The following is a 144,179-nucleotide window of genomic DNA, read 5'->3' on the forward strand; positions in this document are numbered from 1 at the left end:
ATGTCCCTACGTGGGCGCCATTTTGTAACAGGGTCGTATCTTGGATTAAGTAAATAACAAACTCTGTTCTATAGGGTTCGGATGGTTTAATACCAGTAATTGAAAATAAACTCTGAAATAACAATATCACAATTATAAATAACAGTTCTATTTTATAAAACACAAGTATCTTAAATTACACATTATCAGATATTGTAATAGTAAAATACCATGCTCTTTATTACTGTGTACTATACTACGAAATTAATAATAAATACATTCAGTAAGTTCTTTCAGATGTCACGTGTACTCTTATTTCTCATTGTGATACACTACACAAGAATATAACCCTGGATCACAAATAGTGTACTATATAATGTTTACTGGTAAACTATGTGTACGGTACAAAACTAAAGTTAAAACTGCACATATAACAATAAACTAATCGGAACATAATATATTATTTGTTCTTTACATACTATTACATTACAACAATCATTAAGTTGCAAATACTATTTTTATAAAGACTAATTAAGCCAATATCTTAAATATGCTTAAAACCGCATATGTAAAGGGATATAATCCATAACGTTACATAATTAAAATAGATTGACTCTTACCACTTGTGGAGTGAGTTTTACTGGTAAGGAGTAGGCGCAGTTCACAAGTAATACTCTGTATATAACTACATCAATGGAGTCCTAAAACCAAAATGTAATCATAAACATTCGGACTCGTAAAATATTAAAATATACAATATGACAAAATAACTCAAGTTCATTCATAGTTATATACTTCTATCATTACATTGTATAATATAAGTGTACTAATAAATATCAACATTAACACTTTTCCTTATTTTGTTTAATATGCCGCCATTTATGAAATATCAACTATCTGTGTCAATAATCAAATAGCTGCGCAAATTATCTTGTTCTATATTCTATCGTGACAAATTAACGGTAGATAATAAAATATATGTAGCACGAAGCTAAATAAAATATTCTAGGGTACATCCATCATACTAATGTAATAACCAAACTTTACGAGGAGAACGAAGTCATACAATAGAAACTTTGCTAACTTTATCATTTACATGTGAAAATGTAACTAATATAATAAAGAAAATAACTTACATTAATCAGATATATGTTGTGTCCACAATGAATGAAAATAATAATATACAGGTAATATAACTCGGGACACACAATATCATGTGGCTGTCATTTCAAGTTCCCGTTCAAATCTACCTGGTCAATACAAAATATAAATTGACCGCGAAATCACAATGACCAATCAGATACGCAATTTTAACTAAGAACCTTTTGAATATTCATGAACTAAATATAAAAAGTAAAGTGTTGATTTGGAATTAAATAATAATATTCCTTCATCAAAATTCAAGAGTTAAACTTTTATAATTAATACAATCAATTTAAAGTACGTTATAAAGATATGTTTACTGTTATTTAATAGGCGTAAAAATGACACTACTACAAGTATACTATGAAGCGCATCAATCCTCAATTTTTAATGCAAACTCATATAGACAAGTAAATTTTGGCTCAAAATGGTCTAAATATATTTCTCTCTCACCAAAAGTTTCATTTCTGCAAATTTGTTTGTAAGTTTAAGCAAACAATGACATCAATACACCATTTTTTGTCAGGGAAGGGTTACTTTTACATATGTTCTAAATTGGAGTGGGTGAATTGGTTGTCGAACACCTAAAACAAAATGGCTTCGAGTTAGCTGCCTTGTTGTTTTTTAGTATGGATAGTTAAATAAGGGACATTTTCAGAATGGACACAAAATTATTCAAAACAAGGTAAGGCAAGCTCATGCAGTGTCAGTAAGTGGTATAAAATAGAAAATAGAATATTCAGTGCAAACAATGAAAAAAAATTCTAAATGCTGTACCCAAGCGCCTGTGTCATTTAGTACGTGATCAGATCAGTTTACTCGGAAATACATTCACACAGTTCTACCATGTATCAAAGAACATTCGGAACAATAATAACATGTTAATAATGTCCGGGATATCCCTTTGTATATAGTCAGTCATTAAGCAGTTGCCATCCAGATCGGACGTCCCCACGAGCGAACAACTGGATGACCTGATGAATTAGTGAAGCATGGAATAAATATATTTAGGGAATATCATACACACACACACACACATAACATCATTACAGTATGTATGTATATTTTTTTCAGGGACAAGTCTATGTCCTCAATTTGTAAAATTGTCAGACTTTAGTCGTCAAATGTAGGGCTTGAAAGTCATTAAAATGATCCTTTTAAACATATGAACCCATCTACATGGGTCGGATATCTTTTGTGAAGATAGTTCTTGTTAACTTTTATGAATAATAAGACAAGGAGGATACACGTAAATGTTTCCTGCATACTTGACATACTTTAGCTCAATTACAAAGATTTATAAATACACTTTACAAGGCGATATTAATAAATAAGATGTTAAAAGGGTTACGTGTAGAAAAATCATATAATCTATTTAAAATCTAAACAGGATAAACATATTATACATAACAATATTGGTAAGATATATTACAGCAATAATAATAGATAAGGAAATGTGTCACCATTTATCAGATAAGTAAGAATGCTTTATCATTTATATATAAAACTGAATGTAAATTAGTATTGTGAAATAACATAGATGGTACCAGCGGTATTCGAACCCTCCACCGGGATCTAAAGGCAGCACTCTAACCAGGTTGAGTTAGGGAAGATCTTCTTTGTCTCAATCAGTTAGAGCGCTGCCTTTTGATCCCGATATGGAGAATTCGAATCCCGCTGGTACCATCTATGCAATTTCACATTATTAGATTTAATTCTTGTTTTTTTTTCAAGTATATAAGTTACTGCCATGTTTAGTACATCAGTTACACTTCAGTATTTGCAGTGCACACCAAACATGAATACTGATTGCAAAGTCACTTTTGTCAAATTTGCTATAAAAAAAGTGACCTTGCGACCTTGTACCCTATTGGAGCCCTACTATTTCAGCTTTGTTTGTAAGAGCGCTGACATCGAGGTCTCGGATTCGATTTCCAGGAGTGACGATGTGATTTCTAAAGCTAAAGAAGTATCATACCAGACGATTTAGTGCCTGTAGTCAAATGGAAATTTAAACTGAATACGAAAAAATGAATGACGAGGCATAGATATATTATAAACAGAACAGCAATTTTGTCATATAAATTTCACTTTTAATACAGGGATCGGGTCTTATGATTTGGTGCAGTTTACTAACTCATATATAAGATTCTAATATGACGTTCTTAAAACGCTTTGAGTACACATCCGTGGAAAAATATGAATATATTGTATGTCAGCTGATCGGCAACGTCATGATTTGTTTGGGCTGTTCTGATCATACTCCCACGTCATATGCTTTTTTTTTTTGCCGAAAGAACTACACGACGTCATTGAACGATGATGTAAGAATATAAGCATTTTACTGGAAAATGCACGGTTGATAAACAAACGATGATAAAATTTGTTAAAAGCCATTTTTTTTACATATAGTTAAGATTATCATTTAAATTCAGCCAAACCTATCTAAGTACGTTATTGTAAATAGTTTAATAGATATAAGAAGATGTGGTATGAGTGCTAATGAGACAACTCTCCATCTAAGTCACAATTAATAAAAGTAAACCATTATAGGTCAAAGTACGGTCTTCAACACGGAGCCTTGGCTCACACCGAACTGCAAGCTATAAAGGGCCCCAAAAATTACTAGTGTAAAACCATTCAAACGGGAGCATGTTACTAGTTCAGTTTTCTCCGTTCTTTTATGTCAATATTGATAGTGTGTTTAATCACAGGAACGGCAAATGTTTGTCTTCACCTACAGCGCTTCGATCCAAGAGAATTGCCATATTTGTTCTACTAGAATAGAAATCATTCATGGGGGCTTGAATGTATACTGATTTTACCACGGGTTTGCCCTTTATGCCGATATTTTACCCCTCGCTATCGCTCGTGGTAAAATATTCAGCACAAAGGGCCAACCCGTAATAAAATCAGTATAAATTCAAGCCCCATGAATTAATTCTTAATGAATTGATATTTTTGTCCTCGCTTAATTATTGCAAATGTTTCCTGCATATTCAGAACGATTGATATTAAAGAAGAATTGGACCTAGATTTCAACTATTTCGCATGTCTTCGATATGTATACATGCATGTTTCGTACCGTATGGTCATGACCATTGGCGAATACTCATATAATTAAAATGGAAATTCATGTATCAACAACACATAGTCTTTTAAAGAAAAATCTATGGATTTGAAATTTGAAATTTTATGATTTTAAGACAAATCTAAGAACGTTTTTCGCCGATTTTATGTGCTTTCTATTCAAATGATCATCTAGTTTGAGAGAATTCAATCAGTCATATTTTATAAATGAATGAGATAAATGCATTATATTTTAGATTTAAGTTATTGTTCAACGAGCCAACGTTGTATGAAATTTTTACCAAAATCTGTGACATAGCCCATTTACTTTTCCTTGACCTTCATTACCTGTATGTAATTACATTACATGTATGTTTCATTACTATGCGTTATTTTGATTGGCTAACAGCAATCTCGCGTCATTCTGAAATTAATCTTCATTTCAAAATGAAATGTAACATTCATGATGACACGAGCTTCCACAAAAAAGAAGCATTCAATTCTTAAATGAGTATATATATATATATATATATATATATATAATATAAACAAGTCTGAATTGAAAACAACGTTCAAACCTATGACTGCGTTGGATAAAAACCGCAATTTTTATACGTGTGCATGTAAAACAAATTTTTTGGTAGAGGGGTCTAAATACAGCACAAACAACACAAATTTCTTGGTAGAGGGGTCTAAATACAGCACAAACATGTTGTTTGTGCTGTATTTAGACCCCTCTACCATGAAATTTGTTTTACATGCATACGTATAAAAATTGCGGTTTTTATGTTGTTTGTGCTGTATTTAGACCCCTCTACCAAGAAATTTGTTTTACATGCACACGTATAAAAATTGCGGTTTTTATCCAACGCAATCATAGGTTTGAACATTGTTTTCAATTTAGACTTGTTTATATTTTTTCGTTTGGGCTTGTATTATATTTTCCTTCGGGTTTATATGATCCGTTCATCCTATTTCGACTCTTTAAAATTCAAGAGTCTATCCTAAATTGAGGTAAATTATATGGCCTTCCAAATACCGTTTCGATCCCTAACATCACTGAAGAGACATTAATTGTCAAAATCCGGATATGGTGTACAAATTGTTGCACCTTATGTTTGCGATATACCATCTTTTCCGCAAGTTTATTGTTTTCTGTTTGGTATTAAATTTTTAATTAAGATCCATGTTACATCTGGTGATCAATTTATTTGGCAATCGCCAATGGCAGTCAGCAGGGTTTAAGAACATCAGTTGTTCGACCTATTAGTCAAATGCGTTTTGTTAAAATCTAATATATATATATATATATATATATATATATATATATATATATATATATATATACGCATATGATGCAAATACTCGTATGCGACATACACTAAAACGATCACCTTCTTGACCTAATTTGGTCAAACGTATAAAATTTATATATCATCCTAAAATATATATAGGAACAACAGTGCTTGATCGTCATTTGTGGTCTAGATCTTTAAAAAACACCTTAGTTCTAGACGTGTTAATATCGCATTCTTATCGAATTTAAGATTTAATTGTGGCCTTCCTTGAAATATCATACAAGGGTACATGCATTGTTAGGTATTTGAGCGAAGCATATTTTTTCCTTTGTGGTAATTTTAAGACTTAAAGTTTATACTTACATAAAAAGAACGACCCATTAATGAAATAAGACTACAGACGACCAGTCAGTGTTTTACATAATTTTCCAGAGTTATTCGAAAAAGGTATTTGAAATACAGTTATATGACTTCTTTGATTCCATTTTTAATCTTTATCGATGTGCTGTCCGTAGAGGACATGGATGTCGGACTACGCTACTCAGATTACTGGAAGACTGACGTAGAGCCCTAGATTTTTTTATACAGCTGCAGTTCTTATGGATTTATCAAAAGCTTTTGACTGTTTACCTCATGATATTTTATTGGATAACTTATTAGCATATGGTGTTTCCCCACGTTCTGTATTTTTGTTAAAATCGTATCTTTCCGACAGCAAACAACAAATTAATTTAAAAGTCAACAGTGTTCTGAGTAGTTGGGCTGCCATTCAAAAGGAGGGTACCCCAAGGCTCTGTATTGGGGCCCCTTTTGTTCATTGTTTTCATAAATGACACATTTTAATTTGTTAAACATAGTTCCTTATATAATTATGCTGATGATAATACTCTGTCTGTCAGCAGTCCCGATTATGACATTATATAAAATCTATATTACGATCCGAGTCCCAAGTGCCGATTGAAAGAAAAGATAATAAGATGCAGGCAAATCCTGATAAATGTCAGGTTATTGCTGTAGGGTGAAAAACCTTTTCGAAAAATCCATCCATCCATATTCATCAAAATATTATAACATGGGAAAAAACTTTTCAAATTCTTGGAATTGATATTAATTTCGAACTAAAATATGATGCACATATACGTAACTTAATTGTGTAGAAAGGCATCACAACAGCTGTATGTTCTCAAGAGTATCTTATCCTATTTAACCAGTTAAAAAAACTTATAATTTTTCATACTTTCATTTTGAGTAGTTTTATTTTTGCCCTTTGGCTTGGCTTTTTTGTAGAGAGACAAATTCTTAAAAAAAAATAGGGAAAAAATCCAAGAAAGAGCATTAAGACTCGTCTATGACGACTATTTATCACTCTGAAACTCTTCTTGAGCTCGCAAAGGTTCCAATCCTACAAGTGAGACGCATCAGGACAATGACATTTGATATTTTCCAAATTTTGAATAATTAGGCTCCTTAATGTTTACAAAATTTGCTTCGCATTTCGAAAACACAATAAATATTCTTTTAGATACAGTTACATCTTGGAAATACCATAGGTAAGAACTAACGCATATATGGTAATATATCTTTTAGTTTTGCTGCTGCTTCTTTACGGAATTGTTTACCGGACCACTTCAGGACTGAAAACAGCTTCACACATTTTAGAAGTCTTATTCAGTCCTGTAGTGGATCGGACTTTTTTGCTCTGTCTGCAGGTAATTTTGATACATTTTTTCATGCATTTTATGCTGCATATTATTATTAAATGGCTTGCACTGCAACTTAAAAATTTCACTTTTTAATATTAACAATAATTATAGTTTCACTTTAAACCATTTATTGAAATTCGTAAGCTTTACGCATTCTTTTATAAATATATATATGTGTCTAGTGTTAGCAAAGTGCATTTGTTACCAGAGTAACGTGGTGCTTTTCATGTTTTTATAACTATTGATTTGCATTATGCATTTCTTGTTTTATTTGTTATTGTATGTGTTTTGTGTTTTTATATTCGGTGAACAGTAAAATAACAAAAATACAAAACTCTAAGTAAATTTCAAAACGGAAAGTCCATTATCAAATGGCAAAATCAAAAGCTCAAACACATCAAACGAATGGAAAACAACTGTGATATTCCTGACTTGATACAGTCATTTCTTTATGTAGAAAATGGTGGATTAAACATGGTTTTATAGCTAGCTAAACCTCTCACTTGTATGATAGTCGCATAGAATTCCATTATATTGACAACAATGTGTGAGCAAAACACATAGACATATTTGGTAAAATATGTCAAAAATTGGATACATCAGTCAACATTGTGTTATAATCTTAATCACTATAAAAACAAATCTCTATTTCAAATTAGAAAAGATCATCAGATCTTACGTTTAAATTGTTTGTCAATATGCCGAATCAAAATAAAGTTTTATTTACTTACTTACTTAATTTGACGAGTATGGGCATATCATACATAACAGATTATTCTTACTAATAACTGTTTTCGTTTGTTTTGATTTTTTGTTGTTTTTTTGGTTTTTTTTTAGGGGGGGGGGGGGGGTGATAAGTAAAAATGAAATAAAGTAAGATGATTGGAATTCATTAGAATCAGGGCCCTGGTTTTCGAAAGTATCTTACTAATAGAATTAAGACTTATTCTATGGTTTTATGACACATCGTTGTCCTATGTGATGTCTTAAGTTAAAGGGGCATTAGTTCGAGTTGACCCAAATTCATATATTTTATTTATAATATACTAAAACGAACACCCAAATTACAAAAAAGTCTAAAAAAAACAATTAGCAGTGCATTAACTCGCTATAATGTATCAGCATTTCGTACGTATTTTAGATCAGACGTCTTCTAATTATTCATCGAGAGGACCTCCGAAAACTACCGACGGTCATATAACCCGATATAAACATACATATAAATATAAATAGATAGCGAGCACGTGCAATCGTATTTTTCTCTGTCTGTTTGATTTCTTTCTATAGATTAAAAATATATGCAAATTATCGTTTTATCTGTATAAGAAAGATTTTTTTGTGAGCCGGATCAGTAAACTAAATGGATATACCTGGTTGTGTCCTCGTTTTACTTTTCAATGTTGACATTCTGTTTAATGAATTAGCCACATGATGCGCACCTATCTCTTCTAAAGGTCAAGATTATACTTAAGTGTAAGACCGGTAAGTTAAAGGTACCTATAGAGCTACCTTAAAAAAAAATTAGCTAAAATCCGTCGAGATTATGCGTTTTTGCAGAACATGGATACATTAGCTACCATTTAATTGATTAATAATTATATCAGTATTATTTCATTTGTTTATTGCTAAATATAAACGACCATTGTAATTTTCTTAAAATCACATATAATCACAAAATCAAGAGATAACAGAGGGTAGGTACAAGCTATATAATTTCATTCTATCCTTATGTCTCAATCTCGCTATTGTGTATTCCGAAAACTACTCACAGTTTTTACACGCATTCATGCTACTATTTTTCTTTTGATTCTTCTGTTCGTGCATGCTTACATATAAATAACATTGAACGTTATATGTAATAGTTATCCCACGAGGACGCGGTGTGTCAGTGTAAGGTCACTCCAGCTCTTCTAGACTATATGAAAAAAAATTACGCTTCATAACATCTAGTTCAGAATGCCATACAATAATTATAATATACTTTATATATTACTATATAGTATATACCCTTTATGAACCCCGGATACAATGTTTAAATATGTTAAATTAACAGTGAGTTTGTATCCAGTCGTCCTAGTGTAGGGGTATGAATCGTGGCTTCCCCGCATAGACATTGGAAATTTAGTGGATTTTTTCTACATAAATTTTGAAAGTTAGTCTTTATTCCGCATAAATATTTCTATTGTGTGTTCGATATCGGTTTAATTTTCAAACATATAGTTTTATTCTAATGATATAGGGCAAATGTCCCTTGAATTTGTTTCAATAACGAGAACAAACTCCATAGAATTCAAAGTCATAATAACATACTAATGATACTGAAACCGTATTCAATTATTATTTTTTTTTTATATTTCCTTAAATATTAAGTGATATATTGCTTTTAATTTTCCTTGGAGTTCGGTATTTTTTGTATTTTCTTTTTGCTGTTAACGAAAATATTGCAAATTTCAAATTTAGCATAGAAGGAATTCATTTACCTAAAAAAATTATGGTGTATCAGAAAGATTATATATTCAATTACTTTCAGTAGGATTTTGGTTTTGGTTAAGAATGTCCTTCTCGACAATTTTTTGATAATGGCTCATTTTTTCTTAAATCAAGAAAGAATGCACGCAGTTTTGATTCATCTTTAGCCATTGATATCTTTCAAGTGAAAAATTCGTATATACGCTGCCGTTGTTGATAATAACTAAAGGTAAACATATGAATCGGAAAATGTTTTTTTTTTTTTTGTGTTTTAGTAAAGATTGAAGGACTTTTGAATAATGCCCCTGTCTTGATAGGAATTCATGGAAAATTGATCATACCTCCCTTTTTATTGTTGTAATATGGAAATGATAAAAAACATCATTTTAGATCGAAATAGATTTTTAAAAACCTTGATCTTGTATTGATAGAGTTGCTTTTCTCTAGAAAAAAGACATGCCCCTTCATCCAGCAACACCCATGAAAGATGAATGGTCGTTGCATTAGAGATGGGACAAATCTGTTTGATAAATATGATGATTTGGAACTTTTTTTTTAATAAGATTTAACTAACATATGCCATGATAATTAATCTGGGTGATTTGCAACAAGATAATGTTGCGTATTCATTAAGCGACTCCTCCTGTGAGTGAAGTTTTGTTTGCTGAAACACAATTAATTGCTAATGGATAATTTCGAAATATTTTGACATTTCATATTTATCACTCCATGCATAAGTTGTCCCACTTCGTTTGGATGTCTTAAGAATCTCTCATCATCTAATTTTCTGTACTTATTAAATTGTTATATATTTGTTGTTTCCTTCCATTTCAAATGGTGACCGGAGAATAGAAATATGGTAATTGTAGTCTTCTTCCAACCAGCAGTAAAACCCTTGTCAAAGTCGGGCGTCGGTTTGGCTGTTCGGGATGTATAAGTACGCAGCCACGTCCGGTCAGAATGGGGACGTTAAACCCGATGCCTCGTATAAAAAAAGTGCCTGTTGCAATACAAAATTCTGTCCCTATCCAATATGCCTTCATTTTCCAGTGGCAGTCCAAATTTTCCCGACCTTCATCCCGGACAATCTCTATTACAGGATCTAACTATTGCATTTATTGTTAATTTGTTCTCGTCCTGAACATGCATACAATATTTGCCACTGGACGTTAAGCAAACTTCAATAAATCAATCAATATCCTTCCAAACCCCTTTTAACTCTTCTGTAGTAACAGTAGGGGGAAGATTTGCATTACAAAAATTTTTGTCTTCCCATGCATGTCCATCAAAACAATCTTTTTCTTATGCGCCAATTTTGGCATTTGTTTGGACATTTTAGTCGGTTACGTATCTTTTGATTGTTTTACACACCAACATCTATTTAACCCCATTTCCCAATAAAAGTATGTATTGTTCATTCAATGTAAATAATCAAAACAAACTTTGCACGAGTAAGTAAATGCGATGAGCTAACGTATATCTACGGTAATTAGAGAAAGGTTCCGATTTAAGTATTTCTTAGTTAAGTGAAGACTTAAGTAATTTTATGCAAACGACTTTAGAATTTTACTTAACTAAGGGAAATCTTAGTGAACTCTTAGTATAAGGAACTCTTACGTTAAGGTGTTTTATGCATACGGGCCCAGGGCTGATATGCATAAAACTACTTAAGTTAAGATTTGTTCCGAACGGACGGATTTTTCTACATGTCGTACGATAGGTTAGTACTAGTACGATTGGATATCTTAACTAAAGTGGTTTTATGCATATCAGCCCAGGCCCCTGGATTGCACTAGATGATTACTAAAAAAGACACAGTAAAAGATATATTTTGTTTTTCTTTAAAACGAATTAAACTAATATGATAAAACCTGTCTGAATCAACCAAACAAGAAGTAGGACAAATTAACTGTGAATTTATTACTTATGTCTTTTCTAAAAGTCATCCAATCTTTGCCAAGTTCAAAGTATTATAAGTTCATATAAAGTACTTTCAGATTTTTACAACACTTTCATGTAAATGTTTTTTAGAACATTTCATCAAATTATAGATACTTATATATGGTTAAGCACTTTAATTTTGACAACTTTTAGAGTAAATATAAGGACATTTTTAACTAAAATCAAAACGTAAGTAGAAGTATTTTCAATATTATATATCAGATAAAAATAAATTCATTTATGTTAATGACTTTTGATACAAAATTTAACAAAAAAATGTTAAATTTTCAATAATTTCTCAAAATTAATATAATTAATAGTATATATATTAATAATCAACCTTGTTGATTTACGCAACACACTGTTTCCTTGTATATATGTATATATGTATATTTATTCCGAAAAAACCTTTGTTGATACAATGGTATACAGAAACACATAGACATACATGTTAATATTATAAGACATATGATGAGGTAACAGCAAATAAAGACTTCTTATAGAGATGAAAAGAATGCATAGGTTTGAAGGCTTACATTTTATCAGAGAATCCATTTTTTATTTATGATTCTAATGAACTTACACAACTTTTTAAGTTTTGGTTGTTTTGAAAAATTCATAACTGCTTTAAACTTTAGAGTGTTAATGTTGGTACAGTATTTTTTATCTATACATTCTTTCCTTTCTTCTGAAAAATATGTACATTCCAAAATATAGTGAAATTCATCTCCAATTTCATTTCTATTACACAAGTTACATGTTTGATTTTCTCTAGGTATGTTCTCCCATCTACCAGATTCAATTGGAAGCTTGTGATTTATGGTCCTAAATCTACAAACAGTGAAAACGTCTTTATCGTCTAGCTTATTGAAATAGTTCTCGAAAGCGAAACTTTCTTTATAAATGCAATAGTTAACCGTTTTGGGACTGTTATCAATATTTGAACTCCAAGTTTGAATAAATTGATCTTGGAGACTTGTTCTAATCGTATGTTTTAGCCAATCATATTTGTAAAAGTTTTGATAAGTTATATGAAAGAAAGACCACATTCATTAAAAATGTTGGAAATATGATTAAGCCATGCAGATCTTAAAGTGGACTCATGTTGTTAAGTCAAAATTGTTTGCTCATCAAAATACTATAAACAAAATATTAGCAAAATTATGTTATTATAAATAAAAGAATTTCATAAAAGTTTATACATTTTATCGTATTTTGTTTGTAATACGGTATTGAATGTGGCAGGATATTATAATTTATTTTGTTTTTCTACTTATCAAGTGCATCAGTTAAAATGATAAATATATTTTTTTTTTTAAATCCAGGAGAATCCAGAATCATACTAACCCTATTGTTTTTAGTAATATCCTGGATCCTACTAACTATTTAGTACAATCCAGGATATCCAAATTTCTACAAGTAGATATTGGAATTCTGATTTGTTCTAGGACACGGGTGTTATTCGGTATATCGAGAAAACTGATCGTGGAAGAGTAAGTAACGGTGGCCAAGTATTGCGGCATGATCGTGAAAGATCGGCATGGGATTGTGAAGGAAATCTTATCGAGAAGTTCTATGCAAAGTCAATACATAATCTAATTAACTGAATTGTAAAGACAAATGAAAAACAAAATGTCTTTCACAACGGTTCAACATTATTATGATTGTTTTTATAGTTAAAAAGAACACAGGGAATAATGATCGTAAATGAATTTTATTTATAGTTAACAAGAACACAGGAAATAATGATCGTAAATGAACCAATTTTAATGAAAAAAACCTGTTTATAAGTATTCACGGAAATCATTTAAGTGATAGAGCATTGTTCATGGAACAATATTGATAATACAGCTGTGTTTAGATATACAATTTATTTCACAAAAGGGCCCAATTTCTTTAATCTATATCACGTCGTGGCCATTTTCAAAAGTCATTCAATCTTTTATTTATATTCATAGTAACAAAGTTCCAGGTATGTACTTAAAGGTTCTAAAAATATTTTGACCTCTTCTAACCAAATCATTTGAGCTTGGAGTCACGGAAATCATTAAAGTGATAGAGCATTGTTCATGGAACAATATTGATAATACAGCTGTGTTTAGATATACAATTTAGTTCACAAAAGGGCCCAATTTCTCTAATCTATATCACGTCGTGGTCATTTTCAAAGGTCATTCAATCTTTTATTTATATTCATAGTAGCAAAGTTCCAGGTATGTACTTAAAGGTTCTAGAAATATTATGACCTCTTCTAACCAAATCATTTGAGCTTGGAGTTTTTGTCTAAAACAAACCTAAGACGGAAATCTTCACCATGCTCAAAATTCTATTGGAAGTAAAGCTTAATACTGTCTTGGAATACAAATCCACTCTTTTGGTTTGAGACGTCCCTTCAATATACAATTTTACAAAAACATGTATAATTTACAATTTTGCATCAACAGTATTTCAATAGCATCATATAGCATCAATACAATTAAGATTTTACAGAAACAAAATAAAATAAATACTTTTTTTTAAAGAATATTGATTAAGATTCTTTGATATTTAATCTCTAGTTGGATTTAACAGTTCTAACCTGTAAATGAAACAAATACCACTTAACTGGCCCTACCTCTTTACATTATCACAGTATTTCAGGCTGTAACAAAAATATCTTATTACTGAACATATAATTATAAAAACTAAAATATTGTTAAGTAAAGCCATTTTGTAAGATATTAGAAAACTTTATGCAAGAAGGACATTCTCATCCAAATTCAAAATGTCAAATGAAAAATTGGAAACCCATCTTACATGTTTAATTTCGCTCAAACCAGTGCTAGGGGACGTCTTAAACTTGCAATTATGTGAGTGTTTGTTTGCTCCTTGTTGAAGGCCTCACTGTGACTGAGATGAAGAACAGCAATAAAAGTGCTGTTCCTTTGCTTTTTGTGTGTTTTTTGCTGTGCATGTACTGATTGTGTGTCATAGATGGATACCCATATCCTTTCTTTTCTATTAAACAAATAACCCACAATGCTTTCCTCCATAAAAATGGTACCATGCGCTACAAATTTATTGTTTTCGGATATAATTCGGCATACTTTGTTGAAAATGAGTCCGAAAATAAAACATGCTATTTCGAAGAACAAGTGATCAGTATGCTGGAGTTTCTCGTTGACAACATATTTGTTGAATTTGGATGTCAAATTTTACCAGCAGGTTGTCGGTACTCCTATCGGAACCAACTGTGCACCTCTCTTTGCCTACCTTTTCTTCTTTTCATATGAGTCGGGAGTTCCTTCAAAAATTTGTAAAAAAAGAAGATCAAAGAAGCCAGATCATTTAATTTCACATACTGGAAAATTGATGATGTTATTTTCATTAAAAGTCAAAACTTTTTTTGATTGGTTTGCATTAATATATCCTCCTCAACAAGAGATTAAAGAGACAACAGCTTCCTCCGCCTCATTTCTAGACATTTACCTCGAACTTGACTACAGCGGTCATCACAGTACCAGAACCTATGACAAACGAGACGATTTCAATTTTTAAAGTATAAATTTTCCTCATTTTAGCAGCAATATACTAACTTCACCTGAGTATGGAGTATGTATATCTCAACTCGTACGATATCCAAGAACTTTCAGCTGCTACTCAGACTTTGAAGAACGTCATCGGTTTCTGAACAAAAGATTGACGAATCAGTGTTTTGTCAAAGAAAGTATCGTCCTTTTTCTAAAAAAAAAGTTCATCGGAAAGTACCCAGACCTAATATATAAATATTCAGTGTCTACTTCAAAAATAATACATATAAGTCTCGAGTTATAGATTTGAAGTGATGAAGTTTTGTTTCTCTTTTTATTTACCTTACAGTTTTCCCTTCATTTGTTTATTATGCTGTTATGTTCCTTTTTAGTCCCATGACTCTTGATGTGACTGGGTATTTATGCATCTAGCTATCGGGGTTTTGGCTTAAGGCGTACCTGGTGCAGATGGGTCCAGATGTGCGATTCGGACGCAAGAGGTTTTTACAGTGTTGTTTTCATTTTGTTTAGCCTTGTCTTTATATTTTATTGTCCTATCTTACACATAAAGTTTCAAATCTATCATGATTAATTGGAATGTAGATCCATTATTTATTCTGTAATGATTCGCATAAGGTAGTGTGTTGCATTTTTCTTAGTGCACATTATTATTAATGAAGTTGACCCATTTTGACAGACATGTTTGTTTTTCTGATTTTTTTTTACCTTTTAATAACAAAACGGACATTTTCACAGATTTTGCAGTTGAATTGTATTAAATTGCATTTGCGGTCCGATACAAGATCTTTCATGATCCGATCGCAAAACCTGACCACCGTTATTTATTTTTTCTCGATATACCGAATGACAGCCATGCAGGAGGATTCTGGATACTTCTAAATTCTAATTTGTACTGTAACATATATATTTACACGAACTACTACATTTTGCCATTTTTTGATGTATAAGTACGCAGTCACGTCAACATATGCATGCTATTGAGTTTTGTTTTGTTTTATGTAAAGTAGGATTTCGGATTAAATTAATTGGTTTTAAATTTACATGTTACAGTATTACTGAGCTACTTTTAAACATAAACACCTACAATGTAGTATTGTATTGCATTTGATAGACACATTGACGAGACACACTGAAAAAGCCATTTGTTGAGCCGAAGTACGATTCTATTACATCTTATAAGTATATTATAGCTATCTTAAGAATTTTTAATGTTTTCCTTACATATGCAGTTTCGTCTATTCTAGATGATTCGATAATGTGCTGGTATGTCTTTTTTGTACACTTCTATATGTGGTCTATATCGGCCATTTTGTGTTTCTTTATATATAGTGAGAAAACAACCCAACAACAAAGATAACCGAAAAGTATTATTATTTGGACTCTGCAAGATTTAAAATCTTCTGTTTTACAACTTTTTTAATTGTAGGTTCAACAAACCATTTGCATTCGGAAAATGCCTGTATCAAATCAGTAATATGACAGTTGTTTTCATTAAATAAAGTTCAGACGCCATTGCGGCAAGTCTGTAAAATTAAAAGGACGTCGTTTAAAGAAGCCAAATATTGGACAACAAACAAGACATGTAGATTAGAGGGAGATAGAATTTGCCGTCGATTTGGAATCTTATTTTATTATGTCGTCAGATTTGGACGTCGATTTGAGGAACGGACGTCGATCAGAACCGGACTTAACACACACATACACACACACACACACATTTATATATAGATAAGATAAGATAAATTTTATTTCCAATAGAGGACCCATTATGGGCATAATCAGTACAGTGATTTTTATATTTATCAATTACAATATAGACAATATATATGCATTGCATTTTTTTTTCTTCATTATTTTAATGTTGCCAATCGCTTTAGATATACACTGATCTTTTCTTGACATGTTGCGGAAAAACTATGTAGTCCCTTGAATAAAATACGAACATAATGTATTACAGATAAACAGAACGCCACCAAATCTTACGATTTGAGCAATGGGTATTACTGAATCTAAGTTAAAAAAATATCGTTCAAGTCAGGAGAAACAGTAAGTACAAGAATTTGTTTTAACAAATGTGTCTCTGTAACTAAAACAGAAGGGAAAAGAATTTACGTGTGAAAGTTCCGGTTAATTTTTTTTTTTTTATTGTCATCCTGCATATTCTAGTTAAAAGTAATCATGTTGAAATTGATGTACCCAAAGAACTTTTCGGGTTTGAATTTCGATTTAAAAATACACTGTAATTTATAAAAATTAAAATAGCTGAATAAATTTGTGTATGTAATTTTTATCTTTTTCATCAAGACAGCCTTTTCTAATTTTATTAGCTAAACTCTGGGTTATTACCGAAGAACGATTGTACCTATTGAAATGAAATATGTACATTTATTTGAAGGTCCTTAACAAGTGTTGTTACTGTGGTGTCAATTGGAAAACCTTTTAAATTTTGCTTTCCCCCCCCAAGAATGGATAGATTGAAATGAAAACAAATTATTATGAAACAAAGTTCCTTAGAATATATACTTACCCAAATAATCCAGTCGTCATTTTCCACCGATCTTCGATTGCTACATTTACCACGTAAATAGGAGAGATCGATTACGGGTAGGGACAGAGTTATTTGGGTAAAGAATATACTTACCAAGTGCTATTACTGTTGTCCTGATGACATGTCAAATATTGCCTCGAGGGTATCATTGGTCCGATTTCCATAGATCTTCTCCTAAATAACCGCCTCTGTGGTCTCATGGTAGCTTGTCGCCTCGAGTGAGGGAGTTCGTGGGTTCGAACCCCGACCGGGCCAAACCAAAGACTTTAAAAATGGTATTTGCTGCTTCTCCGTTAAGCACGCGGCATTAAGGAGTAAGAGCAGACTGGTCGGCTCGGAGTCAGAATAATGTGTCCGGGTAAGGTGACATGTCTTCCTGCAGACTGTTACCTTGTGAACTTGAACGATAAAAATCCGGCTCAGCGTGTCGGTCTTGTACAAAGCAGGGTGAATAAATTCATATTACATTAACATGTTCTCGTCCTGAATATGCATATTAATTTGCCACTGGACGTTAAATATTGTTTTTGGGCAGGATCTCAACAAGTGTTGTTGCATTAATATTGATCGGATATTCAATATAAATATTTTTTTTTGAAAAATCAAATATGGCTCCAAGGGGCTAGCAAGGCTTATATTGAATCGATTTTTAAAGATTTTCATCTAACAAACCATTGAAGCCATTGAAGCCAAACTATGCATATATGTTTTGTGTAGATCTTTAACAAATAATTTTACTTTGATGCCAAGGTCAATGTTGACATTTAAACTATATTTTCAAAACAGATGAAGTGACAAAAACATGCCGGCATAATTTCCATTGAAGATATATTTCCCAAGTGTTCAAATGTAATTTAGATAAGTTCAATATGGATTCAAGGGGACAACGATCTTCTTTTCAATAACCACTGAAGCAATTGAAACCAAACTTCCAAATATGTTCTATATATTATTACTTTGGTCATGATTCGATGTCCCTTCTTTGTTTTATTGATAATATAAATAAATATCAGCGATTCAGGCTCCATTGGGCCTCTGGTTTTTATTTCACATGTTTCTTAGACATAATTAAATACGTTATATTAATATGTGTTAATAATTGAAATATTTTTTAATACGCGAAAAAAAAATATTTAAATTAAAAATACTATTTTTCTTCAACAAATAGTTTTTAAATTGAATCAACTTTTTAATCTTTAATCAACATTTAACGAGAAAAGCATGTTTCTGTGCATACAATGCAATATCACGATTAAAACTATTAATATAATGTCGTATTTACACATATTTGAAAGTACTTTTAATTCTATTTCTATATTCAATAATGTTCATGAATAGCAAAATCATTTCTTAAAAATATATTTTCAGGATAAAACGACTAGAAAAAAGAATGGACCAAATTTTCACAAGAATGAACAACGGTGAATTAAGGTAATAGTTATGTTGTGCGCGCACACGTGTGTAAAAACTGCAGTCATTAGATATTCACTTGCTTTTGTACATGTAGTAGGTAATCCTGATATAATGGTAACAGTTACCAAACTTCTTCACAGATAACATTGCATGTTAATGCAAAGAATGTCAGAAATTGCGAAAATTAACAAATAAAGGACTAGTCTCTCCCCATGTGGTCCTCATTGGCAATATATTTGAACACCAAATTCTGTGGACGCTTGTAGACACCATTGCATAAATGGTAAGAATTTCAATTAGATTATTCTCATGCATAGGGTACCTAACTACAGAGAAATTGTTCAAAATTGTTTTTTCTTCTTTCTATTTCTCTGTTTTATATATGTTGATAATGGCTGTTGAATGTTCGTCTATTTGATATTTAAAAATCATCAGAAATTTGAATAGGACAATTATGCGAGAGTTATATTTTTCACCACGAAAATCCCAAAGTTGCTAACATTTGAAATAAATAAGAAAAAAATCAATTCAAAAACAGTTTTTTAAGATTAATTCATTAGAACCCAATGGATAAATTTAGTAGGCAAAATATTTCATTTTTCACCAAATTCTCGAAATGTGGATACCCCTGGAAATAATGGCATCAGTTACAATATCAACAAGAAATGATTGTAACAGGATGCTGTTACGAAGTCTCCCAAACGAAGCTCCCATAATTCGTAATTCCCAGGGTCGCCTGACATTGGGCAACGTCCAGTGAAAATTGGTTTGGTCCAGTAAAGTTATATGCATTAGTGATGCCTGGGGACTAACCTTGTATATCATTCAAATCATCTTGGCATGACAAACCAGAATATATATGGTTTAGGGGTGGGGATCTAGACCATTTACAAGATACTAGAACATTGGGGGTGGGGAGGAACCCCTGGGGACTGGCCCTTTACGTCATTCAAATGTTCATTACATGACGAACAGGAATATATATGGTTTAGGGGTGGGGATCTCAACCATTTACAAGATATTAGAACATTGGGGGTGGGGGGAACCCCTGGGGACTGACCGTATACGTCATTCAAATGTTCGAGACATGACAAATAGGAATTTATATGGTTTAGGGGTGGGGATCTCAACCGTTTACAAGATATTAGAACTTTCTCAAATGGCAGGGGGTCGGGATGACCCCTGGGGACTAACCCTGTATATCATTCAAACCATCTTCGCATGACAAACCAGAATATATATGGTTGAGGGGTGGGGATCTTGACCACTTAGATGATATTAGAACTTTCTTAAATGGCAGGGGGTGGGGGTGACCCCTGGGGACTAACCCTGTATTTCATTTGATGTGCTTTATCATGACAAACCAGAATATATATGGTTTAGGGGTGGGGATCTCAACCATTTACAAGATATTAGAAACTTTCTCAAATGGCAGGGGGTCGGGATGACCCCTGGGGACTAACCCTGTATATCATTCAAACCATCTTAGCATGACAAACCAGAATATATATGGTTTAGGGGTGGGGATCTTGACCACTTATAAGATATTAGAACTTTTTTAAATGGCAGGGGGTGGGGGTGACCCCTGGGGACTAACCCTGTATAACATTTGATGTGCTTTATCATGACAAACCAGAATATATATGGTTTAGGGGTGGGGATCTCGACCATTTACAAGATATTAGAACTTTCTCAAATGGCAGGGGGTCGGGATGACCCCTGGGGACTAACCCTGTATATCATTCAAACCATCTTAGCATGACAAACCAGAATATATATGGTTTAGGGGTGGGGATCTTGACCACGTACAAGATATTAGAACTTTCTTAAATGGCAGGGGGTGGGGTGACCCCTGGGGACTAACCCTGTATTTCATTTGATGTGCTTTATCATGACAAACCAGAATATATATGGTTTAGGGGTGGGGATCTCGACCATTTACAAGATATTAGAACTTTCTCAAATGGCAGGGGGTCGGGATGACCCCTGGGGACTAACCCTGTATATCATTCAAACCATCTTAGCATGACAAACCAGAATATATATGGTTTAGGGGTGGGGATCTTGACCACTTAGAAGATATTAGAACTTCCTTTTAAATGGCAGGGGGTGGGGTGACCCCTGGGGACTAACACTGTATTACATTTGATGTGCTTTATCATGACAAACCAGAATATATATAGTTTAGGGGTGGGAATCTCGACCATTTACAAGATATTAGAACTTTCTCAAATAGCAGGGGGTCGGGATGACCCCTGGGGACTAACCCTGTATATCATTCAAACCATCTTAGCATGACAAACCAGAATATATATGGTTTAGGGGTGGGGATCTTGACCACTTACAAGGTATTAGAACTTTCTTAAATGGCAGGGGGTCGGGATGACCCCTGGGGACTAACCCTGAATATCATTCAAACCATCTTAGCATGACAAACCAGAATATATATGGTTTAGGGGTGGGGATCTTGACCACTTATAAGATATTAGAACTTTTTTAATTGGCAGGGGGTGGGGGTGACCCCTGGGGACTAACCCTGTATAACATTTGATGTGCTTTATCATGACAAACCAGAATATATATGGTTTAGGGGTGGGGATCTCGACCCTTTACAAGATATTAGAACTTTCTCAAATGGCAGGGGGTCGGGATGACCCCTGGGGACTAACCCTGTATATCATTCAAACCATCTTAGCATGACAAACCAGAATATATATGGTTTAGGGGTGGGGATCTTGACCACGTACAAGATATTAGAACTTTCTTAAATGGCAGGGGGTGGGGTGACCCCTGGGGACTAACCCTGTATTTCATTTGATGTGCTTTATCATGACAAACCAGAATATATATGGTTTAGGGGTGGGGATCTCGACCATTTACAAGATATTAGAACTTTCTCAAATGGCAGGGGGTCGGGATGACCCCTGGGGACTAACCCTGTATATCATTCAAACCATCTTAGCATGACAAACCAGAATATATATGGTTTAGGGGTGGGGATCTCGACCATTTACAAGATATTAGAACTTTCTCAAATGGCAGGGGGTCGGGATGACCCCTGGGGACTAACCCTGTATATCATTCAAACCATCTTAGCATGACAAACCAGAATATATATGGTTTAGGGGTGGGGATCTTGACCACTTAGAAGATATTAGAACTTCCTTTTAAATGGCAGGGGGTGGGGTGACCCCTGGGGACTAACACTGTATTACATCTGATGTGCTTTATCATGACAAACCAGAATATATATGGTTTAGGGGTGGGAATCTCGACCCTTTACAAGATATTAGAACTTTCTCAAATAGCAGGGGGTCGGGATGACCCCTGGGGACTAACCCTGTATATCATTCAAACCATCTTAGCATGACAAACCAGAATATATATGGTTTAGGGGTGGGGATCTTGACCACTTACAAGGTATTAGAACTTTCTTAAATGGCAGGGGTCGGGATGACCCCTGGGGACTAACCCTGAATATCATTCAAACCATCTTAGCATGACAAACCAGAATATATATGGTTTAGGGGTGGGGATCTTGACCACTTATAAGATTTTAGAACTTTTTTAAATGGCAGGGGGTGGGGGTGACCCCTGGGGACTAACCCTGTATAACATTTGATGTGCTTTATCATGACAAACCAGAATATATATGGTTTAGGGGTGGGGATCTCGACCATTTACAAGATATTAGAACTTTCTCAAATGGCAGGGGGTCGGGATGACCCCTGGGGACTAACCCTGTATATCATTCAAACCATCTTAGCATGACAAACCAGAATATATATGGTTTAGGGGTGGGGATCTTGACCACGTACAAGATATTAGAACTTTCTTAAATGGCAGGGGGTGGGGTGACCCCTGGGGACTAACCCTGTATTTCATTTGATGTGCTTTATCATGACAAACCAGAATATATATGGTTTAGGGGTGGGGATCTCGACCATTTACAAGATATTAGAACTTTCTCAAATGGCAGGGGGTCGGGATGACCCCTGGGGACTAACCCTGTATATCATTCAAACCATCTTAGCATGACAAACCAGAATATATATGGTTTAGGGGTGGGGATCTCGACCATTTACAAGATATTAGAACTTTCTCAAATGGCAGGGGGTCGGGATGACCCCTGGGGACTAACCCTGTATATCATTCAAACCATCTTAGCATGACAAACCAGAATATATATGGTTTAGGGGTGGGGATCTTGACCACTTAGAAGATATTAGAACTTCCTTTTAAATGGCAGGGGGTGGGGTGACCCCTGGGGACTAACACTGTATTACATCTGATGTGCTTTATCATGACAAACCAGAATATATATGGTTTAGGGGTGGGAATCTCGACCATTTACAAGATATTAGAACTTTCTCAAATAGCAGGGGGTCGGGATGACCCCTGGGGACTAACCCTGTATATCATTCAAACCATCTTAGCATGACAAACCAGAATATATATGGTTTAGGGGTGGGGATCTTGACCACTTACAAGGTATTAGAACTTTCCTAAATGGCAGGGGGTGGGGATGACCCCTGGGGACTAACCCTGTATTTCATTTAATGGGCTTTATCATTTAGAACATTTTCAATTAAAATGATTGTGTCTATCACAAACGGTTTTCAATTTATAATCATTTGAAAATTTAAAAAAATAAAATCCCATAGGGTTCTATAGTAAAACCCTCTTTTCTTTTTGCCCCTCAAAGTACCCCTTTATAAACCCCATTGCACAAACAAAACCCTGATTGCACCACTAGACATGTTAGTCTAACATATTGTGAAACCCTAAGTTATTCTGACAAGCGGTTTTGGAGAACGGGTGCGGACAAGTTCAAATTTAAAAGCGGCGGAAGAAGAAGAAGAAGAAGAAGAAGAAGAAGAAGAAGAAGAAGAAGAAGAAGAAGAAGAAGAAGAAGAAGAAGAAGAAGAAGAAGAAGACGAATAATAAGAACTGATCAACAACAATAAGTCTTCCCAAACTTCGTTTGGGAGACTTAATTATGGGTGTCTGTGTCCTACACAAGCATGTGCAAATGGGTCATTTGCTGTTAATTCAGTTTTCTAGTTACGCATGCTTTCAATTGCGAATAACGTTGTTTTCACGTTACACTTTGTGCTAGAATTTCCAAAAAATCGCCAGATTTGGACTAAGACCGGGATATGAACGTAGATAACTTATAATGTTCATTTTGCAATACTACTACAGACATAAAATTTATAAAAGAAAAACACGTTTGTCTATTTCGGAGTTTCCTTAAACACATTGAACGATGGTATATTTTTCAGAATAAATAAAGTTGAAGAATCACACAACAAAGTTGTTTCAGCCTTAGATGAAACGAAGAAAAGGTATTATACTATTTTGAAATTATGAGAACTGCATAGTAAACTATAAATAATAGTAGACATTTATTATGAGATAAAACATTTCAAGAACTTTGAAGGTGTGGTGTGAATATTGTCCAAATTATCTGCACAAAATTATCATGTTTTGACAATGATTTATTATATATATCTGAAATTAATGACATTGGAGCATATAATGTACACGTATCCAAAGATTTGTTTTACTTAGCATCGGAGCTTTTGGAATTCAAGTGTGGTTTATTTTGTCTAGTATGATAAAGTTCAAGTTAAGTCCAAATTTTAGCATAGTGAACTTTGTCCTTAACTCCCAACACTTCTGTTTGAATTAAATGCTGCACTGAACTGTGTAAAGACTTGTTTATTATTATATCATACATTTGTTTACCTTTTAGATTAGATCATTTGTTGGTTCTTTTGTTTAGCAGGATGGTTGCCTCGTACCCCACATCTCATCTGTCAACTTTAATATTTTTCGTCACATGATCAATTATAGACAGCTTACGTTAATGAAAATATTCGAAAAAAATGTGGGTGGTAACTTATAGTTTTAAACATGAGCTTTATTTTGTGAACTTAGAGATATGTATCATATGAATATGACAAAAAAAAAAACATTTATCCGATAAGGCCTTAAAAGCTGTGTACGAAGTCCTGAAAATAAGAAGGATGTATCAGCTTTCTGTAAAATGTCAGCTTAATCTTTTTGACAAAATGATCAAGCCCATTCTGTTGTATGGGTGCGAAATATGGGGTTTTAGTAATTATGATGTATAAGAAAATTCTGTAAATTACTTTTAAATCTGAAATCCTCAACGCCAAATCATAATGGTTTACGGGGCACTAGGTCGCCATCCGGTCGACATATATATAAAAGTTCGAGCAGTATTATTTTGGGCAAATTTGATATCTGGCAAACAAGCAAAGTTTTCCTTTATATTATATCAACTTTCTCGCCATAGGAACTCTCACCATAACATGCAGACTAAATGGATTCTATTTGTCAAAAAAATAATTTAAAATTGTGGTTTCTCATATTATGGGAAACACAAAATTTCATTAATAATGATCGGTTAAAAACTGTTATAAAGCAAAGATTGTTAGACCAGAATCCAAAATTCGTCAAAAGCTATTAACTACAAAATTGTTAAGAAAAACTGGGAATTTGAGGAATATTTTAATATTTTGAACTTTAAAGATGCCGTTGTTCTCCTCTGTCGATTTCGAACGACTAATAACAAATTGCCGATTGAAACAGGAAGGTGGTAAAACGTATTAAGAGAAAACCGTTTTTGCCATCAATGTAACAATCGACAAATTGGAGACGAATATCACTATATATTTGAATGTACTTTTTTCGATCAAAAACGTAAAGAGTATTTAACCTCCTATTTTGTACAACGACATACTACAGTTAAATTCTCTGAACTTATGTCGAGTACACGAAAACCAGTCCTGAAGAAACTTTGTTCATTTATAAAAAAAATATTAATACTTGTGTTTGTCCTCCTGGTAACCTCTCCCTTCTTTTGTATATATTGTAAATAGTTATTGTTGTTATCTCTAAAATTGAGAATGGAAATGGGGAATGTGTCAAAGAGACAACAACCCGACCATAGAGCAGACAACAGCCGAAGGCCACCAATGGGTCTTCAATGCAGCGAGAAACTCCCGCACCCGGAGGCGTCCTTCAGCTGGCCCCTAAACAAATATGTATACTAGTTCAGTGATAATGGACGTCATACTATACTCCAAATTTTACACAAGAAACTAAATTTAAAAATGATACAAGACTAACAAAGGCCAGAGGCTCCTGACTTGGGACAGGCGCAAAAATGCGGCGGGGGTAAGCATGTTTTAGGAGATCTCAATCCTCCCCATATACCTCTAGTCAATGTAGAAAAAACAAACGTACAACAGAACGCACAGTAAAACTCAGTTTAAAAGAAGTCCGAGTCCGATGTCAGAATAGGAAACAAAAGAAAATAAACAAAATGACAATAATACATAAATAACAACAGACTACTAGCAGTTACTGACATGCCAGCTCCAGACCTCAATTAAACTGATTGAAAGATTATGTCTTCATCATATGATTATCAGGCACAATCCCTCCCCTAAGGGTTTAGTATTATACCATCATAAAATATATGAGAAGAACATAACCCGTGTCATGCCAACAACTGGTTTTAGAATAAATATGTTTAATTCCGATGCAAAGACCCTGTAAGTGGATCAATATTAAAGCCAAAATATGCAATCTTTAATGACCTGACAACAGTTTCGTAACTATATCCCTTCTTAATAAGTCTGTTTAAATGTTGTGTTAGCTTTTGAGGTGAATACTGACATTTTTGTGCTTTGTAAAAAATATTACCATAAAAGATTGGATGTGAAATACCCGAACGTATAAGATGTCTGCATAAAATGTAGTAAATGTTTTGACTAGTTTATGATATCGAAAACCCTGGTACTGATGTCATGCATTGGCTTTATGAGAATAAAGAAATATATCCGCTTTTTCATTGTATACAAAGTGCGAATCCTGAAATACCATTTTAGTTGTATCTGTCATGTATTTCTGATCTAGAACGACAAATAAAGACGAAAAATTGATGATTTTTTAATAAAATAAGATTGTTTTAAATAAATTCATGATACAAATAATAGATGTAGACGGGTTTATATCGAGCCTACAGTCATCCAGGTGTGAAATTGATATTCAAATGTGTGAATATTTAGAATACTTACGAACAGAGCGTACAGGAGATTTCAAAGCAGCAGTAAAGGTTTTTTTTTTCCAGAAAAATATATCATTAATGTTTTATAACTTATCATAGTTGTTTTTGTATGTCTATATCTTTAACAGGAAGCTTAATACTAGATTTTACGATAAAAGAAAATAAACATTTTAACATCATCATTAATGTTTTATAACTTAAAACAGGTTTCATGATATCTATATTTTTAACGGGAAGCGAAATACTAAAATTTACGATAAAAGAGATGATTTTTCATTTCCTATAGTTAATTATCCATTTTTATTATGGTGACGTTCCCTTGGCACTATCTTATGGTGTTTATATATCTCAACTTGTTCGATTCGCTCGTGTATGTAACAACGAATTTAATTTTAACGAAAGAAATCTGTTTTACTGAAAAATTATTACACCAGCGTTTTCGATATCACAAACTTGTCAAAAAATTTACTAAATTCTATCATCGCTACAAGGACATCATTCGTAAATATAAATCAACGTGCAGACATCTTAAACGTTCAGGTATTTCATGTTCCATCTTAAATTGTAATATTCAATACAAAGCACAAAAATATCGTCATTCACCTCAAGAATTAATATTGATTCACTCATGGGGTCTTTGCATCGGAAATAAACACATAAAATTGAGAATGGAAATGTATTCTAAAACCAGTTGTTGGCATGATACGGGTTATGTTCGTCTCGTATATTTTATGATGGTATGATACTAAACCCCTAACGTGCATAAGGGATTGTGCTGGATATTCATATGATGAAGACATAATTTTTCGTTCAATTTAATTGAGGACTAGAGCTGGCATGTCAGTAACTGCTAGTAGTCCTTTGTTAATTAATGTTGATCATTGTCATTTTGCTTAGTTTCTTCTGTTACCTATTCTAACATCGGACTCGGACTTTATTAAAACTGTGTGTTTGTTTATTCCACATTAGCTCGTTGTATAGGGGAAGGTTGAAATCTCACAAAATTGTTTAACTGCGCCGCATTTTTGCGCCTGTCCCAAGGCAGGAACCTCTGGCCTTTGTTAGTCTTGTATGTTTTGTTTTAATTTTGGTTCATTTATGTGTTTCGGGGTTTATAGTGACTTGCATTTTCGCTGAACTAGTATACATTATTGTTTAGGGGGAAGCTGAAGCTCGCCTCCGGGTGCGGGATTTTCTCGCTGTGTTGAAGACCCATTGGTGGACTTGGGCTGTTTTCTGCTCTTTGGTCGAGTTGTTGTCTCTAGCTATAAAACCAGGTTTAATCCACCATTTTCTAAATAAGGAAATGCCTGTACCAAGTCAGGAATATGACGTTGTTTTCCATTCGTTTGATGTGTTTGAGCTTTTTATTTTGCCATTTGATAGGGACTTTCCGTTTTGAATTTTACTTGGAGTTGGATATAATTGTTTTTTTTATTTTTTGACACACTCGACGTTTCTATTCTCAATTCTATTTGTCCTTCTGTTTGTTGATATTGAGTTAAATTGCACTGTGCAGCTTTTGTTAAATTGCGATTCATGTTTCCTGTCGAAAAATGATACAATACTTTCACTTTCACTGTAGGGGCGTTTCATTTCTATTGTATATGCGGTACATTTTCAAAGTAGGAATCTTATTCATTTTTTTCAAATAGAGTGTTAATTCAGCCGACTCACTTTGTGACTGAAAGTCTAACGAATTACAAAAATGAATTCCGTATAAGTAGCATTTATTGCTAAAAATATTCAATTCTATTTTTTCTAATAATTCGTTCGGATATTTATAAACTTTGCTGGGTAGATGTGTCATTGGAAATCATACCACATCTCCTTATTCTTATAGGGTAAAGTTTATTCATTTCATCATTGAATACATACACCTTGGATAGTTAAGCATATCCACGGCCACCGAAAACTCTCCTTGTTTCGGTCCATATCTAGGGTACTATACTTCCAATAATAATAAAACGTCGTTAATGGATGCATCTTGCATATTAAAAACGTTCAAACAACGACCTACTTTTTACGCTTGAGTGACTGGTTACATTTTCAGTTTGGGTTTAATATATCTAAGATGCTATACGTCACGTATCGGTGCAAATTCATCAGTGCGTATATCTATGACATACAAAATCTCGCTCACACAACTAGACAAATATTTCACGCTTGAATGACTTTCGATAATTTATATGTCACATGTTTTAGATACAGAACAAAGGTAACAAAAAACAAGCTGGGAACAACCGTTGCCATATAGATTTTCTGCACGAGTAGTAAGGTCATTGTCCGAGGCGATAGCCGAGTACCAGCCCGTTTCTTTTGTTACTTTTGTTTTGTATTACGTTTTTTTTTGTATCTGACTTGTACGACGTTTTTAATTAGAAAGTAATACATTTTGCATTTGGAATACGATTGCATAATTAAAAAGATTAAACACAAACAAAATGTCCATATGGTTTATGTACTACGATGTTTGGAGATATTTAGTCTTGAATAAATTAGGGATTTTGTGTGAACACTAGAGCTTCTCAAGCAATTTCCGAGTAAAACTATTGTTGATTATATAATTACTTTAACACATATCAGTGACGTAGGAGTAGATTGAAAAAGGGAAAGACTTCTTAAAGTGTCAAGCAAAAAAGAAAAAAAGACTAGTCTAGTAGTTTAGAAGTAAGTTAATGTTCTCTATGGTAGCCATTTTATATTTCAATGACAAAATATTGCCAAAAAGTGTGTGCGGTGGCCGGGGGAAGGAGGTAAAACATAGTTTTGCCCTTCAATCTTTAAAGTGTGTCGAGCGGGTATTGCCCCCTTTCCCCGACTTCTATGTCCCTATATATAAATATATATATATATACCCCTCCACTCCAACAGAATACGTTTTGCTCCCCCATTTTGAAAGACGGGCAGCTGCCACCTACCCTGGCTCATACGCTCCTCCACTCCCAAATAAACAACATACGTACGTACAAACAAATAAAATGAATAACAACAATATGAATATCAGATTTAAGAAATTTAAAAAATCAATAACGTATGAAATTAAATAAGAAAGAGAAATAAGACAAACGTAAATACAACACGTATAAATATGAAATCAATAAAATGAAGAAAACATACGAATCTAAAAAAAAAACCAGATGTTTTTCTTTTTTTATGAGGAATTACATGTATTGAAAAATATTGGATTTTGTCTCGTTTTTTTATTTTTTGGATTTACATATTTTGGAAATCAAATTTTTCAGTTTATTTTCGTGCTTATTACAGTATTGTGATATTCGAGTAGACCCAAGTATTGATCACGTGACACAATATTTTTTCATTTTCCATCCCAATGTCCAAAATGATGATGTTGATACTCATTTTGCGCTATCACAATTCGACTTAAGGTTCATGTGGACCCTTTGGCTAAAATGGCTGCATTTTCACCTCAAAATTTACTCTTGAGTACAGACAAACCTGTGTATCTGGAAAAGTTTAAGGCATAGCATGCCCTAGATAAATAAAATTGAAATATATATTATGTTTTAGAAAATTAAAAACTGAACAGGATTTTGCATAGCACTTTTTTCATTCCTCCAGAAGGTGCCAAAATAAACTAAGTTGTGATTTGTGTAACGTGTAACCGGGCGAGGGCGTTTTAATATTTTTATCCTCGGGTTCGTACCAGTTTCCTGGGATTTGAAGAGCAAATGCAAAATTTTTAAAGTCAAACAGTTTACGCTATACTACTTAATATAAAAGAAATACTTCATAAAACGAATTTCAACACCTATCAACCTAACCCGAACCTTGTAAATTAAACTGTCTGATACTTGTTTAAAACCAAATGTTTGGAACTATAGGCTGAAACCTAAATGTATGGAACCTATTATAAGTTAAAACGAATGTATGGAAACTTTTTGAACTGGTGTAAACTTTCGTATGAAACTTTATTAAACAAATATGTCTTTAACTGTCGGAACAACAGGGTAGCACTAAGGCATGGTATGTCAGCAAACACTGACTGCAATAGTGAGAGATGTGAGACGCAAAACCTTAGCGCCAGCCCTGTTTGGACAATCTGTACCGAACCAACAGTCTCAGCCTTTCTATATTCTGTCCGCAGGTTCCAAGCACTTCACTTCACTTAAACTAAACATTCTGCCTGCTGTAAACTACTTCCTTTCCAGCCTTTCCGATGTTCACTGTCTGCTGTCTTCGGTACAAATGACAACTTGAACTGAATAGCTACCCAATATTTATACTTCGAACGCGGACCTCGAAGAGAGCACCCTAGCAACACCTGTATAGGTAAAGCGTCTTATAGCAACCAAGGATAAAGGGATGATTTCGATGCTGTTTTCAATGATAAAAAGATCAAATGGGAAATTCATAGAGGTATCGGAAAATATATAACTGTAGATATATTATAACATTCTTAAACTGTAAATTCGTAACCTTAAGTTGTGAACAGTATTGATTGACATGGACAATAGATACCTGACAATAATTGGTCATTTAAACTGTGTACCTGAGTGGACCATATCAAGTGAAACTCAACTGTTTGTTAATTTTATCATCTTCTGCAGGGACGAAAAAAAGTGCACTGCAAAATCCAGCTAAGTTTTAAATTTTCTAAAACATACAATGCATTTGAATTTTATTTATCTAGGGCATGCTATGCCTTAAAACTTTTCCAAATGCACAGTTTTGTCTGTACTTAGAGTAAATTTTGAGGTGAAAACGCAGCCATTTTAGCCAAAGGGTCCACATGAACCTTAAACAAATTCCTTGGAGGGGAAAACTGATCCTCCGTTTAGTTTGAAATAGACGATTCGAAAAATTTCAGCTTAACTACTCAGCAAACCGACGAGAGGTTTGTACATGGAAACATTTTATGGTTACAGTTACTCTTGCAGTCAGTAAATTCGTAGACACTTTATTTAATTTCAGCATTTTGGTACATAGTAAGCTTTTTTCATAAATATGATTTTTATGAACACTTTTCTTGTAAATTATTTTTACAAAAACAGGTTATTGGCTCAAAAGGTGTACGATAAAGTGTCTATGAACTGACTGAATGCATGAGTGACTCTATTCATAAAAAGTGTCCGTGTGTCTTCGTATACGAGCGTTAGCGAGTACTTGTCATGAAGTAAGGGATTATCATTCTCTTACAAACTTAGAATATTGTAAAGTGCTCAAGGCTCAAATAATCTCTTGATTGGTTGTATTCAAGAATTAGTTTCATTGTCAGTGCAATGTTTATAATTCATGCATGACTTCCTTTTCAGCATTTCATTTATGGATTAGTTTTAGTGATGTCAGGACTTTCTTATAATTTGGGAAATATTTAAAAAAATGCGTTATAGACATTAGGTGACACAACAGTACAAAGAAAAGGTAGGAATGGTATATGTTTCCTGATTGTGAGTATGAATGTAAATCATGTAATATTTTAGTGAGGAATTATCCTTTTTTTTAATTTACATTTTCAATCAATAAATACATTTGAGTTAACACAACTGATTTTATTTCAAAGCCAATATATTGGTCCGGATTTTTAAATCAAATACTATTTCATTCAGTCAGGGGAATGTTCAAATAAAATGTCTTTAAAAGTTTTAAATATATTCAAAACTTAAATTAATTTCCTGTTTTTTGTGTGTCTTTTTTTATTGGAAGATTGGGAATAACTATTTTTCCCAACTGCTGGTCCAGTAATCAGAGTTTGGAAAGCTAAAGATTTAGGTTATTTTTGGTTTTAGACTTTTTTTTTCTTTTTTTATGCATTGTTTTGATATTATTTAATTTTTTTTAGGAACTTGAAGTTATTAATATTTTCATAATAACATTAAAGGTACCAATTTTACTGCACCAATAAACTTCAACTTATTTTTTGTTTGTTTTGTTTGTTTCACAATTCAACTTAGTCAGTTTCAATCACTGTGTGATAAATCCTTTCAATCTGATAAATGTGCTTCCGGGCAGTTGTAACTCATTTATAGAAACTCGTTGTTTTGAACTGTAAATAGACCTAAATAATAGGATAATCCCTTACTAAGAACATGATTTACATTTATCCTTCACAATTAAGAGACATCAAATCATACAATTTCATTGGTCGAGAGCACTTTGCTATATTCTAAATAAAAAGTGTCAATGTAACAGCCGTTAATGTACTGTTTTTCTATAGCTCTGCGGGGGTCAAAGTCGTACAAGAATCTGTTTCAGTACATACATCTTACACAGTAAAGAACTTTCAAGCAACAGTTGAGTCACCTTAATGTATGCCATATTGTTGTTACAAATAAGCAAATACCTAATTTTTTAATTGTAATGACATATTATTAACAATTTATTGTTACAAGTTTTAATAGTTCTTTATCATGGGTACATGTATAACCGCCGTACAGTTGATTCCAGACGTTGCTGCATATCGAACTGTAGCTGGTAGAACGAACGTCCAAATATTTTTGTTCAAAGACTAATGGCCGTAAGAATAAGTATTCAATGTTTATAAAAATAAAGTTTACTGCTTCCTGACAGCATTGTATATTATTCATATTACATGATCACCCATTTGAATTTAAACAACAAAAATCACAACAAAAAACGGTCACATTTAGTGTTCGAGTCAACATAACATGTTTTTGTTTATAGTTTTATCAAGATGTGTTACACAGTCTTTGTGCCGCGATGTTTACAAGTAATGCATACACGTGTCTGTCTATTTAAAAGAGTCACAACTAATGAGAAACCCGTAGTTATATTTCATTTATAGATATTTAAAGACTAAACTCCAAATTTCGTCATGGTTCATTGTCTTTATAGTTTGTTTGTTAAGTACCGTACATTGCAAATCTTGTTCTGGTCATTGTGCGTTTTGGCTATTCAAAGCCGATCAAAAAAGTAAAAAATGTGTATGTAACTATTGCGTGACAACTTTTCAAACCTTATTTAGGTAAGTACTTAAACTTATCAAGTAAAAATACTTTGCATTCGTGAATTTTCTGCTCCAGAACATTTTCGAATCCATGACACATTAATAGGAAACTCCCCGAAAATCTTTGAATATGCATGATATGAACGTATATTACTTCAAGACGATGTGTCGCATGTTCTCTTGACCTTCGTGTGACCTTGACCTCAAGATCAAAATACTAGATTTTCAGGTATATTTTCGCGAAACCTCTGAGAGGCTGGATTGCAATCAGATTCTGCCAAATGGGCTCCTCTTGCTGAATTTAGTTATGTTTCACGTTATACAAAGACAAAATTCAGGTGTTTTAATTTTCAATATGAAATGTTAGAAATGTTAAATAGTTAAGGCGTTCTCGGAGGAGTGAACGAGAGGTTTGTACATGGAAACATTTTATGGTTACAGTTACTCTTGCAGTCAGTAAATTCGTAGACACTTTATTTAATTTCAGCATTTTGGTACATAGTAAGCTTTTTTCATAAATATGATTTTTATGAACACTTTTCTTGTAAATTATTTTTACAAAAACAGGTTATTGGCTCAAAAGGTGTACGATAAAGTGTCTATGAACTGACTGAATGCATGAGTGACTCTATTCATAAAAAGTGTCCGTGTGTCTTCGTATACGAGCGTTAGCGAGTACTTGTCATGAAGTAAGGGATTATCATTCTCTTACAAACTTAGAATATTGTAAAGTGCTCAAGGCTCAAATAATCTCTTGATTGGTTGTATTCAAGAATTAGTTTCATTGTCAGTGCAATGTTTATAATTCATGCATGACTTCCTTTTCAGCATTTCATTTATGGATTAGTTTTAGTGATGTCAGGACTTTCTTATAATTTGGGAAATATTTAAAAAAATGCGTTATAGACATTAGGTGACACAACAGTACAAAGAAAAGGTAGGAATGGTATATGTTTCCTGATTGTGAGTATGAATGTAAATCATGTAATATTTTAGTGAGGAATTATCCTTTTTTTTAATTTACATTTTCAATCAATAAATACATTTGAGTTAACACAACTGATTTTATTTCAAAGCCAATATATTGGTCCGGATTTTTAAATCAAATACTATTTCATTCAGTCAGGGGAATGTTCAAATAAAATGTCTTTAAAAGTTTTAAATATATTCAAAACTTAAATTAATTTCCTGTTTTTTGTGTGTCTTTTTTTATTGGAAGATTGGGAATAACTATTTTTCCCAACTGCTGGTCCAGTAATCAGAGTTTGGAAAGCTAAAGATTTAGGTTATTTTTGGTTTTAGACTTTTTTTTTCTTTTTTTATGCATTGTTTTGATATTATTTAATTTTTTTTAGGAACTTGAAGTTATTAATATTTTCATAATAACATTAAAGGTACCAATTTTACTGCACCAATAAACTTCAACTTATTTTTTGTTTGTTTTGTTTGTTTCACAATTCAACTTAGTCAGTTTCAATCACTGTGTGATAAATCCTTTCAATCTGATAAATGTGCTTCCGGGCAGTTGTAACTCATTTATAGAAACTCGTTGTTTTGAACTGTAAATAGACCTAAATAATAGGATAATCCCTTACTAAGAACATGATTTACATTTATCCTTCACAATTAAGAGACATCAAATCCTACAATTTCATTGGTCGAGAGCACTTTGCTATATTCTAAATAAAAAGTGTCAATGTAACAGCCGTTAATGTACTGTTTTTCTATAGCTCTGCGGGGGTCAAAGTCGTACAAGAATCTGTTTCAGTACATACATCTTACACAGTAAAGAACTTTCAAGCAACAGTTGAGTCACCTTAATGTATGCCATATTGTTGTTACAAATAAGCAAATACCTAATTTTTTAATTGTAATGACATATTATTAACAATTTATTGTTACAAGTTTTAATAGTTCTTTATCATGGGTACATGTATAACCGCCGTACAGTTGATTCCAGACGTTGCTGCATATCGAACTGTAGCTGGTAGAACGAACGTCCAAATATTTTTGTTCAAAGACTAATGGCCGTAAGAATAAGTATTCAATGTTTATAAAAATAAAGTTTACTGCTTCCTGACAGCATTGTATATTATTCATATTACATGATCACCCATTTGAATTTAAACAACAAAAATCACAACAATAAACGGTCACATTTAGTGTTCGAGTCAACATAACATGTTTTTGTTTATAGTTTTATCAAGATGTGTTACACAGTCTTTGTGCCGCGATGTTTACAAGTAATGCATACACGTGTCTGTCTATTTAAAAGAGTCACAACTAATGAGAAACCCGTAGTTATATTTCATTTATAGATATTTAAAGACTAAACTCCAAATTTCGTCATGGTTCATTGTCTTTATAGTTTGTTTGTTAAGTACCGTACATTGCAAATCTTGTTCTGGTCATTGTGCGTTTTGGCTATTCAAAGCCGATCAAAAAAGTAAAAAATGTGTATGTAACTATTGCGTGACAACTTTTCAAACCTTATTTAGGTAAGTACTTAAACTTATCAAGTAAAAATACTTTGCATTCGTGAATTTTCTGCTCCAGAACATTTTCGAATCCATGACACATTAATAGGAAACTCCCCGAAAATCTTTGAATATGCATGATATGAACGTATATTACTTCAAGACGATGTGTCGCATGTTCTCTTGACCTTCGTGTGACCTTGACCTCAAGATCAAAATACTAGATTTTCAGGTATATTTTCGCGAAACCTCTGAGAGGCTGGATTGCAATCAGATTCTGCCAAATGGGCTCCTCTTGCTGAATTTAGTTATGTTTCACGTTATACAAAGACAAAATTCAGGTGTTTTAATTTTCAATATGAAATGTTAGAAATGTTAAATAGTTAAGGCGTTCTCGGAGGAGTGAAACGAGGGAGAAAATAAATAATGTTATTTAATGTTTGCAATTTTTAAGCATTTTCAAGGGAGCTTTTGTGAACAAGGTTTGTAAAAATAGGTGCATTTATCATTCGGTAACATTATGTAGAACGTCACATGCGGAGTGTTGGCTATGTTTGACACGGGGTGGCAGTTTAGAAGCGAAGAAACCCATGATTCTATGTCATGTCATAACTTTGTATTATCAGATTAGTAATGACGAACGAATTTTCAGTTCAAAATATATAAGTTTTCTACTCGATATACATATAGTAAGGCATTTTACTTGTAGATAAGGACAGACTTATATATATAGGAGCGTGTAATTCAGTGGTTGTCGTTTGTTGCGGTGTAATATATTAATTTTTCCTTCATTATTTTGTGCATAAATTAGGCCGTTAATTTTCTCGTTTGAATTGTTTTACATTTGTCATGTCAGGGCCTTTTATAGCTGACTATGGGGTATGAGCTTTGCTCATTGTTGAAGGCTGTACGGTGACCTATAGTTGTTAATATCTGTGTCATTTGGTCTCTTGTGGAGAGTTGTCTCATTGGCAATCATACCGCATCTTCTTATTTTTATATGATCCTTGTTTTAATGAATGTCTGACCCCGTGAGATGCAAAATCTGCCACTCTCTTCAAAATTAACTTTAAAACTAAGAAATGTTGACTAGGAAGAAAGCATTAGGTCTCATTCTGTGATTTGAATTCTTTTCTATATAAAAAAAAGTACGGAAATAGGTCGCTGGAAAGTAGTTTTTTATCCAGAGATTTGCATTTGAAATCTCAAAATCAGCGACTCGGAAAATTGAGGATGGGCGTTTGACAAAACATAGCACTTTTAAACGCTGATTCTGCTTGTTGGAAATAGATTATGGGTCGGTTCCTATCGTGTAATACATCGTTGGCTGCTAACAATTCTCAAAAAAATGAAAACTTGATACTTTTATTTACCTTGATTGTTTTTCTTCGCTTCGAAACCCCCACCCCGTGTCAAACATAGCCAACATCCCACGTGTAGCGTTCTACGCGGCGAGTAAGTACTGTAACAGTTCGAGTTAAATTGGAATTCTTTAATTTATATTGATGACTTAACATGCATATAATGTGTACAGTACATTTTTGTATACAAATTGTGTACATAACTCAGCATATTTTTAATATCATATAACGCCTTCTCTTAGCTTGTTTTTCACTTGAAAATGCAGAACGTCTAGAATCAACTGCATTGCGGTTATAACCTGTGTATATCCAAGTAATCATGAACGATAATTTTGGAATTTTTATTTGTAAATATCATTAATATTAAAGTCAACAAATGAATATTGTCAGTCTTTTGAATGTCAAATTACCACATAAACGACAATGAAAATTCATCGCACCTTCAAAAATCCCACATAAGAAATTATCGCACTTACAGTGATAATGCATAGCACGTATAGTTAAAATGAATCACTCTCAAAAATCCATATTCTAGATTATGTTGCTTTAATACCACATTTTTGGACTTTTATCCTGTTAGTGTACATTGTTTTGTAACATTCTAATGAAAATGTGTTAAAGCATACATTCTACAACGGCACTTTATATACACTGTTTCTTTTACCTTATCATTGTCTATATTCCGTGTAAATTATATGCGATTGCGTAATTTACACGTTACACTTTTGTTTTTTTTTTATCTTGAAACTATGGATTAATAATTGATATGAAATATCATTTCTTTCAGATTTGACGATCTTCTCGTGCATATTACAGTTGATAGCGAAAGCAATAAAGAGGGGTGGAAAACAATGAAAGAAGAGAACATAAGAAACCAAAAACATCGAGACCGCATTGAAAGGTTTTATTTATATTATCTTTTGATTGGGTTTTTAGTACACGTGATATCTTCGGAAGTTTTTCGGACGCGGTAATGATTCATATGGCTGTTATAGACTATTTTTGTAGCAGATTCAAAAATAACTATGCACGGGTTTATTTATAGTTGTTAGAATTTGCTATAGAGTATTTTTTGTAGCAGATTCAAAAATAACTATGCACGGGTTTATTTATAGTTGTTAGAATTTGCTATAGAGTATTTTTTGTAGCAGATTCAAAAATAACCATGCACGGGTTTATTTATAGTTGTTAGAATTTGCTATAGAGTATTTTTTGTAGCAGATTCAAAGATGACCAGGGATATACTTCCAGTTGTCGAAATTACAATCTCGCTTTTTTAATTTTCATTTTTATGACCTAAACGAATGCGACTTGTCGCCGGACTTTTATTTGCCTTAAATATGTCGACGGGTATTACTAATTGAACAGGAACTGACTTATCCTTGCGATACACCTGTATTCACCGCCTTGTTTTGGTTGAGTTTGTGCTGCTCGATCTTCAGTTTTTGTATGAAGTTGTTAGTGGGTCGCTTTTAGCTGGTGGTTTTTTTCTGAGTGTTTTTAATTTGCCACTTTGCTTTCTGTATTTCTTTGATTGATATGTTTTTGTTAATGTGTGCTTTTGTTGTGAATACATGATGATAATAACATGGCCACCATTGCTAGAAATAGAATGAATTTCATACCAACATGGCCACCAATGCTAGAAATAGAATAGTCATACCAACATGGCCACCAATGCTAGAAATAGAACATACATACCGACATAGCCACCAATATTAGAAATAGAATATTCATACCAACATGGCCACCAATGCTAGAAATAGAATATCCATACCAACATGGCCACCAATGCCAGAAGTAGAACATACATACCGACATAGCCACCAATATTAGAAAAAGAATATTCATACCAACATGGCCACCAATGCTAGAAATAGAATAGTCATACCAACATGGCCACCAATGCTAGAAATAGAACATACATACCGACATAGCCACCAATATTAGAAATAGAATATTCATACCAACATCTAGAAATAGAATATTCATACCAACATGGCCACCAATGCTAGAAATAGAACATACATACCGACATAGCCACCAATATTAGAAATAGAATATTCATACCAATATGGCCACCAATGCAAGAAATAGAACATACATACCGACATAGCCACCAATATAAGAAATAGAATATTCATACCAACATGGCCACCAATGCTAGAAATAGAACATACATACCGACATAGCCACCAATGCTAGATATAGAATATTCATACCAACATGGTCACCAATGCTACAAATAGAACATACATACCGACATAGCCACCAATATTAGAAATAGAATATACATACCAACATGGCAACCAATGCAAGAAATAGAATAGTCATACCAACATGGCCACCAATGCTAGAAATAGAACATACATACCGACATAGCCACCAATATTAGAAATAGAATAGTCATACCAACATGGCCACCAATGCTAGAAATAGAACATACATTTCGACATAGCCACCAATATTAGAAATAGAATATTCATACCACCATGGCCACCAACACTAGAAATAGAATAGTCATACCAACATGGCCACCAATGCTAGAAATAGAATAGTTATACCAACATGGCCACCAATGCTAGATATAGAACATATATACCGACATAGCCACAAATGCTAGAAATAGAATAGTCATACCAACATGGCCACCAATGCTAGAAATAGAATAGTCATACCAACATGGCCACCAATGCTAGAAATAGAACATACATACCGACATGGCCACCAATGCTAGAAATAGAATAGTCATACCAACATGGCCACCAATGCTAGAAATAGAACATACATACCGACATAGCCACCAATGCTAGAAATAGAATAGTCATACCAACATGGCCACCAATGCTAGAAAAAGAACATACATACCGACATAGCCACCAATATTAGAAATAGAATATTCATACCAACATGGCCACCAATGCTAGAAATAGAATAGTCATACCAACATGGCCACCAATGCTAGAAATAGAACATACATACCGACATAGCCACCAATATTAGAAATAGAATATTCATACCAACATGGCCACCAATGCTAGAAATAGAACATACATACCGACAGCCACCAATATTAGAAATAGAATATTCATACCAACATTGCCACCAATGCTAGAAATAGAACATACATACCGACATAGCCACCAATGCTAGAAATAGAATATTCATACCAACATGGTCACCAATGCTAGAAATATAAACATGGGGTTTTTGATTGATTGATTGATCGGTGTTTAGCGCCAATTTCAGCATTGTTTGCTATTTTGTGGCGGTCAGTTTTTTATTGCTGGAAAAGGCCGGAGTGCCCGGAGAGAACCACCGTCATTCGGCAGGAAAACTGGCAAACCTTGTCAATCAAGATTGGAGTCAAGCACACCTACCTTGCTCGAACTCACAACTCAGTGTTGACAGGCTAGTGATACAGTAATTGAACGAATAAGTCCACTCGGCCACAGAGGACCCTCAACAAGGGAATTCAATGCAAGTGTTGTACATTATTATAAAAACCGTTAACAATATAGGTCTCTGGTTGATAGTTCAATTTGTATCATTTCCAACCATACCACATCTCCTTATTTACATATTGATTGGGTTTTTTCGTCGTTTTTCTTTATGGTCATGGTATTTTATGTCTTGCTTCGACTTCTAGATTTCGATTGCCCTCTTTGTTCCTCTTTTTAATTATTGTAGCTGATAATCAAAAATAAAATTTCTTAACTGCATACATCGTTTTTACAATGAACATAAGTTACAAATGTCTTCAACTAAACGGTAACATTCATTGTCTTAGATAATGTTATTCAACTGTACATATGTTGTTTTTTAAATTTATTGAAAGTTACTCTACACCGGTTAAATCTTAGTTTAAACATAATTTTTAAATACGTGTATCATTAAAGGTGTAAGACAATCTTTTCGAAATGTATACTTTCCTAATATTTCAAAAGTATTGACTTTTTTTTATGAATTTTATTATATTTTAATTAATTTATATTAGTACTAAGATAAACATTCATGTGAACTATTTTTTAGATAAAAATATACAGTTTGATATATATTGTCATCTTCTTTTTTTTGCAGAATGCTATGTACTTTTGGAAATGATAGGTAAATTTAATCAAATAGTCATTTTATGAATATTTCAGTACTTAAAACATTATTTAAGGTTGTTGAGACACTTTCAGGACAGACATTTTATAATTATATATTGACATAATCACATATTAGTAAGTAATTAACTTATTATGTTTATTTAATGGTTCATTATAGAACTATTGAGGCGGGCAGATTTCTTGATTGGCTATATTTTTGAAATGAGTTTCATTATTCCTAAATTCAATTCTTTATTACTTTAAGCATATTATACTTATCAGTACACGAATAAATACAAATACATTTTTATAACACAAAATGGCATAATTCATCAGAGAAGCAAATACGCATCAAGTATTGTCTACTTACAGTTCAGTCCTATGAGTAAGTCCATCAGATAGGAATTTACACAGATTACGCAAATCTTTGACATTTTCAGTACTGAGAAGTTGAAATAATTTGAACGACGGTGAACGCCTATAATAATAAGGTTGAATTAACTGACTCCTTAAATCTCTATAGCATTCACGTTGTACTACAAAATGGAATTAATCTTCAATGGTATTCAAAGTACAAAGAGCACATTTTCTGTCTAACCTTTTTACTCCATGATAACGTACAATCTAAGACGAGTTAAATACACTATAAAATTCATATGTTTAGTGAGATTATTCTGTATAAATAACACTGAGATGAAATGTTCATTTGATCATTTAAAGTGTGTTTTGATTGATCATGTATTCCTGTTTTTACAATCAATAATAAATTACTTTCAATAATCAAACCAACTGTTTCTATTATTACAAAAATTATACAGTTGTTCCCTATAACAGTTTTTAAGAATACAGTTGCTTGTGGATAATAATTTTAACCAGTACTTTACTATTTTATACATTCTAAAATACATGAAAGGTTATCGACCCAATTCAAAATAGACCATAACATTTGTTGTACTCTGTTTGACACCGAAAATATTTTTGCAAAAATCAAGTTGTATTTTTCAATATTTGGAGCTTTACGGAAGCCCCATATTTCACAACCATAACATAGTATACTACTTATATAAGTATCAAACAAATTCAAATATGTAAAAACATTCAAATACAATGATGAAACCTTCGACTTTAAATCAAATACAGCTTTTCTACTTTGCTCAACTAAATGGCAGTGAGCTTTAGCTTTACCGTTAAGATTTAACAGTACACCAAGGTTACAAAATTCATCAACTATGTCAATAGCATTGTCATCATAATACAATATTTCTTCGTCTTTCACAAATCCTCAGTTTCTAAATACCATAATTTTTGTTTTGGAAATATTTACAGTCAAATCCCATTTACAAGTATATAATAAAAGTATATCTTACATATCGTGCAAGCCAATACCTGAATCAGAAAATAAAATCATGTCATCAGCGTACATAAGTAAAAATAATGATAAGTCTTGTATACGTACTTCATACATGTGGTATATTACTATTACGTAATAGGAATTCCATTTCAAAGTCATTGACATATAATGAAAAAAGTATAGGAGAAAGCACTTCTCCTTGCATAAGACCAACTGAACTTGTAAACTGCTCAGAATAAAAACCATCAATTTTCACACATACTTTTACTGCGGAATACATTGATTTTAAAACAGACAGCAATTTACCTGTTATACCAATTCTTGACAGTTTCAACCATAAGTTAATTCTTGATACGGAGTCAAATGCCTGTTTGTAGTCAACGAAGCAGCAATATAAACGTTTTTTCTTAAAAATTGCCTTCTGGACAAGTGTCAACAAACAATCAATTGCATCAACAGTGCTGCTACATTGTGTACCAGGGCGAAATCCAAACTGCGCATCGGTGATAATATCATTATTTTCAACCATATTAATAGCCTTGCATTTATAATAGATGTAAACACGTTCGCTAAATTACTGACCAAACTGATTCCACGATAGTTCGCTGGATCGGATGAATCACCTTTTTTAAAAACAGGAAATAACACTGCGAGTGCCCAAGATTTCAGAAAAAGGTCCTGACGCTAATGTCCTATTGAATATCTCCTCTAGGAACGGTAGCAGAATATCTTTGAATTCAATGAACAACTCGTTAAATGTATTATCAGTACCATGACTTTTACCACGTTTAAGGTTAGAAATACACTTCAGAATTTCATCTTGTGTAATCATTCGATCAAGTTCATCATATGTTGTGTCGGAAACGGTCTCTGGACTATCGAATGCCTCATTAACACAATCATTTGTGACCAAATTTCTAAAATGCTCGAAGAATTCTGAAAGTTACACATCAGAAATTTTGGCTCTCTTCTTTTGAAACAGTTTGTAATATTTCTTTGGTTCGCTTTTACGCACTGCATCTATCAGATCACCTTCTTGACGCTTATATTTTCGTTTTAATTTATTTTCTAAATGTTTGTACTGTCTTTTAGACGTAATCAATATTTGATGATTTTCGACATTTTTGTCTCTATTAAATATATACAAAGAACTTATATAGATAGATCGAAGTCTTTTGCACTCGTAGTTATTCCATGGTTTGTCTTCTTTATAACGGGTCGTCTTACTACGGGTACGATCACATGTATTATATGAATTCTGTGAGTTACAAAAGACTGGGGAAATAACTTTCATCAAATTTGAAGTAAAAGATTCAACATAATTGTCAATACCCTCTTGGAATTTTTCAATATCAGAAAATACTATATGGCTAAGTGAACCACTGTTTAAAGTTAAAGACTCATAACACTGATCTTGTAGCTCTTCTTTCCATCGGTAACTAATATATGTATTGTTGGACTACCACAGTTACGCTCGGGCTCCTGTGAATCGTTTAATATGCACTGCAAACGAACATGTAAAGGCGCGTGGTCGCTGAAAGAAGTGAAGTTACAAACAATAAACTGGTCTACAATGTGTAAAAAATCATATGGAACCAATACGTAGTCCACAACACTCATTCCCCGGGAACCACAAAATGTGTAGTCATTAGCTAAGGCAGCCTTATGCCGTTCATAATACGTAGTCCAGTGCTTCTTCACAAATTTAACAATTTTAACCCGTTACTCATTAGTACTTTGATCTGGATTTCTTCTTACTGGTAAATTTGTGTCACTCAAATACCCCAAAATATGGTTGAAACTGTAAAAAATGGGGCCACATACATTGTCATTTTTTATAAAATCATCAAATATAGCAGTTCTTGCATTCATGTTTGTTCATGCATTATATTTTTTGTTAAATTTATTGTACTATTATGCCTCATGTGAGGCCTTTAGTGAAATAAAAAGTTTCAAGTTTCAAAGTTTCAAGTCACCTAATAAAAATACCTTCGCAGTATCTGATGAATATTTTTCAACAGAAGTTAACAAATCATAAAATAAATCACAATTATACATTTTGTAATAATTTGAATATTAAGCAGGAGGTAAATATACACATCCAATATAATAATCAAACCCACAAGTTGTTATATCGCTTGACACCTTAAGCCATTGTATCGTTCTGAATGTCAACTACTTCAACATACTTTGCAAAACAGTGATTTATTAACAAATATAGTCCACCACCTTGTTTACATTTACTTTTTAGTAATGAGACTGGCTTACAAATATACCCATCTATAATATCATCAAATGACTTATCAATCCAACACTCAGACACAATCACAATATCATATGTTTCAATGTAAGATAAAAAAAAATGGCTCATTGAGTTTATCATGTAAACCAACATTGATGTTCCAATACAAAAAGTTATTAGAGGAGATGCTTCCCGATGTGTCATAATCTGCGCCCGTGTGTATATCTGCTAACACTTCAAAGCAGGACCCACTAGACGAGCCATCACTCACTAAAGATTTATTAGGTTTTGTACTTGAAATGCTAGGTGTTTTTTCGGCCCCTGAATACCCTGGACCCGACAATGTATCAGACATTCTATCAACAGACTGATCACGACGTGCAATTTTGAATAGTTCATTTGATTTAACCACAGTCTGCTCACCATCAATAAAAAGTTTATCTTTAATAAGCGACACTCTTTTACCTGCCTCTTTTGCTTTTTTATACACAGGAAATAATAGTTTGCGTTTTTCGTGGATAGCTTTTGGAAAGTGTTCAGAAATTGAAATGGTTGACTCTTGTAATTTTTGAGAGTTTTGACGTACATTATCCCTTTTCTGACGTTTTATAAATTTTGCAATTATGGGCCCGGCTTACACATATTCCGATTCGACTTGTTGATGAATTTCTTCCCCATCCTAAAGGCAGATGCTATTTCAATTGGTTCTCGAACTTCCAGAGATGTAGCACACGTTTTTAATGCTATCAACACAGTCTTCATCCTCCACCTACTCGACACAAAAAAACATCAAATTGTCCCTCAAGTTTTCACATTGTAGGTGTTCTAGCTGATCAGCCATACTCTTGTTAACAACACGTAATGTAGTTACATCATCGGCCATGATAGCCATGTCAGATTTATTTTTTTCGAACCCTGCAGATATAAACTGCTGACTATTTTCAACGTTCTCAACTCGTTTCACAAGGCCATAACAACTGTTCCCATGTTTGTTAATTTAGAGTCAATGCTTATAACTGATGACTTTATTTCATCAACCGATTTCATTTTCGATGTAAGATTATCAATTTTATTTATCAGGTCGGACATCCATGGGGGTGGACTGCTGAGCGAAATAGGGGGAGGGAGGTACAAAGTCATTCCGATATGCGATGCTTGCTGTAAAGGATAGTGCTGAAACATAGTACTAAATGGATTTGTGTCCTGTGATGATGGAAAATTGACCGTTGGCATCACATTAACACCAGATGAGTTTGTTATTGTTTGTGACATATTAAAAATGGCGGAGGAATCAAACGCACCACAATCAGTTTTACTTTGAACACGATTTCTTTTTCATCAGCTCGTTAATTAGTTTATGACACACTGACCATAATATAGCGACCAACCAACACAAAATACATCTCAAATCACATTTTTTTGAGAGGCCTAACAGACATGTCGAGCAGTCCAGGGGGACATAACTCATCTGATTTTTTACAAATTGAATAGATGTTAGGTGAAATTCGTTGCTGATCAGGAATTAGGTCTTTCTACTTTTCTTTGGAAAGACCTATTGATTTTATTCTGATTATTAAGTCTTTCCACTTTTCTGTGGAAATAAAATTATTATTATTAGGTCTTTCCACTTTTCTGTGGAAACACCTATTAATTTTGTTCTGATTATTAGGGGACGACCCATTTGATATTCTGGGGGGGGGGGGGGGGGGGGGGGCAGGAGGATTTTGAAAATGAATAACTCAGCCTTGATAATCACAAAAATAAATGGTTTGTTCTGTGGTAGTTTGAAAATAAATAACCTGACTTGCAATGTATTAAAAATAAATAACTCGGCAGGTCTATTTGAGAGCATGAGATTGCACCAGATTTTTCATAAAATTCAACTTTTTTTTCAAAAAAAAGCGGGAATCACTTCCCAAATCTTTGAATAATAAAAGTATAAATATTATTTAAAATACTTGAAATGTCTGAAAAATGGGTTTCATTTAACTTGAGGTATATTGTCTCAGGAACACTTAACTCACTTTTATTACATATGGCAGTAACTACATGAAGGCAAATGCCTCATGTAGGAAATTTCAAAACCAAAAGCTTGTCTTCATATCAAATTATTTTCACGGCAAGTGTCTTGCAAGAAGCAAGTTCTGTTCTCCCTCAGACGTAGCTCCTGTTTTTTGGGGATCAATGTTTCTTATTTATTTGTCTTTTGTTCATTGATAGCCCTTCTGTATTCTGTTAGTGTTGCATTCCTTTTGTAATTTAGTAACTTTGTTATTAACTTGATCAAGAGTTTAAAAAAAAACAGCAGCCACATACTTAACTATGTGAATTAAATTTTCCTTTATCTTTGTCTTTTGATGTTGTTCCTAAAAACTTAAGTCTTACACTGAATCTATACATGATGCTTTTGAGACCAAAATATTGTCAAAAAATGATTAAAACAGAACTTTCATTTTCAGATTAAGAAAGGGTATGGGAAACACATTTTGCATCATTAGTTCTATAGCAACTTGGGGCCTTCAGCGGCTCCAAAACCCTTCAAATTTTTTTAGCCTCGCTCCGATCGGCATAAATGATTTGCAATACTTTTAAAAGACACTAATTACAGCCAAACTTTAATATCTTGTATGTATACAATACATGTATATGCAGTTGGGAATTCAGAAGATTAAATTCTACAGATGATGATGATTAATTCTGATTAAATGGTACATAATGATTGGACTATTCATGTATTATTTATAATAAAAAATGAATTTAAAAATTGTATGTTTTCAAATATTATAAATATAGTTGTGAAAATAAATAATCAGTCCCTTGCTTTAATGAAAATGAAAAACCTTGCTTCAACAGTGCAGAAAATAGATAATCTGTCCTCTTAGTTTACAAAAATAAATAACCGATCAAAAACAAATTTTTTCGCAAGATGTCGCTTGGATGTTTGGTTTATGATATCGCATAGTTTTATGCGCTTTTGAAACAAACCCTACTTAACCGTATACTTTTGTTTGTAAGAGTTATCTCCCCGAACACTGTTTTTCTTGTGGGTGCATCTCCTCCGTAACCGTAAAAGAAATCGACAAATTTTCCAAATTGCTTGTTATATCCTTAGGATGTCTTGTCTAATTTTGACCGAAGCGATACGAAGACTCCATATGGGAGTTATTTCCCCTTCTGTATTTCACTTAAGTGATATCTTAATGTATCACATCAATGGTCAGTGATAGAGACCTAAGTATTTTGATCTAAGGTCCTTGGTTAAAAAAAAAATGAATTTGAGGTCAAGGTCAAAGGTCAAGGTCATGTTCTCAATTTTCACTTTTCCTTGTATTTTGATCTATTCTGACACTTTTAAAGATATATATAAAAGAACAGATGCAAATTTTTTACCTCATTGTGATGAAGATATGATACATTTGGTCTGAAACAATCTAATGAAATCTTATAGAAGTTATTGCCCCTGAAATGTTTTAATATAAGTTTAATTGATCATTACTTCAACTTGGTACATGATAAAGCCATAGGGTCTTTTGCTAAATGTTGGTTGACATATGAACTTGAAAAATGTCAACCGGAAGTGACTTTGAGTAAACCGAAATTAGCCATTTTTGCATTTAGTTCTTGACATAGAACCTAGAAACCATATATTTTTTAAATAGGCATACTTAAACCTATCATTTGTGTCCGGAAGTGACTTTTAATAAACCGGAAGTAGCCAATTGTCTCCCTTATAACAGGCAAAGTATGTCGAAATCATGTATTTTTGGAATCAGTGTAAATACAGCTATCAAATGAGACAGGATGTGACATTTTCTAAACCGGATATAGCAAATTAACTTCCCTTACTTTAGACAAAAGTATAAAAAAAAACATATATTGAATCAGTATGATGAAACTTATCTGGATTGGACGCCAAATGTAACTTTGAGTAAACCATAGGTAGCTTCTCATCAATTATTTAGAAAATTGATGTGGAATGACCTTCAATCGCCACTCTTATTTCTTGGGTGTAATTTTTATTTCGCAAGATGTCGTTTAGATATTTTGTATATGATATCGCACAGTTTATGCTGATTTGAAAATGACTCTGATTAACCAAATACTTTTCTTTGTAAGAGTTATCTCCCCTAACACTGTTTTACTTTTGGTTGCAATTCCTCCGTAACCGTAAAAGACATTGACAAATTTATTTTACCAAATTGCTAGTTACATCCTCAGGATGTTTTGTCCAATTTTGACCGATAGAGACCTAAGGTATTTTGATTTGAGGTCCTTGGTTCACAAAAATGAATTTGAGGTCAAGGTCAATGACGTTCTCAATTTTGATTTTTGATTTTTATGATTTTCTCTGACACTTTTGAAGATATATATAAAAGAACTAGTGCAAAATGTTTGCTTTATTGTGATGAAGATATGATACATTAAGTATGAAACAATCCAATGACATCTTATGGAAAGACCTTCAATTGTTCTCTGAAGAATTCCATCTTTCCGATATTCCCGGGCTTGTATTTCCTATCATGATTTCCTTGATAGAGGGTTGCTGCTCACAAGGAAGCTATTAAACCAAAAGTTCCAAATGGTGAAGTTGAAATCATCCCTTCATAAATTTTACGGACGCCATCACGAGTTGGTTGACCGTTATGGAATATCCGTTTCACAGATGATAGCGGATATGTTCCTAATGTCGTAACTACAATCCCGTTCCCTTTTCACGAATGTGACCTACCGAATTAGACAATTTACCGGGTTTGTACTAACATGAGCAACATGACGGGTGCCACTTGTGGAGCAGGATCTGCTTACCCTTCCGGAGCACCTGAGATCACCCCCAATTTTGGTGGGGTTCGTGTTGCTGAGTCTTTAGTTTTCTAAGTTGTGTTTTGTGTACTATTTTGTGTCTGTTTGTCTTCTCTTTTTTAGCCATGGCGTTGTCAGTTTATTTTCGATTTATGAGTTTGAATGTCCCTCTGGTATCTTTCGCCCCTCTTTTATATGAGTTATTGCCCCTAAAATGTTTTAATTTGAGGTTAATTGATTATTTCTTCAACTTGGTACTTAGTAAAGCCATAGGGTCTTTTGCATCATGTTGTGTGACCTTTTACCTTGACAAATGTCAACCGGAAGTGATTCGGAGTAAATCGGAAGTAGCAAATTTTGCATTTAATTCATTGAAAGGTACCTAGAAACCATATATTTTCTAAATAGGCATATATAAATCTATCATTTGAGAACGGAAGTGACCTTCAATAGACCGGAAGTGGCTAATTATCTCCCTTATTACTGACATAAATATCTAGAAACCATATATTTTTTGGAATCAGTGTGAATACAGCTATCATATGAGACCGGAAGTGACATTTTTCTAAACCGGATGTAGCAAATTATCTTCCTTATTTCAATCCAAAGTTTATAGAAACCATGTTTTGACATACTAAGTAATATATGGTTATATCTAAGGTTAATTGATTATTACTTCAACTTGGTACATGATAAAGCCATAGGTTTTTTTGCAAAATGTGAAGTGACATATGACCTTGAAAAAGACAACCGGAAGTGACCCGGAGTAAATTTTTGCACTTAATTCATTGAAAAGTACCTAGAAACCAAATATTTTTTATACAGGCATATGTTAACCTATCAATCGCGACCGAGGGTGACCATCAATAAACCGGAAGTAGCTTATTATCTCCCTTATTACAGACAAAAGTATATAGAAAACCAATAGTTTTGGAATCAGTGTAAATACAGCTATATTATGACCGGAAGTGACATTTTCTGAAGCGGATGTAGCAAATTATCTCCCTTATTTCAGACAAAAGTATATAGAAACCATCTATTGATTGAATCAGTATGAAAAAATCTATGATCGGACGCCAATAGTAACTTCGAGTAAACCGGAAGTTGCTTCTTATTAATTATTTAGAAATATTGAAGTGAAAAACCTTCAATTGTTCTCGGAACGATTGGTGTTTAATTGTATGTAAATTTCTTTTTCCCGTTTTTTATGCGTCTGCTAGATGGCTGATAAATGTTTATTTTATCGGTGTGTGTTCCTTCCGAGCTTGCTGGAAGGTTTGACAATTTGACCTGCCAAAAACATCAATTAAATAAATCATGGGCTAACCTAGAATTTTCATTTTTCTTTAATCAATTTGCAAACAAGAATATGACAATAAAGAAGTTATATGCATGTTATGTGGAAAAGTCTTACATCAGTAAGCTTTTCAAGGAATCAGCAGATTGTAACAGAATGCTTTCATACTTGGTAGGAATGTTTGCCATTATGCGTTGTTGACAATATTGTACCGCCATTTTTATTTAACCATTATTACAAGAGTTATGGAACTTTGGCCATTTGTAGGAGTATTGTAACAATAACGCCTTGCGAACGCCAGTCCTCTTAGACCGTTTGACAGAAAGTTCTAATTCTTGGTATGATTTTTAGCTCACCTGACCTGAAAGGTCAAGTGAGCTTTTCTCATCACTTTGCGTCCGTCGTCCGTCGTCCTGCGTCCGTCGTCCGTCGTCCGTCGTCCGTAAACTTTTACAAAAATCTTCTCCTCTGAAACTACTGGGCCAAATTTGACCAAACTTAGCCACAATCATCATTGGGGTATCTAGTTTAAAAAATGTGTCCGGTGACCCGGCCAACCAACCAAGATGGCCGCCATGGCTAAAAATAGAACATAGGGGTAAAATGTAGATTTTGGCTTATATCTCTGAAACCAAAGCATTTAGAGCAAATCTGACAGGGTAAAATTGTTCATTAGGTCAAGATCTATCTGCCTTGAAATTTTCAGATGAATCGGACAACCTGTTGTTGGGTTGCTGCCCCTGAATTGGTAATTTTAAGGAAATTTTGCCGTTTTTGGTTATCATCTTGAATATTATTATAGATAGAGATAAACTGTAAACAGCAATAATGTTCAGCAAAGTAAGATCTACAAATAAGTCAACTTGACCAAAATGGTCAGTTGACCCCTTAAGGAGTTATTGCCCTTTATAGTCAATTTTTAACCATTTTTCGTAAATTTTTGTAATCTTTTACAAAAATCTTCTCCTCTGAAACTACTAAGACAAATTTAACCAAACTTGTCCACAATCATCATTAGGATATCTGTTTGAAAAAATGTGTCCGATGACCCCGCCCGTGAACCAAGATGGCCGACATGGCTAAAAAATAGTACATAGGGTAAAATGCAGTTTTTGGCTCATATCTCTGAAACCAAAGCATTTAGAGCAAATCTGATGAGTATAAAATTGTTCATTAGGTCAAGATCTATCTGCCCTGAAATTTTCTTACCAATCAGGCAACCCGTTGTTGGGTTGCTGCCCCTGAATTGGTAATTTTAAGGAAATTTTGCCGTTTTTGGTTATTATCTTGAATATAATTATAGATAGAGATAAACTGTAAACAGCAATAATGTTCAGCAAAGTAAGATCTACAAATAAGTCAACTTGACCAAAATTGTCAGTTGACCCCTTAAGGAGTTATTGCCCTTTATAGTCAATTTTTAACCATTTTTCGTAAATTTTTGTAATTTTTTACAAAAATCTTCTCCTCTGAAACTACTAAGACAAATTTAACCAAACTTGTCCACAATCATCATTAGGGTATCTAGTTTAAAAATGTGTCCGATGACCCCGCCCGCGAACCAAGATGGCCGACATGGCTAAAAAATAGTACATAGGGTAAAATGCAGTTTTTGGCTCATATCTCTGAAACCAAGCATTTAGAGCAAATCTGACATGGGGGTAAAATTGTTCATTAGGTCAAGATCTATCTGCCCTGAAATTTTCAGACCAATCAGGCAACACATTGTTGGGTAGCTGCCCCTGAATTGGTAATTTTAAGAAAATTTTGCAGCTTTTGGTTATTATCTTGAATATTATTATAGATAGAGATAAACTGTAAACAGCAATAATGTACAGCAAAGTTAGATCTACAAATAAGGCAACATGACCAAAATTGTCAATTGACCCCTTAAGGAGTTATTGCCCTTTATAGTCAATTTTTTACAATTTTCATAAATTTTGTAAATTTTTGTAAATTTTTACAAAGTATTTTCCACTGTATCTACCGGGCCAAGTTCATTATAGATAGAGATAATAGTAAGGAGCAAGAATGTTCAGTAAAGTAAGATCTACAAACACATCACCATCACCAAAACACATCACCATCACCAAAACACAATTTTGTCATGAATCCATCTGTGTCTTTTGTTTAATATGCACATAGACCAAGGTGAGCGACACAGGCTCTTTAGAACCTCTAGTTTTGTTTGATAGCATGTGTTGTTGACTGAATTATACAGTCATTTTGGTTTGAAGATTTTTAAGGGAGTAATTGGACTTGGACTATTTTTCCACTATTGTATTACAATGACACTTTGTAAATGCAAATTCTCTGAGACCATTGGACAGAAAGCTCTCATGCTTGTTTGCCATCAAGTTTTGTTGACCATAATGTGCTGTCATTTGGATTTGACCACTTTTACGGGTACATTGTAGTATGAGACTATGACTTTTATCTTTTGTACCACAATGGCACTCCTCTGACATCAGATAACAGAAAGATTCCTTACTTGTTTGTTTTGTCATCATGTGTTGTTGTTGATAATATCATATCGTCATTTTGATTTGACCATTTTTACGGGAGTTACCATATTTTCTATACCACTACCATACCACAATGACGCATTGTGACACACAATTAAATGTATACAACGACGATGGACATTTCGCTACGGCATAGCAATCTTGTTGCACTAATATTGCGACATATTGTTCCTCGCAGTAATTCATATTGCACTTTTAAGCTAAAGCCATCGGGATTATATTACTCGCTGTTAGTGCAAAACACTATTATAGTATTATAGCTGATATATATTACTCAATAATACCTTAGAATATGACCCTTGAGTTAATGTCTATAATTAAGTTTGTATTCAACTGTTGATTTCAGGTCTTCCTTAACTTTAGCTTCACCAACGACAATAGGTAAGATAAAGTAATAAGCGGCTGACCATTTGTTATTCTATTAACGTAAGCCACCATACGGCCTTCATCGAAAAACAAAAACCACATTTCATATAGTAAACCATGAAAAGTTCCCTGCATAAAAAATGTGAAACAATTCAAAATTAAAAGTCACACGATAAAACAGATATGGCAAAACATTTCGAATCACAGGCTAATAAAGAACAAGAATGTGGAGGGGTTAAACATACTTATAAACACTGAGTCCTCCCCTTACCTGGGGCAATGGTTTAACAGCACAATATACGAACAGAACAAGAATGTGGAGGGGTTAAACAGTCATACTTACAAACGCTCAGTCCTCCCCCAACCTGAGGCAATGGTTTAACAGCACAATATACGAACAGAACAAGAATGTGGAGGGGTTAAACATACTTATAAACGTTCAAACCTTCCCTAACCTGAGGCAATGGTTTGACAGCACAATATACGAACAGAACAAGAATGTGGAGGGGTTAAACATACTTATAAACGTTCAGTCCTTCCCTAACCTGAGGCAATGGTTTAACAGCACAATATACGAACAGAACAAGAATGTGGAGGGGTTAAACATACTTATGAACGTTCAGTCCTTCCCTAACCTGAGGCAATGGTTTAACAGCACAATTTCCGAACAGAACAAGGATGTGGAGGGGTTAAACATACTTACAAACGCTCAGTCCTACCCCAACCTGAGGCAATGGTTTAACAGCACAATATACGAACAGAACAAGAATGTGGAGGGGTTAAACATACTTATAAACGTTCAGTCCTTCCCTAACCTGAGGCAATGGTTTAACAGCACAATTTACGAACAGAACAAGAATGTGGAGGGGTTAAACATACTTACAAACGCTCAGTCCTACCCCAACCTGAGGCAATGGTTTAACAGCACAATATACGAACAGAACAAGAATGAGAAGGGGTTAAACATACTTATAAACGCTCTGTCCTCCCCCAACGTGAGGCAATGGTTTAAAGGCACAATACACGAACAATCTGTAAAATTCAGTTGGCTATTGTCGAAGACTGTATTCTTACCTTTAATTAACTTTTGATTTTGTAAGGTCACTTGGCCCTATCGGATATGCGAGCTATTGCCATCTCTCGACATTCTTCGTCGTCGTCGTCCTCGTTGTCGTCCGTCCGTCGTCATCGTAAACCTTTTGAAAAATCTTCTCTGAAACCGGACCACACTTTCACTGAATTGCTCTTAGGATATCTAGAACAAAATGTTTGTTTTTGTTACTGTCAATCAACCAATATGGTCACCGTTTTAAAGTTATCGGACTACTACTATTTATTGTTCTTAAAATACGATTTCACTGATTTGTTTGTTTTGGCAATTATCATGAAAACTATAAAAACAACCAAATAGCGATCTACAAAATTTTAAATTAATAATACGTGTATTGGCATTCGACTACTCAAAGGAGTTATTTCACCTAAACCTTTTAGTAACAGCAACAATGCGACCGTATAATGGTATGGCGATGTCGTCGTCTATCGTCGTCGTCCAAAGACATTTGGTTTCCAGACAAAAACTTGAGTATAAGTGTATGGATCTATATGAAATTGTACCACAAGGTTCAATACCACAAAAAAAATGTTGGGATTGAATTTGCGGGTTATTGTCCTAACTATTTAGGAATTAGGGGCCAAAAGGGACCAGAAACAAAGCATTTTTCTTGTTTAAGGACAATAACTTGTGTATAAGTGTATTGATCTTTATGAAATTGTACCACAAGGTTCCATACTTCAAACGGAAAATTGAGATTGTTTTTTGGGGTTATGGCCTAAACAGTTTAGGAATTAGGGACCAAAAAGGGACAAACAAACAAGGATTTTCTTGTTTCGGGACAATAACTTCTGTATAAGTGTATGGATATCTATGAAATTGTACCACAAGGTTCAAAACCAAAAAAAGGAAGGTTGGGATTGATTTGGGGTGTTATGATTCTAACCGTTTAGGAATGAGAGGCCAAAAAGGGAACAAAAACAGTACTTTTCTAATATTATGTATGAATTGTTTATTTCTTGACCAATTTCAATGGGGTTTAATTCAAAGTCTTGAATTTTTGGGTTGTTTAATATGCGGAATCTAACCGTGTATTTAGATTTTGAATTTTTGGCCCCGTTTTTAAATTGGTCCACATTGAGGTCCAAAGGGTCCAAAATTAAACTTTGTTAATTCATCTAAAAATGAATTTTTGGGTTCTTTGATATGCCAAATTTTCAATTTTGGGCCCCGTTTTCAAATGGGTCCTCATTAAGGTCCAAAGGGTTCAAAATTAAGCTAAGTTTGATTTTAACAAAACATAAATTCTTGGGGTTCTATGATATGACGAATCTAACCATGTTTTTAGATTTTGGAATTTGGGCCCAGTTTTCAAGTTGGTCCAAATCGGAGTCCAAAATAAAACTTTGTTTGGTTTCAACAAAACATTTAATTCTTGGGGTTCTTTGATATGATAAATCTAACTGTGTATTTAGATTTTGAAATTTTGGCCCCGTTATCAAATTAGTCCACAATGAGGACCAAAGGGTCCAAAATGTAACTCTTCGTTTGATTTTAACAAAAATAAAATTCTTTGGGTTCTTTAATATGCCGAATCTAACCATGAATTTAGATTTTGGATAAAGGACCATCAGATGGGTAAATATCCGATTTCAAATTTTTTTAGACCACATTCATTTTGTTTCAGAAACCTATGCTGTGTCAACATTTAATCACAATCCGAATTCAGATCTGTATCAAGCTTGAATGTTGTGTCCATACTTGCCCCAACTGTTCAGGGTTCGACCTCTGCGGTCGTATCAAGCTGCGCCCTGTGGAGCATTTTATTACATGTTATTGCTATTAAATCACTGCATTTGACACCAGCAAGGATATATTTTTCTATTTAAAGATGAATGGATCGGCAAAGTTCAAATAGGAACACTCATCTCAATTGTTGATGAACAGAAAATATTAAAAATTAAGAGATGCATTTCTGCTTCACACATAAAAATGGTAGGTCGGCATCTTGGACTACGGGAACATGACATTTGTGAAATAGAGGTTGATTTGAGGCACCAACTTGCAGCTGAGGCAGCATACCAGATGTTAATTAAATGGAAAAATAAAATGGGACAAAAAGCAACAGTCGGATGCTTGACAGAATGTTTATTTGAAGCTGCCAAAGAAGACCCCAGAAGCATTAATGTTGAGTCCTTGACTGAAGCAATTCTTTTTTATGACACGACATGTGTGAACTTGAGGAGGACACAGTCGTTAAAAAGAGTAAGTCATTGGTAGATACACTATGGTGTTAACATTTTGCTTTATTGTCATAAATATTCATAAACGTAACATATTTTCCGTCAAAATAAAAAACTCTCTAAACTATTTCAATATGGATAATGTTAAACACGATTGCCTTGACCTTTTCAGTTATTTGTAGTAAATGACATTCTATAGTTCTAAGAAATAAATTATTCATTTGACCAATAGCCCTTCTAATCGTTATAAATGCAGTCAAACCTGTATATAAAGGTCAAGACACCCTTAGGATCCTTATAAGAGAGGTGACACTTGAATTGAGGTTCAAAACGAATAGGTTTTACAACAGTTGACAAGAAGAGGGTGACCTGACAGGAAAGATTTAGCCTAATAGACATTTATAACAGGTTTGACTTGGTTTTCCTGTTTGAATTGTTTTACACTAGTCTTTTTGGGGCCCTTGATAGCTTGCTGTTCGGTGTGAGCCAAGGCTCCGTGTTGAAGGCCGTACTTTGACCTATAATTGTTTACTTTTTACACATTGTGACTTGGATGGATAGTTATCTCATTGGCACTCATACCACATCTTCTTATTTATATTGATTGTATAGCTGTTTAGTAAGTTTATAAATTTTTAGTACATATATTCCAAATGATTTCATCTACTAATATTTCATTACAACAAAATTGTAACGTTTTTGATATTAAACAATATGTATTATATATGCCGTGTTTTGGGAATATATTGTTGATTCTATTGTTTCATGAAAGTAAGCTTAAAATGATCTGTCCACTACTCTATGTTATTGTTCGACCTTGACTGGTTCGTATACATGTTGAGCAATGACGCTCGAGCGGAAACAAACTTTGTGCCTTCAACTTTGAGACTAAACTTCATAAGAATTCGATAAAACTCTATTTGATAGATGTTTTCAACAATTCTACAGCTATATGATACAATTTTCCGAATTAAATCCATCTAAGCTAATTATTACTTTCAACATGAATAATTATCGTTAACCTTTTTTGCATCTTGACCATGGTAAACAAAACCAAGATCGGGTACCGATGGAGCAAAGGGCAATGAAATACGACCATTATAAAGACAGAAAACACCATAGCAAAAAGAAACATACATAGATATAATAAGGTGTGGTATGAGTGCCAATGAGACAACTCTCCATCCAAGTCAAAATTTATAAAAGTAAACCATTATAGGTCAAAGTACGGTCTTCAACACGGAGCCTTGGCTCACACCGAACAGCATACAGTCCATAAAACACTACACAGAAATCAAAGCTTGAGAAGCACAAAACTCTACAAAATTTAGAGATGAAGCACGTGTTTGCAGTTCTTGCATAGCCTGTTGTACCTGTCGTGTTTCTCAAACTAAATTACACATAGGAAGGTTTGATTTTCAAAAAGGGTTTGATAAGAAAAGGGGATCACATCTGTAGTCATCTTTATGATATTCTATAGCGGTCACCCAAATCCTGATTGTGTCCGTAAAAAACCAAAACAACTTGAGAACAGTTGAAATTTATTCAGTAGCTATCATGTCAGCAGCATCCCTCGAGGAACTCATGATACGAAACACAAAACATGGACAAACTTACTCCATATGCAAGTGCTAATGGAATTTTGCTACATAAAGAATGATACATCATTTTTTGGTGATATTGTTTCTGAATATAACTGGTTTAGGTATTGTCCTATAAATTTATCTTGTTTGCATTAAAGACGAATTAAAATAGGTTATAATTAACTGTTTTATTTTTTTGGTGATGAATATCAATACGATAAATATACGAATAAAAGGATTTTTGGGATACACGTTAATGAAACAGCACCCTATCGGCAACAAAATTTAAAACAAGCAAGCAAGGCGAATATATATGCAAGCTTAAATACATTAACCTTATTCTAAGAAACAAGACTTAAATGTTCTTTGTTGTTTTGCTGCTTAGAGGTTCTGTATTATACGTCTAACACAACATTTTGCTAATAGAATTTTGTAAAGGTTTTAAGAATTTTGCTATAACCAAATTCCTGCCTTATGATAAACCAGTAACACATAGATAACACTCATGAAATGCTATGGTTTTTTATATCATCAATGTAAGGGTAAGTGTCATTAATTTTTCTATAATTCTAGACCGATAATTATTGAGTTTGACCATAAACTAAGATTCATAACAAAACGATCTCCTATTAAAGGGTTGTAATTATTACCCATAGGAATATCTACCACCTTCTAATAAAATCAATGTTCTGTTTATGCCGTTGATGATTGAAGCTAGTTCTAAAGTAAAGCAAACGATATCATTATAAAAGACAATATGCTTATCTATCAGCAAGTTTTCATTTTCAGTTTGCCTTCAGTGTGTATGAACATTGGTTGATACGGTATTGCTAATGATTGTTTTAAATGTATGAAGTTTCTGTAATATATAATACCGTCATTATAAGGTTTTTCTGGTATTTCTGTGTTGATATTTTATGGATCAATTGTTTTTTAACTGGTAGAGATTAAAAATTGGATAATTGATGTTAAAAACAAACTATTTAACTCTGCCACATGATCATATCATACGTCAGGTATCTCGTCAGTGTTTGGGAATTTTAAGACAAAAGAAAACGGATGTGAGCAGTTACCTGTCACCGTACGGTCTTCAACAATGAGCAATATCCTTAACGTAAAGTATTTTATATTGATGGAAGATCGTTGATAGTCTGTGCTTTAAGGTATTGATAACCTATGTAGACATGTTGTATATATATATGTTGTGTACAAGATATAAGTTTGTACAAATTATAATTTGTACAGGGGTTTTGTACAAGTTATAAGTTTTTTGGCACATACTTTTTTGCACCAGGTGATAAAAGTTTATCTTCTAAAATTTATCAGTTTAATGTCTTAAATTCAAATTAATATACTTCAACCTAACATTTAGTGCTATTTTCCTTGTCCTCAAACTGGAAACAAGGACACCTGAATGGTTTAAATTTTATTTTTGTTTTTCTCCTTATACCAAAATTATATCCATAAAAAGTCTTTTTGTGTTCTTATAAAGTTTTTTGTATCAATGCTCAGTATAAGACTGTATCATGTAGTCATGGAAATATGACAGAAATATGCGAAACAAAAGACTGTGTACTTGTATCATCCATTTGTGTTAAGCAATTCATAAAACACTGATAACTTGTACAAAAATTCTGTACAAATTATAATTTGTACAACATTACAATTTGTACACAACATATACATGTTTGGTTTAATATCGTCAATATCTAGGTAATACAACAAAATCAGCACGATAACTACGGCGGACATGAATAACGATACTTTAATTAATTGACTGATAGATATTACGTTTCCATGATAAGTATACATTTGTTGTTGTTGTATCTTTTAATATTATATTTTCAGTTTAGTACAGGATAATGAATTGGATCACATGACACGTGATACTCAAAACGACAGAAAATAAATACACAATCGTTTGAAAGAAGATCGATTTTTGTTTTATCTTACATTGTACTGAACAAAATATATGTTGTATATACGCTTTATGTTATGAACTTATGTAACAGTATATAATTTTACGTCTCTCGTTTTTTTCAATTATTTGATTTGAGTGCAGACCTAAATTACACATATATAACGGATATCCCTTTCTGAAATGTATTTTCCAATACCAGGTATTTGTTGAACATGCACCATGCGGTATATATAATAGATATTCAGAAAATGTTTCTGTATTTTTGTGTCCTGCAGTTAAATGCATTTTTTTCGTCTTGACAAAGAAGTGTTATTTTTCGTGCAATAATAAAGTATTTAGCTTTCATATGCACTTTTTGTATGTGGGTCACTTTTAATGCTTTTTGACCAACAGAAATATTTATAAACCCAACCTGTTATTTTGCCGCTTACGTGAAAGATTTTGTAATTTGCAGTGAAAATAATTTTCTCGTGTATGTAATACTTTAAAATGTGCTTTCAGGCATTGATTTAGTATTTGGTTAGAAAATATATATATAGCCTGCATTTAAATAAAAAAAAAAAGCTTGTATTTGAAGGATACACACCATTTTTGTCTTTATGAGTCTCTGACTTTCTTTTACTTTTGTGTAGATTATGACTTTTGACATTGTCACATTTTCAATGTAATATATCTTACAATTACTGTATAGTCAATTATATTTATATATATGTATATGCTCGGAAACGGGCCCTTTAATTGTATTTAATAAAGTTCGTATTCATATTCGTATTCATAGTCCTCTCCTTAACGTTCGCTATGATGACGTTATTGAGGTTCCAATTGGAGAAAAACTGTTATATATACCTACTAGGCAGTTTCCAGAATTTATACTGACATCTCAGTGAAGATTATCTAATCACAAGACTCGACACATTTGTAATTCTTTATATACATGTATATACAAAATTGCGCAGACGCTTGTATATATTCACTTCGTCTCAAATTTAGCCCAACAAAGTTAAATCTGCAAATTTGCGCCAGCAAATTTTTGTTCTTCCCTCAGCGGGATTCTACCCCTGCTTCTGTGCACAGGCTCTTGTCTCTGAAAAAAACCCCAAATACTTCAATATAACACCAGGTATCCAACTCGTTTTTTTTTATAAAAATGATATTCGGTCGTGAAATTCCGTTATGTTTCGATTGGGCCAACTGTAAATTATTTGGTCTTCTCACAGCCAAATGGCAATGATTTGGGGTGTTATGATTCTAACCGTTTAGGAATGAGAGGCCAAAAAGGGAACAAAAACAGTACTTTTCTAATATTATGTATGATTGTTTATTTCTTGACCAATTTCAATGGGGTTTATTTCAAAGTCTTGAATTTTTGGGTTGTTTAATATGCTGAATCTAACCGTGTATTTAGATTTTGAATTTTTGGCCCCGTTTTTAAATTGGTCCACATTGAGGTCCATAGGGTCCAAAATTAAACTTTGTTAATTCATCTAAAAATGAATTTTTGGGGTTCTTTGATATGCCAAATTTTCAATTTTGGGCCCCGTTTTCAAATGGGTCCTCATAAAGGTCCAAAGGGTTCAAAATTAAGCTGAGTTTGATCTTAACAAAACATAAATTCTTGGGGTTCTATGATATGACGAATCTAACCATGTTTTTAGATTTTGGATTTTGGGCCCAGTTTTCAAGTTGGGGTTCTTTGATATGATAAATCTAACTGTGTATTTAGATTTTGAAATTTTGGCCCCGTTATCAAATTGGTCCACAATGAGGACCAAAGGGTCCAAAATGTAACTCTTCGTTTGATTTTAACAAAAATAAAATTCTTTGGGTTCTTTAATATGCCGAATCTAACCATGAATTTAGATTTTGGATAAAGGACCATAAGATGGGTAAATATCCGATTTCAAATTTTTTTAGACCACATTCATTTTGTTTCAGAAACCTATGCTGTGTCAACATTTAATCACAATCCGAATTCAGATCTGTATCAAACTTGAATGTTGTGTCCATACTTGCCCCAACTGTTCAGGGTTCGACCTCTGCGGTCGTATCAAGCTGCGCCCTGTGGAGCATTTTATTACATTTTATTGCTATTAAATCACTGCATTTGACACCAGCAAGGATATATTTTTCTATTTAAAGATGAATGGATCGGCAAAGTTCAAATAGGAACACTCATCTCAATTGTTGATGAACAGAAAATATTAAAAATTAAGAGATGCATTTCTGCTTCACACATAAAAATGGTAGGTCGGCATCTTGGACTACGGGAACATGACATTTGTGAAATAGAGGTTGATTTGAGGCACCAACTTGCAGCTGAGGCAGCATACCAGATGTTAATTAAATGGAAAAATAAAATGGGACAAAAAGCAACAGTCGGATGCTTGACAGAATGTTTATTTGAAGCTGCCAAAGAAGACCCCAGAAGCATTAATGTTGAGTCCTTGACTGAAGCAATTCTTTTTTATGACACGACATGTGTGAACTTGAGGAGGACACAGTCGTTAAAAAGAGTAAGTCATTGGTAGATACACTATGGTGTTAACATTTTGCTTTATTGTCATAAATATTCATAAACGTAACATATTTTCCGTCAAAATAAAAAACTCTCTAAACTATTTCAATATGGATAATGTTAAACACGATTGCCTTGACCTTTTCAGTTATTTGTAGTAAATGACATTCTATATTTCTAAGAAATAAATTATTCATTTGACCAATAGCCCTTCTAATCGTTATAAATGCAGTCAAACCTGTATATAAAGGTCAAGACACCCTTAGGATCCTTATAAGAGAGGTGACACTTGAATTGAGGTTCAAAACGAATAGGTTTTACAACAGTTGACAAGAAGAGGGTGACCTGACAGGAAAGATTTAGCCTAATAGACATTTATAACAGGTTTGACTTGGTTTTCCTGTTTGAATTGTTTTACACTAGTCTTTTTGGGGCCCTTGATAGCTTGCTGTTCGGTGTGAGCCAAGGCTCCGTGTTGAAGGCCGTACTTTGACCTATAATTGTTTACTTTTTACACATTGTGACTTGGATGGATAGTTATCTCATTGGCACTCATACCACATCTTCTTATTTATATTGATTGTATAGCTGTTTAGTAAGTTTATAAATTTTTAGTACATATATTCCAAATGATTTCATCTACTAATATTTCATTACAACAAACTTGTTAAACAATATGTATTATATATGCCGTGTTTTGGGAATATATTGTTGATTCTATTGTTTCATGAAAGTAAGCTTAAAATGATCTGTCCACTACTCTATGTTATTATTGTTCGACCTTGACTGGTTCGTATACATGTTGCGCAATGACGCTCGAGCGGAAACAAACTTTGCGCCTTCAACTTTGAGACTAAACTTCATAAGAATTCGATAAAACTCTATTTGATAGATGTTTTCAACAATTTTACAGCTATATGATACAATTTTCCGAATTAAATTCATCTAAGCTAATTATTACTTTCAACATGAATAATTATCGTTAACCTTTTTTGCATCTTGACCATGGTAAACAAAACCAAGATCGGGTACCGATGGAGCAAAGGGCAATGAAATACGACCATTATAAAGACAGAAAACACCATAGCAAAAAGAAACATACATAGATATAATAAGGTGTGGTATGAGTGCCAATGAGACAACTCTCCATCCAAGTCAAAATTTATAAAAGTAAACCATTATAGGTCAAAGTACGGTCTTCAACACGGAGCCTTGGCTCACACCGAACAGCATACAGTCCATAAAACATTACACAGAAATCAAAGCTTGAGAAGCACAAAACTCTACAAAATTTAGAGATAAAGCACGTGTTTGCAGTTCTTGCATAGCCTGTTGTACCTGTCGTGTTTCTCAAACTAAATTACACATAGGAAGGTTTGATTTTCAAAAAGGGTTTGATAAGAAAAGGGGATCACATCTGTAGTCATCTTTATGATATTCTATAGCGGTCACCCAAATCCTGATTGTGTCCGTAAAAAACCAAAACAACTTGAGAACAGATGAAATTTATTCAGTAGCTATCATGTCAGCAGCATCCCTCGAGGAACTCATGATACGAAACACAAAACATGGACAAACTTACTCCATATGCAAGTGCTAATGGAATTTTGCTACATAAAGAATGATACATCATTTTTTGGTGATATTGTTTCTGAATATAACTGGTTTAGGTATTGTCCTATAAATTTATCTTGTTTGCATTAAAGACGAATTAAAATAGGTTATAATTAACTGTTTTATTTTTCTGGTGATGAATATCAATACGCTAAATATACGAATACAAGGATTTTTGGGATACACGTTAATGAAACAGCACCCTATCGGCAACAAAATTTAAAACAAGCAAGCAAGGCGAATATATATGCAAGCTTTAACAGACATTAACCTTATTCTAAGAAACAAGACTAAAATGTTCTTTGTTGTTTTGCTGCTTAGAGGTTCTGTATTATACGTCTAACACAACATTTTGCTAATAGAATTTTGTAAAGGTTTTAAGAATTTTGCTATAACCAAATTCCTGCCTTATGATAAACCAGTAACACATAGATAAGACTCATGAAATGCTATGGTTTTTTATATCATCAATGTAAGGGTAAGTGTCATTAATTTTTCTATAATTCTAGACCGATAATTATTGAGTTTGACCATAAACTAAGATTCATAACAAAACGATCTCCTATTAAAGGGTTGTAATTATTACCCATAGGAATATCTACCACCTTCTAATAAAATCAATGTTCTGTTTATGCCGTTGATGATTGAAGCTAGTTCTAAAGTAAGGCAAACGATATTATTATATAGGACAATATGCTTATCTATCAGCAAGTTTTCATTTTCAGTTTGCCTTCAGTGTGTATGAACATTGGTTGATACGGTATTGCTAATGATTGTTTTAAATGTATGAAGTTTCTGTAATATATAATACCGTTATTATAAGGTTTTTCTGGTATTTCTGTGTTGATATTTTATGGATCAATTGTTTTTTAACTGGTAGAGATTAAAAATTGGATAATTGATGTTAAAAACAAACTATTTAACTCTGCCACATGATCATATCATACGTCAGGTATCTCGTCAGTGTTTGGGAATTTTAAGACAAAAGAAAACGGATGTGAGCAGTTACCTGTCACCGTACGGTCTTCAACAATGAGCAATATCCTTAACGTAAAGTATTTTATATTGATGGAAGATCGTTGATAGTCTGTGCTTTAAGGTATTGATAACCTATGTAGACATGTTGTATATATATACATGTTTGGTTTAATATCGTCAATATCTAGGTAATACAACAAAATCAGCACGATAACTATGGCGGACATGAATAACGATACTTTAATTAATTGACTGATAGATATTACGTTTCCATGATAATTATAATTTTTTTGTTGTTGTATCTTTTAATATTATATTTTCAGTTTAGTACAGGATAATGAATTGGATCACATGACACGTGATACATGTACTCAAAACTACAGAAAATAAATACACAATCGTTTGAAAGAAGATCGATTTTTGTTTTATCTTACATTGTACTGAACAAAATATATGTTGTATATACGCTTTATGTTATGAACTTATGTAACAGTATATAATTTTACGTCTCTCTTTTTTTCAATTATTTGATTTGAGCGCAGACCTAAATTACACATATATAACGGATATCCCTTTCTGAAATGTATTTTCCAATACCAGGTATTTGTTGAACATGCACCATGCAGTATATATAATAGATATTTAGAAAATGTTTCTGTATTTTTGTGTCCTGCAGTTAAATGCATTTTTTTCGTCTTGACAAAGAGGTGTTATTTTTCGTAGACAAAATTTGCAATAAAGTATTTAGCTTTCATATGCACTGTTTGTATGTGGGTCACTTTTAATGCTTTTTGGCCAACAGAAATATTTATAAACTCAACCTGATAGTTTGCCGCTTACGTGAAAGATTTTGTAATTTGCAGTGAAAATAATTTTCTCGTGTATGTAATATTCAGCTATTGATTTAGTATTTGGTTAGAAAACATATATATAGCCTGCATTTAAATAAATAAAAAAAAGCTTGTATTTGAAGTATACATACCATTTTTGTCTTTATGAGTTTCTGACTTTCTTTTACTTTTGTGTAGATTATAACTTTTGACATTGTCACATTTTCAATGTAATATATCTTACAATTACTGTATAATCAATTATATTTATATATATGTATATGCTCGGAAACGGGCCCTTTAATTGGATTTAATAAAGTTCGTATTCATATTCGTATTCATAGTCCTCTCCTTAACGTTCGCTATGATGACGTTATTGAGGTTCCAGCTGGAGAAAAACTGTTATATATTCCTACTAGGCAGTTTCCAGAATTTATACTGACATCTCCGTGAAGATTATCTAATAACAAGACTCGACACATTTGTAATCCTTAATATATATGTATATACAGAATTGCGCAGACGCCTTGTATATATTCACTTCGTCTCAAATTTAGCCCAACAAAGTTAAATCTGCAAATTTGCGCCAGCAAATTTTTATTCTTCTCTCAGCGGGATTCTACCCTTGCTTCTGTGCACAGGCTCTTGTCTCTGAAAAAAACCCATATACTTCAATATAACACCAGGTATCCAACTCGTTTTTTTTTTGAGAAATGATATTCGGTCATGAAATTCCGTTATATTTCGATTGGACCAACTGTAAATTCTTTGGTCTTCTCACAGCCAAATGGCAATGTAAGTCTCGCAGTGAATGATTAATTATAAAAAGTAGTTCCCAAACACCTTTTAGTTTTTCTCCGAATAGAGCTATCATCCATATAGTAAATTCGTAAAAGACATCGTGATAAAAAAAATCTTTGAGGTACGTCTAATGAGTCCTTGATAAAGGATAGCTGCTCACAAGAAAGCCCAAGAGTTCCAAGTGGTGAAGTTGAAATCATCCCTTCTAAAATTTTAAGGACACCATCACGAGTTGGTTGACCGTTATGGAGTATCCGTTTCACGGATGACGACGGATATATGTTTCTATTGTCGTAACTACAATCCCGTCCCCTTTTCCCCGAATGTGACCTACCGAATTAGACTTATCGCCGGGTTTGCACTTAAATGAGCAACACGACGGGTGCCACATGTGGAGCAGGATCTGCTTACTCTTCCGGAGCACCTGAGATCACTACCAGTTTTTGTTTGGGTTCGTGTAGCGCAGTCTTTACTTTTCTGTTGCATTTGTGTACTGTTGTTTATCTTTTTCTTTTTTAGCCATGGTAATGTCAGTTTATTTTCGAATTATGAGTTTGAATGTCCCTTTGGTATCTTTCGCCTCTCTTTTAGAAGTTTCTATTTTTAAACTCAAATCCTATCAATGTCATTCCGACTCTCTTTTGACTTTCCATATGAAATTGAGATAACTCCATAAAACATTCATTTTTAGCACGAACATTGACAAATCGAAAATAGAGATATATATGTGATTAATCATGCACTACGAGATTAACATTGCAATTTGTTTGTGCGGAAATAATTTCCAGTTGACCTACTTGGAAGGCTTGCTAAGAATGACTTATGACAGATGTTTTCCATCGGATAACCATAATTTATATATACTTCGTCTTAAATTTAGCCAAACAATGTCAAATCTGCAAATTTGAGTTTAAATTTTTGGTCTTCCCTCAATGAGACTTAAACCCCTGCTTCTGTGACATCGTGGCAACACCACCTGTATTGTGTCCAGCGCCCTAGTCCACTCAACCAACTATGCTTTATAAAAATATTATATAATTTGTTCAACGTAGCTACTTATCTTAACCAAGAGATTATCATCCATATGGTAGATATAAATGATATAACGGTGTAAAGTTGTGTAACTATCTGTTCATTATAATTCAATGTTCAGCATTACTTATAATTAATAGTACCATGCAATTTTATTTTATCCTTGTGTATCCGATTTGTAAACTGAAACCCCAGGCTTTACGAAACGTGATTGTTGAAGGGGATTTGTAGTACATAAATGTGATGCAAGATTTCCAATACATGACGAATCTAAAAAACTTTTTTTTCTGAGATGTGTTTAAACTTTTAACAAAGTTAATATAAACAAAAATCGACTCGTATAATAGGAAACTTTTTTAACACTATTTTGAATGGAATAACCTTTATCTCCGTTATATCATAAAAAGAGTTTGAAGAAAAAACCGATCTTCAAGATATATTCAAAAAGGGAGAAGTCCATAAATCCTGACAAAATCAAACGTTCTACCATATCAACCAACGGAATGAATGGAAAATACTGTCATTTTACTGACTTGGTACTCCCAAGCAAATGGTGGGTTAAACATTAAGCGGGAAAAAATATATAAGTAGCAAGAGCTTTAGATCTTCTTATAGTATGGAGTCGCTTGTAAAACACGAACGTGTATATGGCAATAACAAAAAAATCGTTGATGAGATTTTCCGATATGATTTCTTTTAACCACGTGATAATAATAATGACAAGTCAACACACAATATTTGATTGAGCTATACTTTTCATTACGATTATAGTACGTTTACAGTATAAATGTCTGGCCTCAGGTTAGTGTATATTCATAGGGCACGGTGGGGATTCGTTTGACTTTAAAAAAAGGGGCGAAGGATACCAAAGGGACATTCAAACTCATATGTCAACACTAAACTGGCAACGCCAGGGCTAACAAAGAAAATGACAAACAGATAAACAACAGTACAAAAAACACAATAAACTGGTGGTGATATCAGGTGCTCCGGAAGAGTAAACAGATCATGCTCCACATGTGGCACCCGTCGTGTTGCTCATGTTAGCACAAACCCGGTGATAAGTATAATTCGGTAGGTCACATTCGGGGAAAAGGGGTTGTAGTTACGATAGTTGGAACATATTCGTTGTCATCTGTGAAACGGATACCCCATAACGGTCAACCAACTCGTGATGGCGTCCGTAAAATTTACGATATATACTCCGTATGCAGGCGCTGCTGTAATGTTGCTTCATAGAAATGGAAAGTTCACAATTGGGAAGCTGAAATCATATCTTTTGTGGTAAAGTTTTGTTTTCAACCGACCATCATTGTCAATTTCTAGTTAAGATATGAGGCAGACTTAATTGTATCTCTTGTATCCTTTATCTCAGGTTCGATGGGAAAGATGCGTTCAACATAGTCACAAAATTTTGAATTATTAAGTGAGAGACCATCATCTATATAGCAGAAAGTGAAGTTAAAGGACACTGCTAACTTCTTTCTTTTCTTCCTAAGAAGTTCTTGTATGAAGTCAGCCTCATATGAATAAAGGAAAAAGTCGTCAAAAAGAGGAGCACAATTGGTTTCCATGGGAATGCCGATTGTTTATTGAAAAACACGTCCACCAAACGTAACAAATATGTTGTCAATAAAGAAATCAAGCATCTTGAAAATGTCAGTTTCAGAGAATTTTTTGTATGAATCAGAGTGATTTTTTTCAAAGATTTATCCCTCCCCAGGACAAGAAACTTATCTACATTGGACATTCTTCCTTGTGAAACAAAGCAGGACCAACTCTTTCAATTTGTCTTTCAGTCTGGAATGTGGAATACGTGTGTAAAGTGTAGAAAAGTCAAATGTTTTAATACTTTTGCACGATGAAAGAGTCTTCGATTGTACGTACTCTATAAGATCTTTGGAATTTTTTAATATCCACATCTGATTCACGCCACTTCTAGAATAGGTAGTTTCAGAATAACCCTGGAAGCCCAGCTTTGATTGCTGATAAAATTGATGTTAATAATTTAGAAAGAGGTTTCGTGGAGCACTTGGAAGACTCAGCAATATAACCTTGTTTAAAAGGACACTTATGTAGTTTAGGTATCCAATACAGTGAAGAAAGATCCAGTTCTTCATCTTTGGTTGATATTCAAAAGGAAAATAGAACAGATCTATGGTTATTCAGGATTTCCTCCTTGGTAAGTGTCGTGGGGGTATATGTTGAGTTTCCAAGTGAATTGGCAATGCCTAATTCATTTATCAAGCAGTTTATGTAATGTGATTTACACACAAAATCGATGTTGTTTGGGACTTTATCTGTGGGGACAACAACATATTTGTCATAGAGGTAAGACAGGTGTTTTTCAACATTTGGGTCTTCAAAGATTGATGTAGCATAGGTATTCATAGACCAATTCAGTGTTTTAATTCTGATTTGTATCAACAACCTCACAGCATTAATCCAGTCGGAAAGAATATCTACGTCTTCTTTCTCGCGTTTAACCCATTGCCTGGCACGACTGTTTAACTCTGCATTTAACACGTTTCTTTTTATTAATTTAGGATTTGTACACAGTTTGTATATCCTTTTGATGTCTTGGTACGTACAACCACTGTGGTAAATAGCCCCAAACGAACTGGTTGTTCGTGTGTAGGCCTTGGTACAGATTAGCTGTTACACACAGTATTTGTCCCGAAATTCATTGAAATTTTTACTGTTCGGGTAAACTTATAAACTTACAGTTAACGTTTATCATAACCGTTTGTCTTAGTTTAGTGACACATTTTATTTCCATGATTAACAAATGGATTGGACACTAATTATAACGATATTAGAGACAGAAGCCCTCTAAGGAGATAAATGTCAAACATGGCCGTTTACACCTTTAATTGTATTATAAGTAAAGACAAACTTATGCAACTGGAAAAGTTTTAAGAATTTTCTGGACCTATAATGAAGATATATAAATGTTAAATACATTTTGTGTTAAATTCAGAAAAGTTTTTCGAATTTTGGTAAGTAATTTATTCTATTGCTACATATACTGACCGACTTTAGAAACGCAACACTAGATTATTCTTTTTAATTTCCCATTTTCAAATATGCAAATTTTGTTAAACAAACTGATGAACAGAAAATTCTTTCATTACTTCATTGTTTAAAAAAAAAATGGCAGTTCGAAAGTTGAATTGATTACGTCATTTCCAATGTTCAAATCATGTGGTATACACTAAAACCCTGTTTTTCCCCTTACCAATGAACGTGTCACCGTCAAAAGCAATGACTGCCTCTAACCAACGCCAAAATGATTGTCAGAAAGGTCAGCCAATTCTGTTCGGCATGTTTTATATTCTGTTTTGCACCTTCTGATTTTGCAGTTGTTCCACCCATTACAATGGGTTTTTGGCAATAATGCGCTTGAAACTTTAGGGCTTTAAATGTTTTTCTGCATTCTTTTCTTTGGCAGTTCAGTTGATGGAAAACATTTATGGCATGAATCTGTGTGCAATGGCATTCGGCAATTTGATTAGCAGTTGACGTTGCGGCCGTAAACATGTCTCGCAAATGACGTTGCGGAATCAAATTCTATTGACGTTGCATTGTCACTACATGTTGATTTGATCATTGATGGTCTTCAACAAACCCCGTCTACCTGTATCGTTGTCGGAAAGACAGTAAGACGAGTTTCTGAAGTCAAATTGTCTGGTTGCAGCACGTTCACGTTTTCCTGTTTGCAGTATTCTTATGGGCTGATTCAGTCTTTTATTCCTCAGTCTTGGCAATATGGAGATGGAACATTGGTCAACTGTTTCAAGTGTGGCCAAGGATTGAAAGAACTGTTTCACAAAGAGAAAAAAAACTGAAAAAATCTTTTATGAGTTCCAAATTTTGCTTTAAGAAATTCGTGCGACTTCAATAATCCGGTATGTTCAATAACCACAGGTAAGTGGGATGTTGACTTTTTTCTAAAGAGAAAGAAGTATGGTAAGCTTGAATAGTAGTTGTATGAGGATCAAACATGATTTGATAAAAAAATCAACAAAATGAGTGTTGCGTTTTTAAAGTCGGTCAGTATATTTTGCTACATGAGGTGTCAAAATAAACTTAACGAAATTGTTTGAGCTGTTACCCTTCGATGATAATTGAATAAATATCTGCATAACAGTAAGTTGTTTATACAGTGTGTAGATACCATGATTAAAATTGTGTAGGCGGACGCACGTTTCGTCTACAAAAGACTCATTAGGTGACGCTCGAATAAAAAACGTTAAAAAGGTCAAACAAAGTACGCAGTTGAAGAGCATTAAGGTAGATGGGGTGTCTTCATCCATCTTGGATTATGAAATACCAGAAAATAATCGGTCTAGACCTTTAATAAAATGTGCAAATTTTGAGAGTAGTGGGTAATTCATGTGTAAGAATTTACATTTTAATATAGAAAATGACATGTTTAATTATATTTATGGTTGTATTTTACAAAAAACAGAATACTTTTGTTTGATTCAATTTTTTCCAACTTTGCCACATAAGGGGAGGCAACTCAAATGTAAGGGCAGATAATTCAAATATTGTTACTTTTACAATAGAATGTGTTAGGAATTTATCTATTTTATTATGTAGCAAGAAAACGGGCCCGGTGACCCCATTTTTTCTTTTTCTTATCTGAAAGTATAATATTACAGCTATCTTCTCATATTTTATCTCAAAATTCTATGGTGCAGTTTTCGTTTTATGGCAGAAAATTGCGTTTTCCATGCCATAATCTATACAAAATCTGTCAATTTTGCACAACCTGTAGCGTGAAAATAAGCCCCGTGACCCATTCTTTTTATTATTTTTTCCAAAAAAGCATGATATAAACTACATTTTGGCAAATTATTAAAAAATTCTATGGATTATAATTTAGACACCCCATCTACCTTAAGGACCCAAAATTCCGAAAGGTTTTGCCAAATACAGCTATGGTAATGTAACTGACAGAACCGTATCAAATCAAATTCATGTGTTTATTTATTTTACACAGTTGACAACAAAAAGATTATCAAAATTCAAAATAGTTTTTCTGAAACATCAAAATTCATATTACGTTTATATTTCAAGGTCCAGTCATGCATTTAACACTTATCCTGGTGCACAGGTTTGTTTGTACTCAGAATAAATGTGGAGGTGTAAATGCGGCCATATTTCAAAATACCTTATGATGAACTTGTACTATAACGGAAGTATTGCGTAAACGCGACATATAGTGTTTATCTTTTTTGACTTCACTTTTAAAATATCTGACTAAGACAGGGAATTGCAGAGTAATCCGGGTTTTTATGCGTTGTGGAAAGTTACGCGTGTGGGAACATGACGTCATCGCTTTATAAGGTTCCTGATTTTTAATCAGGAGGTTGTAATTCGGTGGTTGTCGTTTGTTGCTATATGTCATATTTGTTTTTCGTTTATTGCTTTGTACGTAAATAAGGACGTTAATTTTCTCGTTTGAATTGTTTTCCATTTGGCATTTCGGGACCTTTTATAGCTTACTATGCGGTATTGGTTTTGCTCATTGATGAAGACCGAACTGTGATCTATAGATGTTAACTTCTACGTCATTTGGTCTCTGCTGGAGATTTGTCGCATTGCCAATCATTTAATATTTAAATATAATTCGTCTTTTTTTTATTTAATCAACGGGTTTTAATGTATGTAGTTGGTGAATTCAATGGTGTTCACTTCTCCTACTTGCTGAGATATCACACTCGGCATTCGTCTATACTTTGGAAGGTAACGTTCTTTTGAAAGTTTCGAATGTTTTGTACCATGATCGATGGTAGTGTTCGTGTTGTTCCTCAGTCTTAAGTTCTTGTGTAGTGCTTTGTTGACCGTTGTTTGTCTTTTCGTAGTTTTATATAACTAATACAATGTAGGCCAGTTCCGGGATAAGGTTTTTAGACGAATCTGTCATGTGACTTCCATCACCACGACAAAAATGTATGCATCGTCATTTCCAACACATGTTGAGTAAACGGGTGAAAAAGTTTGATTGTATACTGCACAAAATATTTGGGAAATTAAAATCTAATAAGATGGTCACCCTCCCTCAGTCGTACGGGAATCAAGATAACGTACTTACGGAACATAAATTATTTCTATACTACCCTACAGAATGACGATTATGAAAGTGCTGGAAACTTTTAATAGAGCAGGGATACAGAAGCGCCTTCTGTCTGGTAAATGACGTCATAAAGGCGTGCGAAATTGACGATCTTTTCCGGTGAAAGACATGATTCCAGAAATGACGATAAGTTGATTTGAAAATGTATCAATTGAATCTCTCGTTAGTCTAGCGTACTTTACTGGTTTCAATGTACCGAATTATTTATTTACAATATTTTCTTCGATACAGCTGATAGAATAACAAGACCGTATTGAATCGTTCAGACGGTAGCTAATATTAAAAATATTTCAATGTCTATTCATACAGTTATAATTATGCAAACAGATATATTTGTAAAAATTAAATAAATATTAACATAGTACCTTAAATGATTTCAAAATATGCAAGTTTTCAGTATCTAGAGATATTTATAGCAATCGAATTTAAATATGATTGGGGAATTTAAAGTTGTGCATTAATATCATAATATATAATGTATAAAAACATCAAACCAAAATCCACAATCAGTTACACATCAAGGGCTTTCTTTAACTCTATATCCATTAAGTGAAAAGCTACTATGTTGTTTTCTTTATGTGAGTCTGGATCATAATATGCTATATGTACTTTTCGTCTACATAAAACGCATTAGTAATCAAAACAGTTAGAAGGCCAAATCAATAATGAAGTTCAAGAGCAATGACGACTTAAATAAACAAAATTTGCAAAATCTTTGCAATCTTTGACAAGGAAAAGAAAAACTCATTGTCCATATCAGTAGGGGTGACTACAGCGTCAATGGTATTTATTATTGTTATATGCGCAAAGTTAAAGAGCATTGGAATCAACAAAAGTTAGAAAAAGCTTGCCGCCATGGCCATCCATGCCCAGGGAAAGAAAAAGAATGGTTTAATTAACAGTAAATTTAGTAACACTAAGTTCCGTTGTTGATGGTCTGTCAGTCAACGAGGTTACCACCAGCTTAGAAGCCAGTCATTCGGTATTTGTAAGGATTGAATGAGATATTTTGTTTGAAAATTTAAATAGAAGGAAAATATTTTATTGTGCTAAAATTCCTAAAACTAAGGTAGTAATTCAATCAGAAAAATTGATCTGGGACGACCTAGTTTTTTCTAGCTCTCAACCGTATTTATATCTGTAGGTTTTTCAACGTTTGTTCAAAAGAGTACCTGATGAAGCTTATTCAAAAAAACATTTGTTTTTATTTTATCTTATTTAAAATGACCACATCTATGGTATATTTCCTGTCAACACCGGACTATATGTATAGCATTAATGCAACCTAACTTAATATTTCCATGCAATATAATTATTATGAAGTTTAATTCAAAAGTAGATTTTTTGTTATGTTAAGATTCTTACATATACAATCACGTCCGCTCGAACTTGGCATATGTGATTTACTTGCCGGGATCGCATGACCTCTTATTAATGAATTTATATGTTTATATATTTTCATGAAAACAACAATATTACTGTGTAATTTAAACCTTTTCGTATTGAACACGGTATAGATCTTCCTACTCCACTGATTTGTGTAGAAGAGAGTAAGATAAAAAAAAAAAAAACTATCATTCATTGCCATACTTTGTCGTCTGTATAAAAGTAAGGAGATGTGGTATGATTGCCTATGAGACAACTATCCACCAAAGTTCAAATGAAGTGGATGTAAGCAATTAAAGGCAACCGTACGGCCTTCAACAATGAGAAAAACCCATACCGTATAGTCGGCTATAAAAGGCCCCGACTTGAAAAATATGAAACAATTCAATTGAGAAAACTAACGTCCTAATTTATAACAAAACAATTTACGAAAAACAAATATGACAGACATGAACAAACGACAACCACTGAACTACAGGCTCCTGATTTGGGACAGGCACATAAAGAATGTGGCGGGGCTAAACATGTTTGTGAGCGCCCAACCCTCCCCCTAACCTGGGACAGTTGTGTAACCGCACAACATAAGAACAAACTATAAAAATCAGTTGAAAAAGGCTTAACTCGTCAGATCGATACAAGGAAAAACATCAAACAAAAACACAGACAGGACGTGGCAGGGTATATATCCATCCCTCATCCCTAATAACAAAAAAGATACTAATTACAGATCTGAGAGTACTTGCAGTTACTGACAGCTAGTTCAAAGCCAATAACAACTAATAAAAAAAAATCATGTATCTAAGACTAAAATATCAATCAGTACTCATCCAACATCCAATGGATTTAGTGTAAAGACGACATTATCAGTCAGAAAAAGACATGACCTTGTGCAATGCCAAAATATATGTATCGACAGATTGTGGTACCGTGAAAGTACATATGTGTTATATTTAGTATGGTTTTAATTTAATAATAAGAAAACCAATATGCATACCAATAAAAACAATGTTCAAAGATTTAATTACAGTGTTGAATAGGTAACCTTTTAGAATAAGTTTATTTAAAGAATTGACAAGTTTACCAGAATTGTATCTACATTGTGCTTATCATCAACGGCATTATAATATTACGACGTGTTCCACTTATATATGATAGAACAGGGACTGTTCACAAATCAGAATCTCCTGTTTTGTCTAAATGATATCCATGTTGCTTATGCTTTTGTTATGTGTTTTGCTATTTTTTTTTCAATTTCTTTGTTATTTCTGTCGGTATCGGTCTCATTTATATTTTGTTCCTGATGTTAGAGATTAACTTTTGAAGTCTGACACTTCTCCATGGCTAACCACAAAGAAACTTTACTGGGTATGAAATTCCTGGGATTAAATGTAATTATCATCAGTTGAAGATAACAAGAGACGTGTAAAACACATGTATATATCCAGTTTCAAGATCATTTTGTTGTTGACTGAATACCATGTTATAACACACACTTTCGCTTTGGTCATAAAGAATCAAGGTATGAACATTGACATATGCCTATGACTAATGACTTTGCTGATGTCCTATACCTAGATTGATTGATTGGTTGGTTGTGTATACCGTCACTTTCACCACTCTTGGATATATCGTGACGGTCAGTTTTTATTGGTGAAGGAAGCTGGAGTATCCGTAGAAAATCCTACCCCTAGACAAGAGACATTTATCAACATTTCATAGTATGGTGCATACTCAACTGCTATGAATAATTAACGTATTTATAAAAGCGAAGCACGACATGTGTCACTACTAGGGCGGCAGGAACTGTTTACCGTTCCGAAGCACGTTAGTTCTACATCGGTGTTTTGGTTGGGTTTCTGCTGCTCCGTCCACGTATTTTTTTTATATGTTCTGCTGTTTGTCTTAACATAATTTGTCATTGTTATGTGTTCCTTCGACATAGGTTGTTGCCTTCCTCAATGGTAATTTTTTGTAATTGAGACCCCTTGGTTATATAGCTTCCTTTTAAGCAGACACCCTTTTTAAAGAAAATTAGTTGGAACGCAAGCCCTGGGATATCTTATTAACTGGAAAATAAATACTTCACATTAGGGGCTGCTGGAATATTGCTCAATAGAATTGAAAAGTTTTCATGAAAAAAATTGAAATCCTGTCCTGTTTAGTTCTCAACTGACCCAAATTGCCATTTTATATACGCAAGTCTAGATATGAAACAGACTTAACTGTTTTTCCTTTGTTATCCTTATATTTCATGCTAAATTAGATAGAAACCAAGCTTTAATTGTTCAGTCAGAGGATATCACAATTATAGCGGAATGTTCAAGGTCATTAATAGCTTTAATCATTCTTCGTGAGAGGCTAATGTATGAAATATATATGATAGGAATAACAGAAAAAGTCATTAAGGAGAGATGCAAAGTTGGTTCAAATTGACCTACCATCGCTCTGTTGAAAATACGTCCATTAAACGTAACAGATATGGTTCAGACATCAACTAAAAAGTCACACATTTTAAATTTTTTTTTTCTTTTTTGTAAAAATAAGGAGATGTGGTATGATTACCAATGAGAACTATCCACCTGAGTTCAATGACGAAAATAAAAGCAGTTATATAGGTCACCAAACGGCCTTCAAAATTTAGTCAGCTATAAAAGGTCCCGACATGAAAAATGTGAAACAATTCAAACGAGAAAACGTGTTTGGTTCTTGTTGGATTTGTTTTTTACCATTTTATTGATAAATTGACTGGTGTTTGTTTAACGTCCAATATAAAATACTTTAAAAAACAAAAATCAGTAAAGTACTGATTATATTTAATACTGTCATAAACTTCATATTATGAGTGTAAACAGCTCCCACATGTTTACGGAAACACTTAAAGGGTACTGAGGCATGCAACCGCAGACAGATTGAGACGTTCTGCTGCAAAAATATTGCACTATTTCTTCACATTGGCTAGACATATACAATTAAAGAAGGTTGGGATACAAGTTTGTGTATGAATTATTCCGCTGGTGCACTATAAAATAACTTTTGCAAAACAAAGTTGCTTTACAAGCATAATATCATAATTCGAACAGACATCGTATTTAAACAGTAAGTTTTTACAATGTATCATAACTATTTATAAAGTATAAATTTCAGCTTAGTTTTCGCAATGCTATGATTATCAAGCATCATGTTGTTGCTTTCTGTTGCTTTCGTTGCTTTTTCACCAGTTAGAGTTTTGAAAAGACCAGAAAAGCTATAGATGTATAACTAAGATATTTGAAGGAATAGTCAACATGCGTCAATTGTTGGGAAAATTATCTGCGGAAAGGAGTAGTCTATTTCAATTAAGTTTCCTAACCATATGAGTTGTTTTGTTTATTTCGGACAATACAGATCTTTACTTCAAAATTAAATAAAACATTTGAGTGTGGTTTAGAATGTCCTCTTTTTGTTGTTGAACAATACTCGATAATTTCAAAATCTTGCAAAATTGCAGGTTTGATGCATTTCAGTGTTAAGAATTAGGCTTTATGTTTAGACATTTAACATATTTTTTTTTACAACCTGGAAATGTCCTTAGGAGGAGATGATACTGTAAATTTAAGTAAAGATGGAAAACTTTTAAAAAAATGAACCTTGAAATAATTTCAGAGGAAATAAACTTCTTTTTTTTTTAAATATTCTGTATAAATCATGTACAGTTTTATTTTCTTTGGGTTGTTGGGTTTCTGTCTTTTACGTTTATCTGACATGTCATTTTTGTATATCTGACTGACCTTTGGAAGAACGATAACCAGATTGCACTGGCCGTGTTTCCGGTTGTAATGCTATTGATTCATTTCTCACTTTAAAGATTGAAATTTAAAAACTTATAAAAATAAGCATGGAGAAAAATAAAGATTGAAAGAAAACATATGCAGCAACTAGTTTATCTTATATTTAACTTATTTTTCGTTTCAGTCGGACACAAAATATATAAACTGGGAACCAATATAGAGAAATGACCACGTTTCTTATCAAACACAAGGCCAGTGGAAAGTTTCTTCATCCAAAAGGTGGCAGTAGCAATCCTGCTAACAATACTAATTTGGTTCTACACAGCGATATTCATGAAAGAATGTACTTCAAGTTTGATGTTGTTGATGAACGATGGGGATATATTAAACATGCTGCAAGTGGGAAAATTGTCCATTCCTTCGGCGGAAAAGCTGACCCACCAAATGAAACCAATTTGGTTCTGCATCAAGACCGTCATGATCGGGCACTATTCGCCATGGATTTTTTCAACGACAATATTAGACACAAAGCGGGAAAATACATCCACCCGAAGGGTGGATCAACGAATCCACCAAATAATAACTTAACAGTGATGCATGGAAATAAACATGCAGCTATGGAATTCATTTTTGTTTCGCCAAAAAATAAAGACAAACGCGTTTTAGTCTATGCCTAAAATTTATCATTGAAATGGACAAAACAGATTTATACTTAGCTTGCTTAATCGTTAGCTTGCTAAAACGTTTTTTTTTATATATATAATGAACTAGAAGGTTTTGACATTGCTTGCTAAAGTGTTCGCTATAAATGAACAACACGGATTTAGAAACTGCTCGGTTAAATGTTTGTTTCACTTTGTTTTTATTCTTCATATATAATAAATAATACACAGTCGAATACAATCGCATTCATGAATCTTTTTAAATTTATGCAGTTCGCCTTACCAATAACGGTTTATTCGTAACATGTGTTAAATACGCACATTCTGTTTCTGTTCATCACGGGGTATATCGTGTATATAAGTAGAAGAAAGAAAGCAACATGAATAATATGAAATTAAGAAGATGTGGTAGGCGTAGATGCTGCAACGCTAGGTCACCGTACGACCTTCAATAATGATCAAAACCCTTACCACATAGCAAGCTATAAAAGGCTCTGACATTGAACATATATAACATGAACAATTCAAATTAGAAAACAAACGGTATTTTTTGCAAGGAAACTCTCGTCTGCGTCGAAAAAAATGGTCATTTTATTAATTGAAGTATAAAGATACTGTAATATGTCGACAACATTGGACCATTATTAAACAAAATGCATAATTGAGTCGTTAAAATGTTTATCCACTGTTAAAGTCATCCGTTGACATGTTTGATTAGGTACGACTCCAAGGGAGTGAAAAATTTTAGTAAGTTTTTATTCCGTATAAAAAAAGGAAGATTACGGAGTACTTAAGAATATATGTGTCTATAGATAATCGTCAGTTGAGGACCAAACATTCCGAAAGGTTTTGCAAATACGGCAAATTTAATCTCTTCCTTGGGTAGAAAATCCTTAGCATTTTAAGAAATTCAAAGTTTTGCAAACAGTTTTAAATTCATTAATATTACCATATCAATGATAATTCATGTCAACACAGAAGTGCTGACTACTGGGCTGGTGATACCCTCGGGGATGAAACCTCCACCAGCAGAGTCATTGACCCAGTGGTTGTAAAAAAACCTCATTAAAGATACTAGGTTTGAATTTTGTACGCCAGACGCTCGTTTTGTATACAAAAGACTCACAAGTGACTCAGGTAGTTGACTATCACACTGTTTATTATTGATGCGCAATGATTAGAAACACGGTATTGGCAGTATTTGGCCACAGCTTTATTATAAGATTATAAACACATATAACTAGGTAAACAGTCAAGATATATATATGTATAGTAAATAGATATTTGAATGAACGTAGTCACCTTTCATATTGGCAAACTACGACACGATAACTAGATAACTAAATAGATAAATAATTATAAGATATATATATATAGTAAATAGATAATTATTTAAACGTAGTCACCTTTCATATTGGCAGACTACAAAAAGATAACTAGATAGATAACTAGATAACTAATTATTTACAATAAATGAAGCATCCAATTAAATGAATCCTGGGAAACAGAGATTCGTAAATTTTTGTGTGGTGGTCCTGGGATACAGAGACCCACAATATCAAATGTTTTGGATGCTGAATGAAATATGACGCCAAATGACGCATATTTAAAGGAAACGCAGCGAAATGTGCCAAATTGACCAAGACAGTCATAAATGACTGTCGGGTCAACCGCCATTTAAAGCGGATTGAGCTGCGTAGAAGCTGTGAGCCAAATACAATATAAAGGACTCATATATTTAAACCCTAACGATAACTGAATTCTAATGAATATCATGCAATTTCTTAATACACATTGTGGAAAGTATGTGGTGTGTAGACAAGAAAGGCTTCTACTGCGCCTTGAAATGTGGTAAGCCAAATGTATTACCAATATGAGTCAAATGTTCACCATCTTGGCATTTAAATATGGAATTGGGAGATTCATCGGAGTATCGTATGTATTGATTGCAATATCCCCCTTGACGAATGATCAAACTAGCCAGCCAGCTGATTATCCTCTTTCTGGTTCTAATCATTGTTTCTGTTACTACGGAATAATGTCATGTTTGTTTGGCAAACTTAAGACCACAACAATCTGATATTCAGTAAAAGAACAGAAACTATATTCACAGTATTTTCCCACATCTTATATGTTATACTCCTGTCGTATTGTCAACTCAATCAATTCCGCATATCTGCCTAAAATTATGTGTAAAATTAGAGATATTGAAAACCGAATTCCAGTTTAATCTTGTACAAGATGAATGCCACCTGGTATATTCCGAGCTTGAATACATTCGTTTTCTACAAAGGTAGAAACCAAACTCTAATGGTTACTGGCGAACCTGCTAATCTTACATAACTGTTAGTATTACTAAAGTAATTGCAAGTTCTAAACATAAAATTAGAAAAAATTCAAACAGGTTTACCCATTGTTGTATTTGAATATATGAACGAAATGACATAGACTTCCATCTACACATTGTCTGAGGTTTAGAATCATGTCAACCATTTATGGCAGCTCTGTAGCAGCGCCTTTCCTGAAGAAACGAGAACTATGTATCCCTTGACTTAATCCGAAAATATTCAGTGACTATTTTAGGACTCCTAAACTGATATCTAGAGAAAGGAGTTCTATCAAAACAAGCATTCTGAAAGTAATGATTGCATTACATAGTCACTACCGGTTAATAATTCATTGTACTGGAACAAAATATTAACTTGATCTATAACTTGTCATGGTGTAAACTATAGAACAAATATCAAATATATATATTTAAGCATGACGAGGAAAATAAATGTGGAAAACTGATTATTAAGTAAATTTTTATTAAGTCCAGGGACCATTACTCTGCACAAAATCACCAATCCGGAACAAAACTCGAAACTTGTGCAATTAGTTGTCATGATAAAACTATATACCAATTATTAAAGCAATATCTTCAAGCATGACAACAACAAAAAATTGAGGAAAACTGATAATGTGTGTGAATTTATAGAATATTAATCACAAGGACCAAAACTCAGCACAAAAATCAGCAGACTGGAACAAAATATGAACTTGATATGTAACTTGACATGATAAAACTATGTACAAAATTATCAAATCAATATCTATATAACAAAAAAATAATTGCGGAAAACTGATTATTTGGGGGAATTTTCCTAGTCCAAGGACCATAACTTTGAACAAAATCATTAGACTGGAACACAATTCGAACTTGATCTGTAACTTGTCATGATAAAACTATATACCAATTATCAAATCAATATATTCAAGCATGACGAATACATGTGCGGACAACTGATTATTTTAATGAATTTTCTTAGTCCAAGGACCATAAATTGCACAAAATCATCAGACCGGAACACAATTCGAACCTGATCTGTAACTTGTCACGATAAAACTATATACCAATTATCAAATCAACGTCTTCAAGTAGGACGAAAAAATGTGCAGAAAACTTATTATTTGTGTGTATTTGACCACAACTCTGCACAAAATCATCAGACCGGAACAACATTCATACTTGATCTGTAACTTGTCATGATAAAACAATACACCGAATATCAAATCGATATCTTCAAGCACGAAAACAAAATTGTGGAAGACTGATTTGCCGGATTGACAGGTGGACAGACAGACAGTCGAACATAGTAATAACCTTAAGCCCCCTTAAACTCAATCGGTAGGGGACTTATAACAAAACAATTGACCAGCGACAGGTCTAAACTTGTAAATAGTAAGTTATTTCGTTTAAGCAAAAATAGGATAAGCATCTCTAGGCCGCTCATCAATAACGTGTGTGGTTCCATCGAAGCACTGGTCAGTCTTAGATAAAATTAAATGGAGTTCATTACTATATATATTTTTCTTGATATCTGGCGAGATGACAATATCATTTGTAATTTAGTTCATTTGTTAGAATAATTTTTTTTTAATTTTTTTTTATTAGTAGTAATCACTAGAGTAGAAACCGTTTGTACACTATTTTCGATTGCAAGTTACTTTTACAAACTTGATCACCAAAAGTTTCGATCTTTGAAAAGATTATCGTCTACAAATCGTTGACATGAATTTACAATCTCAGAGTGTTACATGTAACGGTTTCCTTACATTTACTATATATCATTTCTAAGGTCAAGAAAAGTTCAAATCGTAATCGGCATCGCAGCTTGTAGATACATTACGATAGGAATTTATTATCTCAGACTGTAACGTATCTAATTAGAAAGATTTTGTATTCGAAAGAGAAACATCGAAATGTGTGTTAAATAATGTGAACAGTTGTACAAGGACTATCAAGTATATATTGTAAACATTAAACGTAGATAACAGAATATTCGTTTTAATGACAGAAAATCGATTGAGGATATAATAAAACTGCTATATTAACATAGTCGTCGAATGCCAAGTCCCAAACCATCGAACTTTATATCGAGCTTAATTCCACTGCAAAAGTATCTCAGCAACAATATATTTATACTCAAGTTCAATTTCTTTATTTGTTATTTTTGTATGAGGCAAAACTGGTTTAATAACAAGTTTCCCCTGTACATACATGTATGACACTTTTTGCTGGTCATTATCAATTATAGAGTTGTTTCTAAGTAGAACAAAAATGACATACTCGCCCGTTTGATTTTTTGATTTTATTTTAAGTACTGACTAACATCATAATCAAGACTAGGAGAGTAACTAGTTGTTTGCGTGAGATTTGAATGATCTTTACCTATTGCATTACCTGGTCGATTTACTACATCAAAAGAACAACTATCCTCCTGAAGTTGGGGGATCGTTAGATGCTGGTACTGAACCTGGTTAAAGTTGTGTTTCCTCTTGTCTTGATGCAGCTCCTGCAGTGGCTTTCCATCTTGTTGATGACCTTCTTGTATTCATCTTAGTGCCAAACAACTATAAGATTAAATTGAACAACCAAAACAGAATATTCAATTTGCTTTGTACTATAAATAAATAATTTGTCAATTAGCGACCTTTAAAAGTTCATTGACGCCTATAACCAACCAGTTTAACATTCATCTGTCAGGAATGAAATATTTGTGTTAACGTGAAGTGATACCGTTGCACCAATGTCGGTCAGCTTCCGATAACAATAAAATATTCTGGGTTAAACGAGCGAGGAGGCTGATTAAACAATCTGTACCGAATGACGATGCTGTTAAAGTTAATAGCGCAAGTGAGGTGATATGTGCTAATTTTATATTATAAAATCGGTCAAAGTAATTAAATGGACACAGTGGTAATTTAACAGAATACTAGACGATATTTAAAACACATGTACTATATATAACTATCTATAATGATGATAATAACATCTAGAATGATGATAATAATACGGAAGCCGATAAGGGTCATTCAAAACAAAAATTTATGTCGTAATTAAGACATCGCTATGTCGTAATAACGACATCCTTATGTCGTTATAACGACATCGCTATATATATATATATAAAATAGTATGCATTATGATTGCCAAGAGACTATATGACACAGAAATTAACAACTATAGGTCATCATAATGCCTTCAAAATGAGAAAAGCCCCCACATAGTCAGCTATAAAAGGCCCCGAAATGACAAATGTTAAACAATTTAATTCAAACGAGAAAACTAACGGCTTTATTAATGTACAAAAAATGAAAAAAAAAACAAATAGAATCATGTGCAAAACAGTGTAGCCGAGACCATTGATTGGCGCGCTAAAATATCCCATTGACTGGGTCAGATTAGGTGAACGTTCGTCTGTAACGCCCACAACTCACAACGTATTTATTATAGACATTTAAACTGTGGGGTTACCAAAGGGTCTCAACGCCTAGATAAAATAATTCGAAAAACTAATCAGGAATAACCTTTGTGTTTTGATTTATATTGAATACTTAAACGTTCTTTACTTGTTTTTTTTTGTTATGTTTTTATAATGAACTTTTATGATATCGGACGTTCTTTCAGCAAAAAAGGATTTAACTGGCTTTAAAAGTTACAATGGATGTGTTGATTATTATTTTTTTTTTCGGACGTCAAAGCGATTAAACAATTGCGGTTGTCCAATAATGTCATCTTTTAACTTTTATCTGGTCAAAATTTTATTTTAGAACGAATGCATGATCAACTTTAAAAAGTGTGCAAACACAAAACATATAGACAAAATATACTTCTTTCCTGTCTTTTTCGTACTTGCAAGTTATTAGACAGTAAAAAGGCTATTTGGATCAAGCCTTGTGAAATTTGCATTTACGTTTTTGAATAGGTACACTGAAATGCAGTCAAGTTTAGCGATTGATAATTCATTGATAACATTCTGGCGTATCACAAACAAACAACTTGTAACGTCTCATTTCATTGGCCGAAAGATTTAAATACAACAACAATTGTAGTGTGCACGGGAATTGACACAGGTGACCGACAATGGAATGTACTACGTTACTACGAACGTTAAAAAACAATGATTTTTGGTCGAAATAATTAAATAAGTTATTTGTGAATTTCAAATAGTGGGGTCGAAATATTATACTAATAATTTGTGTTAAGTAATATTCTTTATGCATGCAGCACTCGTACCGCACTATGAAAAATATAAGGATAAAATAAAATACATGTGCCGCTTTTATACGGATGAATGTATGAACCACTTTAATTTCTTTCATATTGACGCTAGGTTATTATCCTGACAATGTCGTAGTTACTTATAATAAGGATCTCATAATACTGATCCATTTCAAATTTATGATGGGTTGCACATTCCTCTTTTATTGTTTTCATGCTATAAAACGAAAATAAAGTAGCTAAGCGTTTGGTCATTCAGAAATGACGTGTCATAAACGATCAAATTGTCCCCGAAAGATCGTATCATGTGTGCACGTGAATATAGATGTACTATGCAATGTACTATCATGGTCACCACGAAATTCAAATGAATTCAGTGAAGGCATGTTGGTGTAAAAAGGTTTGAAATGTTTCATCGGCGAAGATTTTATTTTTGCATGTGTGGAACTAAAAAATAAATAAATACTTGTGAGAAATGTCGTAGTTTATAAGGAACTATATAAATGTACTGTTTTCGATTTTAATTGGTTGAAAATTTATCCTTTAATTTCATACCGTAAGAATAGAGCTTTGCATAACATTGTTGAACTATCCGCCAAAGTAACGTGTGGCATGCGTGCGTATTAAAATGAAATACATGTATGATAAACTTATAAAAGAAATATTAAGAAATTAAGGATGACTACTGTAAAAGTATGTACAAAAATGGAGTCACCTTTTATCAATACATTTAGTGAATAACCACACTGTTTAAAACTGATTGTTTTCTATGCAACTATTTAAATATTTACAATATATAATTTTCAACCGAGGATAGCAAAACAGTTAATTATAAATTAAGAAAGTATATCGCTGGAGTTTATAAAGTACATTTCCTTCCACTGTGCCATGGTTTGCCATCTCCATTTTTTCTCTAAACAAAGCATGGCTGGTTACATGTTCTGAATTTACTTAGAATTTCGGGATTTTTTTTTCAAAATCAAGTAAACTAAATCAGAAAAAAAATCACACTATCCTAAAACTTATGAAAGAATATGAATAATGAACATGACAGTTTATAACACAAACCCATTTGCTATAAAAATCGAGCAATATCTTTAGTATGTAATTTGGTTATTTTTGTAGTTAAGTACGGTTTCATTTCAAGTACAACGTTAATTCATCAAGTCCATTGAATAAAAGATAAGGCAGGGTGAGCAACTTGACAAAAAAAAGGCAGGATGACGATTTATGTAAAAAAATCAGGATAACTAATAAATATAGTCAGGACCTAACAGACTGAAAAATAGAAAGACAGGACAGAGATAACAACTAAAAAAAATGCAGGACAAAATGTTTCATCCAAGTCCCCCACCCCCAATCAAAATAAAATGGTAGCTCCCTTAATCCAGAACCAATTGAGAGGAGACAGTTGAATTAAATATTTCGACGTGACTGTTAAGATTAAAGTTTAAAATTTTACATGCACATGTATAAAAGCTAGAATTGCCACGGGATAATCAAGAACACAATCATGTACGTGAATATGACGATGGAAGTTTTTAACGACCTTGACCGGCTACGTGAATACTGATCAGTCCATTCAGCTTTATAGTACGCGTGTTCTATTTTCGCAGGTGTGAGGTCGAAGGTTTGAATTGACCAATGAAAACGATCGTTCCTTAACGAGTTAATCTAATAAAGTTTGTTTGACTGATTATTGTTGCACAACCTTTCGCTAAGCTTGGCCGCAGTTCAGTATAAAATGTATAGTTTGATGATCTTTTCTGCTAACTACTATACTTGTGCAACAGAAACATATTCAGCTTTTTTTTTAATCGACCCAATTTACATAGTAATGGACGACTTCGTACATTTTATGATCGCAAATAAAATATGTATATAATATACTGTGCACTGTAGTTCGTATATATACTGAGACCCTTTGGCAACCCCACAGTTTAAATGTTTATAATAAATACGTCGTGAGTTGTGGGCGTTACAGACAAACGTTCACCTAATCTGACCCAGTCAATGGGATATTTCAGCGCGCCAATCAATGGTCTCGGCTACACTGTTTTGCACATGATTCTATGTTACACAGCAACAAACGACAACCACTGAATTACAGGCTCCTGATCGCTATGTCATAATTACGACAACCTTAGCGTTGTCACTTTTTGAAAATTCAAAAGGGTTGTCAGTGAGGGCAAAGTTTGAAGCGTAAACATATTCATCTTTTTTTGGAGAATAATGAACACTAAATGCAATCAAGCTTCATTAAAGTTATTTACTTGCACATACTAGAACTTTATTTTATAATCAAGTCAAATGAGACCCAGTTGCACAGGGGAGCGATTCGGGCTTCTTGGAGCCTCTAGTTATGTTTGGCATGTACAGATTCGTGTAAAATATGACTGCATTTCCATAGCAGATTCTGAAGGAGATGAATTTTACGCTTTTCCAAATAAAGGCTGTTAAACTTTGGACTCCTAGTCCTCAGACCCATGGACCTCTGTACCTTCATTTGTACACAATGGCCTACTGATGCTTGATGCAAATTATAACTGCATTGCTACTGTTGGTTCTTTATGAGATTCTTACAGCGTCCTCCCCATTGAAGCCTGTATGAAACGTTGGACCCCAAGTTCTTTATACCAATGTTCCACAGGACAAATATTCCTACAAACTTAGGGGAGGGTTAGGTTCCCGCTAACATGTTTAACCCCGCCACATTCTGTATGTATGTGCCTGTCCCAAGTCAGGAGCCTGTAATTCAGTAGTTGTTGCTTGTTGATGTGTTACATATTTGTTTTTCGTTCATTTTTTGTACATAAATTAGGCCGTTAGTTTTTTGTTTGAATTGTTTTACATTTCTTATTTCGGAGCCTTTTATAGCTGACTATGTGGCATGGGCTTTGCTCATTGTTGAAGGCTGTACGGTGACCTATAGTTGTTAATTTCTGTGGCATTTGGTTTCTTGTGGCAATCATACCACATCTCCTTTTTTATATTTAATCCTCATCATATAAGGATCATCCATTCTCTAAGATTGATCCAATATGGCCTGTAGTTCTTATTGAGAATATTTTCAAAGCTTTTTCCATTGGAGCCTATGTTAAACTTTAGACCCCTAATAATCGAGCCTAATGGGCCCCCTGATCTTCACCTATCACCTAAGGAACTTGTGTCTCGTACTCGAAGTGGTATGCGAGCGATTGCTATCGTTTGTTGTCCGTCGTCGTCTGTCGTAAGCGTGTTTTAAAAATCTCCTTTGAAACTACTGAACAAAATTCTTTAAAAGTTAGTTTGATTTTTCCTTGTTAAATGTTTCCTTCACAAAAGGCGTGCTTTGATTTTTGACTCCTTAAAAACACAGCCGCTGTTATTAACTTGAAAATATAGGACATAATGGTCACACATTAGTTTTTTGATAATGTCTCGAATATCAATACATTTATCTCAAATCTGTTGAGGGTTCATCATGACAAAATGGACCTATGCCGAAAATTTCAGAAAGATCAGTTTGACCCATATCTAAGTTGTGTCTTCTTAAACATTTTTTTGGGGATAGCTACATGTATTGTCATCACTTGAAGTCCGTCGATTTTGACCGGCAACCAACAGCATGGACACTGTTACTAAATAAAGGCAACAGTGATATACCGGTGTTCAAAGGTCATAAATCGATTGAGAGAAAACAAATCCGGGTTACAAACTAAAACCGAGGGAAACATATCAACTGTAAGAGGAAAATAAACGAACAACAGGAACACTAAAGTGAACAAAAATAAACCCTTAACATACATAGAAAGATCTATTTGATAACAACTGTCATATTCCTGAATTAGTACAGGCCATTTTAAGAACAAATGGTGGGTTGAACTTGGTTTAATGAATAGCCAAACCTCCCGCTTTATGACAATGTTAAAAATGGCGCTGAAATGATAACACTACGTGACAGAAATACAGATCAAACACACGCAAGACCATATATCACAGAGAAACGGCACATACATATAATATACTACAGTGTAGTAATAGTCGCAAAACATGTAAACTGCAGAACAACAGCGAACATATTTCATCAACGACAAACACCACAGGATATAAAAAACAGTTAAGCGCTTACGTAACTCACATGCAATCTTGAACTGTATGCAATTATTTCCACAATACTATACAAAAAGACCACATAGCGAAATAGCAAATGTTTACCTCGCCTGCGACGAACGTCATAAATAGCGAAACTTCAGGAATTGATTTTGAGGCGACGGCGGCTAAACTTTTATCAACATTTTGTGATTTTTGTAATCTTTAATAAAAATTTAACGGTAAATACAGACGACGACGGACGACAAGCGATTGCAATAGCACACATAATCCTTCTGGTACTTAACACATCTTCTTGATGTGATATACATAAATGCCAAATATAAATATAGAGGCTCCAACAAGCCTGAATCATTCACCATTTCAATGGGTCCCATTAGACTTGATTATGAAATAAAGTTCTATTATGTGCAGACATATAGAGTAATTAACTTTAATATTAATTAAGCTTGATTAAATTCAGTGTTTATCATTCTCAAAAATGAATATGTTTACGATAGGGTTTTGATACAAACTTTGCCCTCACTGGCGGCCATTTTTAACTTCGGATCAGCTCAAAACGTAAAAACTCTATTTAAGGACCTGGATACTATTTACACATTGTATATTTATACTAAGTTTAAGTTCAGTCATTTCAGCGATCTTGAGAAGCATATTTTGAACATTGATTTTTTCAAAGTCCCTTGGCGGTCATGTGTTTTAACCAATGTGTAACTAAGTAATAACACTTGAATAGGACCTTATAGTGCACACGTATATCAAATTTGATTCAATTCTGATAAGTAGTTCTTAAAATAAAGATGAAAATGTTGTTTCCCATAGTGTTTCGATGCTCACAAAGTAGCAATGTTAAGGTTGTTGTTATAGTTGATATAGATGATATGTCGTAATTACGATATAGCGATGTCGTTATTTCCTCATAATATGTCGTTATTACGACATAGCGATGTCGTTATTTCCACATAATATGTCGTTATTACGACGTAGCGATGTCGTTATTTCCACATAATATGTCGTTATTACGACATAGCGATGTCGTTATTACGACATACTGTGTCGTAATTACGACATAATTTTTTTCTTTGAATAACCCTTATCGGCTTCCGTATAATAACATCTAGAATGATGATAAAAACATTCATAATGATAGTAATAACATCTATACTGATAATAAGACAGCTAACAAATTGTTGCTATTGCATCTATAATGATGCTTACAGTTAAGGTTATGGTGATGCATACATGAAGAGATAAAACAAATAATTATGTTGAGCATGCGTAACCTTCAGTTAGCATTAAGCTGTGACCGCCGGAGTGAAATGTGCACATCGGTGTCAAGCGTTGAATGAAATGGAATAAAACGTGTATATCTCTATGTACATGATGTAACAGTACATAAAAAAAAATAATAGCTCAATTCTTATACATAAACACCGATCGCTAACTCCGGATAGTAAAAGTATTATAACATGTAAAAATCAGCAAAATTAGCAATAAATTGAAATTAATTTGCTATAAAACACTGATATTCTATTAAATATCTAACAATTGTTGTGGGAGACTAACTCTAATTATACCACCTGAGTTCCAATTGTAGAAAAGTGATACAAAACCTGCACAATCTGGATCCTATATCTTTTTAATCACCAAAATAATTTTCTTTAAATCACCAAATAATGTTCCGTCTGTTTCTTTCAAATGTCGGAATGAAAAAGATCGCGTGCGCAGTCATATTGCGCATTGACAAACATACATCTGATAGCCTACATTTAATAGAGGTGAAACAGCTAATAACACAAGTAATCTATGCTTACGCTAATAACCGAATTTATGCTGAATCATAAATTCTATTAATTCAAAAGAGCTAATTGTAGTAAAAAGCATTGTGTATAAGTTTCACAACATTGGTTGAGGCAAACTAAAATTACAGAACGGAAACTAATTTTGGGACGTACGTACGTACGTATGGACGGACGGACAATGGTTACACTTAATGCCCCCTCCGCCGCGGCGGGTGCATACAAGTATTGGATGCATATTTTCCAGTATAATCAAACCTGCGTTTTTTATCACAATGTTTTTCGTCCGTTAAAAGAATAACGATTTCATGCATGAAACGTCCGATTTTATACGTATATATTCTTCGTGCGTGTTGCTGTTAATGTCTGTTTTTGAACGAACATACCTTTCTTATGCACCTGTCCTAAGTCAGGAGCCTGTTGTTCAGTGGTTGTCGTTTGTTGGTGTGGTTCATAAGTGTTTCTCGTTTCTCGTTTTTTATATAGATTATACCGTTGGTTTTCCTGTTTGAATTGTTTTACACTAGTGTTTTTGGGGCCCTTTATAGCTTGCTGTTCGGTGTGAGCCAAGGCTCCGTGTTGAAGGCCGTACTTTGACCTATAATTGTTTACTTTTTACACATTGTGACTTGGATGGATAGTTGTCTAATTGGCACTCATACCACATCTTCTTATTTATACTAAAAATGTGTTTCTATTTTTCTGTGTATACTTTATATGTTGTTAAACAAATTATTATATTTGTGTATGGCATAAGACTCTGAATGATACTCAGAATCAACATTCCCAGAACGTGGGTCGATACAGTTTCAGGGGAGATAATTATGAACGTGATAATAAACGAGCAATGTACCGTTTTCACTTTTTTTGTATGATGAATAACGGAATCCTATCATGTGACTTTTAAAATGAAATTTCATATTTGTGCAGAATTACTCATCAAATCCGATACAAAAAAAATCTGTTTCTCGTTTTGAAATTAAACAAGACAAAATACTTGTTTTGCCAGGATTTTTAGTTATTTTGAACTGCATCAAGAATTTTGTGTACGACATAGTTAAAGTTTTCCGAACGATAGAAAGTTATTTTCCCGCAAAATATGAGGCAATAATTAGGGAAACACCCTTTTAGTAAAAAAAGAAGTGAATTTTGAATCTCGTTTTCCTGGAAAACGAGCGCTTTTATATTTCAAACACCTTTTCTTGATCTAAAACATATCACAAAATAACAAAAATGCAATACAATGTGAAACTATATCGACTCCCTTTAATCGACCCCACAAAAACTTCCAAAAATGTCTTTTGACACTGATTGAATAATTACAAAAATTATACAATCATCATATTTTCAGCGTTCAATTCAAATTGCTTATATGAAGTACAAAGTACGTGTTAACATTTTTGATTACCGTTATTGTATATCTCAGCATCAAAATACATACAACAAGAATTAAATGATCACAGATATCCCCGCTTGCAGAAAAAGTCACGATAAATGTCAAAACCAAAATTCAAATTGAATGTAACCTGTATTTTTTGTTTAATAGCATTATGTTGATATTTAAAAGATTAAATAAAATGTTTTTTTTTTTGTCATCCGGAAACAAAACAAAAATCATAGTTTTAAGTAAAAAATCATCAAAATCAACCTTGACCTGTACGTAATGGTCTGTGACAATGTGTCCAATTTCCAAAAAGATTTGGTTCAGCGGTATTATCATAATTATTCGGAAATCGAAGAAAACCAATCTGTTAAAGAAAGTAAGTCTTGAATGACACATGTCAAAACACGGTAAGTAAGTCTTGAATGACACATGTCAAAACAAGGTAAGTAAGTCTTGAATGACGCATGTCAAAACCATCAAAATCAAACTTGTCTGACATATATTTTATGGTCAGCGACATTGTGGTTTAAAATTAAAAAAATAAACAGCTGCGCCACGAGCGCATGATACGCCCGTCGTCTTGTGTGTGAGGTTTTATGCAATAATCATAAATCCTTTATGAGAAACGGCGCGACATGTGAAAATCCCCCTTTTTTATAAAAAAAATCAATAATTATAAAATAGAATTTTGAATCATCACCAAAAAGTATACAGATCTTTAGATTAATATAATTAAGAAGTGTGTAAAGTTTTGAGCAATAAACACATCATCATTATACTGAATTGTGTGAAATGCTACTGAACAGTACAAAATTGACTGCAAACAAACTGTCTACACAGTACTGAATTTAATAGTCAACATGGCCGAATTCGTCAATTATAGGAGTCATTGTCCTGGAAAAAAACAAATTAAACCATATTTTGAGTTTTTGCAGAAACTATTAAAGTTAGAGATAAATTGTTAATGACAAAAATATTCAGCAAAATAAGATATATGATGTTTGACTTAAATCCAGTTTTTTTTCATTAACTCAAAAACTGTAATACATAGACATAAACTACAAACAGCAACAGTTTGACAGGCGCGAGAATCATGTTCTTATGAGCCTCGGATTTTAACCTGGTACTGACAAACTAGAGGCTCTCAAGAGCCTGTGCCGCTCACCTGTATTTACTGATGCTTTGGAAATCATGTAAAATAAGGTTAAAATCATAATAAATAGTATTAGATATTAGATATTATAATGATATCTAAGATAATAATAAAAAAAAAATTTCTGTAAAATTACCAACTCAGGGGCAGCAACATAACAACGGGTTGTCGGATTCGTCTGAAAATTTCAGGGCAGATAAATCTAAATCTGATGAACATTTTTGCCACTGTCAGATTTGCTCTAAATGCTTTAGTTTCAGAGATATAAACCAAAAACTGCATTTTACCCCTATGTTCTGTTTTTAACCAAGTCGGCCATGATGGTTGGGGGCGGGGTCATCGGACACAATTTTTTAAACTATATACCCTAATAATGATTATGGCCAAGTATGGTTAAATTTGTCTCAGTAGTTTCAGAGAAGAAGATTTTTGTAAAAGATTACAAAAATTTACGAAAAATTGTTAAAAATTGACTATAAAGGGCAATAACTCCTAAAGGGGTCGACTGACAATTTTGGTCATACAACTTATTAGTAGATCTTATTTTGCTGAACATTATTGCTGTTTACAGTCTATCTCTATCTATAATAATATTCAAGATAATAACCAAAAACTGCAAAATTTGCTTAAAATTACCAATTCAGGGGCAGCAACCCAACAACAGGTTGTCAGATTTGTCTGAAAATTTCAGGGCAGATAGATCTTGACCTGATAATCAGTTTTATTCATGTCATGCCTGTGTCGTTCACCTGTATTTACTGATGCTTTGGAAATCATGTAAAATAAGGTTAAAATCATAATTAATAGTATTAGATATTAGATATTATAATGATATCTAAGATAATAATAAAAAACTGCAAAATTTCTGTAAAATTACTAACTCAGGGGCAGCAACCCAACAACGGGTTGTCGGATTCGTCTGAAAATTTCAGGGCAGATAAATCTAAATCTGATGAACATTTTTGCCACTGTCAGATTTGCTCTAAATGCTTTAGTTTCAGAGATATATACCAAAAACTGCATTTTACCCCTATGTTCTTTTTTTAACCAAGTCGGCCATGATGGTTGGAAGGCGGGGTCATCGGACACATTTTTTAAACTATATACCCTAATAATGATTATGGCCAAGTATGGTTAAATTTGTCTCAGTAGTTTCAGAGAAGAAGATTTTTGTAAAAGATTACAAAAATTTACGAAAAATTGTTAAAAATTGACTATAAAGGGCAATAACTCCTAAAGGGGTCGACTGACAATTTTGATCATACGACTTATTTGTAGATCTTACTTTGCTGAACATTATTGCTGTTTACAGTTTATCTCTATCTATAATAATATTCAAGATAATAACCAAAAACTGCAAAATTTGCTTAAAATTACCAATTCAGGGGCAGCAACCCAACAACAGGTTGTCAGATTTGTCTGAAAATTTCAGGGCAGATAGATCTTGACCTGATAATCAGTTTTATTCATGTCAGATTCACTCTAAATGCTTTGGTTTCAGAGATATAAGCCAAAATCTACATTTTACCCCTATGTTCTATTTTTAGCCATGGCGGCCATCTTGGTTGGTTGGCGGGGTCATCGGACACATTTTTCAAACTAGATAGCCTAATATTGATTATGGCTAAGTATTGTTAAGTTTGTCTCAGTAGTTTCAGAGAAGAAGATTTTTGTAAAAGATTACAAAAATTTACGAAAAATTGTTAAAAATTGACTATAAAGGGCAATAACTCCTAAAGGGGTCGACTGACAATTTTGGTCATACAACTTATTAGTAGATCTTATTTTGCTGAACATTATTGCTGTTTACAGTCTATCTCTATCTATAATAATATTCAAGATAATAACCAAAAACTGCAAAATTTGCTTAAAATTACCAATTCAGGGGCAGCAACCCAACAACAGGTTGTCAGATTTGTCTGAAAATTTCAGGGCAGATAGATCTTGAACTGATGATCAGTTTTATGTTTGTCAGATTTACTCTAAATGCTTTGGTTTCATAGATATAAGCCAAAATCTACATTTTACCCCTATGTTCTATTTTTAGCCATGGCGGCCATCTTGGTTGGTTGGCGGGGTCATCGGACACATTTTTAAAACTAAATAGCCTAATAAAGATTATGGCCAAGTATTGTTAAGTTTGTCTCAGTAGTTTCAGAGAAGAAGATTTTTGTAAAAGATTACAAAAATTTACGAAAAATTGTTAAAATTTGACTATAAAGGGCAATAACTCCTAAAGGGGTCGACTGACAATTTTGGTCATACAACTTATTAGTAGATCTTACTTTGCTGAACATTATTGCTGTTTACAGTTTATCTCTATCTGTAATAATATTCAAGATAATAACCAAAAACTGCAAAATTTGCTTAAAATTACCAATTCAGGGGCAGCAACCCAACAACAGGTTGTCAGATTTGTCTGAAAATTTCAGGGCAGATAGATCTTGACCTGATAATCAGTTTTATTCATGTCAGATTCACTCTAAATGCTTTGGTTTCAGAGATATAAGCCAAAATCTACATTTTACCCCTATGTTCTATTTTTAGCCATGGCGGCCATCTTGGTTGGTTGGCGGGGTCATCGGACACATTTTTCAAACTAGATAGCCTAATATTGATTATGGCTAAGTATTGTTAAGTTTGTCTCAGTAGTTTCAGAGAAGAAGATTTTTGTAAAAGATTACAAAAATTTACGAAAAATTGTTAAAATTTGACTATAAAGGGCAATAACTCCTAAAGGGGTCGACTGACAATTTTGGTCATACAACTTATTAGTAGATCTTACTTTGCTGAACATTATTGCTGTTTACAGTTTAGGTATAGAACCACTAATTCAGGCCCGGTCAGAAAGAACATACAAGAAAGTAGTACATATTTTAAACAAAATAGTTCCTACGCATAGCTGTATCTTTGTCAATAGTGGGAATATTTGGGTAGTTTTAGTATCAAATGAAAGCTTGGGGACTTGGGATCACTGTAGAACCCTTGTTGAAAGTTTTATTTGAATAATAAAGAAGTATATGAAATTTTAATAGGAGGGCTCATTTGGCCTGTTGTTCAGATCAGAAGTTCCTGTTTTTGTACTATCAAACTTCCGGGAACCAGTACACTCTAATATGCAATTAAAGGTATGTTGATTTTTTCAGCACAAGTCAGCATAAGGTACAGTTTTGACATGAAATAACTGCCACTTTATTTGAACTTAAGACAAAGTAGCCATTTATGCTTGAAATTGCAGAATTTAACATAGAAAGCAATGGGGCTATGAATTAGTGGTTTTATACCTATTACTGACAGGCATGTGAAATTCTATTTTTAGAAATCATACCCTTTACAGTGAAAATTGGTCACATTTGTTGTCAGAAATCATGTTACATTATTTTTTTTATTTAACAATTATGTTAGTGTCAAATTACAGCCCTCAAATTGCTACAATAAGGTAGTTTAGCCTTTTTTGGTCATTTAGCATGCACACAGTTAAGATTTTACCTGAAATTTAAATTTTTGGATTATCTAACACTGAAACCAATGAAACTTGTATATTATGACTAGTTTATAGTATAAATATTGTTTTTGGTCAAATTATCTAGTGAGTGTTCAAGTTTTATTGTGTTTCTTGGTGAATTATTTATTTCAAGGAAAATTGGTGTATACTTATATAGGAATTCCAAAATCTCTCTTGAAATGCATTTTATAACCATTTTAGCAAGTTGTCAAGCTTAGAAATACATAAATTGCTCTTGTTGATCCATGTTTATACATAAAAGTATGTTTTTTTTACCAAATCACTCTCCTTTTCCAACATGTAGAAAAAAGGGGGGACAAAATTATCAATTATATTTTATGTTTGGACCACTGTATTTATATTCAAGGAAGAATCTCTGATAAAAATAAGACATATAGGTAAAAACACTGTTATTTGAGTAGATATTAACAAATCAGAACTGGTAAAAATTGAAAAAGTGTCATATCTGTCACTATTGGTATCCATATGTAGTTTTCTTTGTTTAACGCATACGTTACTACCAGTCCAATTTGAGCTTGAATTCAGTGATATAGTGTTTTGACAAAGCTTTATGTGTTTTTCTATGATAGAAATAGATCATAGAAGGAAATTAAGTCAAGCAGAAGTCAATATAACAAGTTTGGTCCTGTTATAGGTATAGAACCACTAATTCAGGCCCGGTCAGAAAGAACATACAAGAAAGTAGTACATATTTTAAACAAAATAGTTCCTACGCATAGCTGTATCTTTGTCAATAGTGGGAATATTTGGGTAGTTTTAGTATCAAATGAAAGCTTGGGGACTTGGGATCACTGTAGAACCCTTGTTGAAAGTTTTATTTGAATAATAAAGAAGTATATGAAATTTTAATAGGAGGGCTCATTTGGCCTGTTGTTCAGATCAGAAGTTCCTGTTTTTGTACTATCAAACTTCCGGGAACCAGTACACTCTAATATGCAATTAAAGGTATGTTGATTTTTTCAGCACAAGTCAGCATAAGGTACAGTTTTGACATGAAATAACTGCCACTTTATTTGAACTTAAGACAAAGTAGCCATTTATGCTTGAAATTGCAGAATTTAACATAGAAAGCAATGGGGCTATGAATTAGTGGTTTTATACCTTTATCTCTATCTGTAATAATATTCAAGATAATAACCAAAAACTGCAAAATTTGCTTAAAATTACCAATTCAGGGGCAGCAACCCAACAACAGGTTGTCAAATTTGTCTGAAAATTTCAGGGCAGATAGATCTTGACCTGATAATCAGTTTTATTTGTGTCAGATTTACTCTAAATGCTTTGGTTTCAGAGATATAAGCCAAAATCTACATTTTACCCCTATGTTCTATTTTTAGCCATGGCGGCCATCTTGGTTGGTTGGCGGGGTCATCGGACACATTTTTCAAACTAGATAGCCTAATAATGATTATGGCTAAGTATTGTTAAGTTTGTCTCAGTAGTTTCAGAGAAGAAGATTTTTGTAAAAGATTACAAAAAATTACGAAAAATTGTTAAAAATTGACTATAGAGGGCAATTACTCCAAAAGGGGTCGACTGACAATTTTGGTCATACAACTTATTAGTAGATCTTATTTTGCTGAACATTATTGCTGTTTACAGTTTATCTCTATCTATAATAATATTCAAGATAATAACCAAAAACTGCAAAATTTGCTTAAAATTACCAATTCAGGGGCAGCAACCCAACAACAGGTTGTCAGATTTGTCTGACAATTTCAGGGCAGATAGATCTTGAACTGATGATCAGTTTTATGTATGTCAGATTTACTCTAAATGCTTTGGTTTCATAGATATAAGCCAAAATCTACATTTTACCCCTATGTTCTATTTTTAGCCATGGCGGCCATCTTGGTTGGTTGGCGGGGTCATCGGACACATTTTTTAAACTAAATAGCCTAATAAAGATTATGGCCAAGTATTGTTAAGTTTGTCTCAGTAGTTTCAGAGAAGAAGATTTTTGTAAAAGATTACAAAAATTTACGAAAAATTGTTAAAATTTGACTATAAAGGGCAATAACTCCTAAAGGGGTCGACTGACAATTTTGGTCATACAACTTATTAGTAGATCTTACTTTGCTGAACATTATTGCTGTTTACAGTTTATCTCTATCTGTAATAATATTCAAGATAATAACCAAAAACTGCAAAATTTGCTTAAAATTACCAATTCAGGGGCAGCAACCCAACAACAGGTTGTCAAATTTGTCTGAAAATTTCAGGGCAGATAGATCTTGACCTGATAATCAGTTTTATTTGTGTCAGATTTACTCTAAATGCTTTGGTTTCAGAGATATAAGCCAAAATCTACATTTTACCCCTATGTTCTATTTTTAGCCATGGCGGCCATCTTGGTTGGTTGGCGGGGTCATCGGACACATTTTTCAAACTAGATAGCCTAATAATGATTATGGCTAAGTATTGTTAAGTTTGTCTCAGTAGTTTCAGAGAAGAAGATTTTTGTAAAAGATTACAAAAAATTACGAAAAATTGTTAAAAATTGACTATAGAGGGCAATTACTCCAAAAGGGGTCGACTGACAATTTTGGTCATACAACTTATTAGTAGATCTTATTTTGCTGAACATTATTGCTGTTTACAGTTTATCTCTATCTATAATAATATTCAAGATAATAACCAAAAACTGCAAAATTTGCTTAAAATTACCAATTCAGGGGCAGCAACCCAACAACAGGTTGTCAGATTTGTCTGACAATTTCAGGGCAGATAGATCTTGAACTGATGATCAGTTTTATGTATGTCAGATTTACTCTAAATGCTTTGGTTTCATAGATATAAGCCAAAATCTACATTTTACCCCTATGTTCTATTTTTAGCCATGGCGGCCATCTTGGTTGGTTGGCGGGGTCATCGGACACATTTTTTAAACTAAATAGCCTAATAAAGATTATGGCCAAGTATTGTTAAGTTTGTCTCAGTAGTTTCAGAGAAGAAGATTTTTTTAAAAGATTACAAAAATTTACGAAAAATTGTTAAAAATTGACTATAAAGGGCAATAACTCCTAAAGGGGTCGACTGACAATTTTGGTCATACAACTTATTAGTAGATCTTATTTTGCTGAACATTATTGCTGTTTACAGTTTATCTCTATCTATAATAATATTCAAGATAATAACAAAAAACTGCAAAATTTGCTTAAAATTACCAATTCAGGGGCAGCAACCCAACAACAGGTTGTCAGATTTGTCTGAAAATTTCAGGGCAGATAGATCTTGAACTGATGATCAGTTTTATGTATGTCAGATTTACTCTAAATGCTTTGGTTTCATAGATATAAGCCAAAATCTACATTTTACCCCTATGTTCTATTTTTAGCCATGGCGGCCATCTTGGTTGGTTGGCGGGGTCATCGGACACATTTTTTAAACTAAATAGCCTAATAATGATTATGGCTAAGTATTGTTAAGTTTGTCTCAGTAGTTTCAGAGAAGAAGATTTTTGTAAAAGATTACAAAAATTTACGAAAAATTGTTAAAAATTGACTATAAAGGGCAATAACTCCTAAAGGGGTCGACTGACAATTTTGGTCATACGACTAATTCGTAGATCTTATTTTGCTGAACATTATTGCTGTTTACAGTTTATCTCTATCTGTAATAATATTCAAGATAATAACCAAAAACTGCAAAATTTGCTTAAAATTACCAATTCAGGGGCAGCAACCCAACAACAGGTTGTCAAATTTGTCTGAAAATTTCAGGGCAGATAGATCGTGACCTGATAATCAGTTTTATTCGTGTCAGATTTACTCTAAATGCTTTGGTTTCATAGATATAAGCCAAACTCTACATTTTACCCCTATGTTCTATTTTTAGCCATGGCGGCCATCTTGGTTGGTTGGCGGGGTCATCGGACAAATTTTTCAAACTAGATAGCCTAATATTGATTATGGCTAAGTATTGTTAAGTTTGTCTCAGTAGTTTCAGAGAAGAAGATTTTTGTAAAAGATTACAAAAATTTACGAAAAATTGTTAAAAATTGACTATAAAGGGCAATAACTCCTAAAGGGGTCGACTGACAATTTTGGTCATACAACTTATTAGTAGATCTTATTTTGCTGAACATTATTGCTGTTTACAGTTTATCTCTATCTATAACAATATTCAAGATAATAACCAAAAACTGCAAAATTTGCTTAAAATTACAAATTCAGGGGCAGCAACCCAACAACAGGTTGTCAGATTTGTCTGAAAATTTCAGGGCAGATAGATCTTGAACTGATGATCAGTTTTATGTATGTCAGATTTACTCTAAATGCTTTGGTTTCATAGATATAAGCCAAAATCTACATTTTACCCCTATGTTCTATTTTTAGCCATGGCGGCCATCTTGGTTGGTTGGCGGGGTCATCGGACACATTTTTTAAATTAAATAGCCTAATATTGATTATGGCCAAGTATTGTTAAGTTTGTCTCAGTAGTTTCAGAGAAGAAGATTTTTGTAAAAGATTACAAAAATTTACGAAAAATTGTTAAAAATCAACTATAAAGGGCAATAACTCCTAAAGGGGTCGACTGACAATTTTGGTCATACAACTTATTAGTAGATCTTATTTTGCTGAACATTATTGCTGTTTACAGTTTATCTCTATCTATAATAATATTCAAGATAATAACCAAAAACTGCAAAATTTGCTTAAAATTACCAATTCAGGGGCAGCAACCCAACAACAGGTTGTCAGATTTGTCTGAAAATTTCAGGGCAGATAGATCTTGAACTGATGATCAGTTTTATGTATGTCAGATTTACTCTAAATGCTTTGGTTTCATAGATATAAGCCAAAATCTACATTTTACCCCTATGTTCTATTTTTAGCCATGGCGGCCATCTTGGTTGGTTGGCGGGGTCATCGGACACATTTTTAAAACTAAATAGCCTAATAAAGATTATGGCCAAGTATTGTTAAGTTTGTCTCAGTAGTTTCAGAGAAGAAGATTTTTGTAAAAGATTACAAAAATTTACGAAAAATTGTTAAAAATTGACTATAAAGGGCAATAACTCCTAAAGGGGTCGACTGACAATTCTGGTCATACGACTTATTAGTAGATCTTACTTTGCTGAACATTATTGCTGTTTACAGTTTATCTCTATCTGTAATAATATTCAAGATAATAACCAAAAACTGCAAATTTGCTTAAAATTACCAATTCAGGGGCAGCAACCCAACAACAGGTTGTCAAATTTGTCTGAAAATTTCAGGGCAGATAGATCTTGACCTGATAATCAGTTTTATGTATGTCAGATTTACTCTAAATGCTTTGGTTTCAGAGATATAAGCCAAAATCTACATTTTACCCCTATGTTCTATTTTTAGCCATGGCGGCCATCTTGGTTGGTTGGCGGGGTCATCGGACACATTTTTCAAACTAGATAGCCTAATATTGATTATGGCTAAGTATTGTTAAGTTTGTCTTAGTAGTTTCAGAGAAGAAGATTTTTGTAAAAGATTACAAAAATTTACGAAAAATTGTTAAAAATTGACTATAAAGGGCAATAACTCCTAAAGGGGTCGACTGACAATTTTGGTCATACAACTTATTAGTAGATCTTATTTTGCTGAACATTATTGCTGTTTACAGTTTATCTCTATCTATAACAATATTCAAGATAATAACCAAAAACTGCAAAATTTGCTTAAAATTACCAATTCAGGGGCAGCAACCCAACAACAGGTTGTCAGATTTGTCTGAAAATTTCAGGGCAGATAGATCTTGAACTGATGATCAGTTTTATGTATGTCAGATTTACTCTAAATGCTTTGGTTTCATAGATATAAGCCAAAATCTACATTTTACCCCTATGTTCTATTTTTAGCCATGGCGGCCATCTTGGTTGGTTGGCGGGGTCATCGGACACATTTTTTAAACTAAATAGCCTAATAATGATTATGGCTAAGTATTGTTAAGTTTGTCTCAGTAGTTTCAGAGAAGAAGATTTTTGTAAAAGATTACAAAAATTTACGAAAAATTGTTAAAAATTGACTATAAAGGGCAATAACTCCTAAAGGGGTCGACTGACAATTTTGGTCATACGACTAATTCGTAGATCTTACTTTGCTGAACATTATTGCTGTTTACAGTTTATCTCTATCTGTAATAATATTCAAGATAATAACCAAAAACTGCAAAATTTGCTTAAAATTACCAATTCAGGGGCAGCAACCCAACAACAGGTTGTCAAATTTGTCTGAAAATTTCAGGGCAGATAGATCGTGACCTGATAATCAGTTTTATTCGTGTCAGATTTACTCTAAATGCTTTGGTTTCATAGATATAAGCCAAAATCTACATTTTACCCCTATGTTCTATTTTTAGCCATGGCGGCCATCTTGGTTGGTTGGCGGGGTCATCGGACACATTTTTCAAACTAGATAGCCTAATATTGATTATGGCTAAGTATTGTTAAGTTTGTCTCAGTAGTTTCAGAGAAGAAGATTTTTGTAAAAGATTACAAAAATTTACGAAAAATTGTTAAAAATTGACTATAAAGGGCAATAACTCCTAAAGGGGTCGACTGACAATTTTGGTCATACAACTTATTAGTAGATCTTATTTTGCTGAACATTATTGCTGTTTACAGTTTATCTCTATCTATAACAATATTCAAGATAATAACCAAAAACTGCAAAATTTGCTTAAAATTACCAATTCAGGGGCAGCAACCCAACAACAGGTTGTCAGATTTGTCTGAAAATTTCAGGGCAGATAGATCTTGAACTGATGATCAGTTTTATGTATGTCAGATTTACTCTAAATGCTTTGGTTTCATAGATATAAGCCAAAATCTACATTTTACCCCTATGTTCTATTTTTAGCCATGGCGGCCATCTTGGTTGGTTGGCGGGGTCATCGGACACATTTTTTAAACTAAATAGCCTAATAAAGATTATGGCCAAGTATTGTTAAGTTTGTCTCAGTAGTTTCAGAGAAGAAGATTTTTGTAAAAGATTACAAAAATTTACGAAAAATTGTTAAAAATTGACTATAAAGGGCAATAACTCCTAAAGGGGTCGACTGACAATTTTGGTCATACAACTTATTAGTAGATCTTATTTTGCTGAACATTATTGCTGTTTACAGTTTATCTCTATCTATAATCATATTCAAGATAATAACCAAAAACTGCAAAATTTGCTTAAAATTACCAATTCAGGGGCAGCAACCCAACAACAGGTTGTCAGATTTGTCTGAAAATTTCAGGGCAGATAGATCTTGAACTGATGATCAGTTTTATGTATGTCAGATTCACTCTAAATGCTTTGGTTTCATAGATATAAGCCAAAATCTACATTTTACCCCTATGTTCTATTTTTAGCCATGGCGGCCATCTTGGTTGGTTGGCGGGGTCATCGGACACATTTTTAAAACTAAATAGCCTAATAAAGATTATGGCCAAGTATTGTTAAGTTTGTCTCAGTAGTTTCAGAGAAGAAGATTTTTGTAAAAGATTACAAAAATTTACGAAAAATTGTTAAAAATTGACTATAAAGGGCAATAACTCCTAAAGGGGTCGACTGACAATTCTGGTCATACGACTTGTTAGTAGATCTTACTTTGCTGAACATTATTGCTGTTTACAGTTTATCTCTATCTGTAATAATATTCAAGATAATAACCAAAAACTGCAAATTTGCTTAAAATTACCAATTCAGGGGCAGCAACCCAACAACAGGTTGTCAAATTTGTCTGAAAATTTCAGGGCAGATAGATCTTGACCTGATAATCAGTTTTATGTATGTCAGATTTACTCTAAATGCTTTGGTTTCAGAGATATAAGCCAAAATCTACATTTTACCCCTATGTTCTATTTTTAGCCATGGCGGCCATCTTGGTTGGTTGGCGGGGTCATCGGACACATTTTTCAAACTAGATAGCCTAATATTGATTATGGCTAAGTATTGTTAAGTTTGTCTCAGTAGTTTCAGAGAAGAAGATTTTTGTAAAAGATTACAAAAATTTACGAAAAATTGTTAAAAATTGACTATAAAGGGCAATAACTCCTAAAGGGGTCGACTGACAATTTTGGTCATACAACTTATTAGTAGATCTTATTTTGCTGAACATTATTGCTGTTTACAGTTTATCTCTATCTATAACAATATTCAAGATAATAACCAAAAACTGCAAAATTTGCTTAAAATTACCAATTCAGGGGCAGCAACCCAACAACAGGTTGTCAGATTTGTCTGAAAATTTCAGGGCAGATAGATCTTGAACTGATGATCAGTTTTATGTATGTCAGATTTACTCTAAATGCTTTGGTTTCATAGATATAAGCCAAAATCTACATTTTACCCCTATGTTCTATTTTTAGCCATGGCGGCCATCTTGGTTGGTTGGCGGGGTCATCGGACACATTTTTTAAACTAAATAGCCTAATAAAGATTATGGCCAAGTATTGTTAAGTTTGTCTCAGTAGTTTCAGAGAAGAAGATTTTTGTAAAAGATTACAAAAATTTACGAAAAATTGTTAAAAATTGACTATAAAGGGCAATAACTCCTGAAGGGGTCGACTGACAATTTTGGTCATACAACTTATTAGTAGATCTTATTTTGCTGAACATTATTGCTGTTTACAGTTTATCTCTATCTATAATAATATTCAAGATAATAACCAAAAACTGCAAAATTTGCTTAAAATTACCAATTCAGGGGCAGCAACCCAACAACAGGTTGTCAGATTTGTCTGAAAATTTTCAGGGCAGATAGATCTTGAACTGATGATCAGTTTTATGTATGTCAGATTTACTCTAAATGCTTTGGTTTCATAGATATAAGCCAAAATCTACATGTTACCCCTATGTTCTATTTTTAGCCATGGCGGCCATCTTGGTTGGTTGGCGGGGTCATCGGACACATTTTTAAAACTAGATAGCCTAATATTGATTATGGCTAAGTATTGTTAAGTTTGTCTCAGTAGTTTCAGAGGAGAAGATTTTTGTAAAAGATTACAAAAATTTACGAAAAATTGTTAAAAATTGACTATAAAGGGCAATAACTCCTAAAGGGGTCGACTGACAATTTTGGTCATACGACTAATTCGTAGATCTTACTTTGCTGAACATTATTGTTGTTTACAGTTTATCTCTATCTGTAATAATATTCAAGATAATAACCAAAAACTGCAAAATTTGCTTAAAATTACCAATTCAGGGGCAGCAACCCAACAACAGGTTGTCAAATTTGTCTGAAAATTTAAGGGCAGATAGATCGTGACCTGATAATCAGTTTTATTCGTGTCAGATTTACTCTAAATGCTTTGGTTTCATAGATATAAGCCAAAATCTACATTTTACCCCTATGTTCTATTTTTAGCCATGGCGGCCATCTTGGTTGGTTGGCGGGGTCATCGGACACATTTTTCAAACTAGATAGCCTAATATTGATTATGGCTAAGTATTGTTAAGTTTGTCTCAGTAGTTTCAGAGAAGAAGATTTTTGTAAAAGATTACAAAAATTTACGAAAAATTGTTAAAAATTGACTATAAAGGGCAATAACTCCTAAAGGGGTCGACTGACAATTTTGGTCATACAACTTATTAGTAGATCTTATTTTGCTGAACATTATTGCTGTTTACAGTTTATCTCTATCTATAACAATATTCAAGATAATAACCAAAAACTGCAAAATTTGCTTAAAATTACCAATTCAGGGGCAGCAACCCAACAACAGGTTGTCAGATTTGTCTGAAAATTTCAGGGCAGATAGATCTTGAACTGATGATCAGTTTTATGTATGTCAGATTTACTCTAAATGCTTTGGTTTCATAGATATAAGCCAAAATCTACATTTTACCCCTATGTTCTATTTTTAGCCATGGCGGCCATCTTGGTTGGTTGGCGGGGTCATCGGACACATTTTTTAAACTAAATAGCCTAATAAAGATTATGGCCAAGTATTGTTAAGTTTGTCTCAGTAGTTTCAGAGAAGAAGATTTTTGTAAAAGATTACAAAAATTTACGAAAAATTGTTAAAAATTGACTATAAAGGGCAATAACTCCTGAAGGGGTCGACTGACAATTTTGGTCATACAACTTATTAGTAGATCTTATTTTGCTGAACATTATTGCTGTTTACAGTTTATCTCTATCTATAATAATATTCAAGATAATAACCAAAAACTGCAAAATTTGCTTAAAATTACCAATTCAGGGGCAGCAACCCAACAACAGGTTGTCAGATTTGTCTGAAAATTTTCAGGGCAGATAGATCTTGAACTGATGATCAGTTTTATGTATGTCAGATTTACTCTAAATGCTTTGGTTTCATAGATATAAGCCAAAATCTACATGTTACCCCTATGTTCTATTTTTAGCCATGGCGGCCATCTTGGTTGGTTGGCGGGGTCATCGGACACATTTTTAAAACTAGATAGCCTAATATTGATTATGGCTAAGTATTGTTAAGTTTGTCTCAGTAGTTTCAGAGAAGAAGATTTTTGTAAAAGATTACAAAAATTTACGAAAAATTGTTAAAAATTGACTATAAAGGGCAATAACTCCTAAAGGGGTCGACTGACAATTTTGGTCATACGACTAATTCGTAGATCTTACTTTGCTGAACATTATTGCTGTTTACAGTTTATCTCTATCTGTAATAATATTCAAGATAATAACCAAAAACTGCAAAATTTGCTTAAAATTACCAATTCAGGGGCAGCAACCCAACAACAGGTTGTCAAATTTGTCTGAAAATTTCAGGGCAGATAGATCTTGACCTGATAATCAGTTTTATGTATGTCAGATTTACTCTAAATGCTTTGGTTTCAGAGATATAAGCCAAAATCTACATTTTACCCCTATGTTCTATTTTTAGCCATGGCGGCCATCTTGGTTGGTTGGCGGGGTCATCGGACACATTTTTCAAACTAGATAGCCTAATATTGATTATGGCTAAGTATTGTTAAGTTTGTCTCAGTAGTTTCAGAGAAGAAGATTTTTGTAAAAGATTACAAAAATTTACGAAAAATTGTTAAAAATTGACTATAAAGGGCAATAACTCCTAAAGGGGTCGACTGACAATTTTGGTCATACAACTTATTAGTAGATCTTATTTTGCTGAACATTATTGCTGTTTACAGTTTATCTCTATCTATAACAATATTCAAGATAATAACCAAAAACTGCAAAATTTGCTTAAAATTACCAATTCAGGGGCAGCAACCCAACAACAGGTTGTCAGATTTGTCTGAAAATTTCAGGGCAGATAGATCTTGAACTGATGATCAGTTTTATGTATGTCAGATTTACTCTAAATGCTTTGGTTTCATAGATATAAGCCAAAATCTACATTTTACCCCTATGTTCTATTTTTAGCCATGGCGGCCATCTTGGTTGGTTGGCGGGGTCATCGGACACATTTTTTAAACTAAATAGCCTAATAAAGATTATGGCCAAGTATTGTTAAGTTTGTCTCAGTAGTTTCAGAGAAGAAGATTTTTGTAAAAGATTACAAAAATTTACGAAAAATTGTTAAAAATTGACTATAAAGGGCAATAACTCCTGAAGGGGTCGACTGACAATTTTGGTCATACAACTTATTAGTAGATCTTATTTTGCTGAACATTATTGCTGTTTACAGTTTATCTCTATCTATAATAATATTCAAGATAATAACCAAAAACTGCAAAATTTGCTTAAAATTACCAATTCAGGGGCAGCAACCCAACAACAGGTTGTCAGATTTGTCTGAAAATTTTCAGGGCAGATAGATCTTGAACTGATGATCAGTTTTATGTATGTCAGATTTACTCTAAATGCTTTGGTTTCATAGATATAAGCCAAAATCTACATGTTACCCCTATGTTCTATTTTTAGCCATGGCGGCCATCTTGGTTGGTTGGCGGGGTCATCGGACACATTTTTAAAACTAAATAGCCTAATAAAGATTATGGCCAAGTATTGTTAAGTTTGTCTCAGTAGTTTCAGAGAAGAAGATTTTTTTAAAAGATTACAAAAATTTACGAAAAATTGTTAAAAATTGACTATAAAGGGCAATAACTCCTAAAGGGGTCGACTGACAATTTTGGTCACACGACTTATTCGTAGATCTTACTTTGCTGAACATTATTGCTGTTTACAGTTTATCTCTATCTATAATAATATTCAAGATAATAACCAAAAACTGCAAAATTTGCTAAAAATTACCAATTCAGGGGCAGCAACCCAACAACAGGTTGTCAAATTTGTCTGAAATTTCAGGGCAGATAGATCTTGACCTGATAATCAGTTTTACCCTATGTCAGATTTACTCTAAATGGTTTGGTTTCAGAGATATATGCCAAAATCTACATTTTACCTCCATGTTCTATTTTTAGCCATGGCGGCCATCTTGGTTGGTTGGCGGGGTCATCGGACACATTTTTTAAACTAGATACCCTAATGATGATTGTGGCCAAGTTCGGTCAAATTTGGCCCAGTAGTTTCAGAGGAGAAGATTTTGGACGCATGACGCAGGACGACGGACGCCAAGTGATGAGAAAAGCTCACTTGGCCCTTCGGGCCAGGTGAGCTAAAAAGGAACAAAAATAACATTCATTGTAAAATTAAAAACCAATACAGGAAAATCAACTCTAGAATAACGGTACGATAGATAATAAAAATACAAAATAATAATAAAAAAAAATAATAAGGCGTTTAAGAACGCTCTCCTGTTTTTAAAATCCAAATGAAGTGCAGCATGTGTCAAGTAAAGATGAATTTACTTTAAAAAAAATCATTCCTAGACATCAACACATGTGTCCTTGACGAGGTCATAATCTCTGTTCGATGGTTGTCCATGAAGTTCTTACAAAAGTATGATTTGTTACGAATTCCAAATAAAAACACACAGAACAAGTAACAAACATACATCTCCTTTATTCATAATTATAATATCTAATTCTATAACAGATAGCACTTCTAATTGTGACTTAGTGCATAATAAACTAACATAAAAATAACATTAATTCGATTTACATCATTGAACACATATTTGGCAATAAATGCGATTCCTATAGTTCGGTTGTATATATGCCCTGACAATTCTAATTAATCAATCTGAATTGCAATTCATTATTTATAAGGACCGGGAGTTTAGAAAATAAACCTATCCAAGGTATTTTCACTTATCCTTCGCGTTTTTATTCGAGGAAACTTTTCCTAAATCGTAGGGAATATCTTATTCATTCAAATTGTCTGCTTGCAGTCGGTGTTGTTTCCAACACCAATTTTCCCACTTATATTTTTTTCAGGTATTAAACTTCCATTACATAAAGAAGTAATTGACTTTCCAACCAGTCCAAATTCATGGTTTTCTAGATCGCTCGTCAGACTTTCTGTACTCTCTGTATTTCGACCTGAAAGAACAAATAATATTGAACGATAAAAAGAAAACTTTATTAAATTATTTTTTTTAAAGTTACGTCCTTTAGATATATATGTTTAAAGACAATTCAAAGCAAATACTGCATATAGTATTTTTTTTTCTCTCATTATCTTATTTAAACGATACAAGCTCCTACGCTCAATCAATATATACTGACTAGACCCACCATCAATCAAACAGACAAACAAACAAGCAATCAATCTTATCAAGTTCGTCGTTTTGTGTATTGAACAAGCGAACGATTCAATTTTTTGTTAGCTTGTTTTACAAAATCTACTTATTCTAGTTTTAACATGCATATGTTTTCCCCAGAAGCAGAAATAGGAAAACTGTGTATTCTCCATGTATAATTCTAATAGATAGAACTGACGTTAAGCTGTAATATTTAATTCTACTTTAATTCTAAGCTCCCATATATTTTATGTATCTGGATTTTAATATAAAAAATGTGAGGAACATTAATACAGATATATGCCACCCAATATTGGTATTATCCATTTGTATTCAGGTAATAAAAATATCTATGTCCGGACATCTATAATTGATTGGTTGCATAAAATGCACAAAATGAGCAGCAAAGGTAAACATACCTGCAGATTCGTATCCGCTCGACTGTTCATCTGAAACTACAAATTCGTTACCATTATACATTTGATTCAACTCAAAATTGCTGATTTGATTTTTTTTTAATTTTTCACTCGTTACTATTATGAAAATAAGAAGATGTGGTATCATTATCAATGACACAACTAATCACCATACACCAAATGACGTAGATGTAAGCAACTATAGGTCAACATAAACATTAACGATTTTACATTGAAACGTTTTCAACATCAAACGGATAATTAGAACAACCAATCACAGAACAGACAACATCGCGAGCAATAAGCTAGGTAGACAAACAATCGACCATGACACAAAAACGTTAAAGTAACAGCCAATCGGTATAAATCGTGTTTCATAAGTGATCGTCTGCTGTACACGTGTTTCAAAAGTGATCGTCTACTCTACACGTGTTTCAAACGTTATCGTCTACTCTATGCGTGCTTCAGAAGTGATCGTCTGCTTTACACGTGTTTCAGAAGTGATCGTCTGCTCTACACGTGTTTCAGAAGAGATTGACTGCTCTACACGTGTTACAGAACTGATCGTCTGCTCTACACGTGTTTCAGATGTGATCGTCTGCTCTATACGTGTTTCAGATGTGATCGTCTACTCTACACGTGTTTCAGAAGTGATCGTCTGTTCTACACGTGCTTCAGAAGTAATCGTCTGCTCTACGTTTATACGTTACAACATCAGTCTTATAAGTCATACTAACGCTCAATGATTTAGTTTTCCTCATTTATCTTTGAAGAAATCACTACTAATAAGTATCTGTAATATTGTTAAAATCAATTAGATTATTTTCACATAAAACTTACTTATATAATTACCAATTCCATCATCAGAAACTTGTGTAACGGGAGTTGATTTCTGTTCGGAAAGCTGTGTAGGTCGAGGAGGGTGTTGGCATTCAAGTAATCTGTCTTCATTTATTTCACAAATTTGTGCTAAATCTGGACTCATGTTAAGACCCAGTACAAAGTTAGTTCTATGTTTTCTTTGGTGGTCTTCTTGAAATTCTACTTGAGGTAATTCCAATGTACTTATGTTATTGTTATTTGGGCTTTCTTGTACGGAATTAATTTTATCCGTCGATGTATTAACACAAGATTCGTCGTCAGAAGTTGGAATCACTTTTCCATTATTAACAATCTTCGTGATGATCTTTGGTAAAGCATCTGCATTATCAATTTCAATGCTTTTCAATTTGTTTGGGCATCTGTCCTCGGAGATTAAATATTTATCGATTTCGTTAGAATTCTTTACAGGAGCATCATGTTCTTTTTTAACAAGTCTATGAATGCAGTCGTTTTCTAAATTGGCGTTCCGTAAATTATTATGTAGATGACCCTTCGCTTCAGCATAGTTTCTATTTGTTCCGTTATTTTGTTGATGGTCAAGAAGTCGACCTTCTTCAGCAGTATCAGCACCTAAAGAGAAATGATATTATAATTTGAATCTTTAATGCTGCAACAGCGTCTATGAAATATACTGATAGTGTCGTATCAAACTCTATCTTCTAGTACCCAATAATCGCTTATAGATTTTGCCATGTTCATAATCGATCTTCTAACTAACGCTATATGAGCGCTTGTGGAAGTATGAACTAATAGTGTCGTATGCAAAATCGATCTTCTAGCGCAGTACCAGTACCTAATGAATCGATAATTTTCTTTTTTTATATATATTTATATCAACATATAAGTTTGCATTTTTTAAAATAAACGTTTGATACTGATTTCATTGAACATGACACATGTTAGAGGACTACGTCACACATGTCAGAGTACCATGTGGCACATATTAGAGGACTACGTCACACATGTGAGAGAACCATGTGACACATGTTAGAGGACCACCATTGATGTTCGCCAGAAACCAAACGGTTGGGAGTCCAAACACAAAAGAAGTTTGAATTAGTATAAAAACTAAGTAATTTATAATTAACTTTTTATCATTATTTCCTTTTTGTCTGTGTACAACTTGTTACTGGCTTAAGCATTAGTATTTAAACTAAAACAACAATGTTATAATTGCACATGTGAAACATAAAAATTGAATGATAAATATTTCCTCTGCCTTTCGAGGTGAACATCATGATAAACTATAAAATTCATTTTTGTCATCTCAAAAAGTGTTATTCTTCTTCTACTGTCTTAAATTAACTAAACTTTTGTTCTGGTATAACAAAGGTAATTATTTGTTTATCTCACCGTCTTTCTTTTGTCGTGTGTACTTAAATAGTACACCTGCGATCAGAATTATTCCCGCAACTACCATAAGCATCAAAACTATTACGCTGAAAATATTGAACAAAACAAAGCTATTAGTATGAGACTTGGGACACGATTTAGAGCTTGTCCTATTGTAAACACACCTGTCATTGCCCGTCTTTGTCCGTATGCTGCCTTCTTTTTGTCTTTTTGGATATTCTTGTTGTTGGAATGCCATTTATTTGTATATATACAAATAGTTGACGTATTTCCATATCGCTCTTAATTCATAAGATTGTAATGCTATTGAATTGTGCGCAGAACAATTATTTCAATGTTATAGAATACACTTACTTTGTTGAAATTGAAATAGAATTGTCTTGTAAGTCTATAAAGTCCTAAGTTGTGGTATATTTGTATTCATAAATGATGTATACGGAAAAATGAAGACCAAAAAGACTTGAGAACAAACAAAACGGTCAAGGAGAAGGAGTGGCGTCTTTAAGCATGTTAATTCCGCCACAATCTTTATGTGCCTGTCCCAAGTCAGGAGCCTGTATTTCAGTGGTTGTCGTTGGTTCATGTCTAACAAATTTGTTTTTCGTAGATTATTTTCTCATAAATTAGGCCGTTAGTTTTCTCAATTGAATAGTTTCATATTATTCATGTCGAGGCCTTTTTCATTTTTGAAGGCCGTACGGGTGCCTATAATTGCTTACATCCACTTCATTTGAGCTTTTGTAGATAGTAGTCTCATTGACAATCATAACACATCTCCTTCTTTTTATTTGGTGAACATTACACGAGAAACATTTTGTTGTTTAAGTTAAATCGATATTTTTCTATTTTGTAAATGTTGATAAGGTCAAACTTCATAATGGGTTAAGTGATCGATACTTACATAGCAACTAACCAGCCAGACGAAGACTCCATAGTTTGGCGTGCAACTGATGGGATCGAAACCGATTCTTTCGTTTGAATAGTGGTACTTTCTAAGTAAAGAGACATTATTAAGATACATTATAAATAATTTCAAAAGACAACTACCAACGAAATTCACCATTATTGACGTTAACAAATGTAAAAGAAGTCAAAATCATATTATGATTGGTAGACATGCAATGATAAAATCTGTATAAAAAATGAACAAAAAATCGCTGGACAATATTTAAATATTCAATACGTATGAAGTTGGATTTTAATTGCAGTTGACTAATATGTTACTTTTGTTTTATTTAGTAGAACGTAAAGATGCAATGAATCCCCGAAGAACATAACAATAATATTTTAAATTAATCCAAAAATCATTTTCGCCGAGATATTTTTTATCGATTCGCTGTTTAATTCATCAATAGTCATATATATATATGGATGGATGTATAACAGAAAGTCTTAACTCCATTTCAAACCATTTTATTATGATTTTTTTTTCTGTCTGAATATGTGCTACATGTATTCTTGGCACAAATCACTCCATTTCTCCTAAGTTTTATTTTGTAGTTTTGTTTATCTGTTCCTTGCAACTTGGTTAATTCTTGCATCCATCACATCATCTATAATTCTCGTCATTTCGATGTGTGCGTTTACATCATTGTTCATATCCCATCTATGATATTAAGTATTTTGCATTTCCTAGCCTACTTTACCAATTAATTTAACTACCCTGTTGTTAACAGTTGTCTGATTTATAATATATTCATTCATAAAAAAATCAATTTACCTGTTTTATTTGTAGAAAACATGGGAGATTCTGCTGTGCTAAATTTAGTATTTTCCTTCCTGTAAAAAAACAAACCGTCAAAAAGTCTTTAAAATAATTCAAATATCTACGAAAGATGAAGTAAGTTTGGTTTTTTATAGTTATATTGTTGAAAGAAGTTCTGTTTAAACTCTATTATTGTTATAGTACAACTTTGAACAACTTTTATTTGATCACTCAGACACAATACATACGTGTAACAAGAGGAATACAATGTTTACATATATACAAACAATACAAAACAATGGTGGGTATAACAAAGGAAAGAACATAAAAAATACATTTACAAAATTTTCTTAAGTTAAGTAATAAAAAGTGCTAGATTTTTTAACACTTTTACATTACTTAGTGACAATAAGCCTATCATGTTTTGATAGCATGGATATCTAGTAAAGTAAATAGGAATATGTTTGTTTCGTATTTTTACGACTGTCGGAAACTGACACTCAACAGTATGTTGATTGGTAAGTTTGATTGGTGTTGGTACGTGCACAAGAGGTTCACTAAGAACAAAAAGCTACCACCAACCATCAACAGGCCATTTTATTGTTGGAAATATAAGAATGAAATGTTTATTTGGATCGACTAGTATATGACAAAGATATCCAAAATAATTTCAACTCCCAACATATGTTTCTACTTTTTTTTTCAGTGTATCAGCTGAGAGTTGTATGAATATATTTGTAATAAATCAAGGCTAAATATGAAAGAAATAAACCTTTTTTATTGGTCCCCTTGAACGATTGCTAAACCGTACTTAATAACTAAAGATGGTCTTACCTCGTTACTGGCTTCTTTGTAGTCTGTACTGGGGAGCTGAAAGTTGTAACGTTTAAACAAATTAAAAACGGTACTTTTAATCAAACGAAGTTTTTTTCTATTTAAAAATCAATGACCTAAAAACAAAGTTCAGTTTCAAATATCAATAAAGACATTTATGCAATATCAAGAACAGTAAATTTAATAATGCAATAATGCATTAATTGAAGAATTTCTATGTAGTTTTTTGTGGATTGTATTTTGTCTGTCCGTCGTTTTTTGTTTTGTTGTTGGTGTGGATTGTCTGCTTTTATTTTCGATTTGTGGTTTTTTCTTTTCCCTGGGTAGCTCGTCCCTCTTTTTCATCAATTCCATCATTGACATATTGATTCGGAAATGCTTATATCTTATCATCTGGTATGATGCACCAAATTATTTTAACAAAAGGTGCTATGAGAGAAACACGAACTCTTGACACTTTCGGAACACCTAAGCTCATCCTGTTTTTTTTGTGGGATCATGAAAGTCAGTCAAGTTTTGTGGACTGTTGTTTGCCTTTATGTCTTTTTTTCTATTTGATTTTTGAGTTGTATGTGTATCCTAGACTTTTGGTACTTGATTTTCTTTCTGTTTATTGTTTACTGTAGGCAACAGACTGTAATATCAAAGAAATTAATAACGTACCTTTTGACTACAACACTGCGACCTGTGCTGATGCAAGGGCCACAACCTGTTTCGTTCTTCCATGTACCCATCGGACAATGTACGCATGCTAAAAAATTATGTTGATCATAGTCATTAAAATTAAGGTTTAAACGGAAAGAGGTCTGTAATATTTGAGAATGATTTCTAAATCATTTTATTTGTCCTCATAACTTTTTAACTTTTCAGTACTTGTTGATATTGCCACAATATATTCTAATGGTGTACAAACATCAATAAGGTATATAGATTTACAGATTATGCTTGCCGTTACGACTAAACATGTGTAAAAAACCAACAAGCTGTGAATATTAAACGAAGCACACCAAAGAACTTTCAGCACAAAATCGATGCATGATTTATTTATGTACGAACAAAAGACAAATATTGTATACATATTATATTTGTATTATTATGTATAATTCAATTTGACTTACTTCCATTTTCATTTAATGTTTCTCCAACACCACATTTCTCGAATTTTTTCATGCATGCGCACGGATCTCCATAGTAACATTCGTCAGTATTACACTGGCAGAACTGGGCATAGTTACACATTTTAGCATTGGAAGTACGACTAGGCTCAATATCTGAAATTGACAATTTTTTGTAACTCCATAAAATACGTTTACAAATCGCCTGTCTGTTACATATTTTAGGCATAATTAAAAACAATGCATTGTTTTTATACGTTCCTTTGCTTTAGAATGCAAAAAATACTTACACACAATTATGATGGAGATTCTGAGGAACAGATGCCAATATCTACGTGTTTTGAAGTAAATCTTACCATGTCTGGGATATTATTTATACGTTCAATGGGAAAGACGCGATCAACAAATGTGTTAAGACACTTGTTAAATACAGTATGTTGATTGCTTTGGTTTGTCATCTCAATCATAATCAGATGCAAACATTATCATTTAACCAAGTTCCGATAAGTCCCTCAAGCTTGATTTTTTTCTGTGACTGCGCAGATCGCATCTATCCCATTGAACGTTTAAAGAATGTAAAAATTTATCCTTTTTATGTCAACCCCGGTTGGTTGGGTTCGTGTTGCTCAGTCGTTAGTTTTATATGTAATGTTTGGTAGACTGTTGTTTGCCTTTTCTTCGTTTTTCGTTTTTATTTTTGCATTTTGTTGTCGGGTTTCTTTCCGACTTATGGGTTATGATCATTTCTTTTGGTATCTGTAGCCTCTTTCTCCTCTAAATCGTTCTTAGCCAGGAAGCCAGTAACAAGGCTCCTGACTTTGTAAAGGCAGATGAATATTTAGGGGAGAATATATGAAAACGCTTATAAGAAATAAGTTCAGAAAAATCATTTAATTGTTTAATATATCGGTAAATATAGAAAACAACAAAAAACGAACAAAAGACAAAATAAAACAAACAACAGAACTGGTACAAGATAAACAATACTAATGATAATACCGTATCAAAGAATGTTCTCATTGACTAAACCTGCAAATATAGATACCAAGCTGTCCTTGAACCAATCTGTCACTTTATTTTGCCTTTTTCCTTTTTTGATTCGAGCGTCACTTAAGAGTCTTTTGTATACGAAACGCGCGTCTGACGTACAAAACTATAAGCCTGATATTGTTGATGAGGTTGACCACTTAATCCTACTACATGCTATAAGAGACATGTAGAATGAGATTTATATTTCAAATTTTAAAAAGAAAAACTACATACCGGATGCATGACATTTATCCTTGTTTTTGTTTTCAAAGCATTCTGTTTGCTGTGGATCCTGTGATGACTGGATGTAATTAGGTTGGACCAACCCCAACGGACAAGGTGTACATATATCTTTGGTATGATCAATACTACATGGTAAAATTTCATGTCCTGTTACAAATAAACACAAGTAATACTCTGTTAAAAAGGACACTGTTTATTTCATATCTTTATATGATAAAATTGTTTGTAAATTAAAGTGATAAAATGAAAAATCTCAAAACCGAGTAAAGAAATGATATTAATATGTTTCAAAATAAAAAATGCAATCCCCTTTTTTTTAATTATAAATGAGCATTTGTAAGTTTTACTCATTGTTGAAGGTCGTACGGTGACCTATAGTTGTCAATTTCTGTGTCATTTGGTCTCTTGTGGAGAGTAGTCTCATTGGCAATCATACCACATCTTCTTATTTTTGTATTGTATAAAAACTTATTACAGTTTTAACAATTACACAACAAATCAAGAGTTCGCTAAATTAAATAGCAGACAAAATGTTCAGAAAGCAAGTGATCTTTAGGAAAAAGTACTTAAAACGCATAAAATTGAAGTTTGTGGGCACTAAAATAACAGGACAATAAAAGCTCTAGAAATGCAAACAGTCTTAAGCAGCATTCATCGTATTGCCCTAACTCGTAATATTATTAATGAGTTCAGAATTGGTTAAAATTCATAACATTATTAAATTTTCTGTTTAATCTATTTCTTTCGGCTGTTTTCTGATCTTTGGTCGGGTTGTTGTCTCTTGGACACATTCCCCATTTCCATTCTCAATTTTACTTCCAATCTTGAATTTATACATTTATGATTAAATTTTGACTTTTACCTGGTGGACAATTTACAACTGGAATACAAAACCTCCTGTCATTTCCAAAAAATCTAGTAACATACTTGACATCTGAATTTTCACGAACAGCAGCCTAAAAAGAAACATATAAATATATCATCACAATGAACAATAACCAATAAAGTATGACGAGGTCAACGATAAACATTTGTGCAACGTTCAAAAATTTAAAATTGTGTTCATTTCGGTGAATGAGTATTGTCTTTTGTATTAATTTACTCATGTATCAGCCTAAGCATTGTATGTTAAACTGCCATTTTCCCCTCTGTGTACCTTTGTCAATTGGTCTTGGAGAATAAAAAATCTATTTAGTTAAAAAAAAATAAAGTATTTCGTCAAAAGGTACATGAATTATTCAATATCACGTGTCATTAACGCATTTGGTTCACCCTTAACTTAATTAATCGGCACCCAAATTAATACTTATATGCGAATTATTTCTTAAAACACATTTTACACTGGATTTTTGTGTAGCGTGATGAACCACAGACAATTATCTATAGAAAAATTACCTATATACATATATAGGGTTGGGTTTTTTTTCAGAGACAACTGCCTGTGTGATGAACATGTCGGTGAAACATCATTTTTCTTTTGTTTTTGGTGAATTGTTGTTTCTTTTGGGTCAAACCATGTCTCCTTAATTTTATAATGGGTAAACAAATAAGTGATACTGAAGATGATATTGAAAACAGAAGAATGCTATACTCTTTATTCAACAATACTAACCAAGACAGTGGTAATTCCAAGCACGTATAGGTACAATTGTAATTTAAACATTTCCATATGTTTCATAATAATGATGAATTCCTGTGGTCACAGTTGGTCTACTATAAACAACTGAAAAAAAAACAGCATGACAATGAGGTTGAAATGGGTAGTCTTGCTAAAAACGTTTGATCGATTAATCAAAAGATTGATTGACTGATTGATTGATCATTGCTAAACGTCGCGTCAGCACAAAATGACTACATTGCGATCAAAACTGCCAAAAGAAATTACCAAGAACAAAAGCCCATGCTTTGTATTGTACTACCGGAATAAAAAAAAAGCGAATTGATATTCTAAAAATTAAAAAAAGTTGTGTGGACTTTAACGGTGTTTTTTATGGACTTTAGCGGAAGTCATTTTGTGGACTTTAGCGGAAAGTTTGTGGACTTAAGCGGCGTTGTGGACTTTAGCGGAAATTTGTTGTGGACTTCAGCGGTGTTGTGGACTTTAGAGGAATTGTGTACTTTAACGGTGCCACATCCATTACAAATTAATGTATGTATTCCCTCTGTATATCGAACATTATTGACATTTTACCTTCAGCTTGTCCTCAGAACTAAAAAACACAATAAAAATCAAATAGAAAGATATGTGAAAAAAGAGAAAAACGTACACATTATCAACAAATACATTAATGAACTTACGCCATGATAAACAAATGGAATATAGAATATTATATAACAGAAGGCATTTATTTAAGATTGAATTTTGGAAAATATTTATTTAAAACACTTTCGATCCATCGAAAGGTTTTTCCCCGGACAAGAGTGACGTAGATTTAAATATTCGGCCTACGATAAATCCGGTAAGACAGTCTTCTTTGTTATTTCGCCATTGAAATTCAATAAACTAAATATGTTGTACCCGGAACTAAAAAAGAATTTCAACAGAAAGTAATTACCTTTAATTGCATCATAGAATGATAAACGTTCAACATTTCTTTAAATTTCAAAAACAAAAGACAAGGAATTGTTTTTTTTTATTTAACTGATTAGTGTATATTTAAAGCATTACAAAATTTCACTAAGAATTTGCTTCGATATTTCCGAACTAACAAGGAGAAAAATGACATATTTGGACAACCTTTATTCTTTCAAGAGTTAAATTTTACCTATTTTTCGTCCTTTTGAGAAAAAAACTGATAATCTATTGTACGATTCAAAATATTTATCATTTTTATCTTTCGTAATATTTACCAATGTGTTGAAATGTAAGTAGCATTATATGATGGCCAACTATGTCAAGAGGCAAGCAAATTTTCTGTCTGCATTTAATTTAGGAGAAAAAAATCGTTTGTCTTTGACTTAAGTTGTCACGTAAACTCCAACCCTTCCGTCCACCCTAACATCTCGCTAAAGGGGAAAAACGTTCCTAGGACATTCTATAGTGCAGATATGTTTTTAATCAAAAGTGTAGCTTTCCTGGGAGAAAAAAGGCATAACAAAAATACTCAACTCCTAGTCAAATTTTAAAAAGGAGAAGTCCATAAAAACTGACAAAATCAAACGCTATCAATCAACGGAAAAAGTGAAAACAACTGCCATATTCCTGACTTGGTACAGGCATTTTCAGAAGAAAATGGTGGTATAATCTGGTTTTATAGCTAGCTAAACCTACCACTTGTATGACAGTTGTTTATAATCCCGTTATATTGACAAATTTTTGGGTATATATATATATAAGCAACCCAAACTGACCTATAGAATGTTATAATATGTTAAAGTATTTTAACATCAGTAGCAAATATAACAAGTATAGAAAACTAACGTTGTACATATACTTACGTTCACCAACCAGTTAACAATCCATCTCAAAAAATAAAAATATATTTGTGAATCGAACCACTATTTTACGAATTGTTTATAAGGGGAACCCCCGGTATGAGTATCTATGCAAACATTTATTTATTTAGTGGTTAACATATTTAAGATGAAGATTACCAAGAATTTAAATTTGCGTAAACAATCTCTGTTTAGAAATTGCTCTGGGAAAACACCTGACGATACTAAAAATAAAATTATATGCACGAAATCTTTTGAAAACTATTGAACCCTAAGTTTAAAATACATAGTTATATATTACAATGTAACATAAAAAGAAGAGGTGTGGGCAAATTGTAATACAATATGAATATTTGTCATTCATTTTTTCAAAAAAACAGTTTTGGTAAACCATATGAGATATAACATTTTGAGAATTATTTTTTACATACAACATCACTTTAATCAATGACTAACAGTTGATTAGAACTAGTATGAGTGGTAGTGATATCTTATCAGAAAGATGATTATTTCACAGTAGGGTCATTTTATTGAATGTTGAATAAACTTTAAATTTTCGTCACATAGATATTCAATAATAATAAACAGAATTACTTCATATTCAGTCAGTAGCTCAACAGTGATGTGGTGTAACGTCTGTTCGCGTGTCGGAGATCTATTATAAAGCACTTACGTCCTGTGTTCTGAAACTTTGAGAGGGTATGCTTAGCACAACAACGCGTACATTCCAGCTGGTCTTTTGTTGTGGTAAAAGCCGTCCATGCATCAACATTTTGCTTTCTCACAATATATTTATGCATGAGATATTTGCCACTGGACATAAAGCAAGCAAGTAAGAATCAAACAGTCAATCCACCTGTTCATTTATCAATAAAACAAGCATAACTTTGAAAGACTTGAATAAGTTTATTTTTACATTCCACGAGTTAAATAATGGCTCTTATCATACCAAGGAGATACTCAAGTCGTGAGTCCAATGAAAACATTCAGCACCATTACAAAATACAAAAACAATGAGAAGACATACAAAACAAAGCTTAGAAAACTATAGATTGAGCAACACGAACATTACCAATAACGGGGTTGAACTCAGGTTTTACGAAAGGGTAAGTGGTTTCTATGTGACAATATGATGGGCTTAAAATATATATATATATATATATATATATATATATATATATATATATATATATATATTATATATATATATATATATATATTTATATTTATATTTATGATTATATATTCTCAAAATGTTTATTAAATTGAATAAAATAAATACAGGGGAATATCTATTAAGAAAATCATGACCTTGGGAAAGGTTGTTTTAATTGACCACTAAGTTGCATATAACTTTAAAAACATGTTTACATGCAAACCAGATGGTGACATGTTGTAATAACAATTAGTTAAAAGACTGGACATACGTGTATTCTACAACTATCAATTTCCATCTTAGTCAGGCAAAACATGTCAATTAGAGTCAACTTAATAGATATTCATCCATGTACCTTTAGAATTAAAACTATTATTGTCAAATTAATAGAAAGTTTGACAAACTGTTATATTCTGTATATATACCTATGTATTTACTGTATGGGACACATCGGCTCATTTGGCGTAAATAAATAAACTGTTAACTAACTATCCTATTGTGTTACACAGTCTTTGTGGTGTACCGTGCCAGGACGAATTCTAAAGAAAGGTACAGTGAAATTTTATTTGATAATCTTAATTATTATATTCTCAAAAATGGCTGAACAAGAATTTAATGTAGGGTTAGTTTTTCAAAATTTAGCAACACAAGTTCAAAGTCTTACTCAAAAATTAACTGCAAACGGTGTCAATTCGATAGTTGAAGGCTTTGATGGTTCAAATTCAGAAAAATATTCTCAATGGATTCGATCCATAGAAAAATATGCAATGATTACCAATTTAAATCCGAACGATTGTAAAATGGTATGTTATCAAACTTCTGTAGGGCCAGTAAGTGATTTCATTGCTAGGTGGTTAAGAGAAACAGATGCCGGAAATAACAGTTGGGATAATCTAAAAACTCAATTGAATTTTCGTTATGGGCATATTCCTGATGCATCATATGCATTTGAACTTCTGAATAAGGTTCATCAGAAAGTTGGCGAAAATGTTCCCATATTTGGAGAACGAATTTTAACTTTAGCAACAGATGCTTTTAGAGGGCAAGATATCAATCAACCAATTGTTCAACTTCAATTAGTTAACTTTTTCATAAACGGGTTGTATCAAGATTATTTGAGAATGAAAATAATGCGTGAAAATCCACAAACTTTGGCTCAAGCAGTAAACTCGGCAATGGCTGAAACGCAATTAAGACGAAAATTTGACTTGAAAAAAAGTAACGGTAATGAGCGTAATATTACACCAATGGACGTATCACATTACCGAGAAATAGGTGTAAAATGTAACTATTGTAAGCGATTTGGCCATAAGGCAAAATATTGTAGGGATAATAATGCAAAATTTCATGTAAACACAGTAAGTTCGCGTGCCCCGAAGGAATTTTAATGACAACACGCTAAGTAATAATGTAAATTCATATCCTCCTAGAAGGTTTAATTCTGTCCAAAATAATCCTAACTTAACAGGACAATCAAGAGGAACATTCTTCTGTTGGAATTGTGGTAAACCAGGTCATTATCAAAGAAATTGTAGAGCAAGACCAAATGAACAATTCGGGAAACCAAGAGAAAATTTAAACTGAGACGGTCTCTTTATGCTGAAGCCAATAGGGAGACTTTTAAGGGAATAAGGGGAAATAAGATGTTTGAGAGAAAAATTAATTATGGAAATACAAAACCTGTATATAATATATATGAATCATGGTTAAAAAAATTAAATAACAAATCAACAAACTTTAATAATGCATGTTCTAACAATTTTACCTATCACTGGAATCAAAGTTATTATAAACATTCTAACGATCGTAATTCAAAACCGGAAGTAAACAAAGTAAAAATGGCGCGAAATTTTAATTCAAAACCGGAAGTAAACAAAGTAAAAATGGCGCGAAATTTTAATTCAAAACCGGAAGTAAACAAAGTAAAAATGGCGCGAAATTTTAATTCAAAACCGGAAGTAAACGAAGTACAAATGGCGCGAAATTCAAAATTTAACAGAAATAAAGTAGTTAGAGCGCGAAATTCAAACGTACAAAATAGAAACATTGAACCTTATCATGAACAAATACCTTTGGGTAACATAACCGAAAACATAACTCAAAGTGAAACTGATCAAGTCGAAACTTATGAAATTAATTTGGCGGGAAATCCAAATTCTTGTTTGATTAAAATAGCACATATGAAAGTTAGAAGTTTAATTGACAGTGGAGCTTCAGTATCTTTATTGCATAATAAAATTTACAATTCAATTAAAGGATTACCAAAATTAGAAAAAAGAAAAGTCAATTTACAAGGAGTTAACGGGGCTTCTTTAAATGTTTTGGGAAGTATAAATTTAGACTTTAACATGAAAGGAAACAAAATGAATCATACCTTTTATGTGGTATCTGACATGAACAGAAATGCAATTTTGGGCCGTGATTGGTTAGTTAAATTTGGTGTTAGAGTTTATTTTGATTTGGGGTGTTTAAGGGTAAATAAAACTTATGTACCATTAGTAGAAGATATTCACATAGCTTCAATTGTTAGACTTGCTCGTACCACTGTCTTTAAACCTCAGACTAGCAATATCTGTTATGTAAAAGGTAATAAAAATAATACCTTTTCAAGTTCTAAATCTTTTGAAATTTCACCAATTACTAAGGGGCATTTGAGTTCTCAACCAGGTTTAATGGTTGCTAATTCAGTTGCAAAAATTAATGAAAAACGTCAAATGCCAGTTCTTATAGTTAATACTACGAACAGAACTTATAAATTTAGAAGGGGCATAGCAATAGGCAGGGCTTCACCGGTTTTAGAAGAAAATGTTGTCTCACTTGAATCTACTCAAGAACACTCTGAAATTGAGAATGTTTTTGAAACGGATCTTAATGTTCCTGATGCTTATAGGGGTAGGGTGTTACAAATATTGAACAATAATAGAGATGTTTTTGCTTTTAAGGATACTGAATTAGGTCAAACTGACACTGTAAAAATGAGGATTGACACGGGTGATAATCCCCCGGTTAAATTGAAACCATATAGAACTCCATTACATAAAAGGGAAATAGTCAATAAGGCAATAACTGACATGTTAGAAGCAAACATTATTCGAAGGTCTAACAGTAATTATTCGTCACCAGTAGTATTAGTGGATAAAAAGGATAAAACCACACGTTTCTGCATTGATTTCAGAAATTTAAACTCTAATACATTAGCGATCCGATATCCGTTACCGGTTATCGACGATATATTGACCCTTTTAGGGGCTGCAAAGTTCTACAGCCTAATTGATCTTCGCAGTGGATTTTGGCAAGTCCAGATGGCAGACGAAGATAAATCAAAAACAGCATTTGTTTGTCATCGAGGATTGTTTGAATTTAATGTTATGCCATTTGGGTTACAAAATAGTCCTGCTGTATTTAGTCAATTGATGGAGATAGTCTTACAAGACCTAAAATTTGCTATCTCGTATATAGATGATATTTTGATATTTTCTGAAACTCTAGAAGAACATTTTGATCATATTCAGCAAGTATTTGACAGATTAAGGCAACATAATTTGAAGTTGAAATTAAAGAAATGTCAATTTTTACAGAAAGAAACCAATTATTTAGGATTTAAAATCAATATCGACGGTGTAAAACCGGACGATGGCAAAGTCGAAGCAATAAAAACTTTACCAAACCCTGTTACTGTTAAGGAAGTAAGAAGTTTTATAGGGGCGTGTTCATACTATAGACGATTTATTCCAAATTTTTCAAAAATTTCTATACCTTTAGTTGCTCTAACAAAAAAGTATGCTAAGTTTCAATGGGATGAGGAATGTCAAAAAGCTTTTGATTTTTTAAAATATAGTTTAACTGTGACTCCTTTATTAGCATACCCAGACTTGAAGAAACCTTATGTTTTATATACTGATGCGTCTAATGATACCATAGGTGCATGTCTTACGCAACCTTGCGAGGAGGAAGAAACTCATTTACCATGTTTAAGAAAAGAAAAACCTATTTATTTTTTATCTCATAAATTGTCTGATACACAGTCTAGATGGTCTACTATCGAAAAAGAAGCATTTAGCATTCATTATGCATTACAGAAATTAGATCATTATCTTCATGGGGCTGAATTTATTATCAGAACTGACCACAAACCTTTAAAGTACCTTTTGCTCTCGCCACAATGTAACAAGAAATTACAGCTTTGGGCTTTAGGTATTGCAAGTTATAATTGCAAGATTGAATGGCTTGCGGGAACTGATAACACTATTGCTGACTATCTTTCAAGAAGACCTCCGGGTCAAGAAAACAATCAAAACCAAAATGAAACAATTGAAGTAGATATAAGTGACAAGGCTTTTCAGATCAATACTTTGAACTCAAATAAGTTCAATCCAAAAGATTTTGCAAGTTGTGACTATAAGGAAGATGACCAATTAAGCGTTAAGAAATGCACGATTCCTGGTTATGACATGAAAATTGAACAATCTTTAGACATAGAACTTTCGGAAATTATTAATCAAATTAACACAGGTAAAGCTTCAAGGAGTGTTGATAATAAACATATTATTATCAACGATATACTTTATTACATTTCTCACCCCGATGATGATTTAAAATTAAGGCTTTACATTCCATTACAATTAAGAAATGAGGTCATTAAAAGTTATCATGACAACCTAAGTCATTTAGGCATCGACAAATGTCACGATTCAATTAGGCAAAAATATTTTTGGCCAAAGTTATATAAAGAACTAAATTCATATATTAATTCCTGTGTTATCTGTCAATCTCAAAGTGCAGGTAAAACAAAACCTTTATTACAAATATCTGATATACCCCCATTTCCATTTGCTAAGATAGGGGTAGATCTATCTGGACCTTATCCTACATCATTGTCAGGAAATAAGTATATTGTTAGCTTTGTTTGTCATTACAGTGGGTGGCCTTTGGCTTTTCCTGTTCCAAATAAAACTTCGGAAAATGTTGTTCATTTATTAATTGAAGAAATAATTCCAAACTTTTCCGTGCCTTTGGTTATAGTGTCAGACAATGGCGGTGAATTTACCTCCAAAATATTTGAAGAAACTTTAAAAGAATTGAATATAAGTCACATAACAACTTCTTTTTATCATCCACAGGGAAACGCGAAAGTAGAAAGATTTCACAGGACGCTTCATGACGTCATGGCAAAGAAATTGCAAAGTGACGCGTCTACTTGGGACGTATGCTTAAATCAAACAATATCAGCTATTAGGTTTCAAAAAAATGAATCAACAAAATTTTCTCCATTTTTTCTTTTATACAATAGAGATCCTGTTCTTCCAATTGATAATCTGTTAAAACCTAGAAGGAAATATGTAGGTGAAGATCCGCACAAGATTTTGTTAGAACAACAACATAAATCTTTCGTTTTAGTTCATATAGAAATTTGAAGAAATCTAAAGAAAAACAAAAACAAAACGCAGATAAAAATAGACAAGAAATAAATTTAGAAATTGGTGATCCAGTATATTACAAAAATCATTTAAGAAAAAGTAAATTAGACACTAAGTGGAAACCTTATTACAGAATAATTGAGAAAACTTCTCCGGTAACTTTTGTCCTTAAAAACCAATTAGATGGGTCTGTCGCTAGAAAAGTCCATTTAGAACACCTTAAAAAAGCTAAGATTGATGAATGGGTTATTCCAACAAATATAGAAGGTAGGCAATTAAGGAAAACAAATTATGTTGTACCTCCCGAGGACAGTGACGGTAGTGAAAGTGAACTTCCGGACGCTAATCCTCGAGAAAGACTCATAAATCAATACCGACAAGAACGAGAAACATCGTCCGACGAGGACAATATTCCGCTCGCTGAATTAAAACAGAAAATAGCAAACAGAAACCGACGCGAAAAGGAGGATGAAAATTCTTCCGTTACTTCCGGTTCCGGTTATAGAATGTCAGATAATAATAGTTCCGATGGGTATAATTCAGAAAGCAGTCAAAAAATGTCTGTTGATGAAATTAGAATACCAAAGAAAACTAAACGAATTGTTAAAAAGTCTGAAACGAAAGACGAATTAATTTTAAGTTTTCTCTCAAACATTTCTTGTTATCTTAATAAAATGCACGACTAACACGACGTAGACGTAGGCTTCGTGATGATTGTTTTTAAATAAATATATGTGTATATAAAATAATTTTGTTTTGATTAATCATTCTAATTCTCGCTTCAGATGAATCGCTGAAAGAATGTTGATTGTTTAGAAATCCTATTAATATCAGTAATCTCTGAATCACAGCTTTGTTTATGAAAAAGGAAGGAAAGTGTTGGTTGAATGTCAAACCTTATTCAAACCATTTTCAGTCCTTCCGAGAGAAAAATATATTTCTTATTTTTTTCCATAAAACTTTAGAGGTTTTTTTTTTGTTCTTATTTAAAATAGATAACACATTGATAATTTCATTTGCCAAATTAAAGCAGTAAGAACTTATTGAGGACGACTTTGAACTATCAAATTTATTAAGTGCATTAATTTATTTTTTGTTGCTTTTACTATAGGGATTATGTTATATTTATTTTGTAAATATCGTCAAAATATTAAGAATAGGTGTTTAGCCAAGAGAATGAATAATAATAAAGAGGTTCAAATAGTCACAAGATACCTTGGTGGCGATCAAGTGGTGTCAACTAATGTTGAGGGCGATGGTACTGCCTCCAGAGATGTTAAAATAGCTTCTGCACCACTATTGGAACCATCCACTAAGAACCATTATCCAGTACTCAACTTGTCAAACAATGAGTAGTAGCAATCAAGTTAACTGACCACAAGAATGATGATTGGAAAAGAACACTGGATATTGGCTTTGATTTTTGGACACAACGCAGACGTTTAGATGTAAATAAAACTATAAGATCACATAACTTTATATTGGTAGAGGGCATCGTTCTACAACATCACAGGTAGATTTGCCTGAATTGTTTCAGCCGGTGATAACTGAGCAACCTAGTCAGGGACCCTGAATCAACAGGGTAGGTAAGCTAGGTCAGTTAGGAGTAGTATCAACGACTAATGGTGGATCACATGGAGGTCGGAGTATATCAACGACTGATGGTGGATCACATGGAGGACGGAGTATATCAACGACTGATGGTGGATCACATGGAGGTCGGAGTATATCAACGACTGATGGTGGATCACATGGAGGTCGGAGTATATCAACGACTGATGGTGGATCACATGGAGGTCGGAGTATATCAACGACTAATGGTGGATCATATGGAGGTCGGAGTTATCAACGATAGTCGGAGTAGTTGCAGCACTTCTGAATGACGGGAATTGGCGTTGCAGATAAACAAACGGATTGTTGGAGTTGACAACGACGATCGGAGGAGAAGTTCACCGGAGTCGGGGTTATGAAGACAGTCCGCAGTTGATGGTTGCGCCTTTTTCTAGAATTAAGAAGTTCCGATATTTGATGTTACGAGGATTGTTAAGATAGAACTATAACAACTTAGTTATTCACACAAGGATTGTATGAACTATACATTGCTGGACATTTAGATGTTGTTGAACTTTTGAAATGATTTTGTTTATGAATATTGTTTTTTTTTGTGGAATTTGTAGGCCTTCATATTGTCACCGATTTTAACTAAAATATAAAATTATATTTCTTAAGAAAGGGAGGAATGTGACAATATGATGGGCTTAAAATATATATATATATATATATATATATATATATATATATATATATATATATATATATAGATTGCCTAACAATGTAATTTTAACACACTATTTAGTATGTAAATATAAGAATGTTTAAAATATTTACAAAATGATGAAAATAAACGCAATATTTCGCTAGACTAACTAGCTTTATCAAGCGTGCATCTATCCAGGTGAAATCGGATGTAGATGATAAGAAACTTTTGCAGCTCAATGTATATGTTGCACTTGAATTTAGCTGCCTTGAAAATAATACATAATTTGGATGAAGTTCAAGATTTTTACAAAATTGGTAGTTGAAGTTAGCAACGTCCATTGGCCAATATTACAGGATAAAAAGGACGATGCTGTGTACTAAATTATTCTTTATCTCTCCTGTATCTTTTCTCATCTTTTTCGTTAAGACCATCAGGTTCTAAAGTGTGGAGTTGGTGGATCCAAAAATTTTCTCTTCTCCTTCTCATTCGATTTCACCTTGATAGATGCACGCTTGATAAAGCTAGTTAGTCTAGCGAAATATTGCGTTTATTTTCATCATTTTGTAAATATTTTAAACATTCTTATATTTACATACTAAATAGTGTGTTAAAATTACATTGTTAGGCAATCTATAATTTTATTTGTGTAATTGAATTAATCTCTGTACTGATTAATCCACACTCCCATAGATTTGTATGTCATGTGCTGCTATTTATAGGCACTTATATATATATATATATATATATATATATATATATATATATATATATATTTATATTTATATTTATGATTATATATTCTCAAAATGTTTATTAAATTGAATAAAATAAATACAGGGGAATATCTATTAAGAAAATCATGACCTTGGGAAAGGTTGTTTTAATTGACCACTAAGTTGCATATAACTTTAAAAACATGTTTACATGCAAACCAGATGGTGACATGTTGTAATAACAATTAGTTAAAAGACTGGACATACGTGTATTCTACAACTATCAATTTCCATCTTAGTCAGGCAAAACATGTCAATTAGAGTCAACTTAATAGATATTCATCCATGTACCTTTAGAATTAAAACTATTATTGTCAAATTAATAGAAAGTTTGACAAACTGTTATATTCTGTATATATACCTATGTATTTACTGTATGGGACACATCGGCTCATTTGGCGTAAATAGATAAACTGTTAACTAACTATCTTGTTGTGTTACATAGTATTCCATTAGTGGCATCCGGCGTGTTACTCATTGCAAGTTAAGATAAGATATCAAGTATCTATGAAAATTGATTAGAAGGACATTTGAACTAAAACCATTATTTAAGCAAGGCTTTAATGCGATTCATTATATATATATATATCATTTACGATAGTGTATCAAATATGACTTTGACAGCAATTTGAAACTTACAATAACATTTTGATTGATGGGTAATATGAAAATAAGAAGCTGTAGAATGATTGCCAATGAGACAACTCTCCACTAGAGACCAATTACATACAAGTTAACAACCAATGAGACAACTCTCCACTAGAGACCAATTACATACAAGTTAACAACCAATGAGATAACTCTCCACTAGAGACCAATTACATACAAGTTAACAGCCAATGAGACAACTCTCCACTAGAGACCAATTACATACAAGTTAACGGCCAATGAGACAACTCTCCACTAGAGACCAATTACATACAAGTTAACAGCCAATGAAACAACTCTCCACTAGAGACCAATTACATACAAGTTAACAGCCAATGAGACAACTCTCCACTAGAGACCAATTACATACAAGTTAACAGCCAATGAGACAACTCTCCACTAGAGACCAATTACATACAAGTTAACAACTATAGGTCACCGCATATATATTTATGTAAAATAGCTGAACATTTTTTGAGTTGATGATTTAGACTTTGTTACATTCATATTCCAGTAGATTTCAATAATTTTCAGCTTAAGGAACTTGAAGTGAAAAAATGCAGATAATTGTGACGTCTCATGTTTTTAACTGGTCAGTTCTTAATGTTATTGGTACACCATTGTCTTTACTTTTATTATACTGTTGAACAACTTGCCGAACGTTATTGTCAGTTTTTAAGGATATAGAGAAGACAAATGTGAAGGCACATTGAGCGAATAGAAAATGTAAATATATAACACAAGGGTTATATTTACGATACTGTTGTCAAGTCATTAAAGATCGCATTTTTTGGAATTAATATTGATTCACTCATAGGGTTTTTGTATCGGAAATAAACATATTTATTCTAAAACCAGTTGTTAGCATGATAGGGGTGATGTTCTTCTCATATAATTTATGCTGGCATGATACCATAACGGGAGGGATTGTGGTTGATTTTCATATGATGAAGACACAATCTTTCAATCAGTTTAATTGAAGTCTGGAGCTGGTATGTCAGTAACTGCTAGTAGTCTTTTGTTAATTTATGTTTATCATTGTCATTTGCTTAGTTTCTTCTGTTATATTTTCTAACATCGGACTCGGACTTCTTTTAAGCTGAGTTTTACTGTGCGTTTTGCTGTGTTTTTTTATTCCACATTAGCTAGAGGTATAGGGGAGGGTTGAGATTTTACAAAACATGTTTAACCACGCCGCATTTTTGTGCCTGTCCCGAGGCAGGAACCTCTTGTCTTTTGTGTTTTTTAACTTTTGGTTCATTTGTATGTTTCGGAGTTTAGTGTGGCGTCTTTTTCACTGAACTAGTATACAACATTGTTTAGGGGCCAGCTGAAGCTCACCTCCGGGTGTAGGATTTTCTAGCAGTGTTGAAGACCAATTGGTGGCCTTGGGCTGTTTTTTGCTCTTTGATCGGGTTGCTGTCTCTTTGACACAATCCCCGTTTCTATTTTCTATTCTATTCTTTCAAAATGTTAACCTGTTTTATATAATATCATATCATAAAATTGGTTTTCACCATTAACACAATAATTACTGAATGACAAACGCATTTAAATAATGCAAATTGTGACAACAAACATTTAAAAATGTACACATTTGTGTGGGTGGGTATGACGTAAGCCGCTCTATTTCTCTTTTTCCCGACCAAATAACTATATGCAACACACCAGTGAGGCACCAAACAGTTGGAATAACATACTTGATATGATACCAGACATATATGAACATACGTCTATGCGACAGTAACAACAAAAAAGATATATAAAAAATGAAAATTTTACTGTTATTTAAATAAAAAAAAAGTATACCAATGGCAAACTTAACGAAAGCAAGCTATTTATAAAAGAGTATTGCTAGAACTAAAATGATGTGTATGAGGCAAACATTTGCTATTCAAACGACATATATATATATATATATATATAGATTGCCTAACAATGTAATTTTAACACACTATTAAGTATGTAAATATTAGAATGTTTAAAATATTTACAAAACAATAAAAATAAACGCAATATTTCGCTAGACAAACTAGCTTTATCAAGCGTGCATCTATCCATGTGAAATCGGATGTAGATGATAAGAAACTTTTGCAGCTCAATGTACATGTTGCACATGAATTTAGCTGTCTTGTAAATAATACATAATGTGGATGAAGTTCAAGATTATATACAAAATTTGTGGTTGAAGTTTGCAACGTCCATTGGCCAATATTACAGGATAAAAAAGACGATGCTGTGTATTAAATTATTCTTTATCTTTCCTGTATCTCTTCTCGTCTTTTTCGTTAAGACCATCCGGTTCTAAAGTGTGGAGCTGGTGGATCCAAAAGTTTTCTCTTCTCCTTCTCGCCGTGGTGTCCCACTCGGTGTTGACTTCTATGATTTGGAAAGTAACATTATCAAAAGGATGTTTCTTTGAGCGAAGATGTCTTGTGAGAGGACAGTTTTTGTTGGTTTAGTACCATGAACGATGGTTATTGAGCCGAATATTGAATTTATCCATTGTTTCTCCCACATACTGAATGCCACAAGTGTTACATGTTAATATATAAATTGAGTTCTCCGTTTTACAGTTGGAATTTGAGTAGATGGTTTAGTAACGGAGCTGATGAAAGAACTGCTTGTATTGGCAGCTTTACAACATAAGCAATTCCTTCGACCACATGGTTTGTAGCTGACTGCCATGGCGATTGCCAAATAAACGGATCACCCGATGTAACAAAATGGATCTAAAAATTATTTATTTAATACCAAACAGAAAACAATAAACTTGCGGAAAAGATGGTATACATCAAACATAAGGTGCAAAAATTGGTACACCATATCCGGATTTCGACAATTAATGTCTCTTCAATGATGTTAGGAATCGAAATGGTATTTGGAAAGCCATACAATTTACCTCAATTTAGGATAGACTCTTGAAATTTGAGGAGTCAAAATAGGATGAACGGATCATATAAACCTGAAGGCAAATATAATACAAGCCCAAACGATATATATATATATATATGTATACAATCCAAACGACACGTGAATTTCAACCTATAGTCTTCATCAATATCAAATCCTCAGAAAGAACAAATGAAAACCAAAAACTTATAAATAAAGACATACAAGCAAGGTTCCTTACAGGTAAACGAACAAGCAACGGGGAACATTATAGTTTTTTTTTGTATGTCAACCTTTCCCCCATTTAATCAGCTACAAAAAATACATAAAAAAATGCACGATCAAAATTTGTACATTAAACGAAAAAAAAAAAACTAAACTAGAGGCTCTAAAGAGCCTGTGTCGCTCACCTTGGTCTATGTGCATATTCATCAAAGGACACTCTCCAACATTGTGAATAGGAACAGAATTCATGACAAAAATCTCTGTTTTGTTGATCTTGTAATGCTGATTATGTAGTCTGTTTAGTTTCTCTCTATCTTTAGTTTTTGCTCAAAACACAAAAGACGGTAAACAAATCCTCATTTAAGAGCAATCACTCCTATAAAGAGTGACAGTCTACCAACTATATCGGCAAAATTTGACTTGTTAGTAGATCTTGCCTTGCTAATAATTTTTGTGATTTAAAGTGTCTATTTATCTATTATAATTTTTATCATATAAGGCAAAACGCCAAAAAAAAACCAAAATGGTAAAAATCGTCATTGAAGGGCAATAACTCCAATAAGGAGTAGTCGGACGATTTCCTCAAAACGGTCTTAATTGTAGATCCTGTCTTGTTGATCATTTTTGCTTATTTAAGTTTCTATCTATCTATAATAATTTTTAAGATATAAGACGAAAACGCAAAAAAATGGTAAAAATCGTCATCAAAGGGTAATAACTCTAATAAGGACGATTTTGACCATGCAGACTTATGTGCAGAACTTGTCTTGCATATCATTTTTGCAATTTAAAGTTTCTCTCTATCTATTATAGTTTTCAAGATAACAGGCAAAAATGAAAAAAATGGTAAAATTTGTCATTAAAAGGCAATAACTCCTATAAAAAGTCATCTGACAGTTTTGACGTAATGGACAAATGGTAGAGCTCAACATTCTTAACATTTTTGCCTCGTCAGATTTTCTCTATTTATAACGGTTTTCAAAATAAAAGACAAAACTTGCAGTTTACCCCTATGTTTTGTTTTTTTTAGCCATGTCGACCATCTTGGTTGGCAGGCGGGGTCATTGGATACATTTTTAAAACTAGATACCCCAATGATGATTGTGGCTAATTTTGGTTTAATTTGGCCCAGTAGTTTCGGAGAAGAAGATTTTTGTAAACGTTAACGGACGACGACGACGGACGACGGACGCCAAGTGTGGCCAGGTGAACTAAAAACGAAGATCATATTTAGCTTGTTAATCTGTTTTAAAGCTGCTATTTCAGTAAGTTGTTTACTTAAACTTTTAAGAAGACTATAAGTAACTTAGAGATGGAGAACAGCCATAAAACATTGTTCTTTTCCTTATCGTGTTTGTTTGTGTGCGTGTAGTGATTTTGTTCCATGTGTGTAAAAAAGATTTTCTTTTCATGAGTGTGTAATGATTTTGTTTCAAGTGCGTGTAGTGATTTCGTTTCATGTGCGTGTAGTGATTCTGTTCATGCGCGCGTAATAATTTTACTTCATGACTTGATGCACCATCTCTTTTGTTAAATATATTTTGACTACCTGAACAACATATATAAACTTAAAAAGTATAAACTTAGTGATATCCTGTAATACGATACAATAACGCCTGTAAATATATGCATAATAAATTCAAATTTTTAAACAACAAAAGATTTAAATATATGTCATGTCAGAACCGGATAAAGGTTCCTTTGATAATATTCTATCATATATTTGACAATAAAATTTTCCATCAAGCGACTCATGCATAACGAAACATTGTGTTTTTCCTAAAGTTGCCATAACATGCAAAACGGAAAAAAACACAGAGTTTGTTTTTGAAAAATTGAAAAGGATAATACACTAACGACATCAATAAAAAACAAAAACTGTTTACGCTTACTAACGTTCTTGTAGCAATAAGAATGCAAACACAATTTTTTTAAACAAAAAAAGAAGATTGAAATCCAGATAATCCACAAAAGACATCAAATAAAAAAGATGTAAACGACAAAACAGAAACAACGTATACGAAAGGAACGGAAAACAAAAACAACGTATACGAAAGGAACGGAAAAACAGAAACAATGTATATGAATGGAAAGGAAAAAAACAAAAACAAAAACAACGTATAGGAATAGAACGGAAAAACAGAAACAACGTAAGCGAATGGAAAGGAAAATAGAAACAACGTATACGAATAGAACGGAAAAAAAAAGAAACAACGTATATATACGAATGGAACGGAAAAAACAGAAACAAAATATGTGAAAGGAACGGAAAAACAGAAACAGCGTATGCGAATGGAACGGAAAATAGAAACAACGCATGCGAATGGAACGGAAAAACAGAAACATCGTATACGAAAGGAACTGAAAACAAAAAACAGCGTATACGAATGGAACGGAAAAAACAGAAACAACGTATACGAATGGAACGGAAAAAACAGAAACTACATATATGAATGGAACAGTAAAACAGAAACAGCCTATACGAATGGAGCGGAAAAACAAAAACAATGTATATGAATGGAAAGGAAAAACAAAAACAACGTATACGAATGGAACGGAAAAAACAGAAACATCGTATGCAAATGGAATGGGCAATAGAAACAACGTATACGAATGGAACGGAATAACAGAAACAACGTTTACGAACGGAACGGAAAAGCAGAAACAACGTATACGAACGGAACGGAAAAGCAGAAACAACGGATACGAATGGAACGGAAAAAACAGAAACTACATATATGAATGGAACAGCAAAACAGAAACAGCCTATACGAATGGAGTTTGTTTTTGAAAAATTGAAAAGGATAATACACTAACGACATCAATAAAAAACAAAAACTGTTTACGCTTACTAACGTTCTTGTAGCAATAAGAATGCAAACACAATTTTTTTAAACAAAAAAAGAAGATTGAAATCCAGATAATCCACAAAAGACATCAAATAAAAAAGATGTAAACGACAAAACAGAAACAACGTATACGAAAGGAACGGAAAACAAAAACAACGTATACGAAAGGAACGGAAAAACAGAAACAATGTATATGAATGGAAAGGAAAAAAACAAAAACAAAAACAACGTATAGGAATAGAACGGAAAAACAGAAACAACGTAAGCGAATGGAAAGGAAAATAGAAACAACGTATACGAATAGAACGGAAAAAAAGAAACAACGTATATATACGAATGGAACGGAAAAAACAGAAACAAAATATGTGAAAGGAACGGAAAAACAGAAACAGCGTATGCGAATGGAACGGAAAATAGAAACAACGCATGCGAATGGAACGGAAAAACAGAAACATCGTATACGAAAGGAACTGAAAACAAAAAACAGCGTATACGAATGGAACGGAAAAAACAGAAACAACGTATACGAATTGAACGGAAAAAACAGAAACTACATATATGAATGGAACAGTAAAACAGAAACAGCCTATACGAATGGAGCGGAAAAACAGAAACAATGTATATGAATGGAAAGGAAAAACAAAAACAACGTATACGAATTGAACGGAAAAAACAGAAACATCGTATGCAAATGGAATGGGCAATAGAAACAACGTATACGAATGGAACGGAATAACAGAAACAACGTTTACGAACGGAACGGAAAAGCAGAAACAACGTATACGAACGGAACGGAAAAGCAGAAACAACGGATACGAATGGAACGGAAAAAACAGAAACTACATATATGAATGGAACAGCAAAACAGAAACAGCCTATACGAATGGAGCGGAAAAACAGAAACAATGTATATGAATGGAAAGGAAAAACAAAAACAACGTATACGAATGGAACGGAAAAAACAGAAACATCGTATGCAAATGGAATGGGCAATAGAAAAAACGTATACGAATGGAACGGAAAAACAGAAACAACGTATACGAACGGAACGGAAAAGCAGAAACAACGTATACGAACGGAACGGAAAAGCAGAAACAACGTATACGAATGGAACGGAAAAAACAGAAACATCGTATGCAAATGGAATGGGCAATAGAAACAACGTATACGAATGGAACGGAAAAGCAGAAACAACGTATACGAACGGAACGGAAAAGCAGAAACAACGGATACGAATGGAACGGAAAAGCAGAAACAACGTATACGAACGGAACGGAAAAGCAGAAACAACGGATACGAATGGAACGGAAAAAACAGAAACTACATATATGAATGGAACAGTGAAACAGAGACAATCTAAACGAATGAACGAACAGCTAATTGGGTACCCCTGAACACATCCTACTGCTTCACGCTCACACTTTTAGTACTGATAATGATTGGTTTGATCAAAATACAAATTTAGCAAGAGACATAACATCTTTTTAATGGTTGTGTGTTGTTCGGGTACTCACTCATTGACGTGTAATTGAAATCCCGTTTTTTGAATATATGGAGGTAATTTTTTTGGGGTGATTTTGTGATAAGTAAAAACCTACTTCAGAATTTTTCATCTTTATATATAAAAAGAAGATGTGGTATGATTGCCAATGAGACAACTCTCCACATATTTATCATTATTCAAGAATTACATACCGTACTTTCAATAAACACTTGATCGGCTATAGCTACTCTTTCATCATGATAATTAGAAATCAAAATACTAACAAATAACTGGAAATCAACCTAATAAAAAATAATTAGAAATCAAACTTCTTTTAAACAGAGACATATAATATAAATTATATATTATATGATATATCTCTGTTTGAAATGATTAAAAATCAAACTACTATAATTAGAAATCTCACTACTATAATTAGAAATCTAACTACTATAATTAGAAATCTAACTACTATAATTAGAAATCTAAGAAATCTAACTACTATAATTAGAAATCTAACTACTAAAATTAGAAATCTAACTACTATAATTAGAAATCAAACTACTATAATTAGAAATCAAACTACTATAATTAGAAATCAAACTACTATAATTCGAAATCTAACTACTATAATTCGAAATCAAACTACTATAATTAGAAATCAAACTACTATAATTAGAAATTTAACTAACATAATTAGAAATCTAACTACTATAATTAGAAATCAAACTACTATAATTAGAAATCAAACTACTATAATTAGAAATCTAACTACTATAATTAGAAATCAAACTACTATAATTAGAAATCAAACTACTATAAAATAATTAGAAATCAAATTAATATATTAGGTAATAAAAATTTGCATACATACAAATATTACATGACTTTTTGTGAATAAAAATAACTAGTCGTATTATAAGCTATTACGATATAATCAGCTTTAGCATTTCTGAGCTTTATGAAAGAGCTTTGCTATTGGAAAGACATAAATATATTCAATACGAAAATTCCTAGAGCATACAAATCATATGACTATGGCTTTTAAATGTTTTGTCTAGTTTTAAAGAGATTACATGAGTTTAACTGGACATTGGACACTTTGTTATTAATTCCACTTAAAGTAAAAACCTACTTCAGAATTTTTCATCTTTATATATAAAAAGAAGATGTGGTATGATTGCCAATGAGACAACTCTCCACAAGAGACCAAATGACCATATTTATCATTATTCAAGAATTACATACCGTACTTTCAATAAACACTTGATCGGCTATAGCTACTCTTTCATCATGATAATTAGAAATCAAAATACTAACAAATAACTGGAAATCAACCTAATAAAAAATAATTAGAAATCAAACTTCTTTTAAACAGAGACATATAATATAAATTATATATTATATGATATATCTCTGTTTGAAATGATTAAAAATCAAACTACTATAATTAGAAATCTCACTACTATAATTAGAAATCTAACTACTATAATTAGAAATCTAACTACTATAATTAGAAATCTAAGAAATCTAACTACTATAATTAGAAATCTAACTACTAAAATTAGAAATCTAACTACTATAATTAGAAATCAAACTACTATAATTAGAAATCAAACTACTATAATTAGAAATTAAACTACTATAATTCGAAATCTAACTACTATAATTCGAAATCAAACTACTATAATTAGAAATCAAACTACTATAATTAGAAATTTAACTAACATAATTAGAAATCTAACTACTATAATTAGAAATCAAACTACTATAATTAGAAATCAAACTACTATAATTAGAAATCTAACTACTATAATTAGAAATCAAACTACTATAATTAGAAATCAAACTACTATAAAATAATTAGAAATCAAATTAATATATTAGGTAATAAAAATTTGCATACATACAAATATTACATGACTTTTTGTGAATAAAAATAACTAGTCGTATTATAAGCTATTACGATATAATCAGCTTTAGCATTTCTGAGCTTTATGAAAGAGCTTTGCTATTGGAAAGACATAAATATATTCAATACGAAAATTCCTAGAGCATACAAATTATATGACTATGGCTTTTAAATGTTTTGTCTAGTTTTAAAGAGATTACATGAGTTTAACTGGACATTGGACACTTTGTTATTAATTCCACTTAAAGTGACTGCACATGTACAGTGTATAACAATGGACAAAACCTTTGCCAAGACAAATAAAAAGTCGGATAATGAGGCCGGGTAACG

General features: G+C 33.0%; 2 protein-coding genes and 1 long non-coding RNA gene across 10 annotated transcripts; 2 read left to right on the plus strand and 1 right to left on the minus strand.

Moving 5' to 3' along the window:
• The first annotated feature begins 1,668 nt into the window (after nucleotides 1-1,668).
• Nucleotides 1,669-66,905, plus strand: LOC127720719 (uncharacterized). Of its 7 annotated transcripts, none has more exons than XM_052227491.1 (10): nucleotides 1,669-1,807; nucleotides 7,012-7,039; nucleotides 17,090-17,178; nucleotides 19,049-19,111; nucleotides 24,379-24,441; nucleotides 38,751-38,864; nucleotides 42,044-42,070; nucleotides 54,616-54,650; nucleotides 63,573-63,946; nucleotides 66,864-66,905. In XM_052227491.1, exons 3-10 carry the CDS (start codon nucleotides 17,126-17,128, stop codon nucleotides 66,876-66,878), a joined length of 744 nt encoding a protein of 247 aa, XP_052083451.1. In that variant the 5' UTR covers nucleotides 1,669-1,807; nucleotides 7,012-7,039; nucleotides 17,090-17,125; the 3' UTR covers nucleotides 66,879-66,905. The 7 variants fall into 7 exon arrangements, with proteins under 7 accessions (XP_052083451.1, XP_052083450.1, XP_052083444.1 ...); XM_052227490.1 differs by lacking the exon at nucleotides 63,573-63,946 and adding an exon at nucleotides 57,578-57,951 and having other exon boundaries at nucleotides 1,670-1,807; XM_052227484.1 differs by lacking the exons at nucleotides 63,573-63,946; nucleotides 66,864-66,905 and adding exons at nucleotides 57,578-57,951; nucleotides 61,361-62,198 and having other exon boundaries at nucleotides 1,673-1,807.
• A 12,525-nt stretch (nucleotides 66,906-79,430) lies between these two features.
• Nucleotides 79,431-81,409, plus strand: LOC127720742 (uncharacterized). The gene is made up of 2 exons (XR_007990979.1): nucleotides 79,431-79,830; nucleotides 80,686-81,409. It is a non-coding gene; the product is annotated as an uncharacterized LOC127720742 (long non-coding RNA).
• Nucleotides 81,410-112,523: 31,114 nt separating this feature from the next.
• LOC127720706 (uncharacterized) lies at nucleotides 112,524-124,377 on the minus strand. 2 transcript variants are annotated; one of them, XM_052227461.1, is made up of 13 exons: nucleotides 124,238-124,377; nucleotides 122,412-122,522; nucleotides 121,662-121,755; nucleotides 120,791-120,946; nucleotides 119,531-119,683; nucleotides 119,076-119,163; nucleotides 118,413-118,448; nucleotides 117,594-117,652; nucleotides 116,775-116,865; nucleotides 115,874-115,959; nucleotides 114,479-115,090; nucleotides 113,642-113,677; nucleotides 112,524-113,022 (listed from the first exon to the last, which is right to left on the minus strand). In XM_052227461.1, exons 2-13 carry the CDS (start codon nucleotides 122,475-122,477, stop codon nucleotides 112,853-112,855), a joined length of 1,647 nt encoding a protein of 548 aa, XP_052083421.1. In that variant the 5' UTR covers nucleotides 122,478-122,522; nucleotides 124,238-124,377; the 3' UTR covers nucleotides 112,524-112,852. The 2 variants fall into 2 exon arrangements, with proteins under 2 accessions (XP_052083421.1, XP_052083420.1); XM_052227460.1 differs by having other exon boundaries at nucleotides 117,594-117,679.
• Nucleotides 124,378-144,179: the final 19,802 nt, after the last annotated feature.

This window comes from Mytilus californianus, unplaced genomic scaffold (genome assembly GCF_021869535.1).
Source record: "Mytilus californianus isolate M0D057914Y unplaced genomic scaffold, xbMytCali1.0.p SCAF_11, whole genome shotgun sequence".
Lineage (NCBI taxonomy): Eukaryota > Metazoa > Mollusca > Bivalvia > Mytilida > Mytilidae > Mytilus > Mytilus californianus.

What these genes read in the sequence shown, in the direction of transcription:
- LOC127720719 (XM_052227491.1), top strand. Translation starts at nt 17,126, where the DNA reads ATGGGTATTACTGAATCTAAGTTAAAAAAATATCGTTCAAGTCAGGAG. An exon ending in ATGAACAACGGTGAATTAAG is followed by an intron (nt 19,112 to 24,378) that starts GTAATAGTTATG and finishes TATATTTTTCAG; the next exon opens with AATAAATAAAGTTGAAGAAT. An exon ending in TTAGATGAAACGAAGAAAAG is followed by an intron (nt 24,442 to 38,750) that starts GTATTATACTAT and finishes CATTTCTTTCAG; the next exon opens with ATTTGACGATCTTCTCGTGC.
- LOC127720706 (XM_052227460.1), bottom strand. Translation starts at nt 122,477, where the DNA reads ATGAAACATATGGAAATGTTTAAATTACAATTGTACCTATACGTGCTT. An exon ending in CGCAGTGTTGTAGTCAAAAG is followed by an intron (nt 118,449 to 119,075) that starts GTACGTTATTAA and finishes TACAACTTTCAG; the next exon opens with CTCCCCAGTACAGACTACAA. An exon ending in CACACGACAAAAGAAAGACG is followed by an intron (nt 115,091 to 115,873) that starts GTGAGATAAACA and finishes ATTTCTCTTTAG; the next exon opens with GTGCTGATACTGCTGAAGAA.